Consider the following 126,606-nt stretch of genomic DNA (forward strand, 5'->3'; position numbering starts at 1 on the left):
TAGAAAGATGCATCACTGCATCCTGGAAGTCCTCTGCTCCCTCCAGTGTCTGCATAGGTCACAAAAACAAGTCATTCACTTCCCTGTGAAAGTGTTCACTTTCCACTTCCCACCGAAACCTTCCTCATTACGCTAATAACTGATAACACACTCACCTCCCTCACCAACCAGCTGACTGGGGACCGCCCCAAGAGGAAAGCGGATACAATATTCTTCCACCAGTTATACCAGCGTTTAGAGCCTGAGGATAACAAACAAAAACAATTCAAACAAATACAAGAGGAGGACTATTGGACAAACTTGACTGCTGAGAGGAGGTGTGGTCTCACGTCGCTCGTCACCGGAGACAGTAAACTTGTTAGGACTCTGTCCCGTCCACAGTCCGACATAGCCCGCAAAAGAAGTTCCACGGTACATCACCTGAACAAAAGGTATATTTAGTCTATCCTGGACATCACATCATCATGCAATAACTTGCACCTGCTAAAGTTTACAGACTGATCCTCCTCAGCTATTTTAGTTTGAGAAGGTACGAGCTGTTAACTGTGGTAACCTTCAGTTGTCTTAAAAACTCACAAGGTGTTTAGTTTGTCCAGTCTGGGCTACTGTAAAAAACATGGCGCCCTCTGTAGAGAGGACCCGCTCCTGATGTAAATATAAACTTTTTAAATATAAAGGGCCCATTCTAGGGTGACGAAAACAATAATTTGTACAATTTAGATGTTACACACTAGTGAAAACATCACTAGGATTGTTTTATATTCAGTTTCTGCCAATAGAACCCTTTCACCTAAATTCACATACTGTACCTCTCCATTCTTGAGGAAATCTACGTTCATGGTCAGATTCATGAGAATAGGGTGTGGATAGTCGAGATTCCTGCCGTGGTACACGTTCCCACTTTTGTCCTGAGCGACGATGCTGGTGCAAAATCTAGGGGACGCACATGAGTTTTGTTTGCATTAGTGGCCTTTTGTCTCAATCCTGCACACTCAAACAATTCTGCGTGGTGCTCATGTCTCAGATGTGAAGGCTGAGGTCGATTTAACGCCATACTTACGCAGATATTTCATAGGCAAAGTTGAGAAGGATGACGTCCGAGATCTTTCCCCCGAAGTGGGAGGCCATGCCGCGGATCTCCCCGGCGTAAGGCTGAGGGACGTACTTCTCCAAGGCCGACACCACAGGGGCAATCGCATGATGCACCCATTTTGGAACGGTAGAGCTTACAGAAAATAAATAAACATGTGAATGAATGAAAATAGAAAAACAAATAAATTATTAAAAGACAGAAACCTTAGTGTATAATCACTGTCAGCAAAGGTATGATTTATGATTCCATTAGAAGTTAGTTTACCCAACGATTAAAGCCTGGTATATTTGAAGTTAAAATGTTATCATTTTAAACCCACCTCACTTCACAACTGTTTTTAATGTGTGATCAATTATATGTATTATAAATTTCTAGTTATTAGCTTTTATTTGCTTCCCCTGGTTTATAACCTGTATTAAATGTCTTTCAGCAGTGTTACAAGCACTATATAATTAAAATATATTGTTTTATGATGTGTTTATATTAAAGGGATAATTCACCCAAAAAACAAAAACTCACTCATTATCTCCTCACCACTATGCCGATGGGGGGAGGTGTGAAGTGTTTGAGTCCAAAAAACACTTCAGGAGACTCAGGGGTAAAAAGTGTTTCAGCAAAAATCCAATACAATTGAAGTAACTGTGGACCACTTCTTCAAACGTGTAAAAAACAACAGGAAAAAACATAAAGAGCCTCCATACTGCTCCTGTGGTGTCATCCAAGTGTCTGTAGGCCCCAATATTCAAATTCGACTCAAAACGAGTACATTTACACCGTAGTGTTTGGGCCAAACATGGACATTCAGGCTTAAAACATGTGTAAATAAATGATGCCATTTCGAGTCGAATTTGAATGACCACAGGAGCAGTATAGCGGCATTTCCAGATTTTTTCTGTTTTTTCATTTTTGGGTGAACTGTCCCTTAAAGTAAATGTTTGGAGTGTTCAGATATTTGTGGTTTCCTTCCCTGATGTTTATCCCCCCCACTTTATAATGACTAATCATTAATGATAATGTAACAGAAAGTTAAACCTTAGATAAACCTGTCATTACAGTGCAATAGAGTATTTTCCAGTATCAAACACGTATTGCTCTCATTTCTAATGTGTTTACAAACTTGGTGGTCGTGTGTGTGAGAGGAGCAGAACTCACTCGATGACCTGAGCTCCAGCTTTGTTCAGGAAGTCTTTGTCGAACACGGTGAGCAGAGGTTTCCAGCGCACCTCTGGATCTTCATCCAGGCTGATGTTCAGGGTGGGAGGAGCGAGCTCTGCCCGGCACAGCACCCCCAGCACGTGCAGGAGTCCCAGCAGCAGCAGCAGCGCACACTGGACCATTATTCCCCGAACGAGTCCCGCAGCCTGAACTGACAAGAGTCTGCTGAGGTCTGAAGACAAGCCAAAGAGTCAGGGCAACTTCCGCTCAGGGACTTTCACAATAAAAGCTGGGTCTTGTAGTTTACCAAACAGGTTATTCAGTGAATCTCCATCAGGAGATTCACTTTTTTATTTCAGGTGCAACAGGAACATTTATTTTGTTGCTGGTTGTGTTCAAGCTGTGTCTGTTCTAGAGAAGGAAGAGCACAGTCTATTTTACGGAGAATTAAATGTTTGTTGTCGTTGATTGTGAGGTTTGTGTGTTATTGTGAGAAGTGTCGTAGTTTAGTTAATGAGAGCATATTCAGGACTTTGGTTCCCCCGCTGGTAATTTGCTTTTTTTTCTTTTTCTCGAAATACTTTGTCAAAAGACTTTTAAAATATTAAATAACGACTCAATCCTGGTAATATTACTTTACAATGACTTTATTTGATAATATCACGACTTTGTTAAAACTTTTATTTAAGTAATATTATGACTTCATTATCATAATATGAATACTTTATTACGACTTTATTCTAGTAATCTTGCAACTTAATTATCATAATATTAAATTAGATTTTTGCAATATTTTGACTTTATTACGATTATATTCTCATAATATTACGACTTTGTTACAACCTTATTCTTGTAATATTACAAATATAGTAGGACTTTATATAATTCTATATAACTCACAATATTCTGAATTTATTGCGAGAGTATTTTCATAATGTTAGAACTTTATTACAACTTTCTTCTTGCAATATTTAGGCTTTCTCATTAAATTTCGACTTTATTTTTGATTACTATTTTATTCTTAACTACGACTTGATTATTAATCACGACTTTAATCTTGATTACGACATATTCCCCTAATATTATGACATTTTCTCCTTTAATTATGACTTTATTCTCAGTCCTGATACTTATGATAATGTGGTGCTGATGTACCAAAAGATTTCATTCTTAGTTTTTTTATTAAAGTAGAACAGGCTGCTCACCCCTATAAAATGACACATGGCCACATCATTCTCGTAATATTACGACTTAATTCTCTAAATATCTGATATTTTACCCTTTAATTGACAATAATACTCTGTTGTAGTGTTTGATTCCACAAAGAAATGAATGCAGACATACAGTAGACCACTATAGTTACACATGACATGTATTTAAGTCTGTATTATAAAGGCCTAGTGTAGCAATAGCAACAGATCTACCAGACAATCACGGGTGACTTTTCGTTTCAAAGGTCTGTGGTTTCATCCAATGGTGAAGTGAGAGAAGTTCCTGGCCGGGGTTTCACTGCTATTCATGTGCTAACTGGATCCCAACTGCGTGCCAAAACCAGAGCTTCGTTCTCCACAATGCAGAACGAACACAGGCGACAGGCGACCGTGGACCTCAGAGGCTGCAAACATCCTTTAACTGCCGGGAATAAGGGACGTTTGCAGGCGTTAACGGGCCCGAAACTCCGGTTTGTCATTCAGTGGATGGGTTGGTTTTCCTATTGCCCCACCAGGTTGTCCCACCCTCACAGGGACACACACACACACACATACACACATACACACACACGATGGAAAGTAAAAAAGATCTCCAAAATGCTGATATGTAGGGCACAACATGACTTACAAGTTTGTTACACTGCATGAATGTGTACTGTGCTACATTCACGAACTTGAAAAACAAATTTTGAATGTGCAATTCAAAAGTAACTCGCTGTTAATAATTGTTTGCAGCTATACAAATCATTACATTTGTTACTAACAGCGAGGAAGAGGCTTTTTAAATCAATAAATGCAGCAATGCTGTTGTGACATAACCTTTGAACTTCTAACAAAAATGAACTGTGCTCTCTATCAACTAAAGCTGAAATGGTTTTATCTTTGATTTATATTGACAGAAGCTTCTGCATCTGGTTCCACTGAAGTTTTCTTGTCTTCCCGCCCTCTGTGTGTCTGGATGAGTGGGTGTATTACGACCTTTCTCTTTAGGTCACCATTTTCTTTGATGGGTGCTCATGAAGTATTTTGAGACTTTTGAGAAATCAGCTTCCTGACCATGACAATTCTCGCTGTTGCCTTGTCCACAGTCCATGCACTGTTCTCAGCAGCAGTCACCATGGAGGCCAAGTCCATGCACATTAGTTCCACACTTATCCCAGCCTCTGTGACACCCAGTTCATAGTTAGATGTTTATTTGCCAGCTAAATAACAAAGTCATTCTTTTTGATGCTATCATATTTCGGTGGTTTTGCCGGTCTTTATCTCATGACGATGTTTTTTCACTGCTTGGTTTACACTGGTGTCACTGTTTTCTGAGTGTGTGAACAGTGAGGCCAAGGCAAGCCCACATCCTGCCAGTTGGTAGAGGATACGCTCGAATAAGACTGTGAACCAAGTGAAGATGAAGAAAACAAACTATGTAAATGAAGCATTAGCTACTAGGGTGAGGGTTTTGGATGATGAGGATTCCTACTACCTGTCCAGGATGTACCCCACCTCTCACACAATGTCAGCTGGGGTTGGCTCCAGTCCCCTGTGACCAGAGAAGGATAAGCATTAGATGGATGAAATACAGAGTGTCTGTGACTCTCAAGAAACAAACAGATTCTTGTGGCTGTAGCCTCATCATGTCAGTAATCAACCTATACTCAATTGTAGTCACTTGGGGGCAGCAGAAACAAGCTGTAAACATAACACTGACATGTATTTACCATTGAAGTTTGTGAGTTGATGAACTTTTTTGTAAAGAGTGACTTATATATACATCAAGCCAATACAAGACTCATTAGCACCCAATTAAAGTGGCGTTCATTTCCGTCCAATATTCCACCAACTCCTGAGAGAAATATCTGTCTCTTGAGCTGCTAAATGTTCACCTGCTTGCTGCTGACACTGTCTGTTTGCTGTGTGGCATCAGGCAGGTAGTGAACAGGCTGGGTTTCCTCAGCTGTCTGCTGCAGGTGGAAACCAGACTAACAGATGTTTGTAGAGTTGCGAGCAGTGAAACACAAAACAATGAAGTGAAAGCCAGTGCCCCATAGAGCCAAGAGGAACTAAAGAGGTGGTTGATTATATTATATGAGATTGTCACTATACAATCCTTTTCATATATGATCTATTATAATATAAATGATTGACTTTCACAAAATGACTCCAAACCATCCAATACTCTGCCACTAGGATCATCCGCCACACCAAATCGAGAGACCACATCACACATCTCATCCAGCTTCCGGTCCAACAAAGAATACTTGACAAAATCCCAATTCTGTGGGTTCCATAGTGAGTTTCTATCAGAGTGAGCCTTTAGCGGCTCTGCCACCTCTATTACCACATTACAACGCAAAACACAGGGTTTGTATCAGTCTACCCTTCATAACATCTTGTGTCCCCCACTAATACATTGTCAACCTTTGGTTTTACTTTCACTAACTCAGGTGTGACTTCAATGTGTTGATTTTGTTTGTTTTGTTCTTGTTCACAAATGTGCCTCGAAACCTGTTTTTAACTCTGATTTTACTTTCAACTATTCTTGTGTCACTTATGTTGTATTAAAAGGTGTTTGTGTCTCCTAATCTGATACTACATCACATTTCATTTAGCTGACTCTTTTATCCAAAGCGACTTACAATAAGTGCATTCAACCATGAGGGTACAAACCAGAACAACAAGTGAAGTCTTCTTGTGTGACGTGTCTAGTTGACATCCTTTTCTTTTGTGGTAACATTCTAGTCTAAACAATGTTTCGTTGCAGCTACAGAAGTAAAATACTAACATTTAGTTTTACTTTAACTATTGATGTGTTTATTTATAATATATATTCCTTCGGTGTTATAATAATAATAATAACAACAACAATTATACTTACTTTAATTATTATTATTATTATAATTATAATTATTTCTAACAAAATGCAACAAAATATATTTGTGGAAAATTATTAAACTGATAAGATCAGCTCACTTGTATTCAACACACAGGACAATGACTTTGGTTATGTGCTCTAACAAACCAGGCTCACTGGTGTGAAAACAGCAGCTAAGTGCAGTGCGATTCCACAAGATGGTGCCAGTGTAGCGTTTTGGAGCTGATCAGGACTGTGAGGCCTGAGGAATTTAAATCACAAACTAGTGTGTTGATATAAATTCACTCATCTGCAGCTCAAATGACAAAACACTATTGTGATTGTAACAAAAGAAAAAAACTGGCATTTCCACATTTCTCAGAGAGGCATGGTGTGGGTAGTAAGTAGTGCATGGCATATGCTTCTTATATTCTCACAGTTACTACATCTACAGCAATGTTAGCACCCAGGAAACAGCAGCCAAACAAGCCACAGCAGGTTGGCGGTGATTAAACATCCGTATTGTGAAATATGGACGTTAATCAAAGACTTACGGGCCGCGCCGCCACAACCTCAAATAGGACTTCTATCCACTGTGGTGTTCTCAAGTGGCCATACCTATTTCTGCTTCTACTCATCACACTTTAAATCATGGTGCCGTTGCTGTCACACCTTATACGTACCATATAAACTGTATGAGAGGGAAATCAGGAAACCATAAAAGTGAAAAAAGTGAATTTATTGATTATGTCTACATTTTATCTGTAGTTTCTGAGCTAATATCGTGGCTCACAGGGTCAGTTTTCATATTCGTGACAGTATGTAGTAAACAAAATCAACTCCGCGATTATGTGTTGAGATAAACGTTGCAGTGATAAAAGATAGTGACATGGATATATAAATGCTCACCACACATAACTCCTGGGAAACGCTCTCGAATTTGATATGTTTACAGGCTGTAATCTAAGACATGCTATTGATTTACAGAGGCTCTACTGCTTTATGGGTTATGTAAGTGTTATGTAAGTAAGTGTTGTTATGAGGAGCCGTCTGCTCGGCCGGCTACAACACGTTTAAGCCATCAGGCAGTGAAAAAAAACAAATTCCACGGGGGAGGGGAAAAAAAAGCTTTATTAATATTTTAATATTTATCAATAATACTTTATATACAAAATATGTACAACAAACAACCTTGTGTTACATTTTTCAAAATAAATCCCAAATACCTCTATCTATACAAAACTATTATTTTAGTTTGAACTTTACATTCACTCTCTTTGCCACAGACACAACATTTAAAGCAAATACAGTTCAAACACCTGTTGTCGTTGTGTCTGCATTAAACGAGTAAAGGCAACAGCATGAGCTAGAAGGTCAGGCCTTAACTTGACTGGGAATTTACGGGCAATGACGCACATACGCTAAACACTGTACACGTTCTGTTGCCGTGTACAGCAAAGAGACTGCCTCCACCTTCCTCTCGCAATGCGGATACACTCAGCGGGTCACGTATCAAAAATAGAGATGTATGAGTAGTATAAACAACAACAACAACATATTACAAGACATTACTTCACAGGACATCCATCTAGATGCACAAATAGTCGTGACTCACAGATTAAATCATAAAAAAGCACATACGGCCGCATCGTCAACAGACATGAGTGACACGCCCTGCACGCCAACAACGCCCTGGACATTCTTTGAACATCGTGAACACTTGTGTTCATTTAGCTCCAAGGTAATTTAAGGGTGAGAGAAGTGAAGTCTTCTCGTGTGACGTGTCTAGTTGACATCCTTTTTTTTTTTTGGTAACATTCTAGTCTAAACAATGGTTCGTTGCAGTTACAGAAGTGAAAAACACTGAGGGTAGATCCTCCATTCACAGATCTACAGCAGGTATTTAAGCAGCATCTACATGGGGCTTTTGTTCAATCTTTACATTCATTACAGACTGCTGTGTGTGTAAAAAAGTAGGTCCAAATAAAATATATGTTTCTTTGGGAGGGGGTTGGTGTATCTGTGTCCAACACGCTGGGTTTACCTCTGACATTCAACAATGTGCGTGGAGAAGGCGAACCTTGCTAGAAACAGGAAAAAGAAAAACGCTTTAATCTGATCACGTTCACAGTGTTTCAGAGCCGTGCAGCAGGTAATATACGAGCCTCTGCATGGACACTGCAGGTTGCCCCCAGAGATCCTGTTTGAATGTGTGAGAAGCTGATGATATATGGTGGTTTCCAGTTGGGGCTCTTTGCTGGGGTCAGTGTTCTGATGGGCCAAACAACAGCGGTGGTTTGAAGGGAAACCAGTTCAGAGTCTTCTCAGTTGAGCCGACTATTTAACCCCGTTCCACATTTGAAGGGCAAGGTTCCAACAGAAAGACTTCTGTTTAGTCTTTGGTTTCCAAGTTCAAAGGAGGGACCTGCTTTAAAGCTTTGTGAAGAGCAGGGGAGTCCATGGCGGCGTGGTGTGGGACCGGAGACCCTCCCCTTGAGGACATCACCAAGGATGAGGGAAGTGTTTCTAGGGGTAGGCTCACTGAGGAGACATTCATGCCTGGGTACATGACCGGCATGCCCCCTGTGTACCAGCATTTCTCCAGCATGGGCAGATACGCTGCGGCTGCAGCAGCTGCTGGGGGTATGAGGTAGAAGGGGAGGCAAAACGGGGGCTGGTTGGGTGAGAAGCTCATGTAGCTGCCGGGGACTCCTGCCGTGTGACCGGCGGGGATCTCGTCCTCTGTCGAATCAGACCTTGACTTCTTGGCATGTGGCTCGTCACCCTCCTGCTTGATGACACCGGTCGTACATTCAGATGAAGCGTGCTTGAGTCCCCCCTCTCTCGCGTGGCTTTCTGACCACTGGGCTTTGGGGTCGCGCTCTCCCCCGTACCCGCTGTCTGTGTCTGTGTCACTTCCACTTTGCTCCCCTGTCCCGTGGGGGTAAGTCCTCTGAATGACAGGAACACAGTTCTTGGCGGTGCCCTCGGAGGCCCGCGGGGGCTGTCCTGCAGATTGCTTCACCTTCACTGTAGCTTGAGGGACAGACTCCTCTGGATGCAGGCTGCTTTGATGCTGCAGGACTTCGGCTGCTACTTTTTGGATGTGGCCGATGACATGGGAAGCGGTCAGGTCCCTGCTGCTTTCTTGGTTGGCCAGATAGTGCAGGACCTCTTTTGCACACAAGTGAAACCCAGAGCGAAACATCTCCTCGCTGTTCTCTGCACCATCACCTCCATGATCACCTGGAAGTTTAAAAACACAAGGTCAAGAAACTTTTCGCACAGTTTTAATGCAATAACTGACTGGTCTGCCACGTGCAAAACATCTGCCTTTGCTTCATGTCAACAAGACACCACGGACATGGGACTTACTAATTTGCAGGTCCTTTTGCAGCGCCATGATTTTCTGCTGCTGCTGGTCCAGGAGGGTACTCAGGGCTTTCACATGCTTGAGAGTGAGCTCCAGGACCACGGCTTTCTCCAAATGACCCAGCGTCTAAAACAGGAAGACCTTCGATAAGCATGTTGATCTTTCTTATGTAACACATTCTGCAGCTGAACAGAGGACAAGCCTCGGGTAGTCATGCAATCCACGTACGCACACACAGGCGCAGATACACACACACATGGGAAAATTCTCAACAACAAGCTCAAACATCTCAAAACTAAATAAAAACATTAAATAGAAAAAAATACTATCATGAAAAAAATATCTCTTCATGTTTTTTCGCCTTTTAAAATCCAAAAACTTTTATATTTTTTGAGACTCCAAATTTGAGTCCAGCAAAACCATGTGGCGTCTCAGGTTCCCTGGCCGTTCACACACACACACACACCCACACCCACACACACCCACATGCCACATGTAGAACATATTACCCACCGTGAGCTTCAGATGTTCAGGCAACAAATCCTTCAGTTGGGCGATGCATTCGTTGATTCTGTCCCGTCTTTTCTTTTCGATCAGTCGGTGTGGCAGCTTGTAGGTCTCCTGGAGAAGGAGGACATGTTTTGTCAGTGAAATCCATGTTGCTAAATGCAGGAATATGATGCATTAAATTTTTTTTTTTTTTAAACTTTTATTTACCTTGCTCTCATCCACGCGCTTCATGCCCCTCCTGGGTTTGTATACATAGATGGGAAAGTCCATTCTTTAGAGAGAAGACAGAATTAGTTAGTTTTTACTTTGCTAAGCGTGCTTTACATACAGCTGGAGAGAATGGGAGATGATCAAATATATATAAAAAATGTCCTCTTACCCTGGCATGTCAGCTATATCCAGTGATGGGTGTTTGGGTACACAGGGAGGTGGTTGCGCACTCGTAATCCTCTCCATGTCGTTTTACTGCAAACCCCGAATGACTTCAAAAAGCCTTCAAATGCAGCCACGAAAATCCAAAAAGTATCTCCCGTTATCCAGAGCCTGTGTGTGTGTGTGCGTGTCGGTGAGTTCCCGCTCGGAGCTGGAGTTGTTGGGAGCCGCGCAGCGCTGTCACCTCAGGTCCGGACTCCGCTGCTGTGTGAGTGTGTGTGTCTGTGATCGAAGCTCCACGCCCGGCTGGAACAAGTGTGAGAGCTGGGTGGGTTTCTGACTACGTGTTAAATAAACCCTGTGACTACAGGCACGTCTCTCCACAAGAGACACTGACTCCGCTCCGTCACATGAGCCTCACGTGTTGGACGGCGCTTTCAAGTCCTCACACACCCCTCCCCTCCCTCCACGCGCGCGCGCGCGCGCGCACACACACGCACGCAGACACACTCCTCCTCCCTCCTGTGTAGTGGCTGCTCCTCCGCCGGGGCTGAGTCTCGTGTACCACCATGCTCCGGCTCCAGGGGCAGAGGCGTGTTTGCAGAACAGAGCGTGTTTACAAGACAGGAAGTAGAGCAACAGTTCCCTCGTTATCAGCCGCCACACTGCAAATATGGCTGCACATTACACTGAGGACAACACTGTAGAGCCCCGGGCAGGAGCACAGACAACAACAGACAGGGAGAGAGGGTTCAGCGTCGTGGAGCAGCTCTAAGCTTCAGGCTTAAAGATCAGTGCAGGGACTTCAGACGAGATTGGAAAAAGTCTACAGGAAGATTTGGAAAAACAAGTAAAACGAGCAAGAATAACGATGACAACAACAATAATAATAATAATAACAGTTAAATTCAATTCAATTATTAAATAATAAACAATCAATCAATCACTCAATCAACCAATCAATCCTCCATCTATCTATTTATTGTAGTCTAGTCAAGCTCTGCCATAAAAAGCTCTGCCATAAAAACGTTTTTATATATATATATATATATATATATATATATATATAAATATATATATATAATATATATATTTATATATATATATATATATATAAATTGTTTGTTACAATTTGCAGTTTTATGTGTTTTGTGTATATCATTATATCAATATATATATTACATATTGTCACACACAAGTAGGGTGGTGACCACAAATTCATTCTGCAATAATATATTTATAACATATTGTCTCAAACAAGTAACAAATTCATTCTGTAATTATATATATATATATATATATATATATATAGGAATACACAAAAATCCTAAAACTGCATATTGTAACAAACAAGTATCCATGGTGACATGTAGGTAACTCCATATTATATATATATAGTATAATTTTTATAAAACTGCGTATACTGTTACAAACAAACAGCTTGGTCCGCCAAGTCTTTTTATATGTTCTCCGTTCGGCTGCCAGACATGTGCCACGCGCTCGGGATGGACACGGTGTAATTTCACACTGTACCCATTTGATGCGTGGCACGTGCGCACACTGAGGCGGGGCGGTGTGTTGTTGTGTTTTTATAAAGGCTGCAGTACTAACACCGTATAAACTGGATGTCACGTTGAGATCCTCATGGCAGAAGGGGGGGGGGGGGGGGGGGGGGAGAGAGGCAGAGTCAGAGAGAGAGAGAGAGAGAGAGAGGGCGAGGGAGAGGAGAGAGAGGGAGATAGAGAGAGAGGGAGATAGAGAGGGCGAGGGAGAGGAGAGAGAGGGAGATAGAGAGAGAGGGAGATAGAGAGGGAGATAGAGAGGGCGAGGGAGAGGAGGAGAGGAGAGAGAGGGAGAGAACGAGAGGGAGAGAACGAGAGGGAGAGAGAAGGAGAGCCGAGCGGCAGATCCCTGCCGGTGACGTCACGCTCACAGACGAGCCGAAAGTGGCCGACTGCTCTGTCGGTTCCTTCCGCCGATGTCCCGAAGCAGCCAGAGACTAAAGATAGACCCCGCTGAAAGAGAAACATGGAGCGAGGACAGGCTCTCTGTCTGCACCTGTTCCAAACACCAATACACCGGAAACACGGTGTCTCATGAAGAAGTCAGGACAGTTAGTTTTTTATCATTTCAGATCTTTAAAGTTTATGTATCTATGTTTGTATGTTTTTTTTCAAAATGATGAATAAAAAATGCGAGCATCTCAAACTGAGTTGCTCTCATTACTGTTGATGTTGTGCAAAAGTATATATGTCACTATTAGCAGGTCAGAGACATGTAGGTTCTTTGTATTATCAACAAAGTGCACCTTCATAAAAGTAAAACTGTTATTATTAATTATTATTAAACATTATTAATGTATAAATATTTGACGATATTTGCTGCTTAAAGATGTTCAGGTGTTTCCAGTACATATGTCTAAGATCCTTCAAGATTATATCAGGACATGACCTGGTTTCACCTCTGAACTGGAAAACACACAACACTGACTGGAACCTGTAAGTTTGGTCTTACAGGTGTGAAGTAGTGGATTTCTGCTTGAGTTAAATATGCATCTTACAGTTTTAACATTGGATTTTCATTATATATATATATATATATATATAACACACACACGTGGGTTAAAGTTTCTATTTATGTAAGCCCTATTGACATTTATTTTTGGGGGCCGAAGCCAAGTTTAGGTAGTAAACATTTTCCGTTATCAATATAAATGCCAATATTTATATACATTAAAAAAATTCTCAACAATTCCTAAGATGTCATTATCAATGAAATGACAAAGAAATGTGACAGAGGTTTGATGTTTTACTGTTTAGCCAAATAGACTCCTCTATAAATAATTATAAATAAAAAGAAAACACAAATACAACCAAATCTATAGAACTTAAATTAAGAAAATTATTTGATTTTTTTCCATAAAATAAACATAAACACACATCTTTTGCATTGTTTATTTTGTGAAATAAAAGTTTTCATATTGGCAAACATAAATGCTGAAACCGATATGTCTCATCTCAAGGCTCATATCTGCTGATATTATTGTCCAAATATACATTGATATACATATATATCCTATTTGGGATATTTACATGCTGTCTATGGTATGCCCATCAATTTTACTGGCTTATGATAACTCTACAACACCAGTATGACTCATGTTGGATCCGCTGATCACTGAATGGTTGTATAAATAAACTGTTAAACATTTTTAAACAAAGAGCATTATTAGTTTACTATATATGGAGACTTTCTTATAATAAACAGACATCACAATGAGTAAAGGATAATTACATCAATTTTAATAAATAATCCTACTTTAATATACAAATTGACAGTTCTTACATTTTTAATTCATGTTAACATTCATTTTGAGCCACAGTTGTTTCTCTCCATCTCATTTTTCTATACAAAAGCAAAAGTAAGCAACAAATATTATGTACACACAGTAGTCCCCAAAAAAGAGAGACTTCTAAATCAACTAATACATATTAGTGAACATGAGCATAAAAAGAGAAAAGAGACTCGGCACAAGCATGAATCAGACTTCAAATGAGGGACGGCAGGCACAAGTGAGAAATGGCGCTAAGGATGTTTATCAAAGTAAAATATACGCAACTCCTGAGCAAATTGTTAAAGCATGAGTGACACTGTATCTGACAGACAGGTCAAAGTAAATCTATTAAGATGCACAGAGATGTGACACCACTGGATCTGCAGAAACTATCTGTATATATTGCTCTCATACAATTTACTATCGAGTGCAGGTGACACTCCAGAAGTATGCACATTTTCAAGAAAGAAAAAAGTAAAATTGAGAAGGCCAGCTTATTCAATATTTTCTCTATATTTGCGTAAGTAAAGACAACTGACAACTCCCTACTTTATCCAGTGACAGTAAAGTACAAACAAAAATGTTGGCCCACGGCTGAAGTAAGGAATGACTGATGGAACTTAAATCCACACACCAGCGAGGTTGCATATTTAAGTTAATATATTGCACAAAAATGCATGAAAATAAGACATGTAATACTGCTCATTATGACCGAAATATAAATAGAAAACATTCAAATAAAATGACAAAGAAATGGGTGTAATTCCTCCTGTCCAGTCTGCTCCACCATGTTTCAAGTTCAAGGCCATGGGTTGAGGAATCCCCATTTATTTCTACACAGAAAACATTTGGCACAAAGTGTGACTGGACTGAACAGAACGAGGTGGGTGAATGTTACTCCGCGTAGTAACACGTGCATGGGACGGAGCTACACATCGCCTTATGTCTACCTATACGTTACAGTGGTTCCCTACCATTCTAAGTTAAACTCACACTCAGTACAGTGTACGTGCCTCTGAGGGGCTGTGACACAGAGTCGGCGGCGAGCTGCTTCAGAGGCGCGTCAGTTGACCTTACGCAGGCTGCTGGGGGTTGACGTTCATGTGCTGAGGGTGCCCCAACAGGCCGATCCGCTGCTTCTGCTTCCTCTGTTCTGTCATCTGAAGAGAATAGAGATAACAGATTAATTCAAAGATCCTCCCACCTGCTCCTCTGCTGGCACGCTCTTCTTCTTCTGCTGTGCATGTCGGCAGCCTCCCCACATCGATTCAACCTTTTACATCACTTTACAGAAAAGCCGCACACTGCCGAACTCATTCTTCTGAAATCGTGCCAGCAGTCTCGTCCCAGCGCTCCGTCCTCTGACGAAAGCAACACAACCAAACTACTAATACTGAAACTGAGTCGAAAAGAAATTTCAGAAATCAAGCAAAGCGCATGAGTCAAAACACAGGTGTTAACCTTTATACCAGCAGAAAAAAGATTGGCTTTTCTACTCAGAAGTAACTTTAAAGTTGTGATTTGCCCCTCAACACTGAAACAGTGAGAGGACAGAGTGGTCTCGTAATGAGTGTCCCAGAGAAATAATTTTGCGTGGAGTGATGTGTTGGCAGAAATAAAATGTCATTAAAAGTCCAGTAGGTGAACAGTTTAAACTCAGTTAGGGGAAGAATGGTGACATTTTTTATACTACAAATTAGACTAAATTACTTAACACAGAGAGGACTTGTGGCACAGCTTTCCTGCTCACGCTATTTTGAAATTAGATCCTGCGAAGGTAGAGAATTAAAATGGCCACTTCTACGCACCCGCACTTTTGTTTCATTGTTTTGAAGTCAGAGCCGGCCGTTGAATCTGGAGTGAAAATGTGAAGCTCTGCCCTTCGCAGCTTTCACCAACAACAATAATCATTTCCCCCCTGTCTGGGTCAAAATGTCTTGGTAACACTCACTTCCTCACAGATAGTTCTCATTTCAAGGGTAAAGACATTTTTACAATTCTGTTTACTAGAAACAGTGGATTGCAGACATTGTGCAATTAAAGTGCTCCAGAGGACTATTACACAACTTACTAGTACTTAAATCTGTCAGTTTGATCACTGCAGAAACATTCACTAAACCAGCCGAATGAAAAGTTATCACTTTGCTCTTCTAAATGTTGAGAAAGGCTTTATCCAGTAAATACACAGATCAATACATAGATAACAAAAACAAACTCCAATCGTAGCCGAAAAGGTCAGTAATGAATTCCAGAGGAAGCAGATAGGCTGTTGTTCACAGAGCTGACAGCCTCATGAGCTGCGTTGTGCATGATGACTCAGTGCGTTTTGCATTTAGTAAGCTCTGCAGCCAAAGGGCGAGGAGCCACCAACAAACAAACAAACCACATCGTCCACATACGAGAAAACCCCATGCCTCGAAGTCAAAGTTTCAAAGTCTAAGTGTTGTGCTTGACGATGACCGACCTGCTCTTTGAGCTCCGTCAACTGGCCCGACAGGTTGGACACCAGCTTCATGGTGGACTCCAGCTTCTCCTGCAGGTTCCTGATCTCATTCTGCTCCCCGTCTGCATCGCTGCTGACCAAGGACATGGCCCGCATCCGTGGGAACCAGTCCAAGTTGTGATCCTGGTAAACAGAGATCTGGACTGTTAGGGCAGGTACATAAAAACAGAATGAAACTAATTCTTTTACATTCTTTGTAGCATCCTCTTAAAAGTTTTCAGTGATTTGTTTTTCTTTGTACTCCATCAAATAATCCGGCCTCAATCTTTCAGTGCAGTAGAACAACAAAACACAAATGGAATCAAGTGTGTGTTACCACCAGGCCCCATTTGATCTGGGTTTTTCATCGGCCCCGCTTCCTCTCTCTGGTTGCGTGCAGTGACTCTATGCCTATTGACTGCATGTTTTACGATCACATGGGCTGTAGGGGCATTTTGAAAATCACTTGTTTCAGGCAGTTTATTTATCGATGATGTATTTCTGTCACGTCCAGTCTTATCATGCACATTGGCAAATCTACCTGACTTAAAAAAACCTGTGAAACAAAGTGTAGAAAACTAATTTCCTATTTGATTAAACCCACGTCACCTGACATGTCGTACGGACACAAAAAAAACCGCAGCTCTTGAAAGCTCCTGTGAGCCACTGACGGTGACTCACATGAGCACTGGGGTGGAAGGTTAGAACTTGGTGTACACTTATATGAGATATTAGCTGCACCAGTGGTTTCTCCCGAGGAGAACTTGCAGCACAATATCTCCCGGCATGAACAAGACCTCTGACACTCACTGGTGTCTGCAGCACTTAAGAAACACTAAAGTTTAATGTGTGGATTCTTATCAGCGCTTTCATATTTGTAAAGCGACAAACTGCTGCACAGACCGAGTCAAAGGAGCTGCTAACTCCTCTGAAGATACACTATGTCGGTGAAAAGCTTTTTTGGGAACAGATTCATTGATTTATTGTTTTCCTATCAGAACCCATGATCTGACAGGTTTCCAACACATTTCCAATTGTTTTTTATAATGTGTTGATGTTTTAAACTGATGAGTGTGAGGTGAGGGATTATTCAAAACAGGTCTTACAAAATAATGAGGCATAAACAGACATGAGTACTTTTTTGATACTATATTTCTGTGTTATTGTAATTTACATGTCTACATATACAACAATGACAGACATGAAACACAGCAGCCACACCAGGGCTGGTTGTGTTCAAACATGGCCGAGGGGTCACTCGGGTGCATTCTTTCATGCTTCTGTCTCCTCTGGCACTCCACCAACACATGCCATTGTTATTGTGTCCTGTCTGAACCCACTCCCAGCTGAGCCAAAAGTCATGTGAACGTATCCGTGTTTAATTCTTCACAACATAAACACACACATCCCACACTCACAGGAATGCCGCCGTCATGTGAACTCAATCATAGCCATCAGTGTTAATGCAGCGTGAATGAAAAGAAAGGATGCTGCACAGCTGCTGAGGTCAGTGTGTAGAAACAGCAGCAGAAGAAGTGCTGAAGAACTGGGCTGGAAAAGTCCCCAGGTTTCAGCGGTTGATTTTGGAGACACAGGGGGCGAGTGGGGTGGCTGCGTCCGAACCACAAACCAGTCCTGGGTTAGACAGCGCCCCAGCGGGGGAATCACACAACACAAAGATAATGAGCAGCATCAAGTCATTCTGAAATATGTATGAGGACTGAGCAAGTTCCACTTCCTGAATGCAAAGATACAGAGGTTATGTTTACCTACACTTCACCTGCCGCCTCCACCAACACCCACCGACTTACTGTATCTGAACACGGCTCCAGCTCCACACAATATACTTACTGTAATATCTTTATGCTCTATAATATATGTGTTACGTGAGAAAGTGAGTATAATGTGGTTTCTATCATAGCGGTACTTTCATTTACACAGCTTAAGAGATAAGATATTTAAAAGAACTAATTTCTCTCAGCAGTGTTTCCCACACTCAGTTATGTGCATATGCTGTTAAATTTATGTTCTAAATAAAGCAGAGGTCATTTCCTCATCCAGGACTCGGCCCGCCAACCAGAAGGCTCACACATGTTTGTTAGACGACAGTGTCACCAGCAGAGCTGCCAACTTTCCCTGGTGTTTACGAGTGAAAACACTTCCAGTAAACTGAGAAACACAGCCCCAACTTAAGATTCTACATCATGATGGTTCAATGGAAATGACAGAAGTGAAGTTTATTATTACTAAAACCACTGAGAAACAGGATGCTGTGTGGTTAAACCAGCAGCAGAAAATGTCACAGCCATGCCACAAGCCAGAGAGGAGGCCCATGGTCTATACGTGTACAAATTGATGCCAAAAATGATCACATGCCCTGACAAACATAGGCAGGTACAGTTTAATAAGCTGTATCTGTTCTGAATGTTTGTGGCTACGGGTGTTTTAAGTTCACTCACGGAGCCCGGACATCTTTTCAGTGTTGGACACAGAAAGAAAACTAGGGCAACAAGTGTGAGCTGAGCATCATCCTTTTTACACCTTCGATGTGACACTTCACTCAGAGTCCTTCGTTGACGTCAGTCCCAGTCATTGTCAGAGTAGTCTGACTTTTACACCCCCGTCAGTCCTGGTGGGTCCAGTGGGAGGGGCAGCTCAGACCGAAGAAGTTGGACTCGCAAATCATGAGTTTACAATAAAATAAAAGCAGTAATACACTAATCTACAAAGAGGCTATATAGAGGAATATATTTACTTGTGTGACAAATACTAACCAACCAACAGGGCTATAAAACCCAGTCAGTAACCTGTGAAGTCACAAATAATGGTCTATGGCCAATTGACACACACACGATGGATGACGTTAGTTACAACCAACCTCATCCCTTCAAAGAATTCAAAATGTGTGTCTTGATAATTAGAAATATATACATTTTAAGTATTTCCATTAAGATGGACAAAACTTGAACACTCCCTTTAGTATATGATTTTGATTTACATTTTTTGTACTGGTATTACTTTACTTTTACATTTTCAGGGTACGAAGCGAACTAAAAGAAATTCTACGTAGAGTGAACCTCTAATGAAACTTAAATTCAGTTATAAATTGCACATAGGATTTTGTCATGTATTTTGTGTTCTTAAAAATTGGAAAATAACTAACTGTTGCACGCATGTCCTCTCTCTCTCTCTCTCTCTCCCTCTGTCACTCTTTTTTGACCATCTGTATCACAAAAAATGCACTATAAAAATCGAGGGGGGGCAATGAATTCTATTAAATATATTTCTTGTAAGTAACATGAGGAGATCCCGGAAAAAAACATATATTCATGAATGATGTTATAAACATGTTTCAGGAGAGAACCTGGAAGTTAACTAAACACTGCAATCTTTGTGGACAACACTGCACAGAGGCATCAAACACTTGCATGTAAAGCTGAGAGTTAATGTGAAGGATGACTAGGTCAGCTGACGGGTCATCGGGGTCTTTTGCACCATGTGTGCCTTGTCCGCTCAGGCCACACCTCAAAAACCGCTGGTCAGAATGCACCCTTGACAAACTCAATTTGGCTCAGCGGGGTGCAAGGTTAATGGAAGAGGGGATGGGGGTTAATCCAAAATCAGGTGGTTGCTCACAAGACTGAGTGTAGCAGATCAAGAGGCAGTGAAGTGGGCTGAATGACATCTGATGAGAAACTGTTTCAGAAGCTGACAGCGACACAAGTGCGTCAGAGAAGCAACCACTTCACAAGAGGGGGCTTTCCTTCGGCAGTTAAGCTTTCTAATTGCTCACAGGCTACAACTATGATGCAACTATCAAAACAATCTTTTTTCTTTCTGTTTTATAGTTTTTTTATTGGTTAGTTTCATCCGGTTTAATCAGTTGTGACAGTTCTACAGTAAAAAGCTGAAATGGACCTGTGTGTATTTGGTGTGTTGTGCAAAACACACAGACTTACTAGTTGAGATTTCAATATTTTTGATAATAGCCTATAACGTTTTGTGATTTCATCACTTTCCACTGCACTGTTAAAAGCAATGTCTTGTAATTCAACTTGTAAAAAAAAGAATATATATCGTATAAATGAATAAAGAATGATAAACACAATTTCGTCACACTGCTGCTTAACAACACTCATGAGACTAAGTCCTGTTCTGGCTAAGTGCCTACCATGAGGGGGGGGTGTGTGTGTGTGGCGTGTGTGGGGTGTGTGTGTGTGTGTGTGTGTGTGTGTGTGTGTGTGTGTGTGTGTGTGTGTGTGTGTGTGTGTGTGTGTGTGTGCGCTTAATGATTAAAGCAAGGCATGGCTGCTTCAGCGGATTAACACATTTTATGCCAATGGAAGACTCTGTTTGAATGTTAATTCCCCATTCTCAAAGCTGACTGTTGTGATAATACTTTGGAAGGATACAAGGTCACAGAGGCGGGGATTACATAAGGCAGTCCTGTTACTGTGGGGCAGATGAGAAAAAATATTGTTTATACTGCTGCTGCAGAGAAACGTAAAGGGGATGCAGGAATCAACCCGTTTAAACCTGAGAAACAAATTCAGTTATTCAGCAAAGACTAAAACAGCCACAGACACAGTTTTGAACTGTAGTTCTACATGTGTAATATAATTTTTTATCAAGTAAAATCCAATTTGCACATAAGAAAGGAAATCTATTAAAATCCAAATAAGCCACATCTGTGAACAATAGAGTTAAAATCTATTAGAAGGACATTCAAACTATGTTCATCACTTTATTATTTCTTATCAATAGTTTTTCTCCCCTTGCTCCAACAGGAACCTCTTTTTGTAAAAAAAATGTTTCCGGCATGTTCGTGACGTTGAAAACGACTCATCTGGGTAAAAAAATAAAACTTTAGAGGCTATGGGAAAGGAGTCAATCCCCCTTTTTACCTGCGTTTAACCTTTAACCACAAATTTTGGTGTAAAAGAGATTAAACTGACAAGCTACTGAAAAGACAGGGGAAAGTTAAAATCAGGTGAGACATGGGACAACGTTTTAATTCAATTGAAGTATCTATGCAGATTTTGGACACATTTATATGAAACTGTAAGTCAAATTTACTACATGTAATCAAGCTCGCAACTTAAAAAGAAACTGAAAGGCAACCTCCTCTGCTGGCAATGGGAAAGGAGTCAAAATTCCTTTTTTTTTGGGGGGGGGTGGGGGTTACACGAGTATACCTGCTAATTTGGTTGTAAAAGAGGTGTATGTGGAATGAAAAGAGTTTTCTGTTTTTATGTGACTTATACATTTATCACAGTAGTACAATATTCTGCTCATATCAGCATTTGAGCTTTCCACCCTGATGTCAGAGGAAAATGTTTTTTGTGTGAAAATGGTCCATGTTCGACTTTTGAATCAGTGAAAAGTCAAAATACATGTGCACCAAACATCCTTACCCTGATCATTTCTGCCACATAGCTCTCCGGGCCAGTGTACTCCGTCGAATCTTTGACCTTCACCAGGACGATGAAGAACAGGTAGTGCCACATGTTGTGCTCAACTTTGATGTGCTCTTCAAAGGTGACGGTCTTATTGTCAAACTTGTCTCTCTCCAAACCTAGGAGACAAAATAAAACAACCCACACACACACACACACGCACACACACAGTATGATCAGTGCTCCCATTTCTCTGGAAGAGTGAAGAAATGCTCTTTGTGTTACAACATGACACAGGTTCTTGTGACCTGAATGACGATGACTGACTGAAAAAAACCCAAGAGGAAACAGGGTCACAAGAGAATGGACAGACAAAACGTCAGAGGTGAGACTTGCTAAAAATGGCCACCTATTGTTTGCACCGCGTTTGCAAAAGAGGAATAACCCTTAATCTAGTTGCCCAACACAAAGCAGTAAGAATGACCACAACTAACAAACAACTGTTAACATGGTTCAGACGAAGTGCCAATAAGTGAGTGCTTAGCCACTGAGTGCCTGAGTGAGTGTGCAGTCTAACATGGTCAAGACCCATAAAGCAACAGGAAGAAACACTACTCCTCCACAGCCGCACTTGCCATGACTAACCCTTCATTCTGGGAAAGAGGAGGCGTTTTGTTGTTTGTATTACCTAGAAAAACAGCCCTGATGCGAAGCTGCATCACAGCAGTCGCATGTTCACACAGGAACACACACAGCACCTGCAGCGGACCACTGGTTTGATTTCTTTTGATTTCGTCGTCATGTGTGAGCTGCGTTATTCAGACCTGCTGATTATACTGCACCAGTATCTTTTGCAGCATCGACTCAATTTGAACTGGGAGGCATTTCTGCTAAGAAGGGAGTACGACTACAATTGCGAGATGATCGGTAAAAGAAGAACAATGTGTGTCAAAGGTCACTGAGTCACACTCCCATAATAAGAGTCAGTCTTCAACTAGTTAGCACGCATACTGGCTTTTATGGTTTTAAATAATAATAATATGTCATTTTCAACATCATCATTTAGAAAAACTCAGAAAATGCATCTTTATTGAATCCCTCACCGCAGATAAAACACGTCGTCTTCAGGATCTCCTCTTTCTTCTGCTTCTCGCTCCTCAGGTCAGCAAACGTGTCGATGATGACACCGAAGATGAGGTTGAGGACGATGATGATGACCATGAAGAAGAAGAGTAGATCGTAGATCACTCGGGCTGCAAAAAGAGGTTCCTGTTGGAGCAAGGGGAGACAAACTATTGATATGATATAATAAAGCGATGTCAATTGTTCACAGACGAGTTATTTGGATTTAATTTCTGATGTGCTAATGAGTCTAATGAGTCATGGCCTCATTCTATGGGTCAAAGCAGCAAAGCCACCACATGCTGTGGCAGAATACAAGCTTGTCTTCACCCTGGACAAATAGTATAGTTGTTTTTTCTGGCTTGTTCTGAGTTATTGAAAGTCCTCGGTGCAGCCTCGTTCACCCACCAGCACATCATTCCTGTCTGAGAGCCACTGCAGACACAATAAAGCCGGCGCCCCTTCACACCATGCGGGGCATCCATCTGATATGGAGTTGGCCGACAATATTTGCTTATTGGGTCAAATATGTATCTTTTTATAGTCTTTTTATAATTAAATACACATTACATCAATCCTCTCATGGGCTCATTAAACAAAAATGTCCTTATTAGATCTCCATCCATACTTTAATTTAATTGTTCACCCTGAGGAGGGAGCTTGTTTAAGGATTTCGATATGTATTTCATTCTATTGTTGTCACTAGTAGAGTTTGGACTTAATTGTAATCTAACAGATTCCACACTACAATTCCCAAAAGGGGTATAATAAGGATGTTTTTGGACGTATAATGACTCTAGGTTCTTGTTCCTAAACTGTACTTGGGTGTGATTTCTTCACTGTCGTTCCTGTTCTCTGTACCTCTTTGGACGGCTTCCGCAGGACGTCTCCAACACCTCCTCCACTCCTGAGGCCGTGACTCAATACTGTGACAATGCACATGAGTAAGGAGTCACAGGATCGCTCCTTGTCCTCGATGACCACCGCTGACGGCTGGATGGCAATGGGAGCTATGGAAACACCAGCACTGGTCAGATAGTAATTTTCAGCTGAATGCAAAACTTTGTCTGATTGCTCAGCTGCAACACAAAAAGACTGCAAACAGAGTGAAAACAGCAAAAACAGGAAAAACTAAAAATGTATATCCCATACACTATTTGAATTTAAACCCTTATTAGATTATCTGTCATATATTATTAGTTAATTGAATCAGCCCCATTAGAAAACCTAACCAGACTGATATATTTCTCAAACATTCACACAAAAACAAGTCACCAGACTGACATAATTGGCCAGCATGGTGGTGATGGATGGGGAAGCCCAGAGGAGGTCAGACTCCAGGCAGTTTGAAGATTCAACACGGTCAGCTGCTCAATTTTAAGGTGGCCCTCTTTGATTGGAAGCTTTTCCCATCAAGGTCAACGAGTTTGCAAGAACTCGCTGTTTGCAGCGAGACGCCCTTTGCACCATTCACCGGGTGCACTCATTGACCTACTAGTACGTGATGGTAATTAATCCGTGACCTTGTGACCCTGGGCCCCAACATCAGCTCATTCTCCTGAGACACACAAGGAGTCTAAACCCTCGGCGTTTCACCCGGCTCCCTGAACTCCCCTGAGTCGGACCAGCCAGGTGATCCCATGACCACCCCACTGCCCAGATTTGCAGCTCAGTAGAACGAATCCCCTCTGACTGAGTCAGATGTCAGCGAGGACATTCACATACTTAGGCAGACAGACACAAGCACACGGTCACACAAACACATGGGAATCTCTTGAGAAACAGGAATGCATCGACATGTGAACTCAAACTCAAAAGAACCCTTCGACCCTGTCGCCCAACCTCCACCCCACTTACACACACGCACAAACTCACACACACACACGCACGCTTATGTTCCACTTTTGTCATCCTACCATCCACCAGGGCCTCTGAGCAGTTTTCTCTGTTTTCTTTCTGACACGCTCCACCAGAAAAGAACTCTCCCACCATACTGGCTCCATGCTCTGTTCAAGTGCGAAGACAAAACATTTAGCGACTGAACAATCAGCACATTATGATTTTTTCACAATGCATATTATTAACAGAGACATCGTTTATATGGTGAGATTGTAGCTGATGCTTAAAGCAAGGAAAACCACATTCAGGGAAGTAAAGGAGGGTTCCTGTATTTCCATTTGTATTTCTTAGCTTCACTTTGATTTCATGCATTTTCAGAATTGTAGTGTGTGTGTGTGTGTGTGTGTGTGTGTGTGTGTGTAAAACATTCCATGCCCTCTCTTGACCCAGAGAGTCAAGAGAGGGCAAGTAATTTATGTCTGTCCCAGAAAAAACCTGCATTTCGACGTACCCAGTGTTTTGTTGGGTATTCTGTCGACAGCCAAAATGAAGTCGTCTTTGAAGAAGATGTAGCCCACAATGGAGAAGAGGTAGACGAGGATGAGAGCCAGCACGGCTGTCAGGACAATGGAGCGGCCGTTGCGGGTCACGCTCTTTATTACGTTCAGCAAGGTCTCTTCTCTGTAAACTAGATCGAAGAGCTGGAGAGAGGGCGCATTCACAGATGAGTGTGGACAAGGTGCATGAAAAAGAGAGAAGTGTGTGCGCAAACATGAGCATGAGGGCAAAAAAAGGCCACAGTATTTCCTCAGATCCGTGTCTTCATTTAAATAATTTAATTACCAACATCTCATGGTTAAATGAAACGTTTCAGAGCAATCAAATGGCATCTAAATCCATTTGATCTCATGTTTCTCATGTGTTCAAATGCAAATGACAATGAAAACATACAGCCTACACTACAGCCTACCCTCTATATTCCTATTCAGGACCAGCTGGACATTGTTGCTAGTCAGTGTCTATATTGGGTTTAGATTATAAAGCTTGTGTGTGTGCTCACGTACCAGCAAGCTGTAAAAGAAGACATGGACGAACACCCCCAGGCTGCAGATGATCAGGTAGAGGAGGTGATACAGGAACTCCACATCCATGATCATGGCTCTGTAGCCTCGTGTGAAGGTTCCCCGGTTGCCAACGAAGCTCATCAGGAAGATGACCTTATTACATAACTGCAGAGATATTGACAAACACATCGAACATACAGAATTATTCAAAGTAAGACAGTAATCATTTGTAGTCACAGCAGGATGAAAAATAAAGTGCATGTGGTTGACCACCAGTGTAGTCGGGAACTTCCCGGGCTTGTGCATCAACACTGAACGGCAAAGACTGACGTTTGTGAGCTAAAATGATACCTCCACCGTTAAACCAGTGTTGAGTGGTGGGTGTGAAGGGAGAAAACTATGGGATAAATATCATACCAAATTAAAATAAAAAGGCTTTGAAAGCTTCAAAGGAACTAAAAAGGTTTTGTATGATTTAAATTAAGTTTTAAAGCCTTGACAAATGTTTTGATAGGTTGAAAAATACCCCTGCCTTCCGGATCATGACTTGTTTTCACACCATCAGTTTCAGAGATTCTAATCAGAGCTGCAGGACAACACTGCCAAAGATCATGTGATTCGCAAGCTCACAAATGTGAAATGTCAGAAAAATTGGTGTGAGAAATAACAGACCGCAGTAGGAGTGCAGGTGTACGTCTGCAAAGTTTTGAAATAAAGATTTTTCTGAGATTTTTTTTCAATGAACGAGCACCTGTTTTTTAGATCAACATTTATAAGGTTTCAAACCTGGAAAACAGACTCATGCACTGGGAGAACAGTGACAGGTGTGAAACTGTGAAAAACGTGTGGGAGACAGTGTAAAAAAACTTAAATACAAAATCATGTTTGGAGGGATGTGAATTTTTTTCAGCCTATCAACATTGAATTTATTTCATGGAAAACCATTTTTATTACATTTCAACCTTTCAAAGCATTTTTTCAGTTTGAGAAATTGGAAGGATAATCATCCCATATAAAACAGGATCATTAATCCAGCTAGTTTGAACAAAGCCTTTTCCCACAGTCAGGGCAGTCCTCCAGTTTCAGAGGAGATACTGAAATACTATTAGCATCATGGACAACTTCATAATAATAAATAGACTTCATCAGATCTTAGCTGAATGCTAAATGTTACACTATGCTCCTGAGCATCATGGTATTAGTCCTGTATCAATAGGTTTAATGTTAAATGAATGTTTGGCATCTTGTGGTGAGGCAAATTTAAGTCAACACTCTACCTTATTATATGAAACATATGGATGTAACACTGAGGAACACTCACATTGAAACCACCCAGCAGGAGCAAAGTGGGCTCCAGGCCGACAGAGAAGATCAAGCGCAGGATGGTAGAGGCGATGAGCGCCCGGATGCCGTGAGGCTGAGGTAAGACGATGACTATAGCCAGAGACACCAGCATGGCCATCCACAGCAGGGCCGACAGATGTGGCTCCAGGGTTCCTGAGGTGGAAGGAGGTCGTATTAGGGAGGGACAGTGCAAACTGAGAGTTCTTCTCTTTTGAACCATGTCAACAAGAGACACACCATACTTCTACAACACTAAACTTTAACATGAATTAAAATTGTAAAAACACCTGCACCCCAGTTCAAGCTTTTTGCATATTTAGAAAGATTTGTGACATCAATATAAATGCACATTTTCAGCATGCAGGCTGTATTCAGCAATGCCATATATATTCACTTATACAGTAAAATTGCCATGACAAGAATGCCAATCCCCCAGATCAAGGCCACCCGATCTGATAAAATATCATTGTAAAGTATTATTTAGGTTTATTGAGACAAAGCCTCAACTGATTCCTTCACTCGTTGGACTTAAGTGGTTAAAATCTCCAAGTATATGATGTCCAAAACATTAGCTTCTGCTAGCCCAGCTAAAAGTAAGGCCCAAATTTGTCAAGTCATTCAGAACGAGGGCAACAGGTGAGCATGGCAGCTTGATTTCAAACAGCTCGGAGAGGTTAGAGGCGTCTTCCAGATTCTGGGCACAATCCCAGAACACATGAAAATATCTGTGATATGTGTATAACATTGTAATGACTCTGGACACTGTTCTTAAAGTCGACAGGACTTGCAAGTAAAGAAAATGTAAGCATGTGACAGGTCGCACTTAGTGCATATGTCTTGTAAAGAAAGTAAGGCCTCCATAGAACATATATTTTCATTTTATGTTTGTGGTCACCACAGCTATTGTACAAAAACACAAATTTGAACAATACAAATTTGCGTGTCATCATGTGGTCCAAGTATTACTCATGTTGTAGGGACATAGTTATTGGGACTTGTCTTCCTTGACTGTAGGTTAGGGTTGAAGTTAGGTTAGGGTTAAGGTAAAGTAAGGATAAGGGTAAGCAAAAAGTAACTATGATTAAGGTTATAGTTAGTGTCCAGGAAATCAATGTAAGTCAATGTGACACCCTCTGAAGTCATGGAGACACGACTCTCTGTGTGTGTGTGTTTGTGTGTGTGTGTGAGTACTGAGGGGTTTACACTGCAGTTATGTATTCCACATCAATCATTGTGGATCAGCAAAGCATGAGATGAGCTCACCGGGCACCGTTTAGAGCCAAGTCCTGAGGAGCATGCAGCAGCAATACCAATTCACTCACTGTTAATATTATTTCCCTGTGTTGTTAACACACACCAACACATTTATCAAGCTGGAAAGATCAGTCAGGTTTTCTTTCCTCGAGGCACCATGAGGACTTTCAATGTCTCCCTCTGTGCCCTCCGTTCTGAGGCCTCCTTCTTCTCGCCTCTCCGGGCACAGATCACATGACAGGTACTCATTGCATAACTCCCCGACTGGCTAAAAATACACTTGGCTTTATCTGAATTCACCGGGGACGGTCCTGGGCACTGCTCGCGGACTTGGCAGCCAACCCAGACGAAGCGGCGTGGAATACACAAACACCTACAGTCTAAGATCAGTCGTCTCTGCTTACTCTGCAGATACATGAAGATAGAGACAGTGACCTTTACACTAAAACCGCTCACATTAAACCAAAGTGAATCCAAGTGCAGCCTGATGGGATCTGTCTGCTGCACCGTGAAAACTGGTTATACTTCACTTCTCCTCAATTCTGCCACTGTTTGACTTAGAGCACAGCATTAAGCTTCAGGAGGTGTGCAGCCTGGGGTTACTTAAGGTGTTCACAACCAGTTTCTTTTCAAATAAACCAACCAGAGGGAACATTCACTGAGAGACATGGTTTTTCTTCACGAATAAAATTCACGATTAAAATTGCCTGCACATCTTCCCTCATAATTCCACAAATGTCTGTCTGCGTTTGTCTTATCGGCTTCACGCTTGAAATGTGTTTTGTTAATGTGCCAGTGAAATGCAGTGCCGGGTTTGGTGTGATTTGGACACGTGATACATTCAATATTAATACAAATGTAACAAACAGGCGACAGGCGCACTGTAGCTGTCAGTGGGGGGGGAGGCAACATGCTCACAGTCAGACTATGGAGCGACTTGAACATCTACGTCCTTTTATCTCACCATGTTGGAGTGACACGGACATTCACGGGTGCTGATCTCTGTCATGGCAACAACATTAATTGAATTACTTTCTGTTTGGCAATTTGTCTTCAAACTAAAAACACATTCAATATCCACTGTGAAATAAAAAAATCTTCGCTTGATAACTAGCAAACATCACTTCAAACCACCTCGCACTGATTGGCGTGTCCTGGCATGAACCACTAAGCTCTCACATGACCTCTGACACTGAAAACCACATGCAGTTTCTAGAGTTAAGCTAACAACCTCTTTTTTTGGTCTCTTCTGTGTCGCTTTGAGGAAGTTCAAACAAAAGGGACCTCGCCGTTTGACCCCAGATAGAACAATTGAAAGTTTATGTGAATCACAATGTGTGTCTTCTCTCTGCTGCCCTGCACGAGAACAATGGAGGCCTTAATGGCTGCGGCTTTTCACATCCCCACAAACACTGCCCTCGAGGAGAACTGAGAGAAGGCGTAACGACGGCGAAACAGACAGAAAACTGAAACGGTGTATGAAAACATGCTCAGGTCTGTCCCTTATGTCCCGATGTTATTACCCACCCAGCTCTGAAGTAATCTCTTACACTTCGTGACCCAGCACAAGACACATGTTCACAACCTAAATCTGAAAATGTAGGTCATATGACAGAAGCTGACTGACCAGGGGTTAATATGGTGTGGGCAGCGAGGTCAAATATGTAGATCCCACAAAGAAGCTCAATAATCCCTTTTTTTCTTGGTCATTCCTGTTAGAGGAGAGTTGTTTTCCTTTATGTTCTTTATTAACTATTAGTTAAGGAAGTTATGTTTTCAGCCCAGTTTGCCTGTTTCTTTGTAAGGAAGATTAAAAAAAAACAAGGAAGGATGTGGTGGTGTTCAGGGAAAAGCCCAGTGAATCTTAGTGTGAATCCAGATAAGAGGACTGACCCAGGATTTTCTTTTCACTTCCTTCACGTTGCAAGATAGTGTGTTTTTCAAGATTTTCACCATTTTCCCAAAACATTATTCATGGATTTTGACGAAAAGGTACATTAAGTGAAGTGATTAATGAATTAAAGATAGGATCTGACAAAATAAAACTATTGATCCCATAGTGAGGAACTTCCCTTGTTTCAGCAGCACACAAGTCAGAATGAGGTAGAGCAGAGAATAAAAAAAAGGCTAAAGAAGAAAAATAAAAATACACGTGCACATACATATACGCCAACTGTTGGGTCTTGGCGGAGGTATACACTCTACTGAGTGCCATTCTTCTACATCTACTAACAATTAACATCTAACATTCTTATTAATTATTAAATAAATTCAAACATCAGTAGATAAGATAGTCTAACCCAATCAAAACAATTATTACAGACTGGATTTATGTCATTGTTTTCAAAATACTTTTCAGTTTCATTACGCATGTTCAGGTCATAAGGGAGGGGTGGTAGGCATTGGTCTATTCTCAAATGGATTGTCACACAACTCCAATGCTTCATGTCAGGATCAACAAATTCAAATATCACACCAAATCCATAAAATGTAGGATTTCATTAGATCAACTGATCGACTTCAGCTGATGATTTAACGGTTTGTTTGGTTTTAATGCACTTCAATACCACTAAGCCCCAAGTCATGAGCTCTTTCCAGTCATGAATACAAACTGAATGCAGAGCCCAGTCAGAAACTGATAATTAAGACTGGGAAGTACCTCAGAATATGAAAGGAGGATCGGATGCAAGAAAAACTAAAGTTAAGCAATAGATGACATCACCTGCACTTTCAGTATTAGAATGAATGTTGTCAGACGAGAGCTGGATTTTGAAACATGTTTGTCACCACATCAACATTGGGCTGTCTCGTAAAAGGCTGCTCAGTAAAGGTTTGTGGGTGGTTCTCTACTTTCCCTAAGAGACAAGTCAAACTGAGGATACGAGGTAGGGTGACTATTCGATAATCTGCTCTGGTGTTCACAGAGGTGGCCACTTTTACAGTCAAGGCTCAAATTTCATGACACTGACCCAAAGACCAAAACTATATTGGCACTCGGACGGCACAAACCTCCACCAAGGTTCAACAGTCCCCTTATGAAACCACATCTAAATTCACTCATTCACTCATTAAAATCCCTGGATTATTCTCAGAGGTGAAAAACACCCTATCTCACAATGTTAAAGAACGTGAATGTAAATCGTCATTTAATAGGTTCTTCCTTGGGTCAGGTGGTTTTCATGTAGTACTGCTAACAAACAAATAAATATACTAGAAGGGCAGTCTGCGAGCTCATACCTCCGCCAAGGCTAATTCCCCCTCTCGCCATGTCAAAGCAGAGTTTTCCCATTAATCAACTACGCCATGTTCTAATGTTTCCCACCACGGTATCATACACTTCCCATAATAACATAAATGATCTCTAGCTTGGTGTTTTGCTCCGTTTGCTGCATTGTACAGCTGGGTACAGAGGTATTTGCTGTGGGCTGGCTCATGCTATCCCTTAATCACATCTCAGTTTCAGCTGCAGTTTTGCCGATACCCCAAAGTGGCATGTCATGCAGTTCGTGAGATCTTCTCTTTCACTCTTTAGTCTGTGCACCTGTCACTCGGGTTTTGCTGCACGTGAGAGCAACCTTTGCGCATGTGCACCCCCCATTCTGTGGGAAACGTTGCAAAGAAAGTAAAAGAAGATTTCTGGATCCCCCTGATCCAGATCCGAACCAAAATTTGATGGATTCTTCTTTGGATCATACCACACCCCTTGCACATAATTTACAGAAAATCAGGAAATAAACAGATTGAATCAAAGATGAAGTGTTGTGGGTTACATGAGAGTAAAGTAAGATGTCCGACATGTGACTTTTCTGTTTGTGTATCTGTAGCTTATCAGGTGTCCCTTTTCAGACATCTCAAGACATGGGATTATGTTTCCAGCTGGGAACCCAGGCCTTATCGGGAGATGGAGTTTTTATGTCATTCTATACACTGACAAATACACACAGATACAGACCTGGTTACCACAAGTGACGGAGCAGATTCAGACCAAAGACCAGCCAGAGAATGACACTAGAAATCTGATAACATGTGAAGTCATGTCTTGGTGTCGTATCTCGGAAACGTAACAGTATCTATCAGGTAAGGACCAAATTAAGAGCAAATCCATCTTGGCCCTCGGCGACAGGGCTGCAGTTTCACATGTAGACTGTCAGCTAGGAATACATTCTCATCACAAGTCCTCCACCTGTGTTGAAACTCACTTTGGTTAGGGAGGTGTGAGGCTACACCCAAACCACAGGCACAGGAGCACACAGTGTTCTGTATAGTCCTGCACACACGTAACACTAATAATACATCTCAGCGTGAGTGATCTGATTAGACGTCAGCAGCAGCGTATTCCTGTATGACTGCATGTGCTGGGACACAAAGGCTCAAGCCGGATCAGGAGCTGAGGAAGCAAGTGTCCAGTGGGAAAGCAAATATCCCCCTAACTGCAGAGAATGATCTGTGTTGAGGTCTTGATAAAACTTGGCTCATGATTAATTTGGATTTTTTCAAGGTGGAGGTCAAGTTGTTGTTGTCAGAGTAAAGAGTCCGTCAGTTAAGCATTGCCCTCTTACAACACGACAACAACCACTTGGCTTTAACACACTGTGCCGCTGGATGGTTTTTCCACTTTTTCACGCCCTGCAGCTGCACCTGTCAATTAGCTTAACAATCCATTGACCTTGTTTCTTCTCTTAAATTATCACTGCCGTACAGGTTTCTGGTAATGCACGATACAGTATGTACTCTATTCCTCCGGCCACACCCCAGGCCTTTCCTGAAGTGTTGATGTCTGTGTCGATCACTCCAATTTCCTGTTGTAATAGTTGAACTATTATTAACCACATTGTTCTCACACACGCACACGGTGAAGACTGTAGGTGACTGACCTCCGCGGATGCCCTCCAGAGGGTAGAAGAAAGCCACGAGCAGGTTCATGAGCACAGCCAGGTTGAAGGAGATGCTGCTCCAGAAAGACATGTTCCTGGAGCACCAGTACAAGATGGGCTGGGCTGCAGGACAGGAGGGTGGAGAGGCAGATTCATATAAGTTGTTGTCCTGCAGAGAGTCAGCACTGCAGCATGAGGAACATCATGCACACTATACTATACTCCACATGAACCGTGCTAAAGAGCAAACACAATTTATCAAACCGTTTCACTTTGCAGTAAAAATAAAACACATGAAAACAAAGAGGTGAAACGTGCATAGATTTTGTGACTTAAATGCCATTTCCAGTCAAATGTAGTCAAAGCCTGTCCGACATAAACACTGATATTCATTGATCGCACCTTGTCCAGTGCTGCCAACAGTTTTAACATTCACACTTTGGACAATATCTCAGCATTGTAGCTGTGGTATAGTTCAGGTCAGGTTAAAGATCATAGATATGACAGATTGATTACGAGTAAAGTTTGGTTAAGGTTGGGCAACGTAAACAATTAGTTAGCATCAACCAGATGTCTTAACTAGTCCCTGCACTGATACTGACCAGTGGCTCTGGATGTAAATCATGAGGTGTGGAAATGTTAAGGGTTGAGATGCAACAGTCATAGACTTACTTTTGTGTTTGGCTCTAAATAAATAACTCAACAGCATACATCTGTCCGTGTGCTTCTTCACAGCAGCAGAAAAATGTTGCAATGTTTTTGTTGTCCAACTAGACTTTAATCCTCTAATACAACAGGGTTTTAGGGCCATATGGAAAAAAAGGAGATTTTCGAGAATAAAGTTTTAACTCACAAGTCGTTATTTTAGCAAAAATATGTTATTATTAATTCTATTAAAAGTTAAAATTAGGAGAATAAGTCGTATTATTAAAAGAACAAAGTCTTATTTTAAAGGTATAGAAGTTGTAATTTAAGTAGGAAAAGTTATAATATTTCAAGAATAAATTCCTAATTTGACAAAAAAAGGTTGTGACAACATTTCCTCCTTCCTCCACAAAGGAGGCAACTTCCTCCAAATCCATGTGGGTCTTTCTTTGGAATAGAGAACTTCTTTCGAGAGAATTTATTCACGTGAAATTACGACTTCATTCTTGTAATATTACGACTTTGCCCCAACACTCTATCGGACTGATTAATTTTAAGTCGAGCATTAAATTTGTGATTAGACAAATGTAGTCAATTTGGGGTCAAATGTTAAAAGGGGGTCTGTGTGGTTTTAAGTCCCATAACATGCAGCAAATCTGTAAACAAAGGCTTCACTTTGAAGTGTAAAATCAGGCAAAGCTTGAACCCATTTTAGGACACAGAACCCACTGTCATGCACATTTCACACTCTAAAGGATTTTCTACTCTGAGGAGTAAAAGCACATGAATCTGCATCTATATATGCCCGGCCAACACTATTCTGAGTCCGGATGTTCTTCAGAGGAGAACTGATGGTGGCACTTTTAGCAGCAGAAGTCAATATATTTATGACAAGTGGATTAACACCAGTGAAAAAATATGGTCTCTAAACCATCTTCCTTCAGGCGGGACCATGGGACAGGTCACGCTCCAAAAGCCAGACAAAGAGAGCAGCCACTTCACAGACAGAGAATGAGTCAGGGTTAACCGGGTCAACAGGGACGTGCCCTGGTTATAGATGAACTCAGGATAGTGCTCTGGCCGTCCAGACTATGGTATTTAAGATTAGTGAAAAAACAAAAGCTTAAAACAAGGAGAACTAGGGATTTATTCCATGTGAACATTTTTCTGGATCACCTACAAACAGTTTCTACTGGTTTTCTGTTCCTGACTCAGGAGATAACCTGTGTCCACTACCCAGCCTCGACTAGTCTCCAGTTGGTGGTGCCATTTCAGATGTAAAACATGTGACTGAACATAAATTGACCCCTGTAGGAAGGGACTGACATGGAGCAACCTGGTGACTCAAGCTGTTTTCAGACAAGACCTGCAGAGGAAATCTAGAGAATGGGGTCTGGTCTTTCTCCGCAGTTTTCTGTTCACACATGAACAACGGGAGATTCACATCTCAGACAAGTTCACAACAGCAACAAATCAACTGCAGGATTCAGCAGACAGAGGCAGGATGTAACATATTCATTCTGCTGCTGAGATCACATGTTTTTGTTTATAGCACATGAACACCGGCATCTGCTTTTATCACCGCAAACCTTCTTGACACCTACATCAGTGTCATGTAAGTGTATGGCTCAGCATTTTCATCTGGTGACATTTCTTTTCTTTCATTTTTTTCATTTTTGCTTCTGTTGCATGTTAGACATCAACCTCCCCACTCCAGCGCAGGATCCTCTGCTGGGGTCTCACATTGGCTCCTCCAAACTTCCTGCAGACTTTATACTACAGGGGGCCAGGCGGAGAAAGTCTGCAGAAACTCCAGAGGCTCTCACTCAGACATTTGCGTTCACACATGCACCTCCTCTGGAGAAACTGCAGAGGATCTCCGGAGTTCAGTCTGAAAGCAGCGGAAGTTGACAGGATTCACACTCTCATCTGAGGCCAATTGTCTCCATCACATGTCACATCAATTTTCTTTACATATTTCCTGCCTGTTCAAAGTTTTCTGTCCACATAATGCCCATATAAAGCAGAAAAATGGCACACACCAGCCACAGCTTTTTTTCCCCAGACAAAACACTTCATTAACTTATAATAAAACTTATCATTTAAACAGTTTACATGTTCTCTTCACTTCCATTCCTCCAGGGTTCAGAGATGAGGGAGCAGAGTTCGGCCCCTTTTCACACGTGAATCCTACAATATATTTCCCAGTTCAATCATCAGAACAAGTTTGTCACGTCTGCTTATCAATATATTTTGTTTTTATGTATTTCTCCGTTAGTGCTACTATACTTTAACAACTGAATGTTAAAAAAGTCTAAAAAGTAGAGTCAAAATTCATGTATATTAACAAGAGTTTATTGTAACTTTGGATCTTTCTGTTATTGTGAGAGCTAATAAAAACTTTATTCAGTCAGATAATAAAATTACAGAAATGAAATAAAACTATTTGGCAGACTCTATCTTGAAAATGAGATAAGCAGCTGTCTTCACGGCTTTACCAATAATGAACTGCTAGAACTGTTAAGTTTAACTGGCTCTCATTAGCCAATCACAGACCAGTGTAGAAACAGATCGAGTTAGTGTGCTTTGTTAACAATTTATTATCTCTGTCAGGGAAGTTATCTTTTCACGCCTGTCCATTTGTTTGTCTGTTGATTTGTTTGTTTGTCACCAGGATTAAGCAAAAACCTACTTAACAGAAATCCGGGAGTTTCTTTTTACTTTTTTTTAAAATATTTTCACCTGGGAATAATTCATGGATCTTGCTATATGAAATCATGTTTAGGGCATTGGTATCTATGAATTCTGGAACATATATTGGATCTAGTGAATTAAGATGTGGCCTCGAGGGGACTATTGGGCCTTGATGGAGGTCTGTCCTCTACTGAACGATATTCTATGTATGGTAGATGGAACATGTGTGAAGGCTCTTTGCAGAAGACATGACCATTACAGACATAATAAGCTTTTTTTCTTGTCAGTGACCCCTGGAGGGATGGGACGAGGAAAGCGTATAAACTTGGCATTTGAAGGTAAAGAGTTGAGTAGAAAGACGTACAGGGAACCGTGTTGGTGTTACCAGTGGCCTCTTGAGTGCCTCGCAGCTTCTTCTGCCAGTTCATCTCATTGAACAGGTCCTCGGAGCTCAGAAAGAAGTCATTGATCTTACTGCCCTGCTCGTCCCGCTCAGTGGTGTAGTAGACGCGCAGCTTGGACTCTTGGGTGAGGAACTCGCAGATGTTCGGGACAGGAAAGACGATCTGCTCCATGGTGCGATCGAGTCGCACGATCTGGACAGAAGCACAGCAGAGGCCACTAATCACAGAATCCCTGTCACTGTAAACCCTGACAGTGAACCGACAGCTTCTTTGGTTCAGAACACTGCCACAAATCAGAATTACTTCTTTTCACTGCCTATGCACAACAAAACGTGCACACATGCCAAAGGTGCTAGTCATTCTGTCAGGGTACAGGGTGAGACTTAATAAAGCATGCCAGCAAAAACAGCATCACATGACTTAATTTGAATGCCAACCCAGGCACAATCGTCTCATGCTGGCACAGATCTCTTAAAATATTAAAATTATATTAATTTAAAAATAAAATGCAAACATGATCCAGCCTTATTCAGAAAACTAACCTCGATCTGAGCCGTGTGTTTGGCGTAGAACTCGAGTGCCTCGTCGCCCTCTCCGTACGTCCCCCCCGGCTTCAACATGGCCTGCAGCTCCTTGTTGTGACGCGCTAACTGAAATGACAACCACCATCATCGAAACAATGACAAACACATCACACATTCATCCCAGAGAACAAGATTTATTATCAACATTGCTTTGCTTGACAGTAAATGTTTGAGCTTTACATGTGCAGCAACTGAGGAAACATGGCTGGTATTTAAGAGCTGCTATTTAACAATGCATGCCATTAATTCCTCCTTTCCATTCAACCACAAGGCTGCAGGGTGTGGACTGACATTGGTTGATGCATAACTATAACTGCTCACGCCATGATTTAGCAGCCATAGAAAACGACATCGACGTGCAGAAACAGTGAAGCCATTGAACTTCCATCGGTTATGTACCATGTTATTATATACCATATGCATGTGATACAGCGTTTGCTCCAAAGTGTGACATCCTCTGCTGACGTTAAGGATAGTCGGCGGCTTACTTGATGTGCCAAGATGTAGATATTATGGCCGACGTTCAGTGGGGACGCCGAGTGCTCCTCCTCGCCATCCTCACCCTCCTGTGGCTCCTCCACCTCGATCTCCCCCTGCATGTAGGCCTTTTTTATCACCTCCACCTGCAACAAGACAGAAGACTGTCACATACATCCACTTCCGACCATGTCTTGATTTGAATTAGGTCATACGCACCAGCTCTTTAGGCCTCATGTTGTACAGGATCCTCTCTGCGTTCTCGCTGTCATGGCGACTCTCCATGATTGCAAGAAGAAGCTTGGAAGCATTATTCTACAGAAAGATAATAGAGAACTGATGTTCAGTTTTCCACACAGAACACAAGGATCATTCATACAATTACACTTTACAATGCGTCAAATGTGTATTTTTAGCCACCATTGTTACAAGATTCTCTCAACTCACTGATTTCTTATAAAAGATAATCTCTAAAGAGATGTGTGTCTTCAGTTTAGCCTGGAGATGTGACGGAGATCACAATCATTACACTTCTGAATACTGTCTGTGATTTAATTAGCACAATAATTCCACAAGTTTATGTCATGTCAGATTTTTATGTTTTAAAACTCTCACTGATTTTAATCTCTGGTGTTTTCGTAACAAACTCATGCGATGTGTTGTTAGCGTGAGACCAGTTTTTCCACAGGAGAAAGAAAAATAACAGCATCAATCAGGAAAGACACAAAACGTCTTGTGTAACACTCATTTTGCAGTTTGAAGTGTTTCTTCTCATCAAACCGGTAATAACTCACTTTGAGTTCAAGCACCAGGTCCATCCTCTTCTTGCCGAGGGGGTTGATGTCGTTGAGGATGAGAGCGATGATGATGTCGATGCCGTTGCACTCATGAGTGGCGATGCAGTTCTGAAGAACCAATGAAATGACAGTAAATTAAAGTGTTTTTTATATTCTGTAACAATGTTTTCTGATGTAAAAACACAGCAGTATGACAGGTAAATATGTTCAATCTAAAAGTTAAATTCCCATGGTTTACTCACTGTTTTTACTGATGCTAAATTATGACATTATCTTTAACAAACTTAAGGGTTAACAGCTTTGCCATTCACCCATCCACACACATTCACACAGTGCATCTGTCACACATCACTCACACACACCAGCAGCCGACCTGCTCCACCTCCTGAGCCACAGCCTCTGGGTTACCTCCGCCAAGACCCAAGTGTCCCCTTAAATTCAATTGATAGAGAACTGATTCCCTGGTCACTGGGATTCAGGAGACTCTTGAGCTGAGGGTGGCATGCATGCAGCTGTTCTCACTTTCATGTGCATGATTATCTGTGTGTGTGTGTGCAATGGAATATAGTCACATACAAGGATCATGTATCATGTATGTATCTGTGGTTTCAGGTATTTGTGTGAATGTATATGCAAACATGTTTATATCCATACCACCATTTATTCCTCATAACTGTATAAAGTATAACTCGTAATTGCACTACATGTGCTGTGTCATGTACCGCCCAACGCTTACAAACAAACCAACAAACAAACAAACGGACAGGGATGGAAACATAACCACTTTGGTGGAGGGGAAAATTGTGATCCTTACAGTCATCAAAACAATTCTCAAACCGTTTGAACAATAAAATACACAGATAAGCTGAGTATTAAGAAGTTTGGGATACTTTGTCTCTTTCTGAGATGGGATTGATTTACAGCATCCTGGATCAGGCTGAATTCAAACCTCTGTCTGGGAGAAAAAGTCAGATTTTAACTGTATCTGGCAAACTAATAGAATTTTAATTCACTGGCATTTGTTCCCTTCATGGTGCTTCAAAATTTTAGCAACCTCAACCCGGTCATGTGCTGATGAGGTGGGTCACATTTTATTATTCTTGGTCTAATTTCATGAGTATTGGCTTTGTGCTCACAGATTCCTGTTTATTTTGCCAAAACATGTGCCACGCCCCAAAACGAATCCGTGGCCTGTGGCGGCCAAATGGTTCAGTCCCAGCGTGTTGATACAATTTGATCAAGATGCTTGATACCACACAAATAAAACACCAGCAGAAACAATACAAGCACTCAATGGATATGAACAGAGAGCTTTGTTGCTCTGGCAATCCCCCCTCCCAGCAGTGTTTTGGAGGAGCTGTCAAATAGCAAACTGCATTTTATCCAGTTACTTATTTAGTCATGCCAGTCACACTTGCCATCGAATGACCCCGCAGCGGCAGAGGATGCCACCATCATGTGAGCAGAACGAGCAGAGCGGTTCCATGCCAGAGAACAAACACAGGCACGCTGCCCACAGCAGCCTGGAGTTAACACTGCTGTGGAAAGACAAGCGGCTGGGTAGCGTCATCGCAGCAGCAGCAGGGTGCTGGGCATGAAGAGAGTGAACGCACAGGACTACTTACAGCACCACCCAAACAAAACCGCCATGAAGTATGACTGTTAGAATGAAAAGGTCACTCTGATGTAAACTGAGGCCAGTTTGTAATAGTGAAATTGACAAATGAAAAAGTTACATCGACTATGTCAGTGCCTGTTCTGAACCTGCCTGTTTGGAATGGACTGTTCTCTTGTCCTGTGTTAAAGCTCAGGAGCTACTTCAGAATTATTCCTTGTCATCAGTGAGTCCTCCTCAAACAGTTCTACAATATACTGTCACTTTATATTGTTTATGTGCTGGATGTTGTGTGCAGAGCTTTTTATAAACAGTCTATGGTGCAGAGTTAGAAAACTTTGTGCTCATCCTACCTGGTTTATCTGCAGTAAAGTTATTAGTAATTTGAAACAGATTTTGCTTGATTACTGTTTATTAGTGTGTTTATAAGTTTGAATTAATTGACTCAACTGATGTCTGCTATTTCAGAGGTCTGATAAGTAACCGACACAACCTTCAGACCCACGTCCACAACTTTTCAAAAATAAAAGCTCTGTAATTCAGCTTAATTTAAAGCATTGTGGCAATAAAACCAATGCTGTGCTCTTACTTTGAAGACAAATTGCCAAAGAGGAAGTGATTGTATGACAGTTGTTGCCATGACAGAGATTTTTATTAGTATTGACCGGATCAGGTTTTCAAATTGCACCAAAATTGGCACTGTGGTTTCTCAGGCATTTTACTAAATAAATGCCAAGCGTGAAGCCAATAAGATAAACCATTCACAATATATATGTTCCACATACAGACAGACAGGCGGACATTTGTGGAATCAGTCGGTAGATGAAGAATAAGAATAAATAAGACTTTAGGATTATGAGCCTCAATAAATATGTTCTGTGCGCACGTGTATCACCTGGTTCTCATGACAGGGACCTTGGCAGTACTCGGTCAAGCTCTCCACGGTCTGGTTGATGAGGCCGACGTTCTTCTCGTTGATGTAAAGTCCCAGCAGCCCCAGTCCTCCCGTCGTGCTGCCGCAGATACAGTCCAGGAACTGCAGCGTCTCGCACACCAGGTTATAGTTGTTTTTGTTGTTCTGGTTACGCAGAAAGTTCTGGATGATGGACGGAGATAAAATGAAGACTCACTATAGGCACACCAGACAATTGGTACTAGAAACTCTCTTTTAAGCTTCTACTCAAGAAATCCCCCCAAAAACGTTCTTTCCTTCTCTTATGTAAACATGTAATTCATCAACCGTGCCTTGTCTTCTGTTTAAGCATGCAAACCTCTGCAGCAGCCAGACAGTTACTGCAGCCGTGTCTTTGGAAGGATTAAAAACATTATATTGATCATCTGTGCTGCGTGGTTTGCAGTGAATCAATGTATCACCCACACTTGTTCGGGCAAGTTGGAGTAATTCAGCACTGATCCAACAAATATCAAACAGAGGCCTGTCCCGGTTTGAGGTGTAAACAGAATCAGTGCGAGGAGGAAGTCTTTCTGTCTGGGCCTGCAGGAGCTCTCCATTACCAAACACACACAACTCACACTCCTCATACTGAAACCAGACCAAGACAGGCTTAGATATGGAAACAGCTGCATCAGGAGGTTATGCAAAAGGTGACTATTTTCAGCTTGGTTTCGTTTCTGTATAAACGAGTGTGGTGATTGAAAATCAGATTGCGGGTCAGGAAATGTTAGCGTGTCATGGGACCATGGGGGGGGGGAAAGCCCTGACAAACTGCAGCAGTGGCTGACCTGCAGATCTCTGTTGTGGTTTTCACAAAGCAGCTGCATGAGGCGTAGGATGGGCTGCATGATGGTGATGATGACGCTCATCTCGCCCTCTTCCTGGCCCTTGTCGACGGTCGGGACAGGCGTGCCTTCGGCAGCAGCCTGGTGCTCTTCGGCTTCAGCCTCGCGGCGGTAGGTTGTGAAGGCCTTCTTGGTGACGGCGGAGGCCTCCACCAGCTGCTCCTTCACCTCCTCGGTCACCACGGCCACCACCGCTACATCTTTGACTGACCACAGGTAGAGGAGAGTGAGTAAAACATCACAATGAGTCCTCATTTGAAGAAGTCACATATTCATGCACCTATTCTTATAATCATTGACATGCATAGGGAGTTTTTTCAGGGACAAATAACGTTTTATTAACCTGTGTTTATTCAGGAAGAGTTTGACTTCATGCTGTAATAAATGACTTCAAATCAATAGAGAAAATTAAAGAGTAAACTCAAAAACAAAAGGCCTTTAGGGCACAGAAGTCAACCGAGGGGAATTCTTCTCATTCTCGCTCGTTTATGGTGTCAGGCGTGATTCCCTTAAAGACCATGATCTCACTCATATTACTCTTATGTTGGCAACCTAAACTCCAGACCCCTGACCTTTCTTGCGTGTTGGCACGTCTTTGTCTGGCAGCTCCTCGTCCTTTTTCTTGCTGCCCAGGTCACTGGTGTTGACCGTTACGGTGGCTTTGATTTCCTGCTGCGCCAGTTTCATGCGCTCATAAAACACCTTAAAGAATTTCTCTGACTTGTTGTCTCCTGTCAGACGATGGAACAATGACCGCTGGAAGAAGAATATGAGAGAGGACAATGTGTGTGATTAATGCAGCAGTTCACGCTCAGTTATATTCTTGTCTCACACTATATATATGCACACACACACACACACACACACACACACTCACATATATGTATATAAACAAAACAAAGTTTTTTAAAATTTTAATTACGATGTCAGCGAAGGTGTTTTTTTTTTTTGTTCTACCAACTTGCTGATCCAAGGTGGTTGACTTACAACCTATCCCCAGCAAATGCACCAACATTTCACCAGTGATGTTTCTTTTTCAAAAATCACCTCAATCCGAGAACAAGGTGATCAAAGTCAGAAGATTTGTTATTCAGTAACTTCTTTTCAGTGTCCCGTTGCCTCAGTTTCTGCAGCGTGCAAACACAGAGTCAGATGTTTGATGAGCCGCTGTTACATAAGGCTCCTCACATTGGCAGGAAAAAACGCTGAGGCCTCTTCGTGCTCACCTGATTTCACACCATCTGCTCTCTCACACCCCCCCCCCCCCCTCCTCCCCCCTCAGGGCACGACAAGGCTCATGGCACCCGAGGACTACACAGGGTGTGAGCTCATACAAACACACAAGCAACAGCAAAAGACAATAATTGGGATTTTACATGTAGCCAAACTCAAATTCCTGCAGATAGTAATGCTGCAGTCCCTGCTTTGACCTGATGTACATGCATCTGCTGTGTGTATAAACACAAGGCATGCCGACATGAGACAGTTACACCTGCAGGAAACACAGCTGTAGAAACATGTTCATAAAAATTTTACAAATTCGACATTTGCGTGATTGCAACAGTCGTCACGTTTCTGCCTACGTCAGCATTTCAGCTATGCAACAGTTAGAGTTTTACAACGGCGTGAGCCACAGGTTTGTGAAGAGGAGGTAAGGGCGGAAATATTTCTGCATATATGAATCACACAAAGAGCACTCTTGTGCACGGAGCTTGTTTTTCTCCAGCAGGCTCATACACTCTGTCCCATTTTTCCCTTCGACAATCCCTCCTTACATAAGACCTGTAATCAGCTGAGTGGTTACAGTGAGGGCACACGGCGTCTTGGCTCGAACGCTGTTACATCAGCCTGCGGAAAGCGAGTGGTGGAAAGAGGGAAAGGGAGAGGGAGAGAGGAAAACCCTGTCCTTGTTGTCGGTGCCAGAGCGGCACGGATTGAATGTGTGGTGTGAAGGGCAGGAGGGAGGGTCTCAAAAAAAAAAAAAGGGAGGGGTGGGGGGGGGGTCACGTCAATGCAAGCAGGAGTTATCGCAAACATGCTTTTTCGATTCTGGGGCAGTTTTGAAAGACTGTTACATAAGACTGGAGCCAGGTTCAGCTCAACTCTGTCAAGTTTCTGAAAAGACTAGAAAAACGTGTAAACATTGACAGAACCTGCAGGTCCAACGCACGGCACAGCAGTGACTTTATCATCTGCACAGACTGGTTCATAATACGTAAACAGTGAAAGCCACTCAGAGAAGAAGAGTCACCCGACCCAAGTCCTGAGGGATGCAGAACACTTAATGCTTTAACAGTCCGAGTTGTTTTGCCGCTTGTTCTTTTTAGTCAACAGTTTGTTCTCGCTTGTTTTTCCAGCCGCCGTGTTGTTGACGGGATGAGGACCGTTAGTGATCTGATTAAGAGGCAGACTTATGCAAGTGAGCGAGCCGACAGCTCCAGGACAGCAGCTTTACAAGGTTACCATATAAAAACAGACCTCATGACTGTGGCCGTAGAAACACACTCATGCAATGGGAATCATTTTGTAAACTTGTTTGTCTTATACGGAAGACTTAAAGGGATAGTTCACCCAAAAATGAAAATTCACTCATTATCTACTGACCACTATTCCGATGGAGGGGTGGTCGAAGGGTTTGAGTCCACAAAACACTTTTGGAGTTTGAGGGGTAAACGTGTTGCAGCCAAATCCAATACAATTGAAGTAAGTGGTGACCGACAGATAAAAAAAACATAAAATGTCATCCAAGTGTCCACAAGCCCCGACATTCAAATTTAATTCAATTGTATTGGATTTGGCTGCAAAGCTCTTTACCTCTGAAGTGATTTAAAATTTTTCTGTGAACTATTCCTTTAAGTCACAGTTTCCTTAATTTTGTATTATATTTAATTTAGACAGAGATATTGCATTGCTCCTTGTGTTTTGAAAATCCTTTTTTATGAGTTTGAACTATAAAAGTTTGTGCGGCATCAAAGATATTTTATGAGAAACACTGCAAAATAATGTAAATAATAATCAGCTCTATAAAGAATAAATGCGATAAAGTTTATTTTGGCCGTGAAACATCACATCATGGTTTTAGGTAATTTGCTCATGGATCCCAGGCCTGAATTAAACACTGTCACTCAGTAAAGCACCTCCACCTAGGCCCAACAATACCCCTATGAAACCACATTTAAATTGACTAGATCCAGTCTTTATTTGGATCTGTATTAAATTTCATACACTCATAAATATCAGTCTTCTGCCTATGGCTGATCCATGATTTAATCTCTGAGAAATCTATGAAAATGTTGAAAAACAACCGATCTCGCAATTTCAAAGTGAAAAAAAATCCTAAAACCGCCCCCTGATCCAGCTCTACACCAACATGTATTACGTTCTTCCTTGGGTCATGCCCAAACCGCTCCACAAAATGAAATGAAAATAGTTGAGTAGTTTTTGTCCAATCCTGCTTACAAACTAACAGAGGACAACACGACCTCCGTGATAAATACTTGTCCAATAGTGAGTATACGAGCACAGGTACTTTATCACCACTGCTGCTCTTGTGTTTGTGTAATCCCACTTCCTAGCAGAGCTGATGAGAAATCACACAACATGTGATGAGCCTGAGTAAAGATGCACCATCTTACATAAGGAAACAAGCTCAGGTCTCACTGTTGAACATTATGTACCAGGGTTGTAACCCCCACTTCTCCGCCACTGACTGCTGAGTCATTCCACAAAGTAAGTGGTCATCCTCAGCTTCCTCCCCCAGGCAGCTTAGCCCTCTACGTGTCCCACAACAGAGCTGCACTAAGCCTCCTGGGAGCTCCGCTGATCCTGCTGCCGTCAGTCATGTTCGGCACGGCGGGTTTAGGTCGACTCGTAATTGTACGGATTCAACATGGCTGCGCGACGGGGGGGCCTCGCTTCTGATTGCCAAGCGCTTCTACTTTCCTCTCTCCCTTCCTCCGTCAGCTGCCACCCTGGCATCAACACGGGCCAGTTATGTAAGGCCTGTTTATACCAACAGCTCTCTTTCTTATTTATCCATCTCCCGCCTTTCCAGCCCGACACCTTGATGAGTGACAAAGCTATCTCTGTTGTGTACTCTACCCCCGCCCGGCCTGTAACCAAGGAGATGTGCACTTTGAAGCTATGACAAGGTTGCCGATAGGAGGTCGAAATAAAAGTTGAATGCCCAAGACGTCATGCAAAGTCTAAAACAAATGTAGTTACTCTAACATTGAACAAAATGTAAATGTTGTAACTCTAAAGTATATATAGTATATATATATAGTATAAAGTATAAAGTGGGATTTAAGAGGAGATTCCCCCTGCCCACTCTGTGGTTACAGGAATAACTGGCTTGTTGATGACGCAGATGCCGGGAAGCTCACTCTGCAGAAGCTTTTTAAAGCTTTCCAAGAGGTAGTTGTAAAGTGAACTTGAACCAAGTGGCGACGGGCACGTGGGGGGAGGGGTGTGTGTATGTGTGGGGGGGGTGAATTATGCTCTGAAGGGGCTGAGGGTTAGCGGCGTGCCACAACAAGCCTATTGAGTAAGAGTGGTGGCACCTGTTCGCTCCTGTGACAGTTGAGGATCTGAGGTCACGAAGGTCGCGTTGAGTAGATGGATGGCAGACAGGAAGGAGCAGAACATCTACACTCTTACATAACACACACATACACTATCTCTCTCTCGAAGAGCTGTTTTTGGAATAATCTTCCCAGCCTCTAAGTATATCCTGTAGTGTGTGTGTGTGTGTGTGTGTGTGTGTGTGCGCATGTGCTGATGGGGTGTGCAGATGAGCATGCATAGGTGCAGTTTCATGTTATGATACAGTATGAGTGATATGTGTCTGCTCTCAAGTTACACTGCACAACAACCTGGAGCATGGGAGCATACGTGCCACTCAACATGTTATGTTGCAAAACTTTGCTCAACAAAATAAAAAAACATGCATAACACAATTCTTGGCAACCTTGGTGGCAGATCTTTTGGCAACAATGAAAACTTTTCAGCCCTTCGGGTAAACCTCTTTTTTTGAGACGAAGTTCAACTGGTATATGCAGATTGATAAAACGTGGGTAAACCAGATCCAAAATGGCAGTTGACTCCTTTTCTAATTTCCAGCAAAGAAGTTTGTTTTCCTCTGTGTGTCATCTTTAACGTCTGAATATTGAGGCGCTCTCTCACCTCGCTGTCTTGCCAAATTAGTGTGTTCACCCGGGTGTCACTTTTTCCAGCTCTGCTGATCGGAGCCAGAGCAGATTAGAACCTGCGTCTATGCTGCAGAGTAATTTGACCCCAAGAGTAAATCCTGATTGTCTCCATTCCCATTGCAGACAATATCAGATGTGAGTGGGTGTTAATGAGTTTTTTTTGACCAATGGAAAAGGGCAACTTAAATATACTTTCAGTTGTTGTTTTAACTCTACTCACCCCTGATTTTAAAAGAACCCATGTAGCCTTTTTACAGAGTCCTAGGGCTCCTTATATTCGTATGTGCCTTTGATGGTATTTAATCTTTTTTTTTAATCTTTATATTTAAGCAGCAGAATTTCATAGCTTTTAATTTGCTGAACCGCCTTGGGCCAGACATGCAGGCTGGCAGGTTGACAGACAGGTACTTCAGCCAATTATTTCATTCAGTCCAAATAAATTCATTGGATATGTTTATTACAGTCCTGTGAGGGCCACAGACACTGACTTTTTTCTATTGTTTTTCTAGACACCCTTATTTATTGGCTATCGGGACGTGGATTTCAACAGATAAGATTAAGTGTTTCAGAGACAACTTTCCAGCCCTGACTTAAATAGATTTTTTATTTTACAGTTAATGGACAAACAAGTGTAATTCATATCAAGTAAAATTGGGACAGAATCTTCAGCTGCAGTTTGCTGTTAGAGCCAAATGAAAGTTTGCGGCTTGTAAAGGATGTGGTCAGACAAGCCAACAAATACATCAATGAAGATTTAATAGGAGGATAAATAATAAAGGCCTGAATCCTTCAACTCAATTCACGAGGCTTTAAAGTTCTTCACCTGATGGTCGATCTAATGACGTCATGACGAAGTCTCCAATTATTTCACCCAACAGGTAACTGTCTCTAAGGAAGCACGCAGTTCATTGTGTATCACGCTCACCCCGCCCCCACCTCTGCCACATCAAGTCGAGCTGTGGGCCCCGGCAGCTCGTACTTTTTCTTTCTCCCAGAAATGCTGGTTGGCTGGGCTTACGACCTCAGATTACCGCAAAAACAAACAAATAGGCTGCTTGGAGAAATCCGTGGGCATGTTTTTTGTCCTGCTTTTCATTTAGACAACAAGAACCCTTCTTGTCCTGAAAAGGGGGGCAGGCGACCCATCGTTATGTAAGGACAGGGAAATGTTGATGCATCTGCTGATATGTTGGAAATTCTCTCTGGACCAGACACGAGCCTCCAACAAGGCTCACTTGTCCCCCGTATCATGTCAAAGGAAGAGAAAAACAACTAACTAACTTCAGCTCTGAGACAAATATCATTTATGCCATCAACTGCTCTGCTTATCAAGTTCACTTGGAGGCAAAGGAAAAACACGTTGTTACAGTCGTCAGCACGCAAAAAACTCTAGTGCAAGTTTCTAACAATAACAGTGACTAATTACTCTGATTAAAAGCACTCTATGGTGTTCTAAATGAAACGGTGACTCAAACAAGACATAGATAAATAATTGGAAACATCTGCAATGGCCTGGGGCTCACAAAAGAATCAGAAAAGAACCACACCCAGTGCCATATTCATGCCACAGGCGACTTTCAGCAGGGGACATGGAGCATCTTCGTCATGCCCTGACCTCGAGAAGGTCAATTAGCACATGAAACAACACTCAACAAGTCAGATGATTGGCTCTGTCCTGAGGGAGCCTGCTGGGGGGGGGGGGGGGGGGCAGCGTTTCCTCAGTGGCAACGGAAAGGGGCCGAAATCTGTCAATCTCTCCTGAGGCCTTCGAGGGGTTGTCTCTTTTATTGCCCTCCTTTCAGCGGCAATACATGACCCAGTTGGAATGTAAGGAGGCCCAGGGCACAGGGCGTCATTTACCCAGGCAGCAGCTTATGTAACAGGAGTCATGTGAGTGCCATTGTGTACCCTGTGGGAAGTCAGGCCTTGTCAGGTAACGACACTATGCAAATACCAGTCTATTATGCAACAAGCCTGTTTATCCAAGGCGACATACAGGAGCACGTATACACAAACCGCAAACCAGAATGCACTCTAAGACAGTCTATACAAGCAGCGCGCACTCGCACATTTAGTCACAGAGTCATGCATGCATGCACGCACGATTTTATTTAATAAATTTAATGATTTACATTATATGAACTTGCTTTTTGTCTCCTTGAGGAAGGCAAGTTACCATAATTTGGCTGTGTGAACAAATTTAGGTCCCCAAAAAATGAGTAATAATTGGACCACATATGCATGCACGTGCGTGCACACACACACACACCCACACCCACCACCCTGCAAAGATGAAATAAAGCAGGAGTTCTCTCAGCTCTCTAAACGCTTGCTGTGAGGTTTGCAAAGAGTTAGCGTTGCTGTAGCAACCACTGGCAGCCTGGCGGTGGGGAGGCGATGACGTACTTGGCTGCACAGCTTGGACGTCTCCCAGCAGACTGCTGTTCCTCTTCCTCGCTGACTTCCTTTTGTCCTCTGCGTCTATGCCTCAAACTCACTTATTCAACAGCAACTCAGACTGTCAGAGAGTTCAAACATGTCGGCATGTTTTCTGCACCACGCTGTGAAATCTCACTTGCAAGACACTTACAAGTCACACAACACTAAAATCATCCTCGTTCACCTGTATTTGTCCTGTTGACAGCTGTGGAGCTCCGGGGCTGTGGCTAAATTCTTTGACACCTCAGCTTTGAACCTCTGAGATAACATCTCTTTGTTGGATTCTGCTTATGGCTCTCAGATGATATATCTTCAGTAGACCCATCTGCACTGGTAACGCTTGAAGCCAGTCTCCTCGACTTACCTGGATGACGGTGTTTCCACCCTCCAGCAGTGCGATGGCCAACAGTATGCTCTCCTGGAAGATCCGGTCGCTGGTGGCGTTCATGATTAGGTCAATGACGAGATCAGACGCCCCCTCTTTGTCCAGATGGCACTGCACCTCCGCCAAGCTCAGGTCCCCACGACCTCCGACCCCGGGGCTGACAACTACGGACAGAGACATAAAAATAATCATCAACCACATTCATACTGATTTATTCAGATTTCAGGCAGCATGCAAAATCGAACATAGGTCACAATGTATTATTATTTTTTAAATATTGATTACATAACTGAAGAGTTAGACCATTTAGGCAACTTGGTTGATGGCTTTATCCTAAACCTAGGACAATGTCTTTATGTTATTTTTAGTCATGGCCTACTTATACACTAAATAAATGTATCAACTGAAAATGGCAGATACATCACTAAACAAAAAATAAAACTTCAGACAAGAGACTGGAGAAAACACACACACACACACACACACACACACACACACACCACACACACACACACACACACACACACACAACACACACACACACACACACACACACACACACACACACACACACACACACACACCACACACACCATCCACCCATTTCAAAATAAATACATAGTCAGCATGGGGTAGACAAGAGAACACGTGAAAGTTTAAAATTAAAAGAATACAGAGAATATTTACATAATATACACCTTCACTATAGACAGAAATGGTATTTGTAGAGAAATGTGTAAAATAACTATGCAACTGTCGTCGAGAGCAATGCAATCGTTCCTCTCCACTCTATAGATCAAACCCAATGACACTTAAACCCCCGCATGCAACTCACATTGGTGCAGTGAGTTGCACCATTTATGTTGCGCCAATATAAATGGTGTTAATGAGGAGACCATGGGATATTTTTGATGCATGGAAACCACAGGTGAATTATTTACCCATTCAACGACTGCAAAGAAATTATAATAATTAAACATTAGATTTGTCTTTATTTAAGTGATGCTGCTTCCACATCCAGCCAGGGACGCAGTGAGGAAATGACAGCACCCACCAGAGCCATCTCTGACTGGACGAGCCACTGAATCAACAACACATCCCATTCTAGACAGAGCTTGGCTCCCTGGTCGCCTGGCAACAACACGGCCTACGTTATGCTGAGGAGAGAGCCAGCGTGCTCAGGAGCACAGCCAAAGTCCAAGGGCTTAAAAAGGACTACAAGGCCATGGCTGTGAATAAGATGTCTTTTTATTTCTCTCTCCTCTGAAGCATTAGAGATGAACGATGAGTCATATCTGTGATGAGACGCACAGCAACTCGCTGTAATGAATAAATGTCAGCTTCCAATCATCTTTTCAATTTGTGAATGTCAGCCGCAACTGAGCAAAGATGGAGTCACTCAGCTGCAGAGACCATTTGAGTTAGTTCTCTGTACTAAATGACTTCTGTAGAATCGTTGCTGTGAATGTAATGGACCTATGCACAATAAGCACACTAACGCACTGTAGACTAACGTGGTGCGCTCGATGTGGGATGTTGACCCACGTGAAAGTTTATCTGGTGTTTACTGATTCACGGAAATTCTCAGTGTCACTATGACTCTCGCTCGGAGCGTGTGTGACTAAACAGAGACGTTTCCAGCACAATTGGAACATTCATATCATCTGTAAACACTTTCCTCCACCCAGGAGGTTATGTTTTCACCCACTGTTTGTTTGTTTGTTTATTTGTTGGCAGGATGACGCAAAAACGATTAAACCAATTTTCACAAAATTTGGTAGAGGGATGTGGAGCTTCGGAGGAGCCCTTTACAGTTTGGTGCAGTTGTGGATGAAAAAGAAAAGATTCATATTTTCTTTGGCAAATCACAAATAAAAAATGATAAACATACAACCACAACAAGGGACAGATCTTTTGAATTCATGTACATCAACATCTGCTTGTAAATGGTTTTAATTATGTTCACTCTACTCTCAAACTAAGTAATGTAACAACCTCACGTCTGTGCCTCCTCTTATTATTAATTATTATTATTGTCAGTAGTATCATTATTTACTTTATTTATTTAATTATTATCATAAAGCCATGACTTCTTTTTACAGGGTTCAGATCAGGTGTCCAGACAGCACCTTAAAACTCCAGCCACCTGCTCTGCCTTTATGTTTTATTCCTTTTTATAGCATTATTTCATTTTACACTGGACTGTTTTTTATGTTGGACATTAAGCCATATACTTATATGAGGAAGAAAGATAACAAAACATGACTTGACCATTTTATATACATGTTACTTACACATTACTATACAACGCCTTGTTATCTGAGCAATGTTCAAAAGGCTGAATCTACTCCTGGCTGCCACATATCAGCTGACAGCTATGAAATGAACTATATTAATGCTTGATTTGATTGTTTTTGTGTCATACTCGATGCCGCACTGACACAGTTTCCCACAGTAAGTGATGTTGAAATCATCAAATCTTATCTTTATGAGTACACCATACACACAACACAGATACTGTACTGTTATACAACACACACACACACACCTGTAGGGGATTTTCCCTGTGCTCCGGAGGCGAGCGGTCCGTGGCTGAAGGTTGTGAGGCTATCTCTCCTCTGGCCAGGTTTGACATTCCCATAGTATCGATTCACCAGGATCTGCCGCAGAGCTTCTCCCTGACAGTGAAACATGGACGTTAGGAGATGAAGTCTTAGTTACAGCTAAAACATGTCACAGAACCCAAAGTCAGTGTAACTGTGCTAAAGCAGCAGTTTTAAATCTCACAACAGAGAGTGAACAATATAAGGATGGTTAAAAAAGACGCCTGTTTAGAAAATCTTGCTGTAAAGTGTATTTTACAATTACACTTTACTTCACTTGAGTTTTTCCATATTATTTTAGTCCCTTTACAGCTGCTCAATAAAATAAAGCTGTAGAATTACTATAAATTTTCCAACATTTTAATATAAATAAAAATAACAAAATAAAAGAAACAAAAATTGGCACAAACTAAAATCCAAGAATGCCATGTCCATAGCCTTGATGTCTAAACATAATTTGATGTCCCCTGTGGAGAAACTTATTTGAGCTTTGTCTCCTGATCTCAGCGTCTGCACCGTGGACTCTCCCACCGCTACATGCACTGACATTCAGTGTCCCACTATATAAGTTTGATGTAAATCGGTGCTTCACAGTGACCTCGATGCTCCCTCTGTACCAAATGTGTCAAAAGGTCTCCAGCGGTCTCCAGCCACCGCTGATGTTCCTGCCACATGCTACGTTTCACATAACTGACGTAGGGGAGCATGTAAGTGAGTGAGTGAGTGAGTGCCATGCTGGGGATGCATCTTCATGACAGTCAGTCAGTTGTTGACCATCAATAAGATGAAGGCCTGGACCATGACCACAAACCAAACTAGGTACCTACCCTCCTCTGATCCTCCAGTTGCTTCTGAGGCTGGTTGGGATCAAGCTCCTTAAAGGTGATGTGAGTTAGCAGAAAGCAAAAAATAAAAAAAAAATAAAAAAAGGCCGAAAAGAAATTAGAAAACAAAATAGGGAGTTAATACAGTGCAAATTAGTGACTTTACTAGCATGCAGGACTCAGGTATAAATCAGATCATGCAGTTAACAGGGGAGTGGTTGTGTGAGGAAAGACATGAGTTCATGCAAGGCTTTGGGCAGGGGAGGCCTGATATTCATTCTGAATAAATCCTCATAAACCTTCAGAGTTAACTCTTAAGAATAACTTTTGTCTGACATCTCTTATCTACAGAGAGGTGCTCGCTCTCGACAGTGGACAGTGGGAAATCACCTGACACTGTACTCTTTGGCATGTGGTCGGCAAAAGTGCTTAGTTTATTTACATAAGAGAATGACAAGCTGCTGCCGGAGGGAGAGAAACACAAGCCATGGGAATGAGGAAAGAAAAAGAGGCTCTACATGTCCAGGTTACATAATGAAGTCGTGAGCTACTGACACACACACACACACACACACACACACACACACACACACACACACACACACACACACACACACACACACACACACACACACACACACACACACACACACACACACACACACACACACACACACACACTAAAAACCAATCTGGCATGGAAAAATACTTCAGCCACGACATAAACCCCCGTCACACCACACTGGAAGGAAATTTGGCCGAGATTGGCTCAAAAAACTAAGCGGTGGAAGGATAGATGAATGGAAGGCAGGAAGGAGAGAGGGAGGAATGGATGAGTGAACACGTGGGAGGCAGGGATGCACGAGGGGCTTCTGAAAAGGGGGAATACACAGGAATGGGTTGTGACCCTTATCCACTTAGATAAATCAATGTTAAACCCTAAGAACAAGTGTAATGGGACAGCTTGTAAATATGAGGGATGGTATTGATCAGCAGTGACCAAGATTACTGTGCAGCAGGTGAGATGTGGGTCTGAAACACACCTCGGCAGGGACGTCGGGCTCGGGCGGAGGTGCCAGCTGATTGGAAATAAAAGGCTGATGTTAGTCAGTTAGAAGATGTAGAATTAGTCATGTTGCACACGCCTCCAAAGGAGCTCCCTCTCTAACAGCTCTAACTTCATGTTTCCAGGTGCAGTATTCAACATAGGAAGTGGTCTCAGACTTTTGGACAGCACTGTATTTACACATATCCCAATGAGCCACAGCATTAACACCGTCCACTGGCTGATAGGTGTATATGTGCCCGCTAAAATTGCGAGTCACATGCAGAACTGCACATCATAAATATGTGAGACTTAAAGAGCCAGAGGCAGAAAGACGGGGACATAAACATGTTGTTCTGTGATGATGGATAACTTACAGTACAGAGTGTTAGAAAGCATTTGGTTACGACATGTCTCGTGAGCTAGTCTAATACAGCAGTGACTTATTGCAGCATGAAAGCAGAAGCTGTGTACAACAAAAATAAAAATATGCAGTGTCTTCATTTCACTACCAGTGGCTACGATGCTACACTGTGGTTTGTTCAGTGGTGTGAGCTTCCCTTTTTTCATGCTGCTGCAACATGTTGCTGCCTATAACCCCTGCATGATACTGCATATATTGCAAGAATGGTAAGAGCCAACGAAAGCACATATATGCATATACATCTGAGGTAGCAATACTCACATTCATAGGGTTACTAAAAAGGCCACATGGGGATTTTTTTTTTTTTATCCAGCAGATTTCTTAACATGCGATACCAAACAATGAAATATAGTTAATTTAATTTTTGCTGCTAGAAAAGTGTCGAATGAAAATGGTGTTCATGGTAAAAATTATATTAATGAATAAATGATCTGATGAATTAATATCACCTTTCTATACCTGAGCAGTAAATGACGGCTTGTACAGACAGAGTAGCGACGGATCATAAAACTGCTCATTTTCATTTCCTCAACTACTGGAACTAACTAAACAGGCTTCTACTGAAAGTGGGTAAAAAAGAAAAACATACAAGTATTAACATTTAACTTAGTGGTTTTCTAAGTGGCTACTGGCTGTTCATTTGTGTCACCTGCAGAGCAAAGCAACATGAAATAAAGCAGATTAAAATAAATAATATAATGATATAAGATAGATAATAACATAAGTGAAATAGAATAAATTTTAAAATGCACATTGGCAATCAAGAAAAGAAGTCCCTCAATATTCATTAAATTCAATTTTAAACAAAAACACAGAATAAAGTACAATTTGATGACACAGAGAATAGACCAAACAACTTATTTAACACACTAATAAAAAGTAAAAGAAAAATATATGCTCGCACATGGACGTAAAATCTCCCTGCAGGGCGAGCAGCGACTGACAGGAACTAAACAACAAACACGCAACTCACTGGCGAATGTCTCCCCCTGTGATCCAGTCATGCTGCTTTATGCTGACTAATCGGAATTTCCCTATAGCAAACCTCTTTACGTCAACACTCTGATTTCCACAGAAAATCAATCACCGTCTATTTCGAATGTCTCTTAATCCAGTTTGAAAACTGTTATTTACGGAACATGACCTAATTTGCTCATGTGCAAAAACAAACATGCAACAGTTGAACGACTTGAGCCCGTAATCGTCTGTCCACGGAGGCAATGTTATAAAAAGAAGCACGAGATTCAGGGTGTTTGTGGATAAAGAAAGAGACAGTCGATCTCAGTGAATCTGCTCACTCCTCGACAGACGAAGGACTGCCAGAAGTGAAACCGCTCCTCTGTTTAAAATAACAAAACTAAGAGCCTTAACCCAAATCCCCCAAAACAGCCCGACACAGTGAGCTCTGCTTTACCTCATCTCATGGGGAGTCATAAAGTGAAGTGACTGCTCATAATGTAAGAAAACAAGTCTGCAGGGTAAAACGGCGGGTTTGTGTCGCCCGTCTGCTGACAATATAAAACTGGCCCTTTGACAGGGTCAAACCACAAACGATCAACATGTGTTGACACACACACACACACACACACACACACACACACACACACACACACACACACACACACACACACACACACACACACACACCACACACACACACACACACACACACACACACACACACACACACACTAAACCCCCACCCTCCACCCCGTCTACCCTCTGTTGCCTAGATTGAGCTGCACCAATGCCACCGTCTCCTGGAAGACGTCTCTGCTGCACTTTTATTTGCCAATTACCACTAAAGGTCACACATCAGTGGAGAGTTTAAAATTCCAGGAAAAACAGAGAAGGAATAAAAGAGGAAAAAAAGAAAGAAAATTGTTGGCTCTTATGTAACCGCTGTCTGGGAGCTGGCGGGAGCCCAAGAATCGTGCAGCATTAAGTTAAAGAAACTGGGACAGAGCCGGCGTGTTGCATCAGCAGCACCCCCTGTTGAGGGAGAAGACGTACAGCACGGGCCGGCTTGTCCTGACTACCCGGGGTGAGAGCCAGGAGGATAAACAAAGATGAAGTGGAGTTTATCTGAGGTAGCTTGGCAGGGGTTAGTGGTAGGAGTGGCAGCGGGAGAAGCTGCACACGGGCAGAGGTGGAGAGCAGAAAAGGCATGGCTGAGAAAGTGAAAGTAAAGGGTTGTGGGGGGAAAAATGCTTGAGCAGAAAAAGAGGAGTGTGAAGCAAAACAAGCATTAATTGTTCAGGAGAGGCTGGAAAGCACGTTCACACACTCCCTCAGATCGACAGACCACCACGCTCTCCCTGCATAGAAACACTCCCTTATATAACACTCCATGTACGGGTTACACACTCAGCCCCCTCCTCAGCAAACTGTATTACATCACCAGAGAAAGACCTCATCTCCATCTGACCCCTCATAACCTCCCGTACTGTCTGTCAAACAAAGACGTGCACGTGAAGGAAACACAAACACACGCGGCGGCGGTGATATAATGGCAGGCTGGACATGTCTCCTTTTCTCCCTAGCTCTTTTTGTTTTTTTTAAAATCACGTTTCTATTTCTGGCAGAGTGAGATAACCTCCGCTAATGGGCGAGCAGTCACTCCAGCTCTTTTCACGCTCGCTCTGGATACACAGCATCCAGCCCACAGAGTTGGCACGCTACAAGTCGAAGTATGGCGAGGGTCTGTCAGAGAGCGGTGAAAGTGACAGCTGCGCCCAGTCCTCGAGACCTTTGGGTGGGTGTTGTGGTCGGTCAGAGAGCAGCAGGGCTTACGTAACGGCCATCATGGAAGTTTATCTTGCTGCTGAGGGGAATTTGAGGTTTATGCTTCCATCTGAATCACACACACACACACACACACACACACACACACACACACACACACACACACACACACACACACACACACACACACACACACACAACACACACACACACACACACACACACACACACACACACACACACACACACACACAGAGAGAGAGTGCTGTTGTTGAAATGAGTGCGAGCATGAATGAGTGACATACAGCATGTGCTGGGGGTTAGGGAGTACATTCTTGAGGAGTCGATGAGACTAAGCACTGATCTCCGAGAAGAGCAGCTCTGTTTTTTTTGGAAACCGGGGATTTCCATCGCTTCAGTAGCAGGCGGCAAGCACAAGGAGGGAGGGAAGGACAAAGAAACTGAGAGCATGTTGCTTCCTGACAACTCTGGAAAGACCCTTCACAGCAATTTCTTCATTTCACTAACTAACATCATAATTCACTTTTGCACTCGCCACAACTTTGATGAAATGACTAGTCAACCGCCCGCCATTTTCACTCTTAAGGGCACAGTCACCCACACATGAATATGAAGCCTATATCATGAGTCAAAGTTTAAGTTGAACTTCACGCAAATCCACGCTGTGATTTGCTTCACCATAGGAGGCAAATGTTTTATTCACCTCCTTGCTCGCACCGACTGGAGCTGAACGAGAGGCAGAGTTTCATTCCAATATGTTTGACCGGGCCCCCAAGATATTCATCTGCTGCTGCACGTTCTCCTGGTCTGACAGTGTGGACTTTCAGTTTTCAAAAGTATACTGATTTCAAAAGAATCTCAGCTTTAAATATCAAAATATGCTTTGCTATTGGAATTTGCTGTATGAGGAGTCGCTTGGCGTTCAGTGTCTGTCGGGGCTTCAACTTTAAATCCATAGTGCTTTAAAGAAACAAAAATCGAGAAAGTGGACCTTGATTTGAAACTTATTTTTCAAGCTATGGCATAGACTGTATATAAAAGCTCAATGGTCAAGAATGAACTTCATTACAAAACGGATCACAAAGTCATAAAATTGTCATGAATGAAATCATACGAGATCCTGAGCTTACATGTCATACCCTCAACTTTTGTGAAGACCTTCCGATACAGTTAAAAGTTTCATTACAAAACTAGAGAGTTGAGACAGTTTCATAAAATTTTCAATAAAAAATGATTAAGGGAAAGCTTTGAATAAATACAGCAGTTTAAAAGGACAAAGCAATAAAAATATAAAAATAAAAAAACAACCAAATATAAAATAATAATAACTAAGATAAATGAAACTGTTAAAATATATATATATATATATATATATAATATGAGGACCTGATACAACCATGGTAAAGACATAGAAAAAAATAATATAACAGTAATAATTGTTAGATTTAAATTGATTCTAAATGGAATTGCTCAGGAAAGAAGTTCCAAAGGTCAAAGGCCCAAACCAAAACGGTTCTGACATGTCAGAGGATGTCGGAGGATATTAGTCAGTGACATGTCACCCTAGTGGTCACACCAATACTCTCAACCCTGAGACGTCTCCTCACCACCACAAATAGAAATGAAGAACCAGTTTCATTCATTTCCTTAAGACCACAGGTCATGACCGCACACGGCCCGGCCTGTTCTATCTGTTAGATGGAACATCACCCATGCAGCTATAAATATATATACACACACACACACACACACATTTACACCTGCTGCTGTGATGTCAAAGAATACGTTCTGACGCTGTCACCCATCATAAAGAGGCTGTGTGGTGACCAGAATAATGGAAACAGCTCTATGATTTAATGCAGTGTAACACGAAATAAGAACCACATGACCATGTTAAGAATTCATTGAGACCATGTTAACTAAGCATAATGGTACAACTGGTAGCATCATAGCTACGGCTGGGAAAACTGGGATTATGTCCTCGTTATATTTTCTGGGGATTGGTTATTATTATTGTTATAAATTCAGTGTATTTTTTGTACAGCGACATTGTATTGTTCTTATTCGACAGAAATGTCCCTTTTCTGGTCACCCACTGTACATCAGCTCCATATTCAGTGCCTCACGAGTGTTTTATCCTGTATTTCAGATCTGTACGTCAAAATTATGAAGTCAATTATGAAAAAATTAAGTGGTGTGACTAAACAGGAACAAATCTCCTTGATGACAAAGGAGTGTGACGTTTAAAGAGATTTCAAATGGTTGCTACAGCATGAACAAAATACCTGAATGGATGAGTGGATGGAGAGACAGACTGATGGGTGGGTGGATGGGTGGGTGGATGGTTTAAATAAGAATTGCAAAGTAAAAACTCTGCATCAATGAAACTTTCAGTGCCCAAAAGTCCCACAGGATTTGTGATGAGCTGTATAAATGTGCCATTAGAGGCAAATTGTACCACTGGTCTGTTACCAACTTCCAAATAAAGCTGCTGAAAATGTGTGATAATAAAAAACTTAAATTCAGTTAAAATGGTTAAATGTATAAATAATACAATGCTGTATGCAGTGACGTTTTTCCCAAAAAACTATTTCTTCCTTATACGTACACAACTATATACAGTCACGACAGAGAAGCTTACAGCATGACATGCTAGCTCTAAGCTACAGTTTAAGATGGAGATCTGAGCGACAGGAGGACAACAGGGAGGGACGGACTGAGCTGCCGACAGGGCGACACAAGCGAGAGTGCGATGCTACGGAGACTACACTGGCAGCACAAGCACATCTATGCTGTTAGTGGCAGACACGTCACAACAGTAAGTAAAATGATCGACCTCAGCCACATCCATCTCATCATCAAAGGCAATCAGCTGCAAGAGAAGAAGTATAGGGGGCACAGAGTTAGTAGAGGCAGATTAGTGAGTTCAAGCTCGCTCACAAGTGTGCACGTGAAGCACTTCAGAAACACACACACACACACACACACACACACACACACACACACACACACACACACACACACACACACACACACACACACACACACACACACACACACACACACACACACACACACACACACACGTAGAGTGGAAGGACAGAATAATGAAGCTCAGAACATATCAGTGAAGGTAAAAACACCCTCCAACCTTCATCCGTCATCTCTTACGACATTGACAAAATGCTGTTGACATACAACAGCATTTTGTAATAACCCCATCTCAAATAAGGTCTTGCTCAGGATAAACAATACTAGAATGAGGACGTGGAGGATTCTGACCATAATAACATTACATTGGAGTTTTTGCGACATTGAAATGTACAGCACAACTGCTGGATGTCAATATCAGACTACGCTCTTTAACACGTTTACAGGAATATTATCCTATCAGCAATAGAATAACATCATAATCAATGAATTCAAAGTTTCACTCAGAGTAAGGTCAATAGTCAGAATATTGGTGTCCGTGAAAACTTAGTGACTGACCGTACTTTATTGGGGGAGGTGTTCTATTCTTGTGCCCTTCACCGGGACTTTAAGTAAAATTGTATTTTTCGACTGCAAGTGAACTTTCACTTGATCAGTGGTTCAATGTTGTTACACAATAGAACATAAGAGTCCATGAGGGAGGAGACGTTTATCATGATTATAACATTAAGTTAGAAAATGGAATAAAACCTTACAGCTTTTAGTGATTAAGCCTTATATTGGAAAACATACATAAAACATAGTAAACAATTGATGAGAGATCAATACAAGAATGACTATGACATTCATTAATAGCCAATGAATGTTGTGTAAAGTAGCTGGAGCTTGCATGTTGTTAATAGACTACAGTGGAGGTAGTATTTTGTGTTTGTGGGAGAAAGCAATGAGGGAATCAGTTCTTAGTAAGAATCGTGTTTTCCAAAGATAAAATTCAACATGTCGGCGAGAATTCACACGCTTCCCCGGCTGAAGGAGGATCACTTCTGTTCTCTCGGCTGTTCAGGCTCCAGAGGTAATCAAAAAGAGCTGAGCCTCTTCTTCTGTGTTATTGCTTTTTGATCTCATGTCTCCTGGTTAGTGTGGAGAAGTGGGACAACAGCAACACTGTATCCTGAGATTTAAGTGGTTTATCTTGTGTGGGCGGAACTCTGGCATGGCTACAAGTGGATGATGGGAAATGTCAAACACACAGAGCACAGAGCACAGAGAACATACCTTCTCCCCGTAGCCCCGGTCTTTTGTCATCATCTCCCTCAGCGTCTGCAGCACTTTGATGCACAGACGCTCCTCGTTCTCCTCCAGCAACTGTTTGGTGTGTTTGATCAGTCTGGTCAGGAGGAGAGGAAGAAACATGAGAACATACAAACTTCATACATTTCCGCCACTTAACATACGTATTATAAATCACACCAGACGGTTTTGCCTGATTTCCTCCATGATAAGATCTTGACCTAAAACAGCAGTGGGGATAGGGGCTTGGCAGTGTGTCCAAGTGTTTTGCATGTAAATGAAAATAACAAAATATAAGTGAGTAGGGATTATTCTGAGAATTTTGAAAACTACACCTACACACTACGGTGGATGAAGAAATACAGGTACAGTGGTTTACCAGGAGTAAGATAACACCAAATTTATAGATTTGTGATTGTGTGTTGTTCTATCTGCATGTGTAGATGTGAGCTCCCAGATTTACAACTGTAGCAAAGGGTTAAATTCTGTGAAGGGACTAACTGCACTAGATTTACAATTTGATAACTGTGCTATAATACAAAGGAAAACTAGGTTGAACACTGGCGCCCTGAGTTCATCAGCCTCTAAGGCCGTCCCATTAAATTCTAACTCTAACTATGTACAATCTTAATTTTTACTGTTTAAAAGTCCTTGAGCAGAGCTCTGAGCTTGTTGGTTGGACGTTCACACTCACTTTGATATGAATCCTCCGCTCTCACATTTCTTGCGGGTGTCTGTGTTCTCAGGGAAGAGGAGCTCTGGACGATGGAGGACGTCCACGAGCACCGAGAGCTCAGCTTGGACCAGAGGCCTCAGACGGTCCTCCAGCGCTGACACTATGTCCTACAGAGCAGATGGTGACACACAGCCAGAGGTGTGGATTATTATTAGTATTATTAATAACAACCCAAACTTTGTTTTTTACAACAAAAAACCATGATCCTGTAAGCAGGCCTTTTTTAAGGGATTAAAGTTGGATAATTTAATTTCTTTTGCAGTGGAAGTAAATGACACTTTAAAAGTTCATGCTAAGAATTCTTAAAGCTTTTGATGACTTACAAACTTTCTCTCTGAACAAAGACTGTTACTACACCCTCTGACACCTGCAGGAAGTGGTACTGTATTTACAAATATAGAAACAAAAATAAAAAATCAGGACGTTCACCCCCCCCTGGATCCGGGACACCAACCCTTACAGAACATCACTGCAAGAGGCCCTTAAGGTTCATTGAGAGTGAGCCTCTGGACTTGATACTTTTCCTCCATGAACTTCAGCAGTCGTGAACTCACAATGTTATCAGCACAAAAAGAGAGGGAGTTGGGTTCAACAAGAAAACTCCACGAATCTTTGGTTTGGTTTTTTGTTCTGTGCTTTAATTTCCAATGAGATTTATTTGTATCAATTTAAACTACTGGAAAAATAGAGCTGTACTAAATTATACGACCTATATATGTTAGCAGCAACTATTTTAAAGAATGTATTTATATCTTTAACATTAGCCAGACTGTTATGCAGAGTTTAAGAATTACTCACCTGAATTGATTAGTCAGCTGATACATGGACAGTATATAATAATGTATACAAATGAATTGTTCCATCATAAAACAAATTCCAGCAGTCGCCATAATATCTGTGTGACTGATTTGTGAATTGAAACATACGGTAATGTATCCGGCCCCACATATTGTGTGAAATCAAATCAAACCATACTGTATAGACATGATGCACCAGCACGTCCCAGTTCTCTATTCACTTCCTGTCACGTCTGCTGATGATTAGTGTGAAAATACGAAAAGAAGTGAAGTTGCATCATGAAGCCTGACAGTCTGGTAGAGATTACAGTACTGTGTGGGATGTTTAGTGAGCAGTAACAAATGAGGGAAAACAAGAATTAGCACTGCGGTTGTATGCCTCCACCAACCAGTGCCGTTTCCATGTTCATATTTCGACATGCTTTTTTTTTTTCAGATTCATATCAGGTCAGTGTGACCTTTGACCAATGCAATGCAATTACTTTATCTTTGAGTCCAAGTGACAACTGATCAAAAGAAATACCCACAAGCAGTCTGTAGAAATCACATTCAAGACGCCAAAAGCATGTCTTTTGAAGCTACTGTGACCTTTTACCATAAAATCTAATCAGTTAATCAGTGAGTCCAATTGAACCAGATGTAATCTGGTACCAGATGTAATGAAATTCTTCAGTCCTGATATATCACATTCACAGGGGCGAGAATGGGACGGACGGACAACCTGAAAACATAATGCCTCCAGTCAGCAGCTGTCCCCGGTATGGAGGCATAAAGTATAAATAGTATAAATAATCATGGTGACTTTTGACCACTGAAATCTTATCACTCAAAGTCCAAGAGACAACTGATCAAACTAAGAAGAAACTCCCTAAAGGCAGACTCGACATATCAAATTCAAGAGACCAAAAAACATGTTTTGGGGAGGCCACCGAGACCTTGAACTTTGACCACTCAAATCTAATCAGTTCATCTGTGAGTTTTAGTGAACATTTTTCCCAAATTTGAAGAAATTCCCTTAAGGCGTGTTTGAGATATTGTGTTCCCCAGAACGCTATGGACAACCCAAACACATTAGGGCAAAAGAGCAAAAAAGAGGAACATGTGAACAAAAACATTATAGACGAGGATTAGTATTGAATCATAGACTGGGAGGGAAACCATGTGGGAACTGCATTACATCTGTGAATGTGATGGCGGATAACCCAAGAAAACCAAGGAAACTGGATAACAAAAGAATGACTGTGTTGGTCTCTCTTCTGGAGCTGTTTCTTTTTAACAAGTCATTAAAGTCCGATCTGTGGCATCCTGTGCAAGTTGAGATAACGGAACCAAATGGGTCAAAGACGTTTCAGACTTCCACTGAAAGCTGAGTCATGCGTTTCCAGAAAAAAAGGGTGTAGACCGTATTACGAAACACAGCTTTTCCAGGATGCAGTTAGGAACTACTTCTACAGAATTTTGCTTGTGGCGCACTTACCAAAACCATTACGTTATTTAATGACACTGACGTTGAGTCAGGACGGGCCTGTGATGATCACACACAATTATATATTAGGACTGATTCTAAATGTTTTTTCTGCTTCTGAACTTGAATCACATTTGTATTCACTCACAGACAGCATGTAAGTGTGAAGTACAGTTACTTTATGAAAGATCATTATTCTTATTTTATGTTTTTCTATTTAAAAATATGTAAAATACTATAATTTGGTTTAGAAATAAGGTTTTTATCATCTATCTAATCAATACAGACAAAACCAACAGAAGTTGCCCCTGCTTGCTGCTCAGTGGATGGTTTATTTTTTGGAGTATTTGCACCTTCTTTATTCCAATTCAAGTCTTTACCAGACCTGACTCTGGCACAAGTGGCCACTCCTGAGAGTACTTGTTGTCCTCTTCCACTCTGACATTACACGTGGTGATAATGTTTCATATAAAAGCCATTACTGCTTCCTGTTCTCCTCCAAAAGCTGACTCTCTTTACACACACACACACACACACACACACACACACACACACACACACACACACACACACACACACACACACACACACACACACACACACACACACACACACACACACACACACACACACACACACACACACACACACAGGGAGATATGAAGATTTCAACTAAATCATTTTAACAATGTTTGATGTAACTTGTTTTTGACTTTTTCCTCTGCTTTGCTTGTTTTTGTTGCTTTTATCTGCTTTGTGATATTAACCCTTTGTTTTCACCCCTATCCATTTCTTTGCTGGTTGATTTGAATGATTAAACAAGATTGCACAAAAACCCATGGGTGGATTTCCACAGAACTTTGTGGAAGGCTGTGTTATGAGTCAGTGAATGCCCTTTTAAGTTTTGGTGCAGATCCAGATCCAAGAGGTCCTTCTTTTCACTCTTTAACATCAGTGTGTGAAATATGGAGCAGCTTGATTGAATTTAAGAGGAATGTTGGGCCTTGGTGGGGGTATGTGCTTTGTTATATGTCTGGGTAAATAATAAATGAATGAATAAATAAATCATTATTTAAACCACAAACATATATAAATGAACCCCAGTATATCTTGCTACTGACCTGCAGCCTCTCTATGATGTTTCTGTAGTCTTTGGAGGTGGTGAGGCCTGAGTCTCGTCTCGACATGTTCTTGGTCGACAGCCTCCAGTTGAGGATGGTCTTCTGTACGACATTATTGGACTTGACAAACAGGTTGTTCACCTGGCTGTCCAGGTCAACTGGGATAGCAATGGCTCGGCTTTTAGCTGGGTAGGAAATAAGAATGTAGATATTCCACGTTTTTTAACTTGTGTCACAATGTACTTTTCGAACATAAAGCCTGAGGTCGGTGGTCTGGTATTAGCCCAGGGTCTTACCCACGTCTGAGAGAACTTTAATGCAAGCCTCCACTGAGGCCTTCTGGACAGGGTTCAGCCAGTTACAGTGGTAAACCCTGAACACTCCCTGAAGCAACTGTACAAACACTGGCTGACGAGTCTGCAAGAAAAGGGAAAAGATATGTTAAAAAAAAAAGAAGAATTGGACAAAGTAAAAAGGAAAACACATAGATGGAGGAGAAAAAGAGTGAATGATAAAAAAAACAACAAAAGACTATTTAGTTCCCTAAACACAAAACCACAACTGTGCTAAACATTTCAGAGTAAGGATACAGTAACACCTACAGTGGAGGGGTCTACGGGTTCAGGTCCAGCTGTTTACAATCATGTGCGCTCCCAACGCAACAATCCCGACCAGTGTTCAACTACCACCGTAACAAAATTGCAATCTATCAGCTGAACAATAAATACCTCAGATATCTTTCCAAGAATGCTGGCCTGTTGCGAGAGAAAGAGGGTTGTGATGTCATCATGCATTAGAAAAATGCCAGTCGGCAGATTTCTCAGAATGCGCAAAAGGTTATATTAAAGTAATCGCCATTTGTTTACCAGAGCCAGGTTGAAACAAGTCACAGAAAATGTCGGTCAAGAAGGAAATTGTCTTTAAAACCACACCACAAAGCCGCTGCACAAGGGATCTGACAATTCTATGGAGGGTGGTGGTTGTGATTTATTAGGAAAGATGTGGGCAACAGGACACGGCTAGGCCAAGGTCGAACGAGGAGAGTGACCACACTGCAACGGCAACATCATCTGCACCACATCCCAGCTACGTGTTGTGCAACAGATCTGGGAACAACAGAGTCTGTGTTCTGACTCAGCTATGAAAATGTGCAAACCCACACAGTGAAGCCACACGTCTTAACATCCTCAGCCTGTTGATGAATAACACAGCCAGAGGTTGGGAAACAAATGTGGGGGAGAGTCACCTTTACTTACATACATGTAGTGAGCCATCTATGCAAAGGGAAAAAGGTCATTTTGTAGCAGACGTGTAAATGTGAGCATGTACATCATTTATAGGCTGTTTGTCACGCCACAGTCCAGATTACCTGCAGGCTTGTGCTCTGGTCAGAGAAAGGAGAGCTGAAGAAACATGTGACAATGCTCATGACCGTCTCCGTTACATAACGCTCCAGCATGGTGTCCGCATGCTTCCTGTCACTGGTGTTGTTGCAAACCTATGAAGCAGCGACAGAAAAGATATTAGCACGGCTACTGGATCACACTTCCTGCATGTGGGCGACTGGTGAGATATGTTCGCCCCACGCTGTTTTGACATTAGTCAAGCGCACGCATGAGACGGCGTGGCGACGGCGTGGCGACGGCGTGGCGACGGCTTACCCTGCAGATGTCCACCAGGAAGTTCTCAAACAGTTTCCACATGTGGTTGGACGTGTAAATCTCCTTCATCTCCACCTCTGTGTCGACGTAGCAGTGGTTGAGGAAGTTGATGTAGGCGATTTTAACCTGTCAGAATGCAAATGAACAGACTTAATGATACACATTTACTGTGTCAGGGTGAGACTGGTCATCCATGGACAGAAGCTCAAAACACGTCACCTCCAAAGAGTTTTATTAGTCAGGTAAGAACGTACGAAACTAAAAGACAGTGCCAACATTTATCTTTTATCTTCATATATCTGCCTACTTCAAGTTGAGACACACACTTGTGTTCATAAGATGCAGGAAATGTTTCTCTTCCCATTGTCGGTCTATACTGACTCAACACTGATGCAATCGTCAATTTTGATTCACTCTCTCTTCAGAGTGAAGAGACATGTCTTGAAATTAGACATGTATGAACCAACAATGTAATGATAACACAGACAACTGCTGATCATAAAATTTTGTTTGTTTGTTTTTTTAAAATAGGTTAGAAGAAATGATTGTGTTCTAAAACACAATCTAAAAGCTCTCCATTCAAAGTTGAAAGTCTGCACTTAAACCTATTAATAACGGTTTCAATTCATTGCGAGTTCCAGAGGCAAAACAACTAAAACTAAATCAATGCCACTGGCTAAATACTGTCTACACAGACTACATTGTTTGATTCAATGCACAAAGACTCTGAATATATCTGAACAAAGTGAATGACTTTCTCTTTAAAATATGAATTGAATAGCACATATTGTTCGTACTTCAGGGATGCAGTCTTCATGGGTGACCACCCGCACAATATCATCCAGGGGCAGCAGGGAGTTGCACTTGATCTCAGTGTACACGTTCTTGCCCTCAGTGCAGACGGCCAGCAGCTCCACCAGGTGGATGTGGTACATCAGCGGGCTGTTTTCATCCATGCGGTCCCGCTCTGAGCGCATCATCTGGACGAGTGTTTGAAAGGAGGCGCGGTCGTTGTAGAAAACCAGAACGTCCTCGCCTGAGTTCACCAGCTGAGTGAGGGGAAAAAACCACAGCACCGAGACGTCTAGTTAGCGATACAGTAAATCACGTTCACCAGTGTGTATGGAGTACGGATCATGGAACACACCTCAGCCATGACAATGTCCTGACACTTCTTGATGAACTTGTTCTCGGCCTTCACTATGGTCTGCAGGAACTTCAGATACTGGACGTGACGGCCATGACTCTCAGTGCAGTGGACAAAGTGTTGAACCACGCGCTCATTGATCTCACTGCACAGCTGGAAGTTATTCATGAAGATGTGCTGCATGGTCACTGCCTCCAAAATCTGACAGAGTTGGAAAAAGGGACGACATAAAGGACGGTCTGTCAAATTTACATAGACTAGACATACAGCAATGTTGTCTACAAACAAAATTACAAACTAAATACAGACTTGAGATATCTTCAAGAGGATAAAAACATGTTTCATCAGGCCACACTTACCTTGACCTTTGACCTTTGAACACCAAACTCACTCAGTTAATCAGTGAGACTAAGTGAAAGTTTGTGCCAAATTTGAAAGGATTCTCTTGAGGCGTTCTTAAAATAACATTTTCATTTAGCAAAAAAGGTTTTTGAGGTCACAGTGACCTTGACCTTTGGCTTCCTAATCGGGTCATCCCTGAGTCCAAGTGAATGTTTGTGCAAGACGTATGAAATTGACTTTGAATGTTGCAGAAATATTCCGCTAACAAGAACATGAGGTCACCGTGACTTCGCTCTTTGACATCCATAATCTAAATCAGTTCATCTTTGAGTCTCAGTGAACGATGACACAGAACTTAAAGAAATTTCCTCAAGGTGTTCTTGGGATGTTGTGTTCACCAGACCAAAAACGTGGTTTGTAAGGTCAAACTGTTCTTGATCTTTAACCTTTGACCGCAAAATTCTAATCATTGCATTTGTGATTCCAACTGAACATTTGTAACAAATTTGAAGGAATGCACTACAGGCATTCTTGAGATATGTTCACAAAAATGGGCATACGGACATGCCCAAGGATGGGTAACCAGACAACATAATGCCTCTGGCCACTGGCTGTCGCCGATGCAGAGGCATAAAACCATTCCCTGTGCTACTCACCCCTGGGTTGAGAAACAAGTTGATGTGTTTGTGGAGAAGAGTCTGGTTCTGCTGATTCCCTGCACAGAAGTTCTGCAGAAACTCATGAGCTGTTTTCATGATCTCCTGCATTCGGACGTCCTCGCCCTAACACAGATAACACAGTCAGAGTTATTCAGATTACACTGATGGAAAACTTTAAATGTGTAAAAGTCACATGATGCTTTCAGAGCATCCTTAAGACTCTTCTAACCTTCTCGTATGGGATCTGCAGGAGCTCAAGTACCACACTGTGAGCTCCCATGTTCCTCAGCAGCCTCTGCTGCTGCTTCTTACTCTTCCTCCCCGAGCTCCCCTCCTGGACACACAGCTTACTGAGGCGCAGCAGGATCTGAAGGAGAACAGCAGGAGGGGCTTTAATTACACATAACAGTTCACAAACATGGAAATAGATTAGTGAACAAATGACCGTACCTCTTTTACAACCCTGTAGTTGTAGCTGCTGGTGCTTTCTGACTTCTTTTGGTCAGAACAAAGTGACTCTTCCTGCAAAACCAGCATAAAAAAGAAGAAGAAATCCTTTATACTCCAACATGATCTATACTCTGTCTTATATCTCTGGTATATCTGCCTTGTAACGACTTGTCCTATTCAACAACTGTTTTCAGGTGATCGGACACTGCACCTTCTTTCTGTTGTCAGACTCTGAAGGTCCATCTCCGTCCATCCCATCCTCTCCCTGCCTCTTGTACACCCACAGCTCGGACTTCTCCACGATAGAGCGCAGTTGGTCCAGATCTGTCTTTATCTGCTTGTAGTTGTCCACATCTTGACTGGTCACCAGCAGCTGGACCTAAAGAGAAGGGACAGAGAAACAAATGTTCAAACAAAACCCTTTGATTTTCAGGTTTCTAGCTCTGCACTAATATAAAGCTTTGTGTCAGATATTGCAACAGAGCATTGAAAAGATGGGGCTTACTTGTTTGAAAGCCATGAGAACCTCCTGCCTCTGGCTGAAGTGTCTGAAGAGCAGGTGGAGCGCTCCAGACACGAGAGGGGGGTAGTCATGCATGGTCAGGTGCAGCAGGACCCTGAGGAAGGTACGACCACCGTGGTCATCCAGGTCTAGTGGAGTGTTCTCCTCACTGTAAAGACAGTGCAACAATACATGACATCAACTTTTATCGTGCTTTATCTTGCTTCAACAAAAAAAGATGAGGAAGCTGTGGATTACCTTCCTCCAAAGATCCCCTCTGCCTGTTCCTCGATGTTCTCAAAGTCCAGATTTCCTACAGTCAAAGCAAATTTACTTCTTCAAATAAATCCCTGTCACTATGAATTTCTTTCATTGCTTTCAGTAAATCGTGTGGTTTCATACCTGGCATCGGACCTGTGACGTTATTGGTTAAGTTCGGACCGGCAGCGTTGTCTCCTTGTGGGTTGTTCTCATCAAACTCACGTTTGAATATACAGAGCAGGCAGGAGATTCTATAATCTAACCGCACATTCAAAATAAACTGCAGGGAAAGAAAAAGAATTATAGTTACAAACAGACTGAGAGTTTGGCTGGGTGAAGGAACCAGAGTTTTTATGCTCCACCTGCAGAATCTCAATGATCTTGAGCTTCGTGTCCATGACCATGATGTCTTCTCGCTCAGGTTCAGTCTGGGTCTTGACCACGTCTCCCTCCGGCTGATGAGTTGGCGTGGTCGGCAACAAGCCGCCTCCTCGCAGCACCACCTGGGTCATCAGCTCCCCCACTCCATGGATGGACTTCATCACATTGCTGCCAGCTAAACATTTAAAATGGAAAATGGAATGAGCTGCACTCTGTCCTACGACTGCAGTTTTATACTTGGTTATTTTAAATGTTTCTTATCAGATGTTTTACATGATTCTTGTAATTGTTTTAATCAAGCTTGCTTCTATTTATCAGCTCTTTATAGTGTGGTATTTATTTGCTGATTGTAAATGTTTCCAGTTCTCAGTTCACTCTTGAAAAACATTTCAATGAGACTGCCTGATTAAGTAAAGGTTGAATAAAATAAAATACAAATTATACAAATGGTGGCCATTTGTTTTTATGGAACGTACAAAACATACCAACATTTTTTTAATTCATAGCCAACATGTCCACTGTATCAAAGGGTCAGATTCACTTTATTGTCAATTAGCTTTTTATTACACATCTGTGAATATTTATGATTGATGTCGATTTGTATTCTAATGATCTAAGCACACGCTCTCCAGTGCATGGCAGACTTGCATTTAGGACGTTTGCAAATCCACTTTTACCTATGTTGGGGATGTGCCATAAAATCACAAATTATTTTTTGTGAGACCAGACCAGGTATTTTTTTGCTTTCACTTTCTGCTGCATCAACAGACCGTAGAGGTCAATGGCGGTTAAGCCAAGGGGCCAGACTCACAGTCTACACATTTTTTAAATAGCAGCCAAAAAAACCCCAAACGAGACAGTTTTGCAGACCGATCTGTTCTCCCAAACCCATGAGTCAGTTTCTCAGTCCCACTCACTATTTACACGTTCTCAGTCTGAAATAGGTGGTGAAGTTTGTCATGGTTAAGTTTCTGGTACAGAGTGGTACCTCCTGTCAACAATGGTGCAGATGTGAAGGAGTGCTGAGTTTCTAATGTTACCTCCTGTTTTGAGGCAGCGGACTGCTGGCGGAGCCAACAACGCGCCTGACGTCATATTGAGACCAACAGGCCAAGGTCACTCAGATGGGTGCAAGTGCATTTGCTATTTAAACATCATGGCTGCAGGACGGGGAAAGGACAACTGTGCTGCCTTACACTTGGTGTAAGAGAGAGACCCTTGCATGTAATTTAACTGTAAATAGCTACAAAATGAGAAGTGAACCAGTGTTTATTTAATTAAATCGTTTTTTCAACGAAGTGTTACGACAAGTCAAGTCTGAGACTAAGGACAGAAACTGACAGATGAGTGAGTTACGCTGTGGATGAAGGTGGTGGATGTTTACCTTTGTTTTCCTCTTCCTTCTCCATCTTGTTGATGGGGTAAATGGTGCTGACGTGCACACAGTCTAAAATGTTCAGTAAGATCTTAGTCAAGCGAAGCAGGTCGCTGAAGTTGTAGAATCCAAAGTATATGAGGTTCCTCGCCAGGTTTACTACCTAAAGACAAGAGGATTCAAAACCATGATTTTAAACTTCATTCAAAACAAGCTGGTCAGTTATCTGCTCATTCCATCCACTAAGAGGCAGTACCTCGAAGGTGAGCTTGTTTTTCTCTTTGTCAGAGAAAGGAATGTTCTGCGACACCACCTCTCTCAGGTAGTTCTCCACAAAATCCATCGTTAGGCAGAAACGCTCTTTGATCTCATCTCTGGTGGTTCCATCGTTGTCATAGCTGCATAATAAGAGGAAAACCACATCACAACATGCACACTGACGTCTCTGGCATGGAAATTCAAGCCAATTAAATGTGGATTAATTTAATTAAAATGGTTGTTAATTAAATGTTAGTTAGATGCTTTCCCGAGATGAACTCACTCATCGATTGCGATCTTGGAAGGAATCTCGGACCAAAGTCGAGCATATTTGACAGGCGTGACCTGCTCCTGAGGGTCACGGTCCACGTGCATGTGCAGCATGAGGCGGCAGAAAGATGCCCGCAGGTCGTAGGGCAGGTCCTCGTCCGACATGCAGCGCAGGATCAAATCCACATCCAGCTGTCCTGAGATTTTGTTGATTGCCAGGTACTGACGGTCCAGACACATGCGGGCAAAGAGGTTCAGCTGACACCTGAGGGGAAATATTATTTCAGCTATTAGAACTGTGTATTTTTAATCCATTATTCTCGAATAATACTTTATGCCTGTGTGGTGCTGTTATTGTTTTTCAAAAACACTCGTGCAGTGCCCGCTCTACACCTGCCTGTTTGTAATGTTCTGTTCTCTTGTCCTGTGTTGATGCTCTGGAGCTACGTCAGAATTATTCCTTGTCATTAGTGAGTCCTCCTCAAACAGTTCCACAACATACCGTCACTTTCTATTGATTGAGCTGGACGTTGTGTGGAGAGCTTTATATAAACAGTCTATGCTGCAGAGGGAAGTTAGAAAACTTTGTGCTCATCCTACCTGGTTTATCTGTAGTGACATTTTTATAGTTCATGTTTTGCCTTCCCCCACTGACTGCTACAGAGCGCCGGTTGCCTGTTTATCTAAAGTTTTGCGTGTCCAAATCGCACCAAATTCAACACTGCGCTTTTCTTCTGGCCATGAAGGCCATAATAATAAAATCAGTCAAACAGGATTTTACAACAGCATGCACGGTGTTGTAAAAATAATTAAATGATATCTCACCTGTAGTAGCTGACCACCTCCTGATCCTCCTTCTGGCCCTCCTTTGCATCCTGGGCCAACTCCCTGATGCTCTTGCTCCGGATCTCCTTGCAGTTGTCTTTCCAAAAAAGCCACACCTCCTCTTCGTCCTCTGCCTCCACCGGGCTCTCCCCGTTTGTTGTCATCTCGATCTCGAATCTCGACAGAACCAATCTGAAGTGTAAAAAGCAAACCGGTTACTCCAGAAAGCTCATTTTTTCAGCCGTGATACTTGTGAGAAAAGCGAGGAGCTGACTTGGTCTCGATGAGGATGTCAGCGTTGGTGGGGTCCAGCACTGCGTTGCAGATGAGCTCCTGGGTCACAGGGATGGACTTATTCATGGACACGCAGAGATCGGACAGGTAATCCAGAAACCTGGATGCAGATCACAAAGCATGACATATGTTTTCATTGACACCAGAGATAAACGGGCAATTTGAGATCATAATATAGCCAAAAGTCAAACATTTTAATTCTGTCTTTAATACAACAGTTCAAACTGTGAAGGCCTCCTTTATTCAGCCTTCTGGATCAACCTGAATCACATTTCATTAAAAACATTTGACTTTGACTGAGCAGAGGCACACTGTCGACAATTTAGCTGCCGAGCCAAGATCATGCACAAGCAGTCACCCTCACACCCTTCAGCAAAAGCCTGAATACATTTACATAGATTTAAATATCTTTAGACTGTTATCCAAACAACTCTGACCCAGACTGCCCACAGCCTGTGCTTCTATGTCAGTTTTATGATACCAGCGTGGGACAGTGGCTTCCTGTGAGCCTCACCTCGGTTCCTGGTTCTTCCTCACCAGAGTGACAAATGTGTCTATCTCAGCGGCGGTGATGTGTTTCTCCAACAGCTTCCGGTTGTTGTGGAGAAGAGCCGTTATTGTGTCCTCTGCCAACACATCATAACCTATCTGCTTCTGCATGAAGCGGAACTGTTTGGCTATGTATTCCTGAGAAAGATTTAAACAGTTAAAACAAGGAAAACGATTACATCAGGATCAGAGTGGCGCTGCTGTGTCCTCACACCTGGTTCTTCCTATAATCTTGCTGGGAATGGCGTAAGACTCTGTAGCAAAGCCTGCAAATATGTCTAAAAGGAGCGTGCCGCTGGTCTCCAAGTTCTTCCAATCGGAGCATGGGACCATCACCACTATCTGTGAAAGGGGCTTGGAGGAGCTTGAAAATCTGCAATGGAAATAGAACATTTAAAACCATCAAATATATAGTTAAACCTAAAATTGGATATGTACAGTTACAGTCTCTGGATTTAAGACCAACCTGTTTAAGAATATTCTGCTCTCTCATGAGTTTCTGTCTTTCTCTGTTGGGTTTGTTGACCATGATGTCCAGAACATCCTGCCCACTGTTGGGGATGTCCACCACGAAGAATACTAGATCTTCAAGAAGCTTCGTCACAAACCTGGAATATTCATAGATGCACACATCAAAACACTTTCAGTAACACATTATAGGGCAGCTATTTCAGTGATATTTGGTTTTCCTTTACAAATAAATACAAAAACATTTTTTAGAATGTTCTGCTATGGATATTTCTCCCCACATACCTCCTTTCATTTTGTGTTATGGTTCCCTTTTCCAGTTTGCCAGCAATAGACGCCAACACTTTACTTGCATCGTTAGCTAAATCTAAATCACGCACTTCAGCTGGCGGCACAGGTACGATGGCGAAAGCTTCCTTGTCTTCTTTCACTCCTGAAGTTCCGATCTGGAGTGAGCAATTGTTTTTAGTTTACCTGATCAGAACAGCTCAGCCGTGCCACACATCTCGACCAACACATCTGCCACTCACCTGTAACATCACAGGTTTCTCCTCTTCTTTGTCGATAGGGTTGTTGGTGCTGTGGACCCACGTGTTTGTGCACAAGTGTCTTAGCCTCACGTATGAGCTCCTGCAAGTAACAGCAGAAAGTGTTTGAGGCGACAAAGCAATATATCAAGTTTCAGGGCACAGAACAAGTGTCGTAGAGCTTTGAGTAGAATTACCACATTGTGGTTGTATGCCTCTGCCAGTCTATATAAAAAATATCGAATAAATACGTTTTTGAGTCCAAGTGACAAATAGTCACAATTATGAAGAAATTCTCTGAAGGCCGACTTGACATATCAAGAGGCCAAAACATGCTTGTGAGGCCCCATTTAAGTTGACCTTTGATCTTTGAGCACACAAATCTAAGAAGTTAATGTGAATATTTGTGCTAAATTTGAAGCGATTCTCTCAAGGCGTTCTAAAGATAACACATTCACTTTGACCTTGACCTTCAAAATTCTTATCAGGTCATCCTTGAGTCCAAGTGAATGTTTGCTCCACATGTATTGAAATTCCCTACGGTAGTTCCTGATGTATCATGTTCACAAGAACACAAGGTCACAGTGATCTTGACCTTTGACCTTCAACCACCAAAATCTAATCGGTTCATATTTGTGTTCAACTGAAAGTTTGCATAAAATTTACACAAATCTACATTGTCCTTTAATGAGAAATATCTCTCTTTATCTTATCTAAAATAATTTTTAATAACTTGGCATGTTTGTTTTTGCACCATTTACATCTGTGTTTATAAGGAACTCACCCGAAGACAAATGAAAGGATGAATGGTTTTCATTAAGGATACATCACAAGGTTAAATACAGAACCACCCTCAGGTTAAAATATCAACTTCAGTCCACAACATATCTCAGTATCTGTTGGGCCACAGGCCAAGACACTGAAATAACACACTGATGTTCCCAAGGACACAAAATTGTTTTAATCTTAAAACTTGATCTCTGTCCTCTAGTGTTAAGTTCACAACATACTAACGTGAATAACAAACCTGAACAGGATGTAATAAAATAAAGACGAAACACAGTTACGGATGGCTGAATGAAATAAATGACTATTTGTCTTTTCCTAAGAACCAACCTTCACAAGAATGGCAATAGGTAGAGTGCCTACCTCACACATCTATGTGCCTCTGACTTTTCAGCATCTACAGTGCAGGAATCATGATACCACAATGATTTACAGCGGGAGTTGACTGAAATGTGTTAGCTCATTTTCTTCACTTATTTGCTGAATTTCAACCACAATAACTGTAACTATAAACATGATGAATATTCAATTTACAAACATGAGAGAGGCGGATAGAATAACACAGTCCACTACTTTTAAAGGCCTCATAAATGATGATAAAATGCTCATAAAGCAACACATCTCTGAAACAGTGTCAGCAAAACAGAAGGATATGACGCACACCATGAAGACAGGATTTCATTCAGATCATACTGTGATACAGTTGGATTACATAAAGAGGTATATTTGTATATGTTAGTATATCGGTTTCTGGCCTTGCTGATCAGTAGCAACACGTGAGCGAGGTATGTAAACAAATTGCCTGGGTCGGGAAGAGACCGCTTACAATGGGCTTAACCGAGTGCGTGGTCTGATGACAGATTATCCAGTAGTGACCTGTCCACTGTTGTCTCTCCTCAGCTAAACACTAAACCTTTACGCATAGTATCGTCTGAGCCAACAACATCCTTCATTCTTAAAGCACCCAGCCTGCTCCACGTGTGTGGGTGAGTAGGTGTGTGTCACTTCTCAGGCTTTCAGCACAGACATCAGTAGGCATATTCTTGGCAGGCGTTATGTAACCGCCCTCTAAAGCTAACAGGCTTACCTCTGTATACTGGTTCTCCCGGGTATTAATTAGTCCCCTGCCGTAAGTCTGAGGACAGGGTTATTTCAGGTAGTAGTGGGCGGGGCCAGCAGCAGTAGCCTGCAGTGTGCAGACACGCACCTGACGATGTGACACAATAGGGGCTTTGACACAAGGTGGAGAGTTTGTGTTCTTATCTGATGTGCGGTGACAGGGACAATAACACTATTATCATTTTAGAAGTACACATTCCCTCCAACACAATACTGAGAATTGAGGAACAAAGCAGAGGCTTATTATAGATGCATGAAAATACGCAACAGGTACATGGCTTGGCCAACGCATCATTGCACAGCAGCTGCTTTTATCTGCAAGTGCATGAAATATTACAATATCTTCATACCAACTAAAATAGTGAGTTTTTGCTGTATCAAATCTATGATTCAGCAGGACTCATTTTACGCTACTCTGGGAGTAAAGAGCAGGTTTCATGAGAAAGTATTTAACTGTCAGATGATCTGCAAAACCGTATGAATTGTTTATGCAACATCTGTGGTTTTAGCTCAAACACGCATCAAGGATTTTCCATCCATGTCTTCTGACAACAATGGTTTCCTGTTTCATGCCATACAGAGACGCCCTTGTTCTCCTTGGCGCCTTAGGTGATTGCACCTTAACGTGTAAAAGTGCATCACTTTCACACAGATCTCAACTGTGTTGATTATTTTAGTAATAAGTGAACAGACAAGACAATCTAACGTGTCGGCCTTCACCTTTACACATCTTAAGGTGAATGGACAGCATTTGGCAAAGTCTGCATAAAAAGGTATCGAACACACACACAGGTTATTGCATTGACTTCCATTCATTGTGGACAGCCTAACCAACACCTTATCCCAAACCTTTACCATGACCAATAAATGCCTAACCCAAACCTTGACCAGAAGCTCAGAAATGACTTCTAGCCTTAATAGGACCAGGCCTTGGACCCATGGAGTCTACAGGTCCTGACAAGGCCACAAGAGGTCCTTGGGAGGTAACCACGTGTCTGTGTCTGTACACACAGACACAAGAACAATCTATGTTTTGTTTTTTTCTTTTCTTTAATAAAGATTTTGAGCTTTCAGTTTGAGAGCAGTACTTGTTGATTTCACATTCAGAATTTGTCATGCTTTCACTCACACTCAACAGGCCCCTGCTTGTGCTCATACTGTGCACTTGCACTCCAATTTCCTACCTACCAGCTTCAGCTCTTCTCTTGTGGTCACGCAGCTTCTGTGTGCGTGGGAAGCGCCTGCATACGGGAGTGCATGCCATGAAACTGCCCATACAGGACTCTCAAAGAAGTACAGCTGACACACCCAGAACGAGGGCAGGACATATTTCACTTGTCAACAAGACACCTAAAATTCTATTGGTTGTGAAATTTTGACTCAAAAAAATCCGAGATCAGACGTGTCACATGGAAGAGAAGAAGCATGAGCGCCAGGAGAACAGCTGAAGCACAGGAAATGTGAGTGCACGCGCACAGTTCAAGCGCAAGCAGAGCAAATCCAACCACAAGCAGGAGCTATTTGAGAGTGATTGCAGGGTTTTGAGAGAAAGCATTATAAAATCTGAATCAGTAAATCCTGCTCTCAACTGAAATATCACACTCTTGAATAAAGAAAAAAACGTCCATTAAAATCCATTCTTCTGCGTCATGTCAAGGAGTTTTGTCGACAACTGCAAAAAATGAACAAACTCTCATCACTTCAAAAAATCCCTACCTACTGATTTTCCAAATTCCCCCTCAACTCTACACATGAGTCAAACATTTACTGCTGCTATTGTTTGTGGTAGTTTTGACATCACTGTGGTCTCTCTGATGATGTTCAGACATTGATCATTTTTACACCTGCCATATTTTCCAATATGCCAGATGTTGTATTACCATTAGCAGAAACATGTTTCTCTTTGAGGGGTCTCTGACACTGTCTTTGCCTCTGAGGAATGAAGATTCTTTATTATGTGAATAATGATGAATTCCTAAATAATCGATTCTGTTTTTCTGTGCGTGTGTGGATACGCCTGGTTGTGTTAACATATATTATACCTGGGCACCATGGAGTCCCCCCCTCTAAGCGTGGTAGGATCCAGTTCAAAGATGGAGGAGATATCCATGCCATCGGGAACAGGCACCAGCGTGTACATGATCTTCTCCTGTGGAGCTCGCAGACGACCTCGCAGTGCTTCATTATCTGCATCCAGCTAGAGCAAGAAAACACAAAGTGAGAAGGCGCACGGCACACTGGCTTCAAACAGTGAAGTATATGAAAGAATGGAGACCACTGATTTTCCATGATGAGGCAGGGGAGCAGGCACAACTGAAGCTGATAGAACTTATCAGTTCTTGCACCTGACTCGAAGCTGTACAAGTCAGAGAGATCAGCTTCAGGCATCACTATAGACTACTGGGCCTTGTTAGGACATATGTGAGAACCACAAGTGCACACAGCAGCTCTGATAACGTCAGTATAGGTTGGTACAACATTGCCACCTAATGGTGATTATCAGAGAGACATGCATCAACTGTGACGATGGCATGGAGGCACCATGTGGTAATCTAGCGCGATTAAAATGAGGTCACAAGAAACCTAAATGAAAATTAGTTCTGTCATTAATGAAGACCAAAGTAAATCAATTATTTAAAAAAGCTGCAAAGACAGTGTGAGCATTCAGACATGGCAATGATAGTGGTTTATGCTATAGGTTGCTGCTGCCAAATGAGGATTATATGACAGTACCTGGAAATTAAAGGGTGTAAAGTCCACCACCTAGACCAGACAGCAAAGACCCACCACAGAAGTGAGCAGGTTAGAAATAGATGAGCAATGTGACGAACGTGACGTTGCTAAGCACTCAGACGGAAGGAGATGAGGCCAACTTACAGAGGAACGCTGCTCAGCATTCTCCTCCTCAAAGTCTTGGTTCACCTGGGAGACAAACACACACACACACACACACACACACACACACACACACACACACACACACACACACACACACACACACACACACACACACACACACACACACACACACACACACACACACACACACACACACACACACACACACACACACACACACACACACACACACACACACACACAAATATAAAATATCATCCTCAACATTGTTAACTTTGGATTTTGGTCCCTGCGCTGCGTATCTGACATCACTATACCAACCATGTCAGAGTATTTTGCTGATATAAACTATTATTCATGCTGCAGATACATGTGAAGGACAAAGAATGGTGTACACAGGTACACACATGACACACCTCACCCATCTCAGCAGCTAAATAACATCCTGTGGCCAAGTGTTTAAACCTGAACAGGCTGTTCCAGTAGCCTGCACCTCCCCTGCATGGGTCATGGTGGACCACCTGGTGTTGGCAGAAGACAAGAGAAAGAAGGCAAAATCAATTTTAAGTGAAGTGCTTCAAAAACGTAATGAAGGTTTTTGTGAAGGTGATTGTGTTGTGCTGACCTCTACTTCCCACAACGCTTTGCTGCTGGTGGCAGAGGTGGCAGACTGCCGGCCGGTGGTTCTGAGAAAAACATACTGCTTCTTCCTGTGATCGTCACATGTGAGGAACTTCTCCTGCTCTGCGTGGAACAACCGCACCACATCACCCTGCAATTACACACACACACACACACACACACACACACACACACACACACACACACACACACACACACACACACACACACACACACACACACACACACACACACACACACACACACACACTGTTATTTTCTGTCTCACACACTGGTTTAATGTGTAAATCACAGTATGAAATACTACATAAATATTGTTATATATAAATACAGTAAAAACACAGTTTAAACATTTGTGAATGATATTTTGTATAATTAGATGTATAAGAAATATATCTGAGGATACCTACCCCTTTGAGAATTGTTTCCTTGTTGTCGCTCCATTTCATGAACAGAACAACTTTCCAGCTCGTGTTGCAATTAACTGAATTAACCTGGAGAGAAGTGTGTGAAATTTAGAGGTTACGATAATGGTAATGATAAGGCAGGCTTTATAATGGTAATAATCATAATAATAATACATCCTTAATTATACAGCACCTTTCATACATGAATTTACAGAAACAGTTGTAAAAAGTGATGGAAAATAAAATCCAGGAAGAAAATAATGTGAGAGAAAATCTGAGTCTGAAGAATAAAACCACTGAATAATAGGAATAAATTAAGGTTAATATGGCGAATTAATTATGTTAAAAGCAGCACATAAAAACAAGTCAAATACAACAATATGAAAGTAAAGGAAATGCAGCAGTCCCCTGTACCAGCAGATCCAGAGACAATTAAATGCTAAAGCTATATCCCTGATATCTGTAGGTAGTGCGTTCCCGAACTTTGGAGCATAATTCCTCATCAATCATGTCAGATTTCCTTTTGGCTGCTGCGTGGAACCTCCAATAATTAGAGATTGTTCTTATTTACTGTGCAGACTTATACAGGCAGCATGTGTTCATGTACCTCATTGCATCCTGGGTTGTCCACGAGCTGGTGGCTGCTGGCATGTAGAGGCTGTCCTGCATTCACTGGGTTAAGAACCACTTTATCTCCAATCACCACCTACATGAGCGGTAAATATAGACAGAACATATAATATATGTATATATAGCATATGTTCACTTTAAATTTGCATATATAGACTAATCCAGTGGAAGGTAATAGAACATCTTGAAACCAGATGACACACTGGGTTCACAAGCTTTTTAGCTCATAACCCCCACAATAACTACCAGAGACCTCATTATCCCAAAGGACAATGACTTGCAATGCAGTGTTTCTTGTAGTGCTGAAAATGAACCTGCTCCAAATTGATGGTGTCAATTATCTTTCATTATCAGTACAGAGTTGCATGGAGATGAAGAAAATCACAAGTCTGAAGATTATTTGCATGATTATATAAAAAATAGATTTTTAACAGGTATGTTTCAGAATTTGGAACAATTATGGCTAAAACATGCTATTGCAAATTGATCACAGGAAATGATCTTGTGACCCTCCTTCTGTGTCCCCCAGCCCCCCCAGAGGGTCCAATCCCATAATTTGGGAGACACTGCTCTAAGGGGCCACTGTGAGGGATTGAGAGCTTTTCTTAAAGTCCACATCACAAGTATGTCACTCACCAAGACATAGGCAGGTACATTGGACCATGCTAGCCTCCAGATAAACACTAGGGGGAGTAGTAAACCATACTGAGTGAGAAAGAACTGGAACAGACTGAACCATTTAAGTGTTGCACTGACCCTGAGTATCCCTTATACAACATAGACACAAGGAGGCCTGAGCAACGTGAAGCTGTAAAATATTAAAAGAATTATCAATCATTTATTTGTGATGCTCTCACAACTGGGTGGATGGAGATTTGAGATGAATTTGACAAGAAATCCATCGTATTCAGGCAAGAATGTCAAGGGCATAAAAATGTGAGATGTGTTGTTGAGATGTTGGTCCTGGGATAAAGTGGTGACCTGTCCACAGAGTAGCCCGCCTTTCACACAGTGTCGGCTGGGATTGGCTCCAGCTCCCCCAGGACCCTCAAAGGATAAGGGGGATGGATAACTGATGGATGGATCTTGTAAAATATCAGTGCAAACGCCTGATGACACTTTTCTTTACAAATATGGTCTTCATCTAAATGCCTTCTGTACCAAACATTATCTGTGCAACTGATCCAGCAGCCTGCAAAGGAACTGTGGTGATAATAAGATGTTGTTGGCGTTTAACAAACAACACGGAGCTGCTGTTTCACATTCCCTTGCCTTGTTAGGAAGGTAATTCAACATACCGACCACATTCAAGCATCTGGAAAGGTAAGTCTTGCTCCCCCTTGTCTTCAAACACCAAGCTACGTACCAGCATGTGACCCCTGTTTTCAAACCCTGTCTAAAAGGACATCCTTAATTTGTCCTGCTGAGCACATTTAAGTGGAATCCCACACCCCGCTCTACCCACACTGTCTCCCAGGGATCGGAGCTTGTAGAAGGGCTGGATGTAGAACCAGGATCCCTCGTTTCCCGCCGAGTCCAGAGTCACTCTCATGGCGTTCTTCTCCAGCAGAGCGGGTAGGCGCTTGTTCACTGTCAAGTATTTATTGCTTTTCAGGTGCAGCAACTGTTGGCAACAGAATAAAATTTCACATATCTACCAACAGTGACACAATGCAGACAGAGGAAAGAGTTGCAGAGGCTGGCACAAACGAGAAAAGAAGGAAATATGTCACAGACTGGCACAGCAGGGCTAGAGGGAACTCTGAAGTGAAAATATGCATCTTTTTGACATGTTTATATCTCCTCTAAATGACTTAAGTACTTGAGATCTATCCAAAAATGATTCTCATGACCTCTGCTGCAGCTTCACCCATTCAATAAAAATGATATATGTATATACAAATGTGCCTGTAATCATACTGTATAAGGCCTACAGGCCCACAGATGACTAATTGCTCAACTTAATCCTACATCATAAAATACGATGTTACTGATATTAGACTGGATAAAGCTAATAAAAGATGTTACTACATTTGCAAGGGTTAAATGCATGTTTCAATTCATTTCATGCAGTAGAACATTATCCAGCTGGTATTCACTTTATTAATGTAAGGTGAGTCCTTTGCAACTAGGACATTCTACAAGGTATGTGTGCATCTTCCTGGTTCACAACAAACTGCAGGAATGCTACAGTTGACCTGTGTGCAAACCATTCCTGAGCAATGAGCAAAACAGTAGATAAGACTTTTCAACAGGGGAGCTCACAGTGTGCCTTTGTGCTGCAGCAGTTATTTAAAACAGACTATCAAGCACACAGTGTCATATAAAGGGGATTAAATGTTGAACCAGCACTGTAAAAAGCACTTATCTCATGGGTTCCTGAACGCACCTGAATGACATTTCCATACTGGATGATGCTTCCCAGCAGTTTGCGGTTTTCAGACTCATTCTGCTTCTTCTCCAGGTCAGCAGCGTGCTAACACGACAACAGGCAACAGAAATACTCAATAAAAAACACACACAGAGCAGAGTAGTCTTTCCACAGTATTCATTCAATCACACATATCTATCCCCTATATCTATAGAGCGAAGTATTCATTACTGAATTTATTGCTGCTTTCAACCACTTGTACTGTTTACAGCAAACACAACCCGTTGACTTGTGACATGGTGTTTATTTTTATGGTTTTGGTCATTAGTATTTCCAATACACCGCATATTCTCCTAATTTCTTTTCACATTTAAGCATTTTTGTACAATTCTTGTATTTTTTGTTGTTCTAATGTAAAATCAGAGCCAAATTCATTGTATGTGTAAACATACTGGGCAAATAAATCTGATTCTGAATCAGATAATCAGATTTTTGTTGACAGATCCTCAACACAGCACTAGAGTATTGAATATTTTGGTAAAGACTGATGTTAGTCTCACGTGGAGTTTGGTCAGGAGGAGTGTGTCAGTGGTGCTGTTGCCTCCAGGTTTTGCCGCCTTCCAGAACTGTTTCTGTGCCGAGTATCTGTTCATAGGACACAGTTTGAAAAGGCAGTCTGCGGAAAGGAGACAAGAAAAGCAGAAAGTCAACACTCAACATATAATATTAACGCTTACACATGATTACTGCCTGGTGCAACTCAAAAGACACTGACACTGTTATGTAAAGTGGACATTATGTCTGAATATTCATGTATTGCAATGTACATCTTAATATTTGAATAACCTCATCCTCCATCGACCTGTTCATTAGAACACAGGGAATATAAGGATCTAATTAAAATATTGCTTTGCACTTTCATTCTCCCTAAAGAATAAATCATTTTGTCTTTGAACCCTCCGAGGGCTTTTGTCTTGTGCTTCCTCCTGGTCAAAATATTGTGTAATACGTTATTTTCCTCTGCCCTATAGTGAAAATATTACACATGGTAAGAAATGGTAAAGATCCAGTGGAGTGAAGCACAAAAAGCACCTTAGGGCCACAGAGCTGAAGTGGACAAGTGCTAAACTTTGTCCAGTCAAGGCCATTGGGGCAATGAGGGGACTTTCTTCTGAAACTGATTTTTGTTTCTATCAATGAATCCGTTTGCACGTTTTACTCCTAGCTAATGTAGCAAAGCTGTTTCCAAACCAATTATTTAATGTTATTGAGAGAAAAAAAAAAGGTGTCTAATATGAAATAATTGGAGATAATATAATATATGGGGCGGCATGGTAGAGCGGTTCTCTGTGTGGAGTTTTACATGTCTCTGGGGATTCCAGCTCCCTCCCACAGATTAGGGTTAGGTTGACTGGAGATTCTGAATTGACTGTAGGTGTGAATATGAGTGGAAATGGTTGTATCTGTCTCAGCTCGACCTGCGACCCTCAAGAGAATAAGTGATATAGATAATGGAGGGATGCAATATTTAGAAACATCTTTGAAGTTTGGCGTCTCCACAAAACCAACTCACTACAACTAAAACCTCACCTTATCTCACACATGCACATTTTAACAAAAGACTTATTTTAGTCTTCCCAGTTTTCTTGCTCAGCTCTCCAGCAATAAAATACTGTACTGATGACATCCACCAGAATGACTGAACTGTGCACATATAGTACGTCCTCTGTGTGTAGCTCAACAGGAATATTGTAGCTCTGAGAATCAGTGCAATTTTAAAATATCTGGATATGAATATAATAAAAAGTTTCCATAATTTGAGTTCAGTAGTTTCACACACATATGGTACTGCTGTATGTTAACTGGAGCAGGGAAGCTGAGGAGCCAGGGTAAAAAATAACCACCCTGGCAACATCCTCTGTTGAACATGCAGCCAACACGAGAGCACAGAGATTAGACCTCAAGGGGCACAGTGGAAGAAGGAGGACAAGGACCAATGTGGAAAATGGGGCACTGGGAGAACATCTGTCTGAGCAAATGGGGTTAGGGAGGAGAGAAGAGAATAAATGAGGGACAAAACAAAATAAGGAGAAGGAGGTATTTGGGTTATACAACATCGACCAAGGGATGACGAACGAGGGGGGAACACGTTATCTAGTTTTTTGTTTGTTTTTTTATATAGCACAAAGCATAAATATTCATAGTATATTAATGAAAACACAGATTGTATGGGTCTACATATTTAGCAAATACACAGAGAAGAACAAAGCTACTTGATCCATCAGGGGAAATACTATAAAGCCACTGCTAGCAACTTGATGCTGCAGTGACAACACAAAGCTTTGTCTGAAGCACATTTCAATTGTTCACAGAGAAAGCGGTAATTAAAGGCTGTGACTGGTTGAAGTACATTATATTAACTGTCCTTCATTTTATCCATGTGTCCAAATTTAAGTGTGAAACATTTGCATCATATTGTAAATGGCAGTTTTCTCGTCTTATTGACGATTCAAATGGCTTCACAGTCACATTCTCTCTCTCTCTCTCACACACACACACACACACACACACACACACACACACACACACACACACACACACACACACACACACACACACACACACACACACACACACACACACACACACACACACACACACACACACACACACACACACACACACACACACACACAGCTTCTATATGCAGCGCTTTCTCTATCACACATCATTTACTCACTGGCGGCACAGCCAACAGGAGCAATTTGGGCTCAGTATCTTGCCCAAGGACACTTCGGCATGCAGACTGGAGGAGCCGGGGATCGAACCACCGACAATATTGGATATATTGTCCCGTATTCTTTATGTTATATATACTAAAAACTACTCAAAATGGGCCTGTGTGTAGAGGCTTGGCCTGCTCTGACATTGGCCCAGTTTAAATTGAAAAACAAGACAATACATCTCAAGGTGTTTATCCTGTGACAGTCAATTTATGGCTGTAGTGTCACTTTTGGCCGCTTTTTCTTCTATATTTATTTAAACTCTGCCTTTATTTTGATCCCAACTACACTCCTGTAAGGTGTCATGACAGTTATGACACTATTTATCAGCCACTCAGATCGGAGGGGAAGAAGCAGGGTTTGACGTGAGTTGCTACAGAACAGTACAATACAGACTTTTTAAATAGCTTAAGTGTGCTATTAATACTCAGTGGGGATGTTAGGATTTACTCTGGGTACACTTTGCCTACACTGGCCTCAATAAGAGAGGAGACACTGCAGCCTGTGGTTGAATAAACTTTCCTGATACCTTAAATTTAAAATAATAAAAAAACTCTTCAATTCAATTGCAGAATTCTAAATGTGCTACTATGTAATGTGGACATTATGTCTGTGAGTAAAAGTCTTTATTTAAATAAGGGAATGGTGCAGCACATTTAGTTCAGTTACTGCTGCCCTGTGATGTGAAGCACAGCTTTGAATAGAATTTGAATAGCTCAGTTAGAAACAAATGAAGTCATTTCTCTGCATCGTCACCTGAAAAGACAGCAGCCTCTTTAAATCCATGAAATATGGATTCAGAGATTGTATTATCTATATCTATTAATACTATTATTGATACCTTGGCCTGGTCACCCTCAGAAAGTTGATTTTACTCTGAAGGAACTCAGCGGTTAAATTAAGTTTAAACAGGAAAGGGCAATGAGGGCACGGCTGGGACAGCATATCACATACTGTAGCAGCAAGTTTGCAATTGCACCTTGATGCATTAATCATGCAAAACAATGCTGTTAGTTGGAAAAAAGTACAAAGTAAAAAGTTAAACTAGAATTACCACCTCTGCCAGCCAGTTCAGTTTCCATGTACATATTTCTTCTTCTTATTTTTTCTAGATTCATATAAGGTCACTGTGACCTTTGACCACTGAAATGTAATCACTTTATCTTTGAGTCCAAGTGAAATTCCCTCAAGCAGGCCAAAAACATGTCTTTTGAGGCCCAAGTGAACAAGTGTGCCAAATTTGAAAGAGTTCCCTTGAGGTGTTCCTGGGATATCACATTCACAGGGCAAACATGTGTTTGACATGTCACAGTGACCTTTAACCTTTTACCACCAAAGTTTAATCAGGTCATCCATGAGTCAAAGTGAATTGTACCGGATGTAATGTACTCAGTCCTGATACATCACATCCACAGGGACGTGAGGTCACTGTGACCTTGACCTTTGATCTCCAATTAATGAATTACTGAACTGAATTAAACCATATTCAAATTTACATTATTTAGGTCTTAAATCATTCATTTGTATTATTATCATATCCTTAATTCAGCTTTCATAGTTAACATTTTACCTGATTAATTTTCAAACAGAAAATTTAATCTTCACACTTGTTTGTTTCCAACAATAAAATCTAAGAAAAGACTGAATTAAAGCTTATATGTACCCTTTTACAATTCCACGTTCAGATCAGCATGCCATGTTTACTTTGTGTAAAAGACTCAACTTACTATTTTCAGGGAACACTACAATTATAGTTGTTTGAGCAGTCCTGAGTTGATATGAAAATTATACCCTTGAATGAAACGTAATCTGACACATTTGATGACTCAGTTACTTCAAAAGGAAAAGACAGATTTTTTATAGTTTATTTTTAATCATCCTGCTCCACAATGTTACACCTTCACTTCCAGGTTAACTACCAAGTTAAGTGGACAAAGCAAATTCTTCTCTTCAACTCACTCTAAGATCATTGAAGATAAATCTTTGTGGTTCATGCATTTCAGTTCCAGCCGGGCACAGTGAGCTGACATCACAGCTGACATGTAAGTGTCTGAGTTCTAGGAAAAATCCATGAGTAACAATCCTGCTTCATAAGAAGAGCCTTTACTCTGCACCTGCTGTGAAATAACTAGTGCATAATGACTGGAACTTCAAAATCAAGTCAACAGGGCACACGCTCACTTATTGGTCCTGTACAGATCTATAAATAGCATCTGCCCTGAGAGATCTGATCATTGGTCAACCTTTAGTAAGACAGTTGACAGCTGCCATTAAAATACATCCTGAATGTGACTCATGTGACCACTTGACCACTTCCCTGCTCAATATGCAAATACACACGTATGATTGTGTCCACACAGACCAAATTATGTTGTTTTTACCCAGTTTGAGTTTAGAGTCGGGTATGTACAGTGGGGCAAAAAAGTATTTAGTCAGCCACCAATTGTGCAAGTTCTCCCACTTAAAAAGATGAGAGATGCCTGTAATTTCCATCATAGGTACACTTCAACTATGAGAGACAGAATGGGGGGAAAGAATCCAGGAAATCACATTGTAGGATTTTTTATGAATTAATTGGTAAATTCCTCGGTAAAATAAGTATTTGGTCACCTACAAACAAGCAAGATTTGTGGCTCTCACAGACCTGTAACTTCTTCAAGAGGCTCCTCTGTCCTCCACTCCTTACCTGTATTAATGGCACCTGTTTGAACTCGTTATCAGTATAAAAGACACCTGTCCACAACCTCAAACAGTCACAATCCAAACTCCACTATGGCAAAAGAAACAAAATTGTAGACCTGCACCAGGCTGGGAAGACTGAATCTGCAATAGGTAAGCAGCTTGGTGTGAAGAAATCAACTGTGGGAGCAATTATTAGAAAATGGAAGACATACAAGACCACTGATAATCTCCCTCAATCTGGGGCTCCACGCAAGATCTCACCCCGTGGGGTCAAAATGATCACAAGAACGGTGAACAAAAATCCCAGAACCACACGGGGGGACCTAGTGAATGACCTGCAGAGAGCTGGGACCAAAGTAACAAAGGCTACCATCAGTAACACACTACGCCGCCAGGGACTCAAATCCTGCAGTGCCAGACGTGTCCCCCTGCTTAAGCCAGTACATGTCCAGGCCCGTCTGAAGTTTGCTAGAGAGCATTTGGATGATCCAGAAGAGGATTGGGAGAATGTCATATGGTCAGATGAAACCAAAATAGAACTTTTTGGTAAAAACTCAACTTGTCGTGTTTGGAGGAGAAAGAATGCCGAGTTGCATCCAAAGAACACCATACCTACTGTGAAGCATGGGGGTGGAAACATCATGCTTTGGGGCTGTTTTTCTGCAAGGGAACCAGGACGACTGATCCGTGTAAAGGAAAGAATGAATGGGGCCATGTATCGTGAGATTTTGAGTGAAAACCTCCTTCCATCAGCAAGGGCATTGAAGATGAAACGTGGCTGGGTCTTTCAGCATGACAATGATCCCAAACACACCGCCCGGGCAACGAAGGAGCGGCTTCGTAAGAAGCATTTCAAGGTCCTGGAGTGGCCTAGCCAGTCTCCAGATCTCAACCCCATAGAAAATCTGTGGAGGGAGTTGAAAGTCCGTGTTGCCCAGCGACAGCCCCAAAACATCACTGCTCTAGAGGAGATCTGCATGGAGGAATGGACCAAAATACCAGCAACGGTGTGTGAAAAGCTTGTGAAGACTTACAGAAAACGTTTGACCTCTGTCATTGCCAACAAAGGGTATATAACAAAGTATTGAGATGAACTTTTGTTATTGACCAAATACTTATTTTCCACCATAATTTGCAAATAAATTCTTTAAAAATCCTACAATGTGATTTCCTGGATTTTTTTTTTCCTCATTTGGTCTCTCATAGTTGAGGTATACCTATGATGAAAATTACAGGCCTCTCTCATCTTTTTAAGTGGGAGAACTTGCACAATTGGTGGCTGACTAAATACTTTTTTGCCCCACTGTATGCGTTTGTGTGAGCGGAAGAGAGAGAGAGAGAGAGAGAGGGAGGGATCAGAGCCAGGAGCAGCCAAGCCAATCAATGTGCTGCACTTATAGCTTTAAAGTTTTTACTCAACGTAGATAAATAACTGAAAATCAATATGTAGTGGTCAGTGCTGATATTGTGGCGGTGGTTACAAATAATCTTGACACTGAGAAATGTAAAAATACATTTGGTTCATTGTGAAACTGTAGCAGGTCAAAGAGGTCTGCTGAGTAGGCTGCCCTGCATATATGGCCCAGTAAGAATTTGCATTCACGTAGTGATAAGAATGTGACCACATGCGTCCCACACCAACTCAGAATGTGTGATCAGATCTCACGTGTGTCCTCAATGTGTCCCAGGTGCATCCATTCATGTACTGAGAGCTGTCCACCTGTGATTGGATCACTCAGGACAGATGACATCCAACAATGTTGGAGACAAAAAAAATCAAAACAACGTTTTTATTCCATTAATACTACGATCCTCCCCTTGACCAACTGAATGATAAGGCATAATATGTATTGTGTAGAGATGAATGATCACGGTCATCAGTATTATCCCAGTAAGATGTGCTTAAAATGCTCAGATGTAATTTAAATAAAATAATTATTAAAATAAAAAGAATATAGCACCATATGAAATGTGCAACATTAACATCCAAAAATATAAACCACTGCTAAAGAAGTCATTTCAGACTATCATGATAATGCTTAAAATGGTAAATACAGCGGCATTTTCCAATGTCCAGTTCCCTCTGACATCAAAGTCGACCAACGACAACACAAAACAAACGCACGTTGCTAGCTGCACCTGTGTATTGGAGACTTGCCATCTTACTAACCGTCAGGAATTTTACCACAGTAAACAGTGAAACCAGTAACTGTTTCAACCAGAGTATTGAAACCTATATGAACATTGTTGGCTGATGGTTACCTGAACCTACACACCTTACATTACATTACGTTTCATTTAGCTGACGCTTTTATCCAAAGCGACTTACAATAGGTGCATTCAACCATGAGGGTACAGACCCAGAACAACAAGAATCAAGAAAGTACAATTTCTTCAAAAAAGCAAAACTACAAAGTGCTATACGAAGTGCCATTTAAGTGCTACTAAATTGTTAGTTTAAAATTGTATTCAAGGTATAGTCGGAGGAGGTGTGTTTTGAAAGCAACATGCATCACAAATAAGATAGAAGATCGGACAGAAGGCGGAAAAAATCTAAATAAATTTCTCATTTCCTTTTTTTTTTTAGATGAACTTTGGAGAGAATCTCTTTGGGACAACCTCAGACCAAAACATCCCATGTCCCTGCACGTCAGAGACATACCTGTGACAACCTGTACAATACTTGATACAGGAAGCTGAAACCAAGCAACAATAGAGCTTGAAAAACAAAAAGACATTGTCTCTGTGATATCAATCTCATGCGGTCAGGTTAGAGTGTGTAATTAGCACTTAGGTTTTAATGCCAGGTTTCGGTCATGGGCCTGATGCTCTTTCTGGCACTGTGCCTGACAGAAACCATCCATCCTGTCATTCAGGAACAAAAACTAAAACTCTTCATAAGTGAGATAGAAGCATATTAGTTCAAATGACTGTGTGAATATTCTGCCCTCTGGTTGAACTGCTCCCCCTAGCTCATCCTGTTGTTTCATGCTGTGTGTCACAGAAGCTGTGTTTCACAAACAGTTGTAATGATGATTTTGAGATTTTACGTTCAGTTCACTTGTTCATGCAAACTTGTACTGAATGAATATAATGTATAGGGCATATACAGGAGGATGACAAACTAAATAGAAAACCTCAATAAATGAGTGGAGGAACAAAACGAAAGTGGATGATTCCACACAGGGGCACTGGTATGATTAAGCCACTAACATGCAGTCAGGCTCTGTGGTGTGTATGAAAGTGCTGAGCAGGTGAATGCTTTTATTTTATCAGGATGACAGCAGGGAAATATCTAAGTGACATGAGAGAGGGCTCATTGTTCAGGAGCCTATGTCACAAAGCTCAACTGGCTGGTGTTTCAATAGGAACTGTAAGTTACTGTATGTGCTTCCTTATAGATATGATGAAAGGTCATCAGTACATATGGTTAGAAATGAGTGGTTTGCTGCTCACGTTGGACGACAGTGATGCTCAATGTATTTTCTTTGAAGCAATACATTTAATCAATTAATAAATGAATACAAGGTATGGATGTACACAAAACGCAGTGGCCAGACCAGGTTTTAAAAAGCCACAGGTTGTGGATCAGTGGATTTTCCTAGTTTAGGTTGATTGTAGATTTGCTTCAGTACTCCTCAAAACTATAACGATAATGAAATCTGATTGATGTATTAGAGCTTTTGACAACCCTAGTAGGGCAGCAGTGCATAAACCCCTCATTACAGAGATTCACGTTTGAGACTTCAGAGATATAAAGAGAAGAGGGGGAAATGTGATATGGTCAGATGAGTCATTCGTCACCATATTCTTGACATTAAGTGCATATGTGGCACACACCATGAGAACTACACAGGCCTGAATGCTTAACGGCCCCAGTGAAAGGATCCAGTTATTCTATGGGACTCTTTTTGCATGGTTTGGATCCCTTTAGAACAAAGGGTCAGTGCAGATGTTTCATTCAAGGATCATTTTGACCTAGGTGACCTTTTAAAATATTTCTATGCTGATGGGAGCAGTCAGAAAGACAGTGCCTCCATCCATAGGGCACGAGGGGCTACTGAAGTACAACATGAGTATAACAATGATGTGAATCATGTGGTATTAGCAGTCACCAGAACTGCACCAGGTTCAATCTGTTAGACTGAGCTCTCCACCACCATCATCATCAAAACTCCAAACAAGGGAATATCTTTATATCCATGTCAAGATGCACTGAAGCTGTGCTGGTGTCATGTGCCTTGATATAGTTTTTACTTCCGTTTCTCAAGACAAGAGCAAGTCAGGTGGTGATATATATCCCCCTGACATAAATAAACTATGACTTATTTTCTGGCCTGCTATAATAACAAGATTTTACTCATTATCTGCATCTTCAGTCATGACTGGCTTCATGCTGCAGAATTAAGATACAGAGATTTGATTGTAGTGACTGAAATGTTACATGATTTGAAATAATACAGACATCTACAGTCAGTGAGTGTGTTATTACTGAAGGATGACACAAGAGAGCATCAGTTAGTCTTCTCAATTTGGAAGGAACACGAAGACCCAAGTTGTTGGGAGTGACATTGGCAATTGTGCCATTTCACTCTTAATTCATTTACTTAAGACTTCACCAGGAAACCTGCCAAAACATCTAGACGTGTATTTGTGAGGACATGGCAGCCAATTCGAAAGCCCACTTAATGGCAACTAATAATGTCCCCTTCTAAGATGACTGTCCATTTCTGTGAACCTCCAGCATGACAAGGTCGAATTTGCCATTAAAACTGCAAATATATGGTTCCATCCTGTTAGGAGTCAAACAGGCCAGTGCTGGTTGCATAATGGGGCCAAATCTTTTCTTAGACCTTTCCTTAGCAAAGTGAGCATAACTGAATGCAACAACACCCAAATGCACTGCTACTTAACAGACATTGATTTATTTTGTGTCGCATTAAGGTGACATTGACCACCACATATTGATTTTTGTTTGTATTTTTAAAAAAAGGAGGGCGGCACAGTGGTGCAGTGGTTAGCACTGGCGCCACTGTCCCGGTTTGAATCCCAGCTTGGATGGGAGTTAGCATGTTCTCCCTGTGCGGGTTTTCTCTGCGTACCGGCTTCCTCCCACAGTCCGAAAACATTCAGATTGGGGTTAGGTTGATTGGACCCTCTAGATTGACCGTTAGTGTGAATGTGAGTGTGAATGGTTGATTGTCTCTATATGTTGGCCCTGCAATACACTGGCTACCTGTCCAGGGTGTAACGCACCTCATGCCCGATGTCTATCCAGGGCTCCAGCCGCCCGCGACACTCAAAGGATAAGCAGTATGGATAACATATGGATTTTAAAAGGGTAAAATCTTATTACCTTTGCTAAAGAGGATATGGTATGGTTTGTTTGATTACCAGACCCAGGAACTTCATTACTTTCTTTAACATTATGAGATTTCCCAGGTATTGGTTGATGGATTTTAATTTAAACTTTCTAATTATATAATTTTATATTTGTGCACATTAATTTGCTCTGGTCCTCCTTGCCTCTCTCTCTCTCTCTCTCTCACACGCACAGAGGTTTGTGCAGCTATCCTTATTAGCCTTTTGCACGTACACACGGACAATGGACCCATCCGTCATTGTCAGACTTGCCATGCAGGAGAACCAGGAAAAATCATGCCATGTTTGTAGGTTGGTGGGCCGTCAAAATTCTCCATTACATTTTGACCCCCCGTTTGCCCCTGCGTGTGCCTGTCATTCAGGGTGTTAATGAGAGCGTACTGGGACTGATCTAACAGCGTGTGAAACCAACATAAGGAAGGAGTGGACAGATTTACATATAAACTGCTTCACCACAAACTATGTCCAAACAACTTAACAGAGACTCATTTATAAGCAATGAGCAAAAGCCAAGAAACACAATATGTTCAGCCCAAAAAGCAAACTAAACAACGTTAAACTCATTCAACAGCATATTGAAAAGCCTGACACAAACCAGTGCCTCTTCTATGTCCCTCAATAAACTTGTTTTGGATACTTTTGTCAAATAGTGATACAATCAATATGTGCATTAGGTGTCTGAGTCATCCTGTCTTCCATATTCCGACAGCCTTTATTTAATGTAATCTTAATTTAACCAGAAAAGCATGTGATAGGCAACAATGATCAATCCTTACTTGTATTAAAAAACATCAAGGTATTATTGAGTAAGATACAAGAGATATGGAAACCTTACCTCTGAATTTCTTGGGTGGGTTGTTGAGGTCACCTGTGTCGGGTTGTACCACACAACGGTCATCCACAAGCCTGAGGACACAGCCAACATTAACATGAGTCAATGACACAAACACAGGCATCTTAAATGGACTCTAGTCTAAACCTCAATGCACATAGTCAAAGATGACATTTTCCATCCATAAACAAACAGTAAAACATGGTATCACCAACAGGCCTAATGTTTATGCTATTGAGGCCAATAATTTAGCCAATAGAAATTAACATACAATTTGTATTATCTTGCAGCTCGTACACCCAAAACAGTTGTCCAAAATCAAATTTGATCTAATGAATTGTTGAATGGCTGCAATCCATTTAGATGTGTCACTTCCAGGGTTTCTGTTATTGTGAACACTCACTGGCCCGACTTACTGGAACAATTCAATGGAATGAAGCCACTGTTGATTGTATTGGCAGCAAACATTAGGTGGAGACATGGGGAGTTCAAAGTGTGTAAAATATCATACAGCCTGAACTGACTGCGTCCTTTTCTTAGTCAGTCATAGATGTAAACGTATTCATGTATCGTATTGTATACGTCTATATCTATGTAGCGTTTTCTATTCCTGGCGGTCAAAGCACTTTACACTACAAGTCAGATCTACTACTGCGCTTTCCTGTTGCACATTCACATTCAGACTGTGATGGAGCAGCCATCAGGGGCAATTTAGGTTTCAGCGTCTTGTCCACTATTGCAACAGGACTGGAGAAGCCGTGGATTGAACCACCAACCATCAAGTTAGTTGGCGACCTGCTCCTGACCCATAAAGCTTTTTCTGAAGCTTAAAATTAATAGCACAAGCATTTCCTGCTTTAAACCACTCTATAACAGAGCCTTATGAAAGGAAATCGATTTGAACTTTTAATTAAGGGAATGACAAAATAGATTCATGAACTGGGCCACTAGTGATAACTTGAACTACAGATTGTAACACAGCTTTTCCTGATGAAAGCAACAGTGCTACCTCATTATTCTCTTCTCTCATTATTTTGGTGAAACACTTTTACTTGATGGCAAAATCATAGACATGCAGGAATTGTAGGGAAACCCCTGGGAATACTGTGAGATAGTAGCTCAGCACAAATAGAATACTTCAGTAGGATGCTAAGGCCAGTCCAGTCAGTTTGCATCTTTTTATAGCTCATGCAGTACACACTGCACCCCAGGAGCACTGTCTTGATAAAAGAAGAAAGCACAGGGTGTGTGATTCCCGTTCTCATAGCCTTGATCACACTGATGCACTGGTTGGCCCTGTTCCAATAAGAGTGATAGTTATCCAAGGTCAAAAAAGGCCACCCCTTGCATTCTGGGTGATGGCTTCACGTGTGTTTTCCAGCCTCCGAGCATCAAGATGCCGGGTGCCGCTCTCTCTGAGCTTGCAGCAGTGGTCCAGGTGCTTGCAGCATCTCTCAGGGGTCACATTCAGTATGCTGACAGCAATAGCAACACCTAATAGAGTAATGCTATTTATAGTTATGCCATCTAAGCAGTTTTTAGTGCGTGTGTGTGTGTGTGTGTGTGTGTGTGTGTTTGTGGTGATGGAGAGGGGGGCGGGGATTCATTTGGTAGATTTATGATGGTAAAAATTGACAAATGAGCTCTGTCATGCGGGCACTGGCAGACTTCAAAGGCTTTGTTGCCATGGCAGGTGACGCACAAGACTAAACTGTGAAAGCATGGTTTGTGAACGGTGGGAAGGAGGAGAGCTCAGCACGGCCTCTGGAAAGTGGCAAACTGAATAGTGACACGGCAAGAGGAGGATGATTGCTGCACTTAAAAAGGAGAGGAGGAGGAGGAGGAGGAGGAGGAGACTACACAGATGCTGTTCTTATTTCCACCTTGGTAGAGAAAAAACAAACACCCTGGGGTGGAAAATAGAGAGGTAGCTGAGGAGAGACAGGCTGGGGTACAGTAATCTAATATGAGACATGCTGTCAGATGTTCTGGAAAAAGACATTCACATCAGTGATCACCTTCTTTTCTTCCTCTGGCCTTTTGTTTTCTATGTGACCGTAAACAGTGCATCCAGGTTGGCTCAATTTGCACATAATGAGACTTACTATTAACTCGCTATTAGGGAGGAGGGGAGATGTCAAGTGTTTAAATGAATGGTGCTCAGCATGTAGCAGGAAGAGACAAGGGGTAATTTAAGGCCAGACTAGCAACCACTTCTAAAATAAAACAGCCTTCGTCTTCCCATTCATAACATGTAGCAGACGTCGTTATTCAAAGTGATTCACAACGCTGTTCCTCTTAGGGGGAAATGGAGGTTTGCCTGCAATCAGTCCTCCCATTGAGTAGCTGACCACAGACCAAGATGTACCAGTCCATTAAAGGGTCATTATCTTTGTGAATAGACAATCAAGTTGAATCTGGTTCTCTGTACAGGCCTGTGTTTACAAATTTCGAATAAATTGTTTTTTGTACAGCCCATATTCGCAAAATCAAAATTTGCCTCATAGAGCTTAACGCGGTGCGTCATTCTCTGCCCTTAACCCTCGATTCAAGAGGCAGAAAAAAAACTATCAAAAACACCCGACTAATAACAGGGGAGAAAAACACAGAAATCCAAAAGAGAGCCACATGTGAGGGATCCCTCTCCAAGGACGGACAGAAGTGCAATAGATGTAGCGTGTAACAGAGCACGTCAACAAAATAACAATATTCGGGGTATTGCCAGTAATGGTAGTATATGTGGGCAGGCTTGTAAGGCAGTGGAAAGCAAACTTCATATATTGAGCGACAAGCTGTATTAAATATACTTATCTTACAATAAAATACATCAAGTCAGTTTTATTTATGTTGCCCAAATTCACAATAAAAGACACCCTCTTATATTTACTTATACCTGGTTCTTCAGTGTTTAAGTTAGCGAGGTCTTATCTTCATCTGCTCAGGTGCTTCTCTGCGTAACTCAATAGTAGTCATAGTTTTCCAAAGATGTTCAGATGAAAACAACTTATTTTTCCTGAGAGCTTGTTTCCTCTGTTTGACTGAAATCAGGCGACTTATTATTCATCATAAAAAGTGGACAAGCAAATGGGCGATGCTTATGTTGACAGTAACTGCCACCAAGCAAACAGAGGCATTAAATCCATCCACTACGTGATACTACTCCATTTGCAAAACCACCTCTTTGGCTTAAAGCAGCAACCACGTAACTATTACATGTGTTTATTTGGTAGCTTGTGCTGTGTTATAGTTGTGTATCATGTGCTTTTGGACAACATTGACTGAGGCTCCATCCATCTAGCAGCCTCATCTGAAACTGTTAGCAAGAGCAGGATGGAAAGCAGTCACAGAGAAAAGCTCACACGAACCCTGGTAAGAAAAGTAGACTCACCCTAAAGTGCTAATAAATCCACTGGTGGAACCCTCTGCATACAGGGAACAAATGTCCCCAATATGGAGGAAACTGGACATCTTGTCCGACATGGTTGCTCAGGGTGGACGACACCTGCAAAAGATGAACAACACAGGTCATTGACTGCATCGTGACAAATAGCACCATTATGGATTATCTGAGACAACAATCAGAGACAATTCACCAATGGGATTTCAGACATATTCCTATAACTGTACAAGTCATTTTAACTAAAGATGTTGTGCACCATTTCACAGGTTGTGTCTTTTAAAAGGTTGTAAATAGCTGGTTTTCTTGTGCGTACATTGTAAACAGTAGCCGTCATGATCATCCGCTGTTTATGATATTGATTTGGTAAGTGATGGACTTTGTGGTGAATTGGGTTTCGACCATTTCAATTTCTTTTCAGCCCATCCACAGAGCACCACCTACTGTGGCACCAGGAGTAGAATTTAAAAATGAAAAAGCCATAATGAAATTGAATGAGGAGTTAGTTAAGTACTTTATGGCTAATCCACGTTGTGTACGCCCCATGTTGAGATGATTTGTTTGTTTTGAAACGAAACTAAGGAAACTATCAAATATATTGTACACATTGTGCTGTCAGCTGTATGAAGACGGGACAGCACATAGTGCTTTTGAGTCACCATTCCCCCCAGGTAGAGAGAAGATATAAACCTGTGTGACAGAACCCAGCTCCACTTTCAGAGGCTAAGTCGTCTGTGTTATTCCCAGTTAAACCAGCTATTCACTCGAGACAGTGGACAAACTCACAGAATGGCAGCATTGAACCATCAAAGGCACAAGTTTGATGGGGAAAGGAACAACAACACGTTTCATTGAATATAGGCTAACAGTTGTTGGTGTTTAGCTGTAGGCTATATTTACACACATAGATCCATGCGAACAACAAATAGAAAGTTTGTATTTTGTCTTATTCTTTGAGGCCCCGTGTCGAAACACATACACTGATTCAACGGTCAGGGACATTTTAAGTCCTTTCACAGATGCCACATGGGACGCAAACATTTCGTCTCGCGCTTAACTGAACATCAAAGTCGCCTCTCTCTCTCTCTCTCTCTCTCTCTCTCTCTCTCTCTCTCTCTCTCTCTCTCTCCTTTGTTTTGCATCGCACGAGCTGCAGCAGAACGGCAGCAACAGATAGGCGCGTGGGCCACTTCCTTGCTTACAGGGATGCTCGCGGCTCAGATGAACCCCCACGGTACACCATCACTGAGCAGGGGGGTGGTGGGGAGAACTACACGCAGAGTTTACCTGTCAGAGATACAACAGAAGGGCGTCAGCGGCGGAGGGGAGAAGCGGGTCAGCACAGGATCAGTTCCGCGGCGCTATCCTCGGTTAAGTCCATGCTAGCGAAAGTCCAGGTGAGAGCAGCAGGCTGAGCAGCGTTATCTCTGACAGCTCAGCGCGTCCTCGGCAACAATCCGCTTCTTACCTCCTCCACATGTCACCCAGGGAACGCCCCTTTGTGGCTATTTATACTGCACCGCTGCTCTCTGGGAAGTGTAGTTCTGGAAGCGACAGGCTATTTTTAGTCTCATCGGTGGTCCTTGCACTACAGATATGATTGGGCAGATTAGGGACCCAACGCAGTGCTGGGGGGAGTGGTTTTTAAAGATTATAACATTTCGTGTAATTTTGACTTCGATATCATCCTAATCTATGATAAACAAATGAGGGTAAAATGTCGCTACTTCTTGTTTTATTCAGATAAATCAGCCTGGGGTCAAATTGACCCCAAAGAACATAGATGTCACAACATGTATACAGGACACTGAAGACATATCATTATGTTACTTACTATGTTTACCCTATAAATTAGGAGAAGTCATCAAAACAACATTTCAACCATTGATTCAGAGACGTTAATCATTAAATGATTAAATTAATCCTCCACATAGTTTCTCTGGAAAAGGTGCATGTGTGAACGCAAATGTTTGAGTGAGAGCCTCTGGAGTTTCTGTGGACCTTCTCCGCCTGGCCCCCGTAGTATATAGTTCCCATAAAACAAGCAAAAAGAATATAAATATCTCAGGATAAACAGTGGTGCCATACATGTAGAAGATACCCATGAAGATGTCAAGAGAGTTTGTGGTGCGGGCTGATGCCAGTGGCGATGTACTGAAAACAAAATCATGTGATCTCTGCAGCGGAATTAATACGTTAAGTCCTGCCTCTGTCTGCTGCACCACCCCTCACCTAAATAAAGGAGGATTTGTTGCGGTTGTGAGCACGTGCAAAAGGCAAACCGCGGACAAAGTCCAGACCGAAATCTCTGGAGATCCTCCGATGGACTAAGAGCTGACACTGCATTGACTTCTATTCATTCTAGACAGCCTAACAAAAATTGTATCCCTAACCTAACCATGACCAATTCATGCCTAACGCTAAATCCCCACAAACACAAATCACTTCATACACCTAACCTTAACTAAAGGAGATGACGTTTTGCCTCATTTGACCAGGCTTTGGTCCCCCCAGTCAGTGTTTATGCTGGAAAAGGTCCCAGGGAAGCAACAAAAGCAAGTATAGGCTCCACACACACAGCCACACAAATGAATTGTTTAAATCCTGAAATAATATTTACTACTTTTATCATGACATCTCACTGATGATAGACTGCAACACAACAGAGGAGAATATAAAGCTATGTAAGATCAGGCTGTTTACTCCCATGTACAAATAACTCCTTCATATCTGTTACATTTGTGGACTGAACATGATTAAATCCATGTGACTGGAGGTTTGTGTCAGTGTCAACCTTTCCTGATGTATGCACTGTCAAAAACAGAAGCAGACACAGCGCCTGGCAACAAGGAGGCTCGTGCTGTGAGTGTCAAAGTGTGAATGGACGTGAGATAAAGACGTCAGTTGGATGTGCAGTCTCCTGTCAGAAACACTAACTGGGCTACTGGCAGTCAGATTCCTGGGTGTGTAATGAGGACACACCCTCTGAGTCTGTTTAGTTGATATGTGTGTTTTTCTTTTGTTACAAAGACACCTTTGTTGCAGTGCAAGGTCGATAAACTACACACACAGACAGATCTCATCTTGCGGTTTTGGCCCATTCATCACCATGTTTCAAAGTTTGTAATTTAAACTTTGAAAATCTCAGTCGTACCACTTTGAGTGATCTGGTTTATTTGCAGGTGACCCATAAAAATGCACAGGAATTAGAACAGACTCAGAAGATTTGTACGATATCAATTCACAAATAACTTGACATGTAGAGATCAGTCTCACAGTGATCCTGGTAGCACTTCCAAAACAGGACGAAGATGAAAAATCCCATTTTCGATTTATCCATTGAGGCCTTAAGTAGATGGTTACATTTGCAAATTGGTAAAAGCTTGATTATTCACATTTAATTGCAATATGAGTGAGAGACACAAAGGTGCGGGAGGGGAGAGAACACTTTCATCGAGACCCAGTGGCTTCAACAAAACCCTCTGATTAGCTGTTTATTTGGTTTCTTAGCTACAGGATCTAAGGGGATAATAAGAGTGGGGATCCACAAGTGTTACGTGGCCACAAACCACCACCATTTAAGTGCTTCTCAAAATTGTCTACATTCCCAATCTGCTTTTCACAGGACACAGTGGGGTCTTCACATGCAAATAGCTGAAGGTTGCTGTGTAGAATAAAGAACTCTACAGTGTGATTCATGTTTTATTGTTGAAATGAAATCCAGCTCTGATATGATGCACTGGGAAAAACAACACTTATTATGCATGTGCCACTCTCTGCAAGTGGCAGAAACTCACCACCACATATCAGTATCAAATTATCCATCAATAATTCATTAAAAACCCTTTATGTAAAACAACAGACTGAACTGAAGCATCATCAATGTGAAGGCAAGGATGGAGGGTAAGTGCTTTGTCCCACTGTTTAAAATAAGTATGTGCATCTAAATTTGATACTGTCAAATTCATGGATATTCACGACAATATCCGAGAAACTGACCCTTTCCCACTATAAGTATTTCCAGGCTTTGGTTAAACTTAACATTAAGTGAAGTTGAATACAGATCACTGACTACTCAGTTGTCATGGATACAGAGTACAGATGACTGGCTACCCTTCTAGTACACACACACACACATGCACAATACAACGGCTGCTGTGTTTGTGAAGTGCATCAGTGATTCGTAGCTTGTAAATCCTAACACTTGCTTTTTCTCTGGCTGTTTTTTGGCCAGACATTTATTATAGTACCCTGCTTGAACCTGAACAGTGTGTCATCTGCCAGATTCAGCTTTTCTCTACACACAGTTCACGAGTACAACGGGACCATTGACAGAGACAGATATGAGATGGGATGTGTCGTGTGAGGAGACAGATTGCTGCCTCACGTACTCTAAGGGTCATGAAGAAGAGGTGATTCATCCTTGTCTGACTTGTTGCTCGCTTAAAAACAAGAGGCAGATTTTGCAATAACAGAATTAACAAATGACTAACACATTAAGGAATACAGCATCTGCATGCTTGGAATGCACCGGAGACAGAGGGATGACAAAACACTGCGACCGTCTGTGTGGGTGCACAGATTGAGATTCATCATTGTGCATGTGTAAGTATTCTCAAGTGCAGATCCAGGCCTTCCCTCAGCAGCCATGATGAGTGGGCACAATGGTTGGTAGTTTTCTTGTCTGAGGCCCCGATAGTCCTGTGTGTGGGCCATGCATGCAAACCCATCCCCACATTCATCAGAAATATCAGAGCAGAGTTAAAATACTCACAACAAAGACTTTCTTATTGTTACAGTTGGACTTCAATTTTCACTTGATTTCAAGTCAGACATTCAGTTCCAAGTGTGTGATGTTTAAAGCAGGTCTCTGTATTTCTGTACCAAACCATATGATGGCCTCCAAATTTCTGGATCTGGGACAGTGACCCACTGAAGACATGATACCTCTGGGAGTAAAACACCACAGGTAACAAGAATGGTACTCAGTGGAGTGCATACCTCCACCAAGGCCCCAGTCCCCTTGTGAAACCACATTTCATTTCAATAGATTTCAGTGGTGATTTTTCTAAATCAGGGGCCATAAAGGGGCCACGATTCACACATAGGGGCCAATTAATGTGTGTCTAACATTCACGCACAATTCTTAATTCAGTAAGGTGGAATTTAGTCATTCCTTGTCTACTGTTAGCTTCATAGCTTTGAGCAAAGCCACACATCATTAACTATATTTAGAAAATAGTTTCTTGTTGCAACACATAACGTACTTTAAAAATGCTTAGAAAATCAAAATCCTTAACAAATTCTGATATTTATGGTTAGTATTGTTAGCAAGTGACTCGTTTATTAAAAAAGAAAAAGCCTACTGACAGGGGCACTTCAGGTGCCAATCTGATTCACGCCTCTGTTACATCTGGATTGTTATTTGAATCTGCACCGAATTTCACACACTCATATATATATATCAGATCAAATCTGCCAGATTTTTTTTCCATCAAGATCAATGAATTAATTCTATCAGCCTTAATCTCAATAGCAGATGAATGGACTTTAGACGTCTGCATTTCTTTTTCTCATCGTGTTTTTTTGAACCTGACAACCTTTGGATTCAGTTTTCGGGATGTTTTGGCTGCGAGTCTGACAAACTGCCTCACATTCTCTATGTGGTAAAACATAAGACAATGGGAAAAAAATAGTCTTACAGGTCAAACCCATTACACTACAACTTCTTTTAACTTGAGCAATCTCACATGCAACGTTCCTGTTTCCAAACCTGTTACAGCCAACAATTTAAACTAAGTGTGATTGGAGCTCTGTAACTGTAACAATGACTCAGGCTTTCTCAGGATCAGTATCTGACGTACGCAACTGGAGAAACAGAATTATGCACTGTGAACAAATGCGGTGTAAAAGAAACACACACTTGGACATTACTAACCGAATGCCGGACCTTCTGGCATAGTGTGAAAACAAGGCCATACGAACACCCATCTATTATTTGCTCACCGTCTGCTGACCTCTCTGGCTCTGTGACGTACTCAGACTGCAAATGACATCAAGGTCCCTGGTGAGTCGAGAGTCAATTGTACCATCAAAGCTTAAGAGGTTAAGCATTCTTCAATTTAATCAGATCACACACATACACACAGACACACAGACCAGTGGATTGGCTCAATTACCCTTCCTGATAAAGCCGTTATCACAAAGAAGCCTCCTCTTCCTCTTTTGCAGACCACATCAGCCACTGAGAAAGAAGAGGGATGGAGAACACACAGCTAAACTATCATGCACAAGAATATATGGAATACTTTTTTGTGTTTTTCAGTTTTTTATATCAAGTTTCAGGCTTTTAATCATGTTGATGGCTCTTTAAATAAAGAGGTTGCCCCTTTCGTCTTGATGCACTACAACAGGTTTTGATATGGCACCCAAGTATAAGGAGATGTGCCTCACTAAAAATAAAAGACAATTATGCTGTTATAATGACCTGCGTATCCCCCATGGAAAAAGGCTGATTAGACCGGCTGCAGAGATATTCTAATTAGGCCTTGTGATTTTATGGTTTAACTGGAAAAAATATATGTGTCATATTCTGTGCCGCATCTTTGATTTTCTGCCAGATATAATGATAACATCTGGGCTCATATGTTTTTCAGAAAACAACAACGTGATGACATACCCAGTTTCATTCACTGTGCAGAGAGTGGAGGATCACTTCCCCATGCACATCCCCTTGGTTACGACATAATCAGTATGCCAGGCCACACACGTATGCCATGGGAAATTATCCGCCCGGTGTTTGATTTGTGGGGACGGATGTGAGTTGAGTGCAGGTTTGGACACTGCAGCTCCACAGAAGGAGACTGATATCGAAGCAGGAAGCGTCTGAAGTCACCTAACCTGCACAACTCTGTAAGCTGCTTTATCTGCAGGTAATCCATTAGGCTCAGTGGGATGGATCCCAGCATCACTACATGTTACAACCTACCTGGTCGCCTATAAATCAACCTGTGTACATATGTAACGAAGTGTTCATTATATCTTTAAAAAAAGAAATCCTCAGATAAAGCTTTGGGTTTTAACCAAAGGTTATCAATTATATATTGGAGGACTTTTTTTTTTAAACATATTTTTTATATAAACTATTTTGCATTTCTAATATAATAAAACTATTGCTGCCCTGGTACCATGAACTGAATAGTGCAGTGCATGTTTCCAGAATATACACAGAGCCTGCTGGATGTTGTGGAGCTGAGACAGGACTGGTAATGGGATTGTCCCAGCTTAGCTTGCACAGAAACATTGGGGATTGACTATTTGACAGTGAACTGTAGCACAAGGTTGAAAAATCCTGAAGTGTAATAGCTCACACATGATTAGTGACAGTCTGACATGTGCAGTAGGTGTCTCTCACAACCGAAACCCCAATGCCAAGTACTCGACATTCCCCGCCGAGGAAACATAGCGGAATATATATATATTCTGCTATGTTCACTGATGCTGCAATAGGATTAGGACAGAATAACAACAGGCCCAGTTCAATCATTTACAGCATCCACATATAGGCCTACATCTTATACAATAAAAAAGCAGGAACACATGGCTTCTTCTACAAGACAGTAGAATTCTTGTTATATCACACAAAGACTTTTATTGTCTTGTACCAATATCTTCTCTTGTCAGCCAACATCACAACCAAGTCAACAGTTAATAAAAGAAATGTTTGACATGGGACTTTGAAATGTCTTTGCCATCTGAGGCCTGGCAGATAACTGTGGTTTCATTTCTTTTTTTTTATTATTTGGCAGCAGGATTCAAGGCAAGGACGTCTGCTCCCTCATCAGAGAGGTGCTCCATTTTTCAACAACTGGACTGCCAGTTGTAATTTCATCAGTTGTAATTTGGTCACCGAAATAGTGTCTAGCTCCGTCATCAATGTGATGCATGGCTCTCATAAGAATGAGGTCCATCTTTATCTTTTGTCCTTTCAAGCTGCACTTAAAAAAATTAAAATAAAAAGCCTTGTCCATCTAAAGCAAAGTGGGGCTGCAAAGAATGATTTGAAAACAAATGTTCTTAGGGATTGGAGTTTTCCCTTCATTTTTCCCAATATGTTAATTAACTTGTTTTAAAGGAATTATTCAATATTTTCTTAAATATGCATGCACATTTTATTCTTTCATTTGAGGGGTAGAGTCAGCAGCTAGTTAGCTCACCTTTGCATAAAGAAGGGAAAGGGAAAAAAAGAGGCATCAGCATATAGACACAGATGTTTTAGAAGATGTGAGCATTTTGGTTTGACTATTTTGCAGAAAGCAATACAAACATGTTTGAGGCTGCTATATTGATCCCTAGCTACACTCTGAATTCTGCACTGGAAGAACCCCTTCATCGCGTTCTTTTTCTTTCTTGCAGTGCAATTGCTTCCAGTCATAAACTACCTTTGTGTTCTGATAGTTCGCGCTGACGCAGTGAGGGAAAAGATGCAGATTTTAGGCGAATCGATTCTTGACTTTGTTTCAAATGTTTGAGAGTCTGAAGACGGCTGACCAAAATTTCAGAGATTCCTAAATGGAGTGTTGGGAAGTATCTGATGATCGCTCCTTGCACCCCCCTGTACATTGGTATGGGGCAGGACAAAGCTGAAAATTGGTTCAACTCTGAAATGAGGTTCACGACTCAGAAATTGGACTCAAATCGATCGGTGTATGCCCCACTTCCGTTTAACTAATATTTGCATGTTCTTGAATTGACAAATACTAAGGACAGTTCTCACTTTAAATGATCAAAACTTGACAAGCCCTAGTCCTGTTGCATCATATTAGCCTACAACATTTTCTGTAGACTTTTCTTATTTTTCCAAAATTTTCAAATGTGTACTGTTTGAAGCCGCCATGTAAACACATGTACACAGTAACACCATCAAACATTGAGGGTAAATTTTGTCTAAAACTATTTTATTTATGATTTATTTCCCTTCAAAAAAATATTTTTTTAGTTTGGTGGGGTACCACTTTCTGTTACCACTCTCAATATACAATCATGAAATGACATATCAGACTCCTTCTGGTGGGGAAGTTCACCTCATGTAATTAGATAGTGGTTGCTAGGTGACCATCCTGGAACGGAGCCATTCATTGGCAGCCCAGCTCTTCAACAGTCAGGATTTGATAACAGCCTGAACCTCTGAACTTTCCAATGCAGTCCGTATTTCCTCCTGATGAAACCATTTGCCATCTGATTCCAGGGACATGTGACACACGTCATGAGGTTTGAAGACATACTGATGTCTTTATAGAAGGTTTGTTATGGAATGATGATTTATCAAAAAAGCACAACAAAGAGCCTCACATACACAAATTACTTGGTTTAAATTCAACGTAGAGTTGGCAGGTGTAAAATAGCAGACAGGATTTAGCTGATCGTGTTCAGAAATCCTCCACAATCTGTGCTCTACTTTTCTCCAAGGCCACAGACACCGCTAATATCCAGCCACATTCCTCCACATAGCTGTAAAGTATTTTATGATAATCTGTTGATGTCTTTAATAGGAAGCTACTGCTAAACAGCCTGTTATCTTAGCTTAGCATAAAAAGTGGATAAAGAGGAAAACAGTTAGCTAGGTTACGTTAAACTTTTTTAAAGAATGAACATGTAATTTGTTACTGATGTCTTGTCATAACTATGTCATTTCAGCTCAACCACTCCAGACTGGTAACAAATGAAGCACAACCTCTCATAAAACTGCATCATGTTTATACACTTCAGTTTTTGTGCAGATTTTCTTTTGAATGGGAATAGAATGGCACTCAGTAGAGCGTATATCCCTGCCAAGAGCAAATAGTCTCCTAAAATTAAACTAAGCCTTATAGTAAAGGCCACGTTATGTTTCTCAGCTACAAGTTGGCGGTAGTTCCAGGTTTCTAACTCTATTTACCATACAGCAGCTGAAAAAAGCCTACACCCTATAAAACCACATTTAAATCCACTAGATACAGATTTTTATTTGGATCCACAAACATTGCACACACTCATTGATAACAACCCCTGAAATATTTATTCTAAAGATTCATAAATAATTCAATGAAAATGTTGAAAAGCCCTAAAATGTTGAAAAGCCCTATCTCGCAATGTTAATGAAAGTGCAAAATATATATATATATATAATAAAAATCTAGTTCTACTGGCCCACACTGCATCCTTTCACCAAGTCTTGTGGTAATCTGTCCGGGAGTTTTTTTGTGATCTTGATTACGAACAGACAAACCAATGAAAATAAACAGACAAACCCAGGCGAGCTGTTTCTCTGTTTTTAATTTATTTTGTGCTTCAAGCTAACTAACTCCTGGCTGTAGCTTCATGTTTGGTGTGTATGAGAGTGATATTGATCCTCTCATCTAACTCTATTTATCCAACTATTTCCTAAACTGCTAAACTGTTTGTTTTGGTTTCTAATCCCTGGGTGTGAACCAAATCAGGTGCAAAGAAAAACCCAATGTGAACAGAGTGAATTCAGGTAACCCTCACAGAGGAAAATATACAGGTCAACACCCTGTGCCATTGGCTTCTATACTGGGCCATACAAACAACCAATCAACTTGACAGCAGTCTCTACTCGGCAGACGACTTCCATCTGCCCACCGACATAACTTCATCTCTCTCTGCCCCAATGTGGCTCGAGCATTGATCCCAATTCTGGATGAAACACGGTCTCCATCCTAATTAACCCAGATCTGGATATTAATAGGATGAAAGCAGGTCTAGACTAGAAATGGGGCAGATTGAGAGGAGGTGGTCCTGATATCGGAATGGTCACACTAAAGTGGGACACCTTCACCCCTCCTTTGACAGGGGAATACAGCCTGCTTCTATATAAAAACACCCCCTGGCCCTTTTTAATTGGTCCCATCCCTCTTGAGGCTGGAGTGCGATGAGAAGCTGAGAATATCTACATGTGGAGGCTGCGTCGCATGAACACAGAAATGTCAAAGTGATGGAGACGCATGACAGTTGTAACTTTGCATAGGAATTTTTGCTTTGTGGAATGACGTAAGCATAATCTCTTCTCTTGCACACGGTGTAAAGATCAATTCTGTAGCCCATGTAGTTATTAAAATAAACCTATTAAACTTCCTCAATAGTCTGCCAGTGCAAATGATTCTTCAGCTCCTTCAAGATTCATATAGTGTGAAATGAGGTGTATATTTGCGAGGACAAGATACAAGACTGTGAATCCCGAGAGACAGGTCCTATACTGAGCAGGGCCCCTGATAGCTGAAAAGGATTTCACATGTGTAAAAATAGATGGGAATGTAAATGAGGTTAACTTTTTCTTGCCTTCAAATTTAATTTTCATTGCATAATTTTACACTGAGTGGGAAAGAGTATTAACGCTGAGGGACTAAACAGGAAACAAAACGAATGTAAAACAGATTTTGCATTATTTGAGAATAGATAAATCCAGTGGAAGGAACACTGCACACTTGTTAGCGCCACAGAGACATGCTTTCCTTTGAAGTCCCTCTGTCCTATTGGCCTGCACGTCAGTGTCCCTCTGTGTGGACAGCACCTCTACAGGTGTTTGGTTACTGTATCCTCCTGAGTAGTCAAACGTCAGCTCCTCGCGTGCCTCAATGTCCCGTCCAGCAAACAGCGCCAGTCGGGGGACTACAGAGTGCACACGGACTGGCAGCATGAGCAGGTTGGGCTGGCAGGAATGATTCAGAAAGCGGCCTACATTCCCCACCACAGCTGGGTCCACAAACGTCTCCATTACGGAGCCAGTACCTGCATGCTCCCTCACAGCGATGATGTAATTATTTTCTTCAGATCTCTGGTTGAGCTGTCTGCGTCTGGCCTCCCCAAAACTGATGACCTCTCCTGCATACTCACACACAAACATCCCACGTGGGATTGATTCTAGTGTCCGTACACCCCAGCCCCTGTTCCCGGTGCTGTAAACCTCCAGCCTGAGTCTGAGTCCTCTCTGGACAACACGGTTAAAGCAGGTGTCGCCGCAGGAGCAAAGGGTATTACACTCAAACACGGGTGAGCAGTAACCAGAGTCTGTTCGGCTAAGGTCCAGTAGTGTGCCGGTGCCGTCATATGCCTGCCCGTGAATCTTCAGGCAGGAGCAGCTCTCAGTGCAGCAGGAGAGGGAACGACAGGAGCATCCAGGGAGGGTGACTTCACTGGGGTCAGCTGTGCATCCAGGTCCCTCAACGTTATCTGGGGAATACTGAAGAGTAAAGCGTAGTCAACATTAAAGAATGTTGAGTGTTTGGTAAAAATTTTGTAAAAATCTCCAAATACTCAGATTTGCACTAAAACAATTAAATGATTATTTGACTTAAAGAAAATTCAAAAGTAAAACTGATCTATTCTTTGCAAAATACAGAACATTAACTGGTTTCAGCTTGTTAGTGTGATTTTGCTGCTTGACTTTATGCTACAGTAAACTGAATGTGTAGAAAATGACATTTGAAGACACGAAGTACAGCATCAGGAGGTCATGACATATTTCTTTTCATTATTTTAAGCATATTAATACATACAAAATATAACCATTAGTTGCAGCACTAATTCAAATGTACAGAACAGGTATTTTTAGTTATAGAAAATATTAGAGGACCTACCACTACCTACTTTAAAACTCATCAAACTACTTTAACAGCCACAAACCACAGTTTCAGTAAATTATGCTGTACGACTTACATGTCCTTAGGTATCTGTAAAATGTGTATAGTACAGACAGGAAGGTATTTGAGAGCATCAGGAGCGAGAAGAGTAAAGTAGGACAACTCCTTTGGTTCTAGAGAGGCTTTTTTCTTCTTCTTCCCTATACTGCAGCCAGGTGATATGGCTGTGTCCTGTGATGATTTGCTGCCATCTGCTGGAAATGGTATTTATTATTATTATTATTATTATTATATGTTTTCCTATCACATGTCAATGAAGTGTTCTATTGTTGTGGCATCCCTATAGCTGTATGTACAGTATTCATCATCTTGCATGGTGGCAGTGCAAGGCCTTGAACATTTTCTGGAAAGAAAAAGCTCAAACTTGATATTCCCTCTAGAATGTCTGTGTCCTTGTGCTGTTACAGCCCATCTCATCAGATCTACATCACAGCAACATTACAATATCTTCAAAGGTCTTGATTTTCACAACCTTGAGGGGATATTATTTATACATCTGCCTGACTGATATATATATAGATAGTAGATATTATTTTACAGCAGATGTAGTGTATCAGTGTTTTTATTGGCTGATAAAGAAACTGTGGCACTGAACTGCCAAAGACAGTTATGAGGTAAAAACAGTACTGACTACTTAGGGTAAAATCATAAGTTTACAGTATTTAAACCCCCAAAAAATATTTTTGACAAAATAAACTGCTAAATACATTCATGTATTGTGATAACAGTGCCTTATAAAGCACCAAAAGGTCTGATTATGATAAATTTGACAGAAAATCAATCAATCTGTACAGTGTTGTATTTGTTAAACTGTCAAATAAGGTATTAGAGCTGGGAAATAAAACAATATCAATAATTATTACAATATAATCAATAGCAATATAACAAATGTATAGATATATTGTGTGTACATTGCGTAAGCCCAGTGGGGAGGTATAACATATTTTATCTACCTCAGACTTGTAAAATGTTCAGCTGTTCATCAAGTGTCTGTCATTCTCTGCTTATACAGACAGGTTTAAAGCCACAACCTTCACTCAGGAGCAGGAATCACTCTTTAAACTTAACAGAAATAGTATTGCAACATCTATTGTGATAATTATTAATACCGACTGATATTATTTTTGGCCTTAACGTCCAGTGGTATGAGGTTAAACACTCAGTTGTAGGTACTCATAAGGTATTTTTTACTACAGATACTTTGACATATCTCTCAGTCATGTGTGAATAGTAAAATGAATCACGACTTACTGAGATTCATTCAAACAGACTCAGCTTTATTGGCCTGGTATGTGTGCACATACAGGGGGTTTGACTCAGCGTTGCTCTCAGTGTACTTAAAGACAACAGAGAGACAATACAAGACATTCAAAGACTAATGAATGAGAAGTGAAAACACTGTGAGTGTAGAGTGTGCAGCTGCTCTCGATGTTTACCCTGTACGATGAAATACAAGTGCAGAGAGATATACATATTAATTACATTGTACACGTTAGAGATTACACTTATATAGATGGTGAATATGTGCAATCACATAAACATTACTAACACTGTGTGACTGTTGAAGAGAACACAGACATTTCTAATCATTAGTAAGACCTGAGCTTTTCCTCCCACGGTGGTCAGTCAGTTTCCATCACATAGATATTAATGTATGTCTGTGTCAATCACGTCCATTTTGAGAATAATAGAACTAGATTCATTTTACATTGTGACACTTAGAAACACCATCAGCTTGGGTGCAAAACAGAGACTGAGAAGTTTGACGAGCTAAAACAAACTGTTGACAGATTTAACTTTCTGATAGCTTAGCTGTTAGCACAGAGGTGCTACGTTAACGTTACCTGGAATTCAGGAAGCGTCTGAACGCCTGCGCTGCAGTTAATCAGAACAGGGACATCCTCCAGACCGTGACTCAAATCCACAGCACGAGTCCTGTCCGTGGACTGCATGGTCCTGTCCACGGACACGTGCATGTCTCTGGTTCACACTCAGGGAGAGTGGGGATGTAAACAAAGCTGCTACTTCCGGTAATCTAATGACAGATCAGCCCCCTCTAGTGGCATGTTGGGTTCATTACACTCCTGTAGCAGGCCTTTGTCACAGCAGACATGTTTGACTTGTCATAATATGAAAAGAACAGGTATCACTGATAACTTGAAGCAGGAGTCTGTTTAGTTCAAGTGTCCCATTATGAAATGTGACAGTGAGGCCGCAGATAAAACACACTCAACACCCAGTAACTGAAGCAGTTGAAAGAAATCCAGCTTCTTTATTTCTATTATTTATACAAACGCTTTTCCTTCTGTTACATGTCAAATCGTCAACAATGAAAAAGGTCTCCAGGTGAGGTGATGGTTTGACCATCGGGTTTAGTGAAAGTGGAGAAAGTGGACAGGAGCTTGTTTAAGGATGAATGCAGCACAGTATGACATAACTGCTTTGTCTGATCCATGTTGAAGATAAAATATGAAACAATTACTTAACAGAAACACAAGCTGTAAATGAAGATGGATCTCCACTTCCTCACAAAATCCAGAAATGAAGCCAAAAATATCTCAGACCAAGATAATTTGGTTTCACTTTTGGGGAGCTGTCATGACTTTATTTATTTGCTGTCACATTTGTTATAAAATTCATCTCCTTTCCCAATAATAATCCTCACATCGCTCCTTGTCCACCATTATCACCTCTAAGCAGCACAAGTAGTGGTGTAACACCCAGTGGCGTCGACTCAGACATCTGCAGTTTTGTCATATAGCCTGCAGATGGCGGGCCAGGTTAGAGGGAGTGATTGTATCTCTCTTTTGACTCCACAGTGGAAGAAGATAATGAAGCCCTTAATTCCCACGTGGCTGAACAGCATTGAAAACAAGGACATGTGATTAGCCTGCGGGTTCCTGACAGTTCACAGCAGTCCAGACAAACATGGCCACCAGGGGTAAGGACTTCATAGAGGAGTCATGGGCTCATGGCCTCATCTCACTGAAGTCTCACTATGTATCTGTGTTCCTTGAAATGACGTCTACTATCAGCAAAAGCTGCTGTATGATTCATCCTCTGTATAAATAAGTATTTTTGTCAGAATGTCAAACTTCTTTTCAGTGAGATGTGTAGTCTCCAGGTCCAACCTTTCTGTGGCGCGTCACTGTTGTCATGTGTGATTATGGATTATTCTCTGGTGGCTCTCTGAGGCAGATGGGGGGAGGTCAAATTGTCAGCTGACATTTCACTGCTGCACACAAGTGACCAAGAGTTTCCCTTTGAGCCTTCACCTTTGTCTGTGGGCAAAATGAATGTTGTCAGTCCTGCATTCAGATTTCAGATTGGATACTGACACATACGAGGATGTTGTTAGAGAACTGATACAAGCATTTGACAATACACTGACTGACAGGTGACTGATACGACAACAACAGAGGTTAATGCTGAACAGAGTGACTCAACCTCTTTGTTGGGTTCCACAATCAGTACTTCAGAGATAATGATAATACAAATAACAACAACAACAACAACAACAACACTAATAATAATAACAACAGTAATAATAATTATATATTTGTTGATGTAGCACCTTTCAAAACAGCCATTACAAAGTGCTTCACACTTTAAAGTGAACTTTATTTGTTTAAAACTAAAATAAATAGATTGTATTGAATAAATGGTTAATACATATAATGTGGACGGCTGTTGTTGTGAATGCATTCATTTGAACATTTGTAAAATAATGTTTTGTCGTAAAATATTGGATGTTAAAAAGTGACAAATGCTATCTTATATATTAATCTTATAATTATTACAAATACACAAGACAACCTCAATATAATAATGTGTCAGGCACTGTAGACACCAAAGATTTCCCTTGCAGAAAATAGTAAGAAAATATATCAAATATTTGTTTGAGCCCCCTGATATTTTTTGGGTTGGAAATTAAAAGACAGTGTCAAGAAATGAAAGAACACATTTTGAACCTGAGCCTTGTTTGAGAATGAAAATTTGCTCCATCCATTTTTAAAGAACTTCTGAAAATACCCTTTGGAAGCTTTGTTAATCTCTGACAGAACAAAGTGAGGGAGCGACCTGACAGACCAACACTGCCATCCTTTGGGTCGCCCTATTAGTATTGCTAAAAATAAACATGCCAGTCAAGAGACTCAAAAGATAGTAGGCTCCAGGCAACATATCCACAGACTGAGAACAGTTCATATATTGATAAAGACATCAATGATCAGCATTATTATTCAACATATTTACAACATGTTTTTGTTAAAGCAACATTTTAATATTCCGAGTTCATTTTCAGTCTGATCCCTAATGAAATAATTAAACATATGGTCTGTCATGGAGACCATAATATGACCTGACACTGTGGTTCTCATTGTGTTGGCTGACAAAAGAGTTAAACAGCTTCCCTTGCTCCAGAAGAAGCAGGTTGCTGGGGGTCTTTAATGGGCACTGTTGTCAGGGATCCTTTGGCTTTAATGAGAACACACACACACACACACACACACACACACACACACACACACACACAGCTGAACTTTGATGCTGGACTACAATTGGTTGGTGAGTTAATGAACCAGGGGCATGATAGAGCATGTTCTCTGGGGAGATGATCAACAACAGTCCAGCGCTCCCTCTACCACTGCGCTGATTGACTTGGCCTCAAATTGGCTGCGATGCTTCCCCCAGCTTGTGAGGGAGCCTGAGCCGTAGCCCACTGGATGCACTCTTGTCTGGTCTGACTCTGGAGAACAAAGGAAATTTCAAAGCTCTCCCTCATCTGCCTTTGTCAGCTCGAGTAGGCATAATTATGATGAGCTGACCCCGGAGATTTCAAAGTGTCTTTTTGTGGCTGCTCCACTGAGTTCATCAAAGGCCATCAAAGACGGAGGAAGAAACAGAGGAGCAAAAGGAAAACTTGAAGGTTTTGTGTTAAAATCCTGGTGGAAAAAGAAATTCAATCACAAAATAGCACGCAGTAATATGCATCCCTCCACCAAGGCCCAACAGTCCCCTCATGTAACCAGATTTAAATTCATTAGATCCAGATTTATATTTGGATTTGGATTTGCACCAACGCACGCTCATGAATATCAGTCCGCTAAACATTCTTTACAAATAAAATTTGATTGAATTGATTGATTATTCTTTGAGAAAATAACAAAAATGTGGAAAGACGCTGTGTCTCACAATGTTCCTGGATCAGCCCCATGATCCTTCAAATCAAAACTCAATAGGTTCTTTCCTGACCCATACCGAATCCTTCCAGCAAGTTTTGTGCTAATCCATCCAGCAGTTTTAGCGTAATCTTGCTGACTATCAGACAGATGGACAAACAAATTAACACTTTCACTTCACACAAACTGTGTTTTCCCCCACAGCTGGATGACCTCAGCCCCCATTGGGCAGCACCCTGCAGCAGTCATCCCACGAGGCCCCTGGGTGCCCCGCTGCCAGGCAACCGTGGTGACAGTGTGATACTTTCAACAAGATTTTGCAAAGCAATTAAATGAGGAGTCGAGGGGTTTCATCAGCCCCCTGAGGCACGCAACATATTTAGTTTGTTACTAAAACATGAATGTTTGATATGAATCAGCGAAGAGACAAGTTAGTCAAGACTCTTCACGAGGGATTCGTGTTTTTCTCGAAGAATAGATATTTTCTGTCCTTTCCAAGCACTCTATCCTGGGAATTCTGGGAATGAACTTGTTTATAATTTATAACTTTAGCTCCCATCAAAACGCACTGATCTTATTTTAAATGAGACTAAATGCAACGAGGAAAAATATGCAAACTGACATAAACTGACTGCTTTAATGTATTATTTTATGATATTAATTATTAAGGTAAAAGAATACAATGTATGTTAATATTAAACAAACTTTGCATGCAGAGATGAAGGTGCATGATGGATTCACATTCAACATGATGGTGGAATGTGCTGATCTCAGCGAGCACTAAAGAAACGTTATAGGCCAGATATATCCTTGCTGTTTATTAATACATTGCCATAGCCAACTAAGTGGTGAATGTAATTGTTCTCATATTTGCCAATGACATGTGTTACTGGAGGATACCTCTAGAGTGCACTCCAGAGCATTCAGACCATATAGAACTACTGCATTTGCATGAAGTAAACAATGAACGTGGTGACACCATATTATTTCGAACCGTATATAAAAATGGACGACATGACAGTTTCACAGAAGTGAGGTTCAATCGTCTTGCTTGACACCTGGTGGCTGGTTGCAGTAAAGGTAATAAATCTTGCCTCATCCATGTTAGCGAATGGGACACGGACAAAACTAAAAGGTCAAAATACTCGTGAAATAAAATGGGTTTCCTTCATTTTAGGTAGGCTACTTCTTATAACTTATTTGTCCAAGTGCTTAGTTTTCCAGTAAGTTTGCTTTTTATGGGGTGAAACGTCATGATTGACAGCTGAGACTAGCTCACGATTGGTCGAGCGTGTGTATCAGTGGGACCTCGCTACCTTGATCCCTGCAGCGCATTGCTCATCATTATTTACAGTCTGTGATGGTGATGGACAGGATTCCAGCTGAGGTGACTGAGGACTGGTGGACACAACATGCCATCAGCACCACCCGCACACCTTTCTAGGATTTTTCTGCCATCTCAGACCTGTTTTCATATCATCTTTCCACATCAACTTCTAGAATTGTACTGATCTGTCACCAGACATTTTGACTTGCATGTTGGTCACTGTGAAATGGCAATGGAACATTGAGATGTGGGGAATTATGGACTTGGTCTATTAGCTTATCTTAAAACTGTTTATGTACTTATTGCATCTTTTCTAAAGACATGACAACTGATACTTCATCATGAACTCACAAACACATAGTTAAAGGCAAGTATATCTCTGGGCTATGGCCATCTTTCTTCAGTGCTTCCCTGTTGAATGTAAATCCCTCATGTTGCAATTTCTGCCAGTATTTGGATTGAAGTGTTAATCCAGGTATAAACCAGTGTTCTTGCATGCTTTGGTGGTCTTTCACCCTCAATTCTGTCATGCACAAGACTCTAAATGCCCGAAAACCACTTTTCCACACACGTATTTCCACACAAAGCTGTTGGCAGACATAATGTTGTATTTGGCCAACTGAGGTCCATTTCACCAAAAAGAAAAAACACTAACATCTGGCTTTTGTCTTCAGCGGTGAAAGGTACAATCATTATTAATTCTCGTGTCAAATGACTCTGCAGTACTCACATGTGTTACATCACAGTTTCATTTCCCTCCCACTAGAATAACAAGCACTAACACAAGTCTTACAATGCTTTACTGAGTAAAAGAGAATTACATCAGTGTGAATAACCTCCAGCAGCCGATGCAGAGCTTTCACAAATCAAGTCAGCCAGGCGTGCTCCCTGAAAAGATGTTGAATCTCTCAAGAGGCTCCATTCTTCCAATCCAATCGATACCCTTTGTCTGTTTCCACTTAGCCAACTCAGGCGGGTCAGTGTCTGTGTTTTAAATGGGGGGTAATAACCAGTGGACACTTTGACAGCCAGGCCCTTGTAGTGTGGAGAGACAAAAGCGTCTTACCTCAGACAATCTATCCACTGGGTCACAACCTCAGCCGGTGCTGTTTAATCACTATTTAACAACATTTTCATGTTCAACGGTTAACTCAGGTCCAGTGTTGCTGTAGCCTATACGACAACCTGTCATTCATGGCTTATGAACAGCAGAGGACATATTCAACTGAAGGATTAGCTGACCCCTGGGTCACAGAGGAACAAAGGCACAGGTTTCACTTCATCTGTTTTATGTCTGTTTCTCATTTCCTCACTGCAGTGTCTTGTTATTTCTGTAACTGTCAGTCGTGGAAACAGGAAACATTGTGCGCGCTCACTGTTCATCTTCATTCTCTCATCAGTAATCATGCATGCACACTGGCTCCATGCCTCCAGCAGCCACACACATGAAATAGTCTGTCTATGAGAAGTCAATTGGCACCAATCACAATGGAGAATGACTGCAACCGACACTGCAATGAACAGTTTTTAATATGGTTGTGTCATTATCACGGCAAATGGAAAATGCTTTTCTTTTTTCAAAATTGTCCATCAGACACAATGTAGTGAACGGTTGCGGAGGTAGAGCGGGTCGTCCACTAACTGGTCCAAGAGCTGAAGTGTCCCTCGGCTATACTGAACCCTAAATTGCCCCTGATGGCTGTGCTGACAGTGTGTGAATGGTGGAGGACAGAATAAGTGCAGCACATAGTGGCCCTGTGAATGTGTGTGTGAATGGGTGAGTGTGGCTTGTAAACCGCTTAGAATGGTCAGTAAGACCAGAAGTGTAGTTAATAGGTGACAATGTAAGTTTAGTCTATGAAAGGGTTGTTAAGATACTTCAAGATGCAAATAAGATGCAAATAAAAATGTACCACTGTATCTGTCGTCTTAACCAATCCAGTCAGAACTCTAAACTTGGAAACGCCAGATCTTGTCTAGTCTCAGCCCTCAAGAACTTTGGAGATATATTTGGTATTCCATGAATGTTACACATCTTGTTCCAAATGAAATAAGTAAACAGGGACCTCACACTCGTCGTCTCTAATGTTCTTATGTAAAAGTCAACAGATGGTTGACCTTCTCTGACCTTCTACTAATGTCACCACTGTGCTTGAGGAAAAGTCAGAAGCAGCATAGGGTCACAAACACACAAACACACACGCACACGCACACACACACACACACACACACACACACACACACACACACACAAACATTCACAAACACACACCCACACACACACACACAACCGAGCAATCAATATAAGTGAAGTGTTCTGATGAACAGGCAATCAATAGAGTAGTGGAGTGCGGCCACCTTTGATTGTATTGTCCCATTATTGTTTCACCTTCATGACAGAGCGTTGTGTTGTCTGTAAAATATGTTTTCCCATCGTGCACAGTGTGTATACGCTTATTAAAGCTGTCTTCTGATTATTCTGTGCACTTGTATAATTTGTTTCTGAATTTAAACAATTATTACCACAGAGGTTGACTTTAATTGCTGCAGAGCATGTAATATATATAATAATAATATATTCCTGCTTGAATAAAGACAGGAGTGTAGCTTTGTCAGAGAAGGAGGAAATGAGCTTCAAGCTTCTGTGTCAGCGCTGAGACTTAACACACATTCACACTTACAGAACGCTGCAGGCAAAAAGCACAGCTCTCTAATTGGGCCCTGGGAGAAAACACCGGAACGATCCGGCCAACAATTCATTATGTGTTTAAGAGATGATTAACGGTACTGAAATACATTATGTTTCTAAACTTGTATTGTTGTTTTTCACTTAGTGCACCTGCTCTATTCAGATGAGAAGAAATCAAACAAAAACAAGGGAAATTGACCTCCTCCTCTGCTGGTGCTTGTATTCCACATTATTCAAATACAAATTTTATAACAATAAATGCTAAAATAACAACTTAGCCACATGTATTCATGAAAATTCATCCAACCCTCTTGAACTCTGAATCATGTTCTACAGACTGTGCAGAGAACACAGAGGAGGGCTTCAATAAGACATTTCTCCTGTTTTGATGGAACTCGTGTCCTCATAGCTCTCATACTGCAGAGACTGCATTTGTTTTACCATCAATTTCCTGCTCGTTCCGCTGTTCAACGACTGTTCCTGGAATTGTCTATTTGCATTCTGATAGAAAAGCTAATATGAAAATGATGAAGGTGCCGTATGTGCGTAGCTTTGAATGATGCTGAGTTGAGTTTGCCTTTCCAGGAAAGGGTTTGTATGCCTTCAAATAATAAACTCTCTAACAAAGAGCAAACATAATGGAATAATCAACATATGTCTTGAGTGATCTGATCTTTTATTTCATCAGTTCTCACCCGGCTTTAGAATGCACTCCATATATGTTAAATATATAAGGGATCACATCTCACCTACCTTCTCTATATGCAAATACACATGTGCTTCATGTCTGTTAGCAAAAACCTAATCAGTTCAGTCATCAGTTCCTAAACGCTCTGTTTTATATGAACACAGAAACCAGTCTTTTTGAAAATATGCAGTTTAAAAGGTATTTGTAAAAATATCTTTAGTAACTTAAAATGCCATTTGCATGTGGACGAGAGGCCCAAACGCAGAGGAGATGAAAGAAAACAAACCATTGTCAATGAATTTCTGTGTCTGTGTGTGTGTGTGTGTGTGTGTGTGTGTGTGTGTGTGTGTGTGTGTGTGTCAATGGCTCATGACACATTTGCGTTTACACACCGAAAAGCATGTGACCCCATGTGTCCTGGACCACCTCCAATGTCTCCTCAATGCCTCTTGCAAGGTGTCCACTTGTAATCAGATTACTTGAGATGAGATATAACAAACAGGCCCGAAATCTGCCAATGAGCAGATACCGACTCAACCTCAACTTCTTCTGCATGACATCATTCATCAGCTGTTTGGTGGGGATCAAGCTCTTTGCTGGTATGAAACTTTGTATGTGTGAGAGTTATGTACTAATGAGAGAACAGGCTCACAGGTGCTGCATCTCTCTGCAGGGAAGGAAGAGCTGTGAAGTCCCACTCACATCTTCCCCAACAACAACCAAAATAACCGAGCGTGATCGCTGCATCCAACAAGGAGCCGTGACAACTTTGGTAACGCTCGTCTTCTCATGCTTGCATAAAGAAACATCAATGTGATCTTGAACCTGGTTTTCTGTTAGAGTGGAGCTCCTCACCTCATTGCTCAGATCCAGGCTGCTGTAGGAGCCAGGGACTCGGAGCCATCAAAAGCCGAGCGCAGACGGGAGAGGAAGGATTTCAGCTTTTCTCGTTCCAGTTGCATGTACTTAGCTGCAAACCGCTTCAGCTTTGAAGGGGGCTCTTGTATCTTTTTTTAAAGTACAGTCTTAAATTCAAAGGAAGAACTGGAATGTTTAGTGTATTAGTCTAACATGCTGAAGAAATACAGTAAATACACAACAAGGAATATGTGAAGAGGGAAAGTCTTGTTAACTGTGACCCTCAGCAGGAAAACATTGTTGAATAAAACAGAAAATAACAATAGAGCAAATGAACCCAGCGTGCTGCCTGAGAGAAAAGAGCATCTGTCGATAAAGAAGAAGAGGAAGAAAATGTCAAGTTGGCTGTCTGTCACTGACTGAGTGAGGCGCAGCTGGTGATGCGTGTCATGTGTGGAGACGTTGGAAAACTAACACATTTCATTTTCCCTCTCACTGGAGTAGGAGTCATACTGAACAGCTATACCTGTTTCACTTGCAGTTGCTGGTTTTATTTTCAGAATTTAATTGCGAGCGTTTATTCCAGTGCGAGCATTTCACTCCGGTGCGAGCATTTCACTCCGGTGCTCACTGCGCGATACGAAGGTGGATTTGTTCAGGATTTATGAGAAGCAATATGTGGGAAACCGTAACTAAGATAAGAGACTAATGGACAACTTTATTACTTTTTATGTAATAATAAAGAGGCCAATATCTATTGATCTAATAACATATGAAAGGGTTTATATTGATTTCAAATCTTTTGATTACTTTCAGATTTTTTCTTATGAGAAATAAAGCTCTGTAAATACAGTTCCAGCAGTTTCAATTACAGTAGCTTTAACCTGTTACTGAGGTATTTACCACTGTCTTACTTATGGATCGGTTGCTGGCAGGAAACTCTCGCTCCAGAAACACACTGGTTGGTTATAAACAACAGCACTTAACATGTCAATGTGTTGTTCTGCACTGACACTGTCAATATTCTCTTCAGCTAAATCTAACTCTGGAAATTAAACGTGTTGTTTGGCAGTACATTCTCATTTACATCACATTACAAGAACCTGATTGAGGCGTAAATCACTGCTTAGTAGATCACGCCTCAATCAGGTCGTACTTTTAGACGTGAGACTTAGACTTTAACTTCATCCATTATGCTTATTAATAATTAGATAACAGAGGCAATAGATAAAAGATTAACTTTTATTTTGGAAGTGCAAGTGAAAACCAGAGCCAGTGATCTCCAGACACCTGTGAAAATATTCAGCATGTTCTCATCACCTGATGTATAATTCACGACTCCACTGGTCATTAAACCAACGACAGTCAGCATACTCACATTCTCAGGAGGGAATATCCTGGGCATTGGTCAAAACAGTGACACGCTTCATGAGATAAAACTGTTTTTTGTGCTTGCGTGGAGTTTGTGCTGCGCTGGGATTCTTCTCTGGTGTTAACTCCATATCTAAAATAATTTTAGCTGGTGTTTGTACTGTTAGTGCTGTAGGGGATTGGGAGCATTGAGGCACTCAGGAGGAGCACAAATGTTACATCCCCTGCATTTTCTGAGAAAATTCACCCTGAGTCCTTAAAAAACTTTATTCTTTTGTTGCCTCTGTCTGAAATCAAGAGAGAGCTATTATGACAAGACGTTATTTATCGATTATCGTCTTTATATGAGTTGCTAGTAAAATATTTCATTTTATTCTTGTTTACCTACAGATCGTCTTATTACGACTCACTTCTATACGCTACAATGCCACTACATTTTAAAACCCCAACCTGAAACACTGTAATGTACGATGCTATCATAAACCATTTGGGGAGTTTTCCTTCTAAATTTGCAAAAGCTACAACTTCTTCTTTTTATTGTTACATCTGGTTTATGCAGGAGCAGGACGTGAGTCGTCAAACAGTTGGTAACTGTCTTGTGAAGATGTTGCAAAATGCTGTGAAAACTCCATTCAGACATTTTTATACAATTAAGACACGATATGATAATACATGTCTACATGATGCAACTAATGTGGTAATGCTCCACGTCTTAATTTGATAATTGCTTATTCCAAGTATGACCTTAATCAGATTGAGGTTGTCAGAAGATGCTGTTACATAGAATTGTCTTATTCAGACTTAAACTGGTTGATATCAGAATATTGGTGTCCATGGCCATTTGCGTTTTCGATTTAGCCTTTTCAGTTGATCCTCTTCGTTTAAAGCAGGCACTCAATCTTTTAGGCTTTAAGTGGCTGCTCAGCTTCAGGGCCTGGCTCAGCCTTGCCTTCTGCCCTCTGGGCTAAGATTAAATTTTGATTAATGGAGGTGAGTGAGTAGAGGGCAGCAAGAGGCAGCTCACAACCCCAACACCCCATCAGTGGAACGTCAGCTGAGAAACTTACTCGACCCAAACTCAATGTGGGTCTTTGTCAGTGTTTGCATGCTTGAAAGCTGACCTCGTCTCCTATCTCAGTTAAGATAATACAAAAAAAAAATTAAACACATTAAATCCTTGAAATGAAGAGAAAAATGTTTTTCTTACATCACACTTCCTCTCTTCAGCTGCCTTTTTACCTGACACAGGAAAACGGAGCCCGGCAGAGACGCCCTCTGTGCCTTTCTACTTCACCTTTACTGCAAAGACGGAGCTTTTTTCGCTCCACACCTTTGAAAGCGCACATGATGTTTTTGTGCTTTCCCACCTGCAGGGTGTTGACCTTGTCAGTGGTATTTCAGGCTCGGGGGACTTCTCTCACTTGGCTGCCAGCACCTGCAGGTGGATGGAGGGAGGGGTTGTCATGGAAACAAGCCACTGGGATGGGACACGGTGCAGGCTCCGGCACACGCTTTGAAAAGCTTTCATTGATAGCTGTCCCAATGAGCTGATTTCCGGTCTGTTACTAGGCTGCACGCTGAGTTGGTATAAAGGTTTGTTCGCTCGGTACAGATAA

The 126,606-nt window shown here is 41.6% G+C and overlaps 4 protein-coding genes across 10 annotated transcripts in view; all 4 read right to left on the reverse strand.

Annotated features, from left to right (window-relative positions):
* Window positions 1-2,508, reverse strand: part of LOC117762139 (N-acylethanolamine-hydrolyzing acid amidase-like) — a 4,420-nt gene extending 1,912 nt beyond the window's left edge. Inside the window, exons 1-6 of the mRNA XM_034586630.1 lie at window positions 2,246-2,508; window positions 1,061-1,225; window positions 810-933; window positions 330-420; window positions 156-241; window positions 1-49 (exon numbers count right to left, since the gene is read on the reverse strand). The exon at window positions 1-49 is cut by the window's left edge and continues 124 nt beyond it. Of these exons, the coding sequence (XP_034442521.1) occupies window positions 1-49; window positions 156-241; window positions 330-420; window positions 810-933; window positions 1,061-1,225; window positions 2,246-2,430 (700 nt within the window). The 5' untranslated portion in view covers window positions 2,431-2,508. The remainder of the gene's footprint in view (window positions 50-155; window positions 242-329; window positions 421-809; window positions 934-1,060; window positions 1,226-2,245) is intronic.
* A 4,913-nt stretch (window positions 2,509-7,421) lies between these two features.
* bhlhe40 (basic helix-loop-helix family, member e40) lies at window positions 7,422-11,020 on the reverse strand. The gene is made up of 5 exons (XM_034586629.1): window positions 10,567-11,020; window positions 10,395-10,458; window positions 10,191-10,298; window positions 9,680-9,803; window positions 7,422-9,550 (listed from the first exon to the last, which is right to left on the reverse strand). Exons 1-5 carry the CDS (start codon window positions 10,641-10,643, stop codon window positions 8,697-8,699), a joined length of 1,227 nt encoding a protein of 408 aa, XP_034442520.1. The 5' UTR covers window positions 10,644-11,020; the 3' UTR covers window positions 7,422-8,696.
* A 2,481-nt stretch (window positions 11,021-13,501) lies between these two features.
* itpr1b (inositol 1,4,5-trisphosphate receptor, type 1b) lies at window positions 13,502-101,655 on the reverse strand. 7 transcript variants are annotated; one of them, XM_034586622.1, is made up of 62 exons: window positions 101,467-101,655; window positions 100,171-100,284; window positions 96,786-96,856; window positions 85,664-85,779; window positions 85,122-85,208; window positions 84,198-84,356; window positions 82,710-82,808; window positions 82,106-82,189; window positions 81,679-81,825; window positions 81,470-81,574; window positions 81,072-81,116; window positions 80,928-80,957; window positions 80,237-80,391; window positions 76,293-76,392; window positions 76,048-76,208; window positions 75,761-75,902; window positions 75,509-75,667; window positions 75,260-75,432; window positions 74,726-74,845; window positions 74,452-74,643; window positions 73,640-73,891; window positions 73,355-73,496; window positions 73,108-73,261; window positions 71,705-71,898; window positions 71,484-71,622; window positions 71,340-71,394; window positions 71,085-71,250; window positions 70,791-70,958; window positions 70,580-70,651; window positions 70,359-70,496; window positions 70,127-70,252; window positions 69,129-69,329; window positions 68,779-69,030; window positions 67,982-68,107; window positions 67,690-67,818; window positions 66,617-66,737; window positions 66,321-66,505; window positions 62,896-63,044; window positions 62,187-62,298; window positions 60,817-60,852; window positions 54,789-54,824; window positions 53,749-53,796; window positions 52,867-52,996; window positions 50,298-50,482; window positions 42,857-43,040; window positions 42,228-42,490; window positions 41,380-41,580; window positions 38,867-38,977; window positions 38,292-38,387; window positions 38,084-38,218; window positions 37,554-37,661; window positions 36,972-37,203; window positions 33,269-33,391; window positions 27,118-27,293; window positions 25,797-25,961; window positions 25,244-25,433; window positions 24,810-24,899; window positions 23,755-23,903; window positions 22,875-23,040; window positions 21,790-21,950; window positions 16,358-16,519; window positions 13,502-15,053 (listed from the first exon to the last, which is right to left on the reverse strand). In XM_034586622.1, the coding sequence occupies exons 2-62, from the start codon at window positions 100,260-100,262 to the stop codon at window positions 14,967-14,969; spliced, it is 8,352 nt and encodes a 2,783-aa protein (XP_034442513.1). In that variant the 5' UTR covers window positions 100,263-100,284; window positions 101,467-101,655; the 3' UTR covers window positions 13,502-14,966. The 7 variants fall into 7 exon arrangements, with proteins under 7 accessions (XP_034442513.1, XP_034442514.1, XP_034442515.1 ...); XM_034586623.1 differs by lacking the exon at window positions 80,928-80,957; XM_034586624.1 differs by lacking the exon at window positions 60,817-60,852.
* A 7,482-nt stretch (window positions 101,656-109,137) lies between these two features.
* setmar (SET domain and mariner transposase fusion gene) lies at window positions 109,138-114,894 on the reverse strand. The gene is made up of 2 exons (XM_034586396.1): window positions 114,722-114,894; window positions 109,138-112,417 (listed from the first exon to the last, which is right to left on the reverse strand). Exons 1-2 carry the CDS (start codon window positions 114,851-114,853, stop codon window positions 111,620-111,622), a joined length of 930 nt encoding a protein of 309 aa, XP_034442287.1. The 5' UTR covers window positions 114,854-114,894; the 3' UTR covers window positions 109,138-111,619.
* Between the last annotated feature and the right edge of the window lie 11,712 nt (window positions 114,895-126,606).

This window comes from Hippoglossus hippoglossus, chromosome 5 (assembly GCF_009819705.1).
Source record: "Hippoglossus hippoglossus isolate fHipHip1 chromosome 5, fHipHip1.pri, whole genome shotgun sequence".
NCBI classification, from domain to species: Eukaryota; Metazoa; Chordata; class Actinopteri; order Pleuronectiformes; family Pleuronectidae; genus Hippoglossus; species Hippoglossus hippoglossus.

Bases quoted from the DNA above. Each gene is read 5' to 3' on its own strand.
- bhlhe40 (XM_034586629.1), bottom strand. From the start codon at position 10,643: ATGGAGAGGATTACGAGTGCGCAACCACCTCCCTGTGTACCCAAACAC. The intron at 10,459-10,566 runs GTAAGAGGACAT...TTCTCTCTAAAG, and splicing joins GATATAGCTGACATGCCAGG to AATGGACTTTCCCATCTATG. The intron at 10,299-10,394 runs GTAAATAAAAGT...CTCCTTCTCCAG, and splicing joins AGCGCGTGGATGAGAGCAAG to GAGACCTACAAGCTGCCACA.
- itpr1b (XM_034586622.1), bottom strand. From the start codon at position 100,262: ATGTCGGACAAGATGTCCAGTTTCCTCCATATTGGGGACATTTGTTCC. The intron at 70,497-70,579 runs GTACGGTCATTT...GTTCTCCTTCAG, and splicing joins ACTACAGGGTTGTAAAAGAG to ATCCTGCTGCGCCTCAGTAA. The intron at 25,962-27,117 runs GTGAGTGTTCCT...ATATCTCTGCAG, and splicing joins TCCTGCTGGGTGGTTTCAAT to TTATGTAATAAGGTCATCTT.
- setmar (XM_034586396.1), bottom strand. From the start codon at position 114,853: ATGCACGTGTCCGTGGACAGGACCATGCAGTCCACGGACAGGACTCGT. The intron at 112,418-114,721 runs GTAACGTTAACG...TTTACTCTTCAG, and splicing joins AGACGCTTCCTGAATTCCAG to TATTCCCCAGATAACGTTGA.